Source organism: Haliotis asinina, chromosome 1 (assembly GCF_037392515.1).
Source record: "Haliotis asinina isolate JCU_RB_2024 chromosome 1, JCU_Hal_asi_v2, whole genome shotgun sequence".
Lineage (NCBI taxonomy): Eukaryota > Metazoa > Mollusca > Gastropoda > Lepetellida > Haliotidae > Haliotis > Haliotis asinina.
In genome coordinates this window covers 32,343,563-32,487,741 of record NC_090280.1, presented here as the reverse complement: position 1 = coordinate 32,487,741, position 144,179 = coordinate 32,343,563, and the positions used below count along the sequence as shown (strand labels likewise).

General features: G+C 40.4%; 1 protein-coding gene across 2 annotated transcripts; it reads left to right on the top strand.

Annotated features, from left to right (window-relative positions):
• The first annotated feature begins 30,744 nt into the window (after positions 1-30,744).
• Positions 30,745-129,913, top strand: LOC137290375 (D(4) dopamine receptor-like). 2 transcript variants are annotated; one of them, XM_067821268.1, is made up of 6 exons: positions 30,768-30,794; positions 60,653-60,690; positions 85,745-86,973; positions 117,399-117,511; positions 121,695-122,614; positions 126,823-129,913. In XM_067821268.1, the coding sequence occupies exons 3-6, from the start codon at positions 86,425-86,427 to the stop codon at positions 127,050-127,052; spliced, it is 1,812 nt and encodes a 603-aa protein (XP_067677369.1). In that variant the 5' UTR covers positions 30,768-30,794; positions 60,653-60,690; positions 85,745-86,424; the 3' UTR covers positions 127,053-129,913. The 2 variants fall into 2 exon arrangements, with proteins under 2 accessions (XP_067677379.1, XP_067677369.1); XM_067821278.1 differs by lacking the exon at positions 60,653-60,690 and having other exon boundaries at positions 30,745-30,794.
• Positions 129,914-144,179: the final 14,266 nt, after the last annotated feature.

Sequence of the window (144,179 nt, the reverse complement as noted above, 5' to 3'; positions counted from 1 at the left end):
ATATTACACAGAGATATCCATATATGTTTTCATGCAGGTCTTTTTACAGTTATCTTTTCTCTGGACAAGAGCTCTCTAAGAACAAGAAAAAAACAAAACAAAATACTACAGTAAACTATCAAACATAGTGTTCTAATTTCCATTTCCCAAATCTAATATTACTTTTGTATCAGTACTTGCCATGATTCTCACAAATTTTGTCCATAGAGGGGTTATTTCTTATACTATTGTGTCATAGCACTGACAAATCATCAAGACACGAAATCTTCTGCAAAAGGGAATTTTTTACGATGACAGTTACATGCAAAATGTTTCACTAGAACTTAAATTACAATGCCTTCTTGTTTCAATGGAAAACCTAAACTTATTGCACCATATAGCAGTTCATTATTGAAATGTTATTGAACGATGTATCTCTGCTTATGCTCTGCGGAGGACGGGATCAGTAGTCCAAAGCGACGCAGTTCGCTTTGATGACCTTCGTTCCGTGGGCATCCAGATACCTATGGTCGTGGGCTCGACTCCTGCTCGCCCCCTGTTATGTTTCCAGGTCTGTCGTCACCATGGTCATCGGTTCCTTTAAAATGGTAAACGTCTGAGACCTTCATCACTTGGAACTTTCCAGTCCTGTCAAGAGGGGGTACCCGTGAAGGTCTCGGGGTAGACTAGATCTTCACCAACCCATGCTTGCCTTACAAGGTGACTCAGTTTGTCGCAAGAGGCGACTAACAGGATCGGGGGGTCAGGCTCACTGACTTGGTTAACACATGTCATCGGTTCCCAATTGATCGATGTTCATGATGTTGATCACTGGATTATCTGGTCCAGACTCGATTACTTACAGATCGCCACCATATATCTGGAATATTGCTGAGAGCGGCGTAAAACTAAACTCCTTCACTCCTGTCAAGAGGGCATGCTAGAGTTTTATGCTGGTTAACATGAAGTTGAAACATGAGATCATTTGAATGGCATGGGGCTCCCCGAGGAACATCTAATTAGGCAGCGTACCTCGACGTGTTTAACACTGATGCCACCACACTGGGTGGTCAAGGAGCATTATCATCACTTGTTAACAGAGATGATTGGACTCACCATGCGTGATTATATGATGTTATTGTTGATAGTAATCTGGTGAGTCTGTTTGAAGATAGCTCATAACGATTGTGTCACCGTGTTCGGGTATATTCTCACAGCGGTCTCAGTTTGTAACTCGCACTCATGTGGATGGGAGTTTTGAATGGCATGGATTCCATCTGAAGCTGCATTTCTATTATGGTCAGTGTCGTCCCATGTTGGTTAAAGCGTTCGTTCGTCATGTCGTAAGGCCTGGGCTCAATTCCCTATATGGGTACAATGTGTGAAGCCGTTTCTGGTTTCTCATGATATTGCTGGAATGCTGTAACCAACAGCAGTAAACCAAACTCACTCACTCACCGGATATCATGATTATAGAAATTCTTTGAATAATGGCATTATTCAGAATATATTTTAGCATTGTATTCGAAGGATGTCAAAATCTGGTGTAAGCGAAATAGTGACATCGTTTATCCGACCTAAAGTATGTGTTGCCACCTGATGCCATATGTTGTCACCGTTAACTGATTCAAAGGACCGTCGTTTTGACTGCGATTCTCTAAACATCAATGTCGTGTCCACTTTCCCATCGCCACCGACAACGCTTCAAGGCTGAGCCCACAGGTTCTTCGTATATTGGGTAATTCGACGATCCAAGAGCTTGTAATCAGGTTATATCTCATTGCAAATGAGTTCTTCTCGGATTTCTTTTTTTCTGAGGGGCTCATCTAAGTTAAGATGTGTTATAAAATACGGGAATGTCCCCGGGGTCGTCTTAAATGCAGATAGTCTGAAATAATTGAATAATTATGTTCTGCTTGACAATGGGAAACGATGTAGGAGATTATTGTTTTTGTTCTTGGACTGTCCTTGGATTTATCTTTGCTAGTTCTATAGAATTTGCATTGCTCCCGTTATTACCCCTGCGTTATTGCGTTCCCATGACAACAAGTTTGACTTCGACTGAATCTGGTGTTGGGACTCTCTAACGAAGCAGAACTTTCAAAACGTTCAATGTGTCTTCACCAAACCGGGCACGTAGATGGGTCTAGTTGTGAACTGGTGTCTTTTGGTAGTTTTGGATCTCTGAAAATTATTTTGGATTTGTGAATAATACTGAAAATTATGTTTTGCGTTCATGGTCAGTTGACTGACTGAAATTGGTGGCACTGTTCTTCTCCAGAGCAGCACCGTTCAATGTTTCTTCATCAAATTTGTTACCCTGAATTGGGGTTATTTGAATAATTTTGGATTTGTGAATAATACAAGCATTTCCATGCAACAACCTTTACTTTGTTTGTACCTAAGAACCTGATGACATCATTCTTCGGAACCACTCTATTTCCAGTATCAACATCACTAAGGTACATTTAACCGTACATTTGAAATAGTTCCAACTCCTTGACACATTCAGGAAGAGTATTTTATCATAGCGGGGGATATTGATGACTTTGTTGGTCGACTATCTAATCTATCGCAACCTGGAGTAATTATACGTTCAAACAATTTCAAGGTGATGTCATTTTAATATATGGATATATATCTTTCATTTTATCACAGTCAATATCATTTCTAAGAAATTCAGAAGACTGAAAGCAATCATGATTGAGTTGTCCATAAAACCGGCTTCGACCCGAGAGAGCGAGGAAAGCAATCTTCTTCCCACCCCCACCCCACTTCCATAGCAATGAAAGCAAAGTCAGCTAACAAACGAGTCACTGACAAAAACACACAAAATAGCTGTAAATCCAGAGATAGTTCATCTAATCTTTTCACTTTGATATTTGTTTTAGAAAACGTCTTCCAACAAAGCATTTTGGCGACAGACACAGTTTTTTCTGCGGTTTTCATCAAAAGTTATTTTTCAAACATTTCCTGGGACAATATATTTTTCAAAATTTATTCACGCTCCTTCGTGCTCGTCACTTTACTCCTTACGTAATGTTGATCCGAATTTAAATATTTAATCACTCACCATAGGATTGATGGCCCTGTCCATACATTACGATAGCAGCTGGGTTGAATACTGCCCGGGGAGTTGAAAGTTCGATGCGAACGAGGTTATTTAAGGCCATTAAGCTTACTCCAATAGAAAGTGGTGGCGTACACGACTTAAGAGTCCTTTCTTCTTACCACTAGTGACGCTATTCATGTTGGCCTTTGTGCAAATTCTAAATTATAATTTATTATCTATTATTAATACACTAGAAGTAATCCCAAATATGAGCTTTAGTATTAGAATTGGTTGAATTTGAAAGAATTCAGAAAACATTTCTGATCATAAATCTATACTTACCTTTTGATCCTTCACACTTGGATTACATCTCTTAGATTTACTGAATGGATTCATGCGGCGCTTATGAGACATTAAACAAAGACTTCATTTCAATGTGCATCGCCACTGACAAACACCGTGGTGTAATAGATAGTGCTAAGTTCCCCCCATTACGCAAGTCTTTCTGCGTGAGGCTCAAAACATCTCAGTTGGCCGACAGTATTAAACTAGCTCTCAGTCCAAAGATCGCAACTGTTTCATTGTCTGACGCTGCAACTGTTTACTGTCAAACTCTGCAGTTATCTGTATTGTCTCTCCCTGCAACTGCTTTACTCTTTGACCTTCCAACTGTCTACTGTCAGACCCTGCAGTTATCTTTACTGTCTATCCTTGCAACTGTTTTATTCTCCACGCTTCAACTGTTTCATTTTCAGACCCTGCAACTGTCTTAATGGAGCCTCCCTGCAGCTGGTTTATTCCCTGACAATGCAACTTTTTTATTTCTGACATTGTAATTGTCTTATATTGTCTCCTTGGAACTGCTTTACTCTCTGATGCTGCAACTGTTTTACTTCTGACGATACATCTGTTTTACTCTTTACGCTTTTCTTCTGACGCTGCAACTCTTTTACTTCTGACGCTGCAACTCTTTTACTTCTGACGCTGCAACTCCTTTACTTCTGACGCTGCAACTGTTTTACTTCTGACGATGCAATGCAAGACTGCTTCCTCTTACTTCAATTGGTGTTCCCCACTTTGAAGGGGCAAAAGGCTGACATTCAATATTCAGTAACGGGATTAGCACATATATCTTGTGTTTGCATGAACTAGCAACGAGTGACAGACACGAATAACCTCTCCGTCGCTCTGCGGGAATACTAGTCAATTGAAATCTGCGTGCCACGTGAGAACTGATTTTGCATTGTCTGTCAGAGGGAACCCGACGACCCTCACACCAAATGTGACAGTCTCTTTAATAGATTTATAAAATTGAATACACGTATTTTCAGACGTTCGTAATAAGATGTAAAGTGCTTTCACATTTGTCTTCTCTTGGAAGGTCAAGATAGCATTACAAGCAGGTGATCATGGCGTTGTTGCTATATATATACAGTGCTTCAGAAACAATGGCGAGCGGTCCAGCAGTATGTCGGAAATATGGTAAATTGCTTAGGGGCTCCTTTCACGAACGAAAGGTTAACCTTAACTCCCATTCTTTAACATTGGAGTAGGGTTACCTCAGTGACTCACGATCACCTTAGTGCTTTGTGAAAGGACGGCCAAGTGAATTGCATTCTACATTCCAAATCTGTGTTGTATGGTTGTCGCATCTACTTGAACGTCTGTATTTGATAAAGAAAACACAGTGTGATTTCTAAGTGTCCCAGATGAGATCTGTGAAACATTATAGTTATTCCATGGAAGTTATTTTATGTCATTATCATTCTGTACTGTTGTTTCGTGGTTTCGTGATCGGAACGTAGCAGCTGATAGCCGTCGTATCGAGTTGCAATTTCGCGAAATTCACTGAGCACGTACAGCACAGTCACTCCTACTCAGGATCCTGAAGGTAACCGTTGTGCAGTGTTAAAGAATGGGAGTTAAACTGCCTTACTATAACTGCTTCGTGAAAGGAGCCCCTGGACGACAGGTCGGGTATGATTGATGCAAACTTAAAACTTTGACAAACAACTCACGAATTTAATTGCGATATGTTACAACTAGATTTTCGTTTTCCTGTCTCCGAGGACAATAATCCAAAGTAAACTTGATTCACAGCAAATGTATTATTCAGTTACGTGTATGCGTATGTAAAGGGCATAGAACTGTTTACATAAGGATTTGAATTGAAATTCTATCTTTATTTTTTAATTAACAAAATATAGCTTTGAAAGGTTTACTATTTAACTGGGCTCATCTTCCACAGAATCAAACACTAGAAATGAAGCAAGTTTTTACGAAAACGACTTTTTAGCAATAACTAATAGACAGTTTTCGGAATAAGAGTGGGTGAGCGACTTGTAAACCGTTTTTAGCAATATGCTAGCATTATCGCGGCAGAGGACATCCGTCCTGAGAATGAAACTCGGACTTTCAGCGTAAGGAGCGAAAGCTTCAACCACTAGACTACTTCCTCGCCCTTCGAAAATAGAACTAAGTCTTCCCTTTTCTAAATACCCGACAAGAACCAGATTAGAATTGATCTCCAAGCTTGTGGTAAGAAGCGATTGGTCAGGCTAGCTGACTTGGTTTACACACGTCATCGTAGATCTATAACATACATCGATGCTCATGTTGTTGATCACTGGATTGTCTAGCCTAGGCTCAATTATTTACAGACCGGCGATTCACAACTGGAATAGTGCGGTACAAACTCACTCAGAACTCACTCACTCACTCACTCACTCACTCACTAACACCATCACTATTGTTCTCACAACAGCAGTTCCAAGACAGTGGTCACATTTTAACCAGCATCAAAGAGTGTCAATGCACTCCGTTCTCGTTGATCCTGTGAATAAACAGTATGTCGATACCTCCACAGTAAACGAGCGAACCTCTTAATAATTCACCATGCCCGCTGTCCGAGGCTACTTTATAACGTCTACGGTCCAATCATAAACAGATGAAAAAAGCAGCTTCACACTCACTAGACCTCCCCGAGGAACGTATCGCAGGCAGAGTGGCTCGAGTTGTTTTAATATTGATGCCACCATGCTGGATAGTCAAGGGACATCATCATCACTTGTTAACATGGCAGAGATAGGGGGAATTACTTACAGTTGGAGTACCTGTGCGCTGGAGCGATATTTATCACATACGTGAACATGGAATACGTTTATCAGGAGAGTCTGTTTGAAGATGGTTCGTAATGATTTTGTCATCATAAATAGTTACCATGGCAGGGATAGTCGGAATTAATTGCTATATTGGGAAACTTTGAAAACGTAGTACAGGTGAGGTCATTCATACTCGTAGGTCAATGCCACCTTTTGTGTGCTTAATGAGTACTTTAAACAACATGTTGAAACTCGTAGTGAATTAAGAAAATGATTCAATAGTCGTTGAGTCTGGGTGAAATGAAACGAGTTTGATTCAGACGCCCAAACACAACACCCTAGTGCTTGTGGAAGACGGTCTTCCTATGCACTGCAAGTTCTGCAATGTTGTGTTTATACATCACCATACCACCTTTATGTATGGGTGTTTTAATACCTTTCGTTGGTAGGATACTAATGTTATCGCCACATGTTATTATATATATATATATATATATATATATATATATATATATATATATATATATATATATATATATATATATATATATATTGAGTGATACGTATCACATGCGTGGATATGGGGTACATGTATCTTGATAGTCTATTGGAAGATAGTTCGTAATGCTTTTTCACCTTTTCTCATAACTATCTGATGATGTAAGGGGCTGCCAAGCTAGGGATTGTCTTAAGTCATGCCCCTCACTGAGAACTATGTTCCTCGCAACAGCTGGTTTGCATTGTATTGCGTTTACAGTTCTGAGAGGTGAGGTTTCAGTGTTCCCTCTTCACGCTGAAGATCTGGGTTCGATTCTTTACCTGGATGCGATTATCTCCTGGGATATCATTGGAACCCTCAAATGCAAATTTCGGTACGACTACATGTTTTAGAAATCGAAGCCGAATGATAACCATGGGGTAGATGTGTGATACTGTGAAACGGATTTAATCGTTATTGAACATACATGGCAAAGTGGCATGTCTGCCTGTGGGTGTATTTGTGTGTCTGTGCGTTTGTGCGTACGCGTGCGTGTGGCTGCCGAACTAGTTTCGGGTTTAATATCACATGAATTCCCATATCCCTTGGAAACCTATGAGAAGACCAATACCAGATTCGCCTTTTCAATGCCTACCGCAGGCATGGTAACAATAAGTAGCGTCTTTTAACGTCTTTTATGACAATGATCGATTAAATGAGAAACCAGCGCACTACCATTTGAACAGCTGCCCTTTTCAAAAGGGTTGCATTGTCTTTTTCTATGTTTAATAGGCCGTGTCAACATTTCTTCTTCTACTGTTGCCCATTTATTTTAGTGTCTGATGTTGACATACTTTATCACTGGTGATATTTTTATTGCAGCACCCGTATTGTGCAACTGACACAATTGTCACACACTCGTATGTATATCGAAATGGTTATGATGATTAAGTATTCATGAGTTACGCTTTCTCAGTTCACCTTCTTTGACATTTTATCAATAGATTATCTCTACGCAAACAAAATATTGATCATATTAGGTTAGCAGGTGCGCTGTATAAATAACGGCAGTCACAAGAAAATCTGCATCATTAATCCATAAATGTGAATGGTCTGCCAAGAAACTTGGTACTGTTAGCTTTTCCGCAGCCAGTCCATACTAGCTGAAGAGTGTGTGTTGGCTAACCCTCGATAATATCCAACAGCTGTGATAACCATGTTTAATCAAATCTGAACATTGTAAACCAGTGATTGATATCATGAGCATCCACAATCAACAAGTAAGCGAGTCTGACCATAATTATCTTTGCACATATTGTCTAGTGTGTCTCACTGGCCATATGGCCTGATGTTTGTATATTCCATGTTCTTTTACCATAGTCATTTTAATCGAAATGCACACATACGTGACATAAATATGAACTATTTTGTCTGTCTGTAATCGAAATACGTGAAACGAACTACGGTTTCACCGAAGTGAACAGAGTGCTTTCGTTGTGTTAGTTATCACCGTTCCACAAGTTTATTGTATAATTAAGTAGTGTGTAAATGTTCGAAACTCGGCCTGTTATGTCATTTTACCGTCCAGACACAGTGCATAGTACTATGATGTATTTGGACTTTGTCTATCCAAACGTTACCGTATCTTGTAGAGATCGTGTGTCTCTCTAATTTCTAAATTTCATAAAAACGTACGCTTGACTGGGAGACTGTCTACATAAACGCTGAGACAGTAACAGGCAGATCTCTCGTAGGCTCCGATTGGACGACACTAAACATGCCATTAATTGGTTACCTGTACGAGCAAACTTAAATGTCGGACAACGTGGAATTTGTGTATCTGGAAACACCATCACCATAATAAACATCAACAGAGATGTACGCTCAGGGTATATTTTGAGCCGTGAAGATCCGCAATAAAACTGATCTTTAGTAACCAGTGTCTGTCGTACGAGACGACTAAGGGATGTCCAGACTCGATGGTTTGGTTGACACATGTCATCGTATCCAAAATGCCTGGATCGATGTTGATGTTCTTGATTACAGGATTGTGTGGTCCAGACTATGGTATAGACCATACATATACTCACAAATATCAGGATAGTGTTGTAGGCAGCCGTATGATCACCACATTTGGGGTAAGAACGCATAGCTATTTTCGCGAGCTAACCACATAACCCGTTTATTTTATCACAGACATTGATAACATGTGCGATCAAGGGTAACTGAGGGCAGGACGTGGAACTACCGGAGTTGTACTTTTTCTATTCAGTGCGAGTAGAACAAGTGGAATGTTCAAACATTAAACATAGATGCATAATTACCATCAAAACTGCAGTATTGATTCAAAATTATTCATTTTACAATCGAAAGTTAAATTTACCTGACGCACATTAGAATACTTGCTACCGTCAATACCTAGTAAATTATATTCATTAAAATGCTTTTATTCATGACTGAATAACTATATTGATCTAATTATCTGTAACGATGACGTTTCTTTGAGGCTTTGAACCAGAGCACCAGATCACCAGAGCCCGGGGGCTCGGTAGGCGTGGTAAGTTCAGATCAGCCGAGAATGACGTCAGTGAGTTAAAATGAGATAACACGAGATAACACCCCAATGTTAACCGGGTAATAGGGCGGTATGGTAGCTTAGTGGCTAAAGCATTCTTTTGTGACGCCGAAGGTCCGGGTTCGATTTCCCACATGGGTACATTGTGTGAACCCATTACTGGTGTTCCCCGCCGTAACATGGTTGGATGATCGTCCAGAATAGGGAGTTGCTGGATAAACAAGGCTTGTGTTTGTGGAATTTCTCTGTTTAAACAAGGACGGTTTAGCAGCCTAGTGGTTAAAGCCTTTCGCTCGTCATGCTGAAAACCCGGGTTCGATTCCCTGCATGGTTACAATGTGTGAAGCCCAATTCTGGTGTCCCCAGCTGGAATGTTGCTAAAAGCGGCGTGGAACTAAACTCACTAACTCACTATTTAAAAGACCAGTGCGGTAATCAAGTGGTTGAAGTGTAAATCAGCCACGTTGAATTGCCGGCTTCAGTGCAGGACAACATCTGAATCTCATGTTGATAGACTGTCTCACAGTCCATAGCCGTTTTATTTACTCTACGGCCCAGCTCTTCTGAAATGCAGATGCCGTGAATAAATCAAGTCTAGATTTTCCGCAGGGTGAGTCCTTTCAATATTAATAGAATTTTTATCGATTATAATTAAATTCTTCTCCGAAACGAAGCCTGAGCCTAAATATTTGGTTATTTTGATAATAGCCGGAATGTTGCTGAAAGCAGGGAAACATGTAATACTTGTAATGTAATCTTCACGTTAGTACATTTTACTCACAATTGCCCGCACTTGCGCTTTGTATTCGACGCCAGAGGGCGGTAGCCCAGTTGTTAAAGCGTTCGCTCTTCACACCCAAGACCCGGGTTCAATTCCCCACATGGGTGCAATATATGAAGCCCATTTCTGGTGTCCCCTGCCGTGATATTGCTCTCACTAATCGACTCCAGGTGGACCTTGATTTGATCACATACGTGTGCACTAGCATTGGACAAGATGATGATGTTAGTTGAAAGGTTTCCCTGCTATCCTGTGAACTCTCGGTGGACTTTCTATGGGGTAGTTTCTCCCATGACCATGACTATATACAGTAGCTCAAGTCCCGTTCATGTGCGTTAAAGTAAATCATTTCTGATTGAACATAATCACCAAATCATACATTGTGCTTATCCTTATTAAGCTTTATAAGAAGTCGAGGTTTTCCTGCGGTTTCTCTGGGACTCCTTTTGAATATAACTCTCACCTCGACCTTCCCTCCTCCCCCTTCCCCCCACCAACCTACCAACAACCCACCCACCATCCCCTCTGTCTCGTCGAACCCATCCAAAACACACACGCACGCACGCACGCACACACGCACATACATGCTCCCGGCTTATTCAACGCTCGTACTGGAGGTGGGAGGGTATTGCCGCCAAGCATCTCAAGCGAACCTCGACCGCATCCCCACCCAGCCACATTCTTCTCATCAGGGTACTGTTATTTCCCTAACAACGAGGAGAAGAGATTATCTTGATGTCTATTCATTTCATGTACACTCCCTCATTCCTCATTCATCGAATGGAACTATTTTTACTGAAAACGCAAATCAATTTGAACTAAGATAGAGCAAAAGATTGATTTCAATTTAAACAAACACACTCGTCATACGTTTCCGCCAGAAATAAAACGGATTTTTTTCATGTATGTGTGCTGAGAATTCCTCTTAAATGGAAATAACGGTTGTTGTTATTATGGCGCTTCCTTGACAACAGTCAACACCGAAATCAATGATATCAGCGATCTGAATGAAACCAAGTTCTGTGCCATATCTCTATCTCTATTCACGCCTTTTGTCTTATACATTACCGATACATTGAACGACGTTGTGCTGCAGAGGCACAGTAGGCAGGGTTCGCGCCTGTGAGAGATAGTCCGAGTTTATATCGCCACATAAGTACAATATTTGACGTCATTGTTCGGAACATGTTATGTTTGGAATTAGCATACACTTTGTCGGTAAAGTACAGATTCTTATACATTTAATGTATCCCATCCGGGATTCAAACCCATACCCTCAGAGTCACGGACCTAATCGCCAGCACATATTGTCCGTGTTACCGTCTTGAAACACTGGCATTCGCCTAATACAACGGTGTACAATGATTGTATATTTTTTTTCAAAATTTACGCAGCACTCAAAAGTATCCTAAGCGTATGAGATGATCTGATAATAGTCGAATCTGTGCCAGTGATTGATATCATAAACACCAATGTCAGTAACTTGGATGTGATAACGTGTGTGAACAGAGTCAACGAGTCAGACCTCCTTAGAGGCTTAAAACAGGATCGTGTGGTCAGGCAAGGTGACTGAATTGGCACATATCCCAAATATGTGTCTATCGATGCTCATGGTGTTGATCACTGGATCGTCTACTCGAGACTCCATTATGTATAGAACGGCTCCACACAGCTGAAATATTTGCCGAGGCAGCGTGAAAATATATCACCTCATCTATACAGTCTTCAATTGTCGAACAATCATAAAAATAAAATATAATTCAAAATATAAATTTGACAAAACCTAACTACCACTCGCTTGGCAACAGCATTATGTCGGAACCCCGTCTATATAGAATAAAGACGTTGTATATCCATAAAAAATAGTCCATATTCTTTAAAACGTTATCTGCTGAAAACAGTCACCGACACTCTCTAAGGTCAACGTCCAGAATCAATGTAAAACTATTTCTTGCTTGTTCCACTTCTTGCGTGATGTAGATTTCTTTTCTCGCAGCAGTTTAGATAAGTTTCGGATGGCTGCAAAATCGATCTAATTAGACACAAGGAAATGTTTTAGTTTAACAATAGCATTAATTACAACGACTAGACCGTGGTTGATATGCCTAGTGGAGCGTGGAAAGACGACCCCTGAAAGATTGGTTCTACAAGGGTGGTTCTGCTCGTGTTTGGACAGCGATTTGCCACACGATGCTTTTAGAGGGACAAAGCGGAAGTGTGGGAAATAATTCATGCTGCAACTTAGTCACGCTACCTGAACATGAAACGCGAGAATCCGTAATAAAATTAAAATATTAAATATTTATCTAAAGGAGATACCTGTGTCATAAATGCAGCATAGTTTGCACTGAGGAACTATATACATGTATGTGGTTTTATGGGAGGGTATTGAATTATTTGAGAAAATGTGATCCATAAAAATGTGTCTCAGAGTTCACAGTCCGGTATGTGTTGCAAGTCCTCGGCAGAACTTGCGGAAACCAATGGATAATACTGCGAATCTTAAAAGAGAGAGGAGAAAATACATTCTTGTAGACTTGACCAGAACTGTCATGTTCCTTAAATAAATGTTCACATACTCGCCTTTATATTCTTCTGGGAAGGTCAAGCAGAAGGTTACATAAGTGGATCAGTCCAGGATGTCGTAACTCTCACACTTTAACACGTACTTACGCCAGTAGACTCAACAGTAGCTCTGAGGTGACCGTAAACCCGTGCCTTAACACGTACTTACACCAGTAGACTCAACAGTAACTCTGAGGTGACCGTAAACCCGTGCCTTAACACGTACTTACACCAGTAGACTCAACAGTAACTCTGAGGTGACCGTAAACCCGTGCCTTAACACAGACTTACGCCAGTAGACTCAACAGTAGCTCTGAGGTGACCGTAAACCCGTGCCTTAACACGTACTTACACCAGTAGACTCAACAGTAGCTCTGAGGTGACCGTAAACCCGTGCCTTAACACGTACTTACACCAGTAGACTCAACAGTAGCTCTGAGGTGACCGTAAACCCGTGCCTTAAAACGTACTTACGTCACTCGTGGCGCTAAGTTGACCGTAACTCCCACTCTTCGACACACATTTATCTCAGTCATAGATCTGAGGTGACCGTAGCTCCAATACCTTAAAACAGACTTACGACAGCCATAGCGCTGAGTTGACCAAAACTCTATAGCTTATCATATACGTACCTCAATAGTAGAGTTGAGATGAACTAACTCTTATTACAGACTTACGTCAGTAAGAGAGATGAGGTGATCGTAACTCCATACCTTATCGTAAACTAACGTCAGCTGTATCGCTAGGGTGACCGTAACTCCCATACCTTAAAACGGATTTATGTCAGCCATAACGCAAAGGTGATCGTAATTACGAATCCTTAACACAGATTTACGACAGTCGTTTAGCCGTGGTGACCGTAACTCCCATACCTAAACAAAGACTTGCGTCAGTCGTAGCGCTTAGGCTGCTATGTACAACGCAACCTGAGCCACAACCCTGAAGTGCTGACCTCTTCGTAAACACACTCAGTACAACCAACAGTCCTGGCACCAATGGCAGCATTATAGAGACGTTAGGCTGACAGGAGCACACTCCGTATCAAAAATTGTTAGAATGTGACCTCCACGTTTATCGTCTTCGCTCTTGCGACAACTGGAATATCGCTCAATTCCATATATAACCTAAATCGCTGACCAAACAAATCTAATATCGAGGCTATGAAAACATAACGGGATAGTCTCGTTCCAAAATATCAATTTCACGTACCATTAGAAATAGTTTATCGACCAAAATATCATAAACAAGACGAAACAACAAATATCGCTCATGCATAAAGGTGGAGAAAAACATCGATTTGTTTTCTCCTGCTGCCGTTGTAACGGTCGGCAAAGCAGACAATACAAGCCACTCCTAACCCAACCGAACAAACCACACATATCGTCGCCAGTCACGACTGGTCAGAATGCCAATTCCATCCTATGAGCCTTTCTTGGCAACCGGGGCGCGTTCGATAAGACGCCAGTGTCTCTTGTTAATTCGACAACGTTGCCCAGTTGAGTCGAAATATGTACACAACTGCGTGCTAGGAGCACAGCAATGGAAGAAGGTAGACCGATGGGTTTCCGTACCATATACACTATTTGTTCCAAGCCTTATCTGCTCTTGATAAAAGACTTTTAGAAGAAATTGATTAAGAGGAATATGATGGTGAACTTTCGCCGGACAAGTGCCGAAGTCGATACTAATTGGTATGTATGAGTTTTCTGGAGGTTGTCTCTCTATCGTTCTTGATTGCTCTGTAAGATCTAATACGGTGATAATATGGATGTCGTTAATGGTAGTGGATGCAGTCATTAAGTCGATATAACATTATGTGTGTATGCATATAGTTTGGATGGACCATTACTCTTTGATGCTGCGTGCGTTGTGGATACCATGTCGTGTAAGGTGTATCCTTAACCCTTATTCATTCCATCATCTGTAGCGACATCGTCGTTGGATGAGGCCTGTGTGTACACGTGTTGTTGACGTCACAACAGCTTCGGTGTTGTACGTGTTGCTCGATAAATTGATTAACTAGTATTTAAGCTTTATGAACTTTCCAAATATGTTTTTATCAATTTCATAATTTATTTTAGTATGCTCTTTTAATACCCATAACCTTTATAGGTACATAAAGAGGCGTTGGTAGCATCATTGTTACAGCGTCCGCTCATCACGCCGAAGTTTCGGGTTCGATTCCCATTTCTAGTATCCCGGTCCGTTATATTGCTGGAATATTGTGGTGTAAAACCATACTCCTTCAATCATAATAATACGTTAATACATTTCAACAATACATTTGAAACCAGCCATGAAATTACCCATCCCATAAGTGTCTTGAATCATTGCACTGTTTAATATCAAATACCTTTGAGTTATCGTTTAGCAATATTGCTAGCAATCATCTACCATGGGTATATGCTTTCTTTTGTTCGTCAGTTTAATTATATATTGCATTATTTTGACCTTTTCATTGTGTTTCGTGATTATCGACATTTGTGAGAAAGGCTGTCTTGGAAAGTGTGTCATGAGGCAAGTGCTTAAGTAAAAATCATCCATTATCTATTGATATTTGTATGAAAGGTTTCACGCATGAGCAGTATTTATGACAGTCGGCTAACGATCACCGGGTTGGGCAACTTCCTGTGTTGTTGTTAGTGACTTCGATTTAAAACTCCTAGTAAACTCCATCCCAGTTCGTGAAGTTTCACTCAACACTTCAGCACTGTAACAGTGTTTGTTCGTTTTTAAACCTCAGGTAAACTCCATACCACTTCGTGAAGTTTCACTCAACCTTTCAGCACTGTAACAACGTCTGTTCGATTTGAAACCCTAGGTAAACTCTAGCTCAGCGAGTGCAACTTCTCGGGGCGGTGGGGTACCATCGTGGGTAGAGCCTTCGCTCGTCACGCCGAAGACCTGGGTTTGATTCCCTACATGGGTACAATATATGAAGCCCATTTCTGGTGTCCCTCTCCGTGCTAAAAGCAGCGTAAAATAAACTCACACTCATGCAACTTTCCTGACTGTGTCAGCTCAGTCTCTCCTTGTGGTCGATGTGAACACCCTCCAAATCTTCCACGCTCGCATGTCAAGACCCAGTTAACTCTTGCTGACGTAAGTAAAACCTTAGTAAACCTTAGTTGACCAATGTTTCTTCATATATCAACTAATTTAGGACAAACATCGCCTACCCTTTGAGCCATGCCACGTCATCGGCAAAGACAATCGTTGCCATATATTAATACAACAATACAGAAAGGCATTTGATAAATATAATTACTTGAAATTGAGAGTTTGTATGTATTTGTATAGGCGTCAGGAAAACTGACCTTTAGATAAATGTTATTTCTATTTAGAATCAACGATGCAACTCATTGATTATCAAGATTCTCTTGCTACAAATGTTGGTAAGGGTGGTGGGGTAGCGTAGTGGTTAAAGCGTTCGCTGTTCACACCGAAGATTCGGATTCCACTCCCCACATGAGTACTATATGTCAAGCCAATTTCTGGTGTCCCCGCCGTGATATTGCTGAAATATTGCTAAAAGCGACGTAAAACTCAGCTCACTCACTTACTCAATTGTTATAACTTCGGATATAACGAATTAACAGGAACGTTATTTCTTTGTAACCAAAGCTGGTCATCCCAATTTGACTGAAATATTCAGCAAGTGGTCCGAACAAAAGAAAACTGCTGTCCCTTCGACTTAACCGAGTTCGTTATATGGGTAGTTAACCGTCAGTATTAAATACATCAAATAGAAAAGACACTGTGGCAGGTTTATTAACAATACAGGCATCTAATCCTCACCAATAGTATTATGACACATGCTTGTTGCGTTTACCCCGTGCCATCTAAGGCTGCATTTTATACTTTGATGGGGATACAGTCTTGCTATCGTTGACTAATACTGATCAACCCGGGTTGAATTCAGTCAAGCTTGCTGCTAGAAATATTGTATCCCAGGTGTACTCAAATCATTGAAATCATACAGGATCGAACGCGTTCGTCTCACAGGGCCAGCTTGACACTGGGCTTTCGTTTTATCACGGATAATCTACTACATGTTGTTCGAGTCTTCCTGGTTACATACATGATGTTTGTCAATATTTCTGCAATTTGACATCAAACTGAAACTTGTGTCGAGGTCCCCGCTATGTGACTAATGCACCTGACCGTCTGCTGACTGAAAACACACAGTCTGTTTGGCCGTTATTGCCACTGGTGGCACCAGAATCTACTGGGCAGTCTCCCAGACACTATGCTGAAGGCGGCCATGGTGGTCATTCTATGCAGCGTCCTCCATAATCATTTGGGTTAGAACTGGCCTTGAGCCAACAGCAAACCATGTGTGTGGTAAGATGCGGCTAACGGGATCGGGTGGTCAGGCTGGCTGACTTGATTGACACATGTCACATATATCCAATCACGTTGATGTTAAATCATTGGATAATGTAGTCCCGACTCGATTGTTTACATACAGATGGCTTCAATATTGCTTAATGCATACTGTGACAGCGTTTGTCTCAAAATACACTAATCATAATTCAGTGAGTAAATTGAATTGGGTGAAGAATTACGATTTCTATTTTTCTCTTTAATAGCACAAGAGCAAAAGCGAAGGATTAGCTGAACCTGTCGTTTTTCAATAACATTTCACACTAATTTCTACATGTTCTCATCATCTGAATTTGACGTTATTACAGCTTGTATCTATTAAATGATGAATATTTCTTTCTCCCAATCGACCTAATATTCTTGCCAGTAAATTGGGATTTTCTCCCTCGATACGTTGCATCTCATTCAAGCAACGTGAAGTAATAAATTCGTTAATTAGTAATGACCATGCTGTGTATATAGTAAACATATCGGTGATAAGTAGAGACGAAACGTGAAATTATTGTTGTATCTGACACCCTTGAGGAGCGTCACATGACTGACTCGAGTTCGAATCTGTTCATGATGGCAGTCTGTTGTCCTCTGTGTCTGAACATTGCCACACGTTGTTCCTTGTGTGGAATTAGAGGTGGCGTGGTAGCCAAGTGGTTAAAGCGTTCGCTCTTCACGTCTGGTTCGATTCCTCACATGGTTAAATGTGAAGCCCATTTCTGGTGTTCCCCGTAGCGATATTGCTCGAATAATGCTGAAACGGCTCAAAACTAAACTCAGTCACTCGTGAGGGTACGGGAAAGGAGATGTCAGAGAGGGAACCCCATGAGGCGAAGATTCCCCTCTCATTCACTCTCAAACATTTTCTCAATCAACCAATCATTCAACCACTCAAACAACCACTCAGCTGTACATTCAAACATTTACTCACTCACTCAACCATTCAGGTTCTATTCCCAACATGGACCCATTATGTGAGAGCCATTCCACTTACAACCGACCATTGCATTGTTAACTGTTAGCAAGGGGCGGGCGAAAACAAAGCTCAACTCTCGGATTGAATGTCAAATACGGATGTGCAACGATGTGAAACAGTGACTATGTTCTGAAAGTCAAGGCTTGGGGATTCAGATGGCGACATACTGACATGACGAGCTGTCAGTTTGACGCTCACACTGTCCTCAATGGAAGTCGATCTACTTACGATATGGTCAGTGGAATCCGCTTTGACGGTCAACACCGACCATCTCCGCCCAATCTTGTGCTGCTGGGACTCCCAAGGATCTCAGAGAACGAATAATCAACCCAACACCAGTCCAGAATGATTTGCCAAGTTCAGATTGTCCCCGTCATAGCACTGATATCGATCAGGACACCGTATTAAAGATATACCTACTGTTATTGTGAATGTTTCTGAAGAGGATTACCTAATGTGCTGTCAGTGTAAATGCTAGACTGGTGGTGGTGGTGTGTGTGTGTGTGTGTGTGTGTGTGTGTGTGTGTGTTGGGAGGGGGGGGTTGGATTTGAGAGTGATTTCTTTTGTGTCTTGGGGTTTTGTTTTGGTATATATCTGGTTTATTTTATTTTATTTTATTTTTTTTGTTTTGCTGCACTTAGTTTATTTTTAGTGTGTGCTTTTAGTTGCTTTGTGGGTATTTTATGAAGTTGGGGACGCAGCGAGAGCGAGTGGTGGGAGCGGTCACGGGTTGCAGAGTCGTGCAGCATATAGCATGTAAGTTGGATTTGAACACAATCTTGAAATGTTACCAAATCTGAGAGAGGCTGCGGGGTGGTCTAGTTGTTAAAGCGTTCGCTCGTCACGCCGAATACTCGGGTTCGATTGTCCATATGGGTGCAATGTGTGAAGCCCATTTCTGGAGTCCCCCGCCGTGATATTGCTTAAATATTGCTAAAGGCGGTGTAAAACTATACTCACCCACTCCAGGTCTGAAAACATTCGCCGAAAAACCTTAGCTCCTTGCCACAACTATGATTCACATCTACTTTACCATCCAGTGACGCTTTGTTTAAAGTCACTATCATGGGTGCATACTTTATTTTGTCCTTCAGTTCATTTTGCTGATTCAACACAAGTAACGTCAATTTGGCAGCAGTTGTACAATCATTAATTTGTGGGACTGATATTTCGTATTCAGTCTTCTGCTTAAAAGTTCTGCATTTTGATGACATTTAAGTTCAAAACCACTTGTTCGTCTATTCGGATATTTAAATTCACATTAGGAGTCTTGACAAATACCGTAATAATACCTTTGTACAACTTAAATGCAGGCAAATAAAAGGCTTCCCGAGATTTTGTAACATTTTTGTCACAAAACTCTTTGATTTGACCCGCATTTGAGTGAATACGTACCACGTATGCACCAATACTGCAGCTATAACATCGATTTGTCTTCTCAAACCAGTGGTTCAATTAAAGGAACCCATCGACCGATATCTAAAGGTTGGAATACGTTATGCAACGTGATCTTTGTACATCATGGTTCCTTCTCTCCACACTGCACTTTCACTGCTTTATGGAGTGATGTGTAAATTGCTCACTGGTGTACAAATAACAGGATAATTGATGCATCGCTGTATCTTCCCCAAGGAGTTGAAAATGAAAACCGACTGCTCGATGATCCGTCACCAAGTTAATTGTGTAAGCTTGGAGCAAGCTGTAGAGAGTGGATTTGACTGTTCGAGTCAAGATAAGCACTGATTTTCCTATCTATACGATGATGTACCCAACCAGTCATAAACAGACGAAATGGGTGGCTTGAAATAATTATATAACAGCGTGTTAGTGTATCAACGCTCTATGTTTAAGCATGTACGAGTGTCAACATTTAAACATTAGCGTACCAGCATCGCAGCGTTTGTTTATCACACGCATCTGCGTACCAGGGTTTTGACCCATAAAGCATTCGTCATATTACTATATGTCGGATATTTTAACTATAGTTTACCATAGACTTACCAAAAGAAATACAGGATGAATGGTTTATGACGTTTTCATAAAATATATTATGTACGTGAAACTATAGCTTTGCATCAGACACGGACATTTTAATTTTGATGAAATTTCAAAGGATAAAAATCACACGACTTGATCTTCTGTAAAGCAAAAATGTGTTCAAGAAAGAAGTTTGGGGAAAAAAGATAGTCATAGGATATTTAACAATTAAGTTTAGTTGTGTTCAAGCTACAAAGTTAACGCAAAAACCCATTTTATAAATTTCATTTATTTACTACTGTTCTGGCCTGCCTATTAATTCAACCGTGCTGGTGAATTAAGTAATAGCATAATATAAGTCATGATATATTCAGCAAAATCAACGACAACTTGAAGACAACAAGAAATGTCATCTTATTCTTTTAGAGAATAACTATAAACGTGCCCTGTTTAAAAGGGCGGCGGGGTGGCCAAGTGGATAAAGCGTTCTTTCATCACGACGAAGACTCCGGTTCGATTCTCCACATTCAATGTTTGAAGCCCATTTCTGATGCCCCAAGCCGTGATATTGCTGGAATATTGTTAAATCGGCGTAAAATCACTCCCTCTGACTCGCTGTTTTAAGATAGACAAACCGAAGATATAATATTGGGACCACTAGTGGATGTATTCAGTTATATTAACCTCTCCCCGAGCGTTCGGCATGCCTTGTTAGATAAGCTTTGGCAGTGCGTGCATGGAGATGTTTTAGCAACTGACACTGAGTTCTTTCCTGAAATACCGCAATAATCTCATCTCGTTTATTGATTTCTATTTCAGATATCACAACCATTCCAGATCAGGCTTCATAGGAACAAAAAATGAAATAACATTTGAACGTCTTAGCTTTTAATACCGGTTTGAACTAGGGTGGTGATGGCGACTTTGATGTGTGAACGCTAAGAGGTCTACACACTGTCATAATACTTCATTGAATAAATATCCTTCCTCTAGGCTTAACTCATAACAAATTAAACTAAACCCCATCAAAGTCAGCTGACGAGAAAAGGAGACAAGACGTTTCACGCCACGACAGCCAAACAAGGCCATAACTAGGATGAAATTAAATACAACTCCTTTTCCGTAAACGCCGTATGTTGACTTTTCATTCGACCCGTGCGGAAGCACAAAGACGAATCACGGCTCTGTGCTAGTTGTATTCATCCGCAACGGCAAACTTCCTTGGCGGGTTAATGTAAAGATGATGAAGATTAAAAGCGGACCGTGGTTTGATGGTATCAATGCGTCATCTTTCTGTACCAGCATCGGTCTGCAGAAGGACGAGCTTGACGGCAGGTAATTCAATCATTCTCGTCGAGCCGCTGTGTCCGTGAAAAAAATCCCATCGAGATTAAGTCGCCATAATTCCCGTCCACGGCACCAGTTTATGACTGATCATTATGTCCAAGACTGGACCAAGACTACCATTAAATACCAATTTTTCTTTGTGTATCTCATACGCATGTATTGGGTAGTGATGAGGTAGGTGGACGGCTGTTACGTCGAAATCAGATTACGCTCACGACACGGTTCTTAAAGGCCTCACCCGCGTTAAATAAAGATTAACTTTAAGGCCAGTCTGATGTTAGCGCTGTATAGTTTTTCCTGGCCCACAAATGAGGAGGTTGTGATTGAAATGATTAAACGGTCTGGTCTTGTGAAGAAGCAATTATGAAAACGTATCAAGTCGATGTACCTTGTTGGACGTCGATCTTAGATGTCTCAGCTCTAAACTTCCTGGAGGAAAGTTCCGTGAAAGGTTTTGTAAAATAGATTCTATAAACTATTTTCGAGAATGTAGGGTTTAACAAATCTCTTGGTTTCAAAGCTGCCAACAGATATAGGCCGATAGAGTGAGTCCGTGAGTCCGGCTTCACACGGCTTTGAGTAATATTCCAGTACAATGTAATTTCAGGCCTTGTAAGCTTCATGGAGAGTCGAACCCGAAGTAGTGCAGGCATTAAACGTTTACTACTTTAGAGCAATTTGGGTACAGTGTTCACGAACGCCACCCGATCCCGTTTGCCACCTCTTACGACAAGTACTTATTGGAGGTCGGGTATAATCCGGCTCTTACGCGTGGAGAGCTCTTTGGTTTATACATAACGGAGAATGTATATACCCGCGTCTCCTTTGCCTTTGCTTACACTTCGAGATAACACGAGGTGATATATCTGAAACACTGTTCTAATGGCACTGAACCCAACTCACGCACTCACTCTCGCACTCACTCACGCACTCACGCACACACTGTAGTTACCCCTGAGGGTTCAGGTGGAAATTCATCTTGTGCAACACATGCATGTCATAGGACCCGTCTCACGGGTGGTCAGCATCGCTGACTTGGTTCATATAGATAATCCTATCCTAATTCCTTAGATTGATGCTGATGATGTCAGTCACTTGATTATCTGATCCAGACTCCATTATTTACAGATCGACGCCATATAACAGGCATCTGTAAACAAACAAACCACCACTGGCTTTGTTTGACACATCAAACCATTTTGCTTACAGCACGTGCCCGTCAAGCACCTGGTGTCTAAGGAATAATGCGGTTTCAAAGAAAGCTATTCGTTTTAACTGGAAAGTTCATTAGGCCGATAGTTTGCCTTTTCCTGCACTGACTGGAAAGCACGGCTTCTGACATTTCAAAAGTCTATTTTCTGTTCGAGTAATTACGCTGTTTTGACAGGTAGGCGCTTTGTTTTCTGAAGGAAATTTACTTGTCAAGACCATGTCCTCGAGACTCAAATATTTTAAGACACACGGCTCGTATACATGCCTGCTCGCTGGCCTTTTAGATTAAAAGTAAATGGACATTTGAAAAACAAGTTTGAATTTAGTTCATTTCTATATTAACGGTGAATGTATGCATCAGATTTGTGTCATTGTCGTTTCGTCCACAGACTGCAAAACTGAATTAATGCAGCCCGGTGTTTAAGGTCGTCATTAAGGGACAGGCAAAGGCTGGAAGACCGCCTCACAATGAGGTGTTGATACTGGTCTTTTTACACACGATGCTTGATGTTTTACGTCGCATTCAGCAATATTCTGAATATATGGCGTCTGTTTGTAAATTATTGACTCCGAGCCAGACATTCCAGTGATCAACAGCAGGGGCATCGACCTTCTCAAGTGGGACACCAATATGTGTCAACCAAGTCGACCTTCTCAAGTGGGACACCAATATGTGTCAACCAAGTCGTCTAGTCTGACCAGCCAGATACCGTTAGTCGCCTCCTACGACAAGCAGGTTTCCTGAAAACCAGGGCCTTGAGTTTCGAAGGTCTTTTAGCGCTAGGGTAGTCGTAAGTGTTATGCATTAACATTAACTTATTATCTAACTATCTTAATGCTATGAGAGCTTCGAAAATGTTGGCCCCCAGGATCTTCACGGGCTTGCACACGATGTAACATTTGCCTTGACTAAAACAAGACCTTATAGTAGTTCGATAACTTGGTATCTGCGGCATAAAATAACGTTCATTCTCTATCTCGTTGGTGTGATTGTTGGTGACTCTCCCCCACAGTAGCGTCGCTGGGAATTTAATCTCTGTAAACTGGCACGTGTCTTGAAGAGACACTGGAAAGAACAGCTGTCATTTCTCAATAAGTCTTGACAAATCCTTGCAGACAGGCTTCAGAAACAGTTGTTGGTAGTACGATTGAGTGAATCGAGTTCAGAGCGCATATGTGACATATTTGCATGTGACATATTTGCAGCAGCAGTAATGCATTTGGTTTTCAAATATTAAAATTTATTAAAGGAAACTATTTTCCTATCCTCCTCACCCCTGACAAGACAAGAAAATGTGTTCAATATTTATACGTTTTATGACGTAGTGCACAAACACAGGGACAGTGGCTGTACCTTGTGGTTCGAGTGCCAGGGCCCAGGTTCGATTCCAAACATGCATGAGCTCCATTGCTCCTTTCTCGCCGTGATATTAATTCTTATCAAGTGTAACGTAAAACCCAACCCAACGTAGATTGCCCTAAGGTCGCCTAAACCCGTGACCCTCACTATCAATTAGCCTTAAAAGGCTTCACTGCAACTACCGTTCATTTGCATTCCAATAACAAGACAAGTAATGAGTGAAGAAATTAAATCTTCGTTGTCTCTTTGTTTGTTACGGTTAATTACCAGGAGAAATTTGATCTGAAAAAGAAGCCTTTCCGCGCTTACAGTCAATAGAGGGAGGGCAGACCCTCGTTAACTAAATATTTATATGCTTATTTGGGGCTAGTACTAAGAGTATTAGTATTAAAATATTTTAGTATTGTTTGATGGAATAAATTCTTTCATTAATACGGATTGATGACGGTCTGAGTGGGAGTATAAACCCTTGCGTTTCGATGGCAGAAACTGTGATCTTTTTCCGACGAAAATAAACCAACAGTGTGTTTCTGCATCATAGTTTTCGTCGTTATTAGGGTTGGTTATAGCATTAAGTTGAGAAGAGGAGGCGAAGATATCCAATTAGATGACTACTATTGGACTTGTATGTCTGGGTTTGCGCAAAATATACGCCGTGACGTCATACTGATATTCACGTGATCGCATTATAACTGCAGACAATGATATGCTTCTTCCACAACAGTGGTGATAGCCCTTTTTATGGGCCAAAAGCTAAAGATGTTATTCAGCCTGATTTTCTCTTCAAGAGTTACGTCCCTTTGTTAAATGCAGCCTGCACTTGTTGCTTAGCAACTTCGTTGATTTACGGATCGGTAACATCGCCCGGAAAACCATTTCTTCATCATGCTTACGGTTCAATTCCACACATGGTTATCATGTTTTGAATCCGATATTTCGTGTCCCCGTTTTGATAGCTTATCCTGTTTCTTTCGGGGAGGTAGTCTAGCGATTAAAGCGTCCTCTCGTCACGCCGAAAACCCGAGTTCGAGTCCCCACACGGACACTGTGCGTGAAGCCCATTTATGGTGTTTCCCGCTGTGATATTGCTGGAATATTGTTAAAACTCGACGTAAAACTAAACGCATTCATTCCCGCCTGCTTCTTTCAGGTTTGAGAATGAATTTGGCCCCAGAACGTGTTTGTCTGTCACTTACACATACAGTTATCTCACCACGTGTTAACTTACAAGAAAAGAGACCGCAGGCCAAAGAATTGCAGGAACCTTTGTTTCAAGTCTCTTGTAGGATAAAAATATAGCATGTCGGACGTTCAGATCCCACGTGATCAATGACGACTCTCTGACAAGTTTAAGTACTGCATATTGGATGTTGGGACGGTCGTTTATCAACGTTAAAGGGTCTTCCAGAGTCAATTAATGGACGCCTTGGATGAAGAAAAACTCCCCAAATCCATCGTGAAGAGATAAGACTGCTCCCTCAAACAGTCACTTACACCGAATCGGCCAACGAAACAGAGGAGTTTTCATTGAAATAATCGAAGACAAAAACTGGCCCCCACAATACAAGAGGGAATACAGCATTCAATTTGAAGCCAGAGGAAGAAAGCTTACTACCCACCATCGATCTTCGTATGTTTCGCCGTTGAACGCATCTCGTTCTAATAGCGGTCTGCGTTCATGATTGAAAACTATGTTTGTGGAAATCTGTTTTTAACACCTGTCGAACAAGATTCAGTAGGGGTTGCCTGGGGGTGAATGCTAACGATTTTGTATAGACAGAGGACTTTGATAAAATCCTCATCACTGGCAGAAAGCAAATTGTCCGTACGCGTGATAATTAATTGTGTCTCTCGAGTGTTTTTGACTTCCGGAAAGGAGTATTTGACGATACCAGTTGAGGTGCGTACGGAGCTCTTCAAGTAGTACTTAGTCGTATTATTTTGTGTTTGAATGAGAACGTAGGTTTGAATTAGATCAAGAGGGGAAAAAGAAAGTTGTGACGAGATGCTTTTTGTGTGTTGTTATTTTGTGTGTCGTTGGACCGAGAGATGATCAGACGGTCAACTGGATTGATGAAGAAATTAGCTGTTGCATACATACATTGTTACATACATTTTGTGAGTGAAAACGTAAGTGATTGGTAGCGGTTAGATTTCAGAAGCATTTCAGCAATAACACACCGGAGGATGAAAGACAACATTGCATTATTTGTCATATATTGTACCTATGTTGGGAACTTAGGAATCGAACACTGACCTTCGATGCGAATAGCTAACGTTTTAACAAGTAGGCCGAATCTTTGTATTCTGGTTGACCTAATATTAAGGACAGTACAATACAGTCGTGAAGATCCGGGTGAGAATTGATCTGCAGTAACCCCTGCTTCTCGTAAGTGGCGACTAACAGGGTCGTGTGGTCAGGCTCACTGACTTGCTTGAACACATCATCTTATCCCAGTTACGTAGATTGATTTTCATGGTGTTGATCACTGGACCCTTGGTCCATACTCCATTATTTATAGACATTCGCCATAAAGCTTGAATATTGCTAACTGCGTCGTAAAATTACACTCACTTCCCCTAAACTACATCCGTCCAAAAGCTGATCTGACGGAAGGGTCTGTATGTTGAGTGAACCAACATTACCGTTTCCTGTTCGCTTGCAGATTAGAGGCCTTCCTGATTTAGGAATCAATATTGACTGGCATAATCTACCCTAAATAACTCACATCTTGCTTGACAAAGCGGTATTTGTTCTCTCCCGCAATTAGAGAACGCCCCTCTTTGCAGGTTGTGCTTGCGTACATACTAATGTTTTACATACAGAAAACATTGCGTCTCATTTTCTGTTACACTTGGCCACAGCATCTCCAAACGGAAGTATGCAATCAAACTGGTTTAATTATGTACATACGCTTCCTCTTATCCGTCCTGTGTCCTAGCTCTTCAACTAAAAGACCCCAGATTCAGTCACTCGGAATCTTCACAGTGCCATGACCCAGTTCACCAATTCCCAGTGCCTAATCTACTCACCTGGGTAGACTCTAATTAAATACCTATTTACCGTTCTACTTGGTCAAATCCATTCACATAGAAAAGCCTCACGTAATAACCCAAAGCTGACGTCATCTACATCCAGACCAACCCAATGCCCAACGCAGCCCAAAGAATGCAAAGATATTTGCATCGAGCATACAGTCGCATTTTCACCTGTTGTATTTGAGGAAATGAAATGCGTCTAAGTTGTCGTTGCCGTTCGATCGGGCCTGGTGATTAACAAAATGGGTGGCGTATTGAACATAAAGGTCTTTTATCTGTTGAGTAGAAGTTGTCAGATGAGCGATCGGCCCGACTCCAATTGATCATTGAAATCCGTTCCATCAACCGTTCCGTGCCGACAAACAGTCGTGTTTTCGAGGTACGTTTCGCACTTTAATCACGTTGTCTGTGGTAGTCATGCAAGGGCGCCGTCTCTGTCTGTTGTTATTTAGTGCAACTGCAGAGTATTCGGTACAGGAGCCAGTTTGTCGTAGTAAGTCGATATATGTGAGAGATTATACAATCGTATACTGTTCAACAGCTATTCCATTGCACCATTATTTGGGACGGATTGGAGCTAAAAATGACATTAACATTTTATTTTCACGCTTGGTCGTGTTGCTGCATGTTATCCTATGGTTTCAAAGTAATTGTGTATCGTGAAGATCCGGCTGAAGATTGATCTTCAGCTTCTCATATTTGCGAGGAGAATTGTGATGTGAATTGGCGATTAATGGGATCGAATGATCAGGCTCAGTGACTTGGTTGGCACAGTCGTCGTATCTCGATTGTTCAGATCACTTGATTGTCTTGACCAGACTCGATTATTCATGAACTGACGTCTGCAAATCTGTGAAAGCCTGTAGCTTAAAAATATGTAGCTGAAAAAAAACGCTGGAAAGAACAAATAACGTAGGTATGTTTACGTATGGCTTGATCACGGTAACCGGTACGGTTATGAACAAAGAATAATGTTACTTTATTTAATGAATATGGTTAAAATATGTAGCGCATTGGCAATGTTTGAGTTACTTTGATGTTAAAATTTTACTATTTTTTTAAAATATGTGGGTGTTCACTGAAGCATAACGGGTTTTGGTTATCTATTACAGACATTTAGTGAGTGAGTGAGTGAGTAATATATGTTTTCGCCGCTCTTAGCAATGCTTCAGTATTATCACGGCGGGGAACGGTAGAAATGTGCTTCTCATATTGTATTCATGTTAGAAACGACCCCGGGTCTTCAGCCTGTATGCAATGGATGATATGATATTCTTCATTACTTTGTTGCTTAAAAACAATTTTTTTTCGGAAAATGTCACGAATATCTATCCGCATCGTGCTATCATTCAATCAGACGGGGCAGTTTCCAGCTTTAGTTTGTGCAATCATAATCAAGAAAGTATTACCACTACTTACTAAGATGTATATAATATGATTTCTATTATCTGTTTTTCTCAAGTTGGTGAAATGTTTTCAGACCAAAATCAGCAATTTTGTCGATTACAATGCAGTATTTGGTGGAAACGGCCAGCCATAGAACATCACCTTATGTGACCCCACTTCGAGCTGGCTTCGTTACTAGAAACTGAAAGGTCATTTCGGGAACGCGGTTCATTGTTTTGCCAGCCTTAGTCTAATGGTGATTGATGGACCGCGTGTATTTTGCATACTCATATTGATACTGATATGATTGACATGTTCATTATGTTGAGAGCATTTGAAATGTACATGTGGCAGCCGTTCTCGTTTTTCACGAGTTTCAGTGACTGCACATGATAAACATGTTGAGGCAATTTTCGCGCGATCATGTATACTAACACTTGTGAGCTCTGCAGCCTTTTACTATTCAGAGTTGTGTCCCTTGCTTGTGCCAGGATCCGCTGGTTGTACGTTCGAATTTCAGATGCATAATAGAACGTTGTGTAACAGCAGTATAATCTGTAGTGATCTCTGTGGATAATTGTGCTCCCTCTCTCTCTCTCTCTCTCTTGTGCTTTGATCTTTCTCTCTCTCTTGTGCTTTGAACCAGAGTTTCCCGTGTTTATACCACTAACTTCACATCACAAACGAATACATGAGGTCCTTTTCACCTAAAAACATCCAAACGTTCGTTACTTTGTTGTCATAATCTACCATCATTTCAGCAAGTCATCTTTAGCGTGTATCTGAAGCTCCTCTTTGTGTTCCCCAGCGCAATATGGTCGGTGTATTACTCACTCACGTTAATTGGACTTAATGCATTTTTCATCTAACCTCTTGTTTTAAGACTTCAATCAATAAAGATGCCAATCATCTCACTGGTGAAACTGACAAGTTTATGTTTCTCTCTAAGTGGCACGTTAACATTGATAACATGAATTACACCGTAACTCTAACGGTATCGTTAGACTGGACGTATCTAAAGATTTGATGGAAATTTGGTTTTATTCGGAAAGGCGTTTACGAACGTTTTTAAAATCAGCACGTGCTGTTCATCAAAGAAGTTCACAGAGTCCATTCCTGGAAGAAGAAACATTATCTGTAATCAAGCGTAGCGAGATCCAATTGTACTAATCAAGAAACTCAACTGATTAAGTCTTGCTAAACAAGCAGGTAGAAACTGTGAAGAAGGATCGTTGTGTATTACGTTCCTAAGTCAATACTAACACAGGTTACTTGTATAGGGAGCATCTTTACTTAGTCGATGAAATACACTGGGAGGATATTTCAGCCCTCTGGTATACATAACACCATGTGTATTGCACATGGTCTGCTTGTCGTAAGATCGATGGAATGTCTATGAAAAGATTTCGTGAATTCCATGCACCTGGTGAAGGTGTGTTTGCACACGTTTAGCTGTACGCTCAAACACAGGAAAGCAAAACACTCATAAAGTAGATCGTGTCAGAAGGTGCTTTGAAATGCCTCTCTAAACCTTTAGCTAGAGATTTTGATCTTGTTGGTAATCAATAACCGGAGAGGTATTTTGTTTTTGCTTTCAAAAGTTTTTGTTCAGTCGTTAAAATTAAGATACAGTTTCGCGGTTTATGTACCGTCAAAGCCAGTATTAAGAACTTGGGTCCCCATCCACAAAGCGTCCGTATTGTTACGATCTGTCGTAATTCTAAGGTTATGTTCATGTAGGGTCCTAGGCGTTAAGAACAGACGCTTTAACCATTGAGCTACTCCACCGCCCTGTATCTAGGAGAGGAAAGTTATTGGTGATCCTTACCCTGGACCATACAAAACCAGTAACCGACATCATCAACATCAAATCACGTTGTCTTGTCTAATGATTCGTAACAGATTTGTTTGACCACCAGTCAATATAGTCGACTTTATCGACCAGTATATTCTTCTGCTATAAAAATCCCAAACCGGAATTCCCGAGAGAGTCTCCAGTAGCAGAACATAATGCCATTTTAGGTACAAATTTAATTATGCATGTGAATGACCAAGAATGGTTTCATGCCGTTCTATGTCATTCATCAGGGTTTCGGTGATGACTGGGATGTTTATTAAGTAAGTGATTTAGATTGGTTTAAATATTTTGCACAGTAATGGGCCGTTATAAACTACATTGTACACATTAAAATCTCCATCATGATCTACTGACCTCCAGATCGGGTAATCGATTTTGATGCTCACTCTCATCACATCTGACCCACAATGTTTACCGTCATAATCTTCCCTGTTGGCCCACCGATCTCCAGTTTGAACCTACTTTAATCTCAACCATCCTCATATTATGTAAATTCCTCAGTACCAAACCCTTGCAGAAACAACCCAATTCACACAACAGTGATGACTGACCAGACAATCGTGTCGCGGTTGTGGACACACAAGGGGCACATGGATTAATTTCCAAATATTTAATTGTGTTTATTTGTTTTTAATAGCATGTACGTGTGCTTCAATTAAATTTCAGATTTTTACATTTCAGAAAGATATGGAAATAGAGACAAGCTTCTTATAGGACCTTAGTGGTGACAGTAAGTATAATATATCAATATGTTATAAATTTTAATTCTTCTCTCTCTCTCTCAATATACATATATATATATATATATATATATATATATATATATATATATATATATATATACACACATACATATATATATATATATATATATATATATACATACATACATACATACATACATACATACATACATACATACATACATACATACATACATACATGCATATATATATATATATATATATATATATATATATATATATACATATATATATATATATATACATACATACATACATACATACATACATACATACATATATATATATATATATATATATATATATATATATATATATATATATATATATATATATATATGTATGTATGTATATATATATATATATATATATATATATATGTATATATATATATGTATGTGTGTGTGTGTGTGTATATATATATATATATATATATATATATATATATATATATATATATATATATATATATACACACACATACATATATATAGATATATATACATACATATATATAGATATATGTATCGTGTGTGTGTGTGTGTGTGTGTGTGTGTGTGTGTGTGTGTGTGTGTGTGTGTGTGTGTGTGTGTGTATGTGTATACGCACCTCGAACATTCAACGACCCAAACAGTGTTTTTGTGAGCGAACGCGTTAAGGCAAGTTTTTATAATTAACTCGTGTACTCGTGAGTGAACCAGGGTCAATCACTATTTAAACAATGACTGTCCGTATCTAGTTAGTCCAAGTATCGATATTCCTGTCAGCTGAGCGATAAGGTATGGGCTCTGGTACAAAGAGGTCGGTCATAAAAATATGCTTTCATTTTCCTAATTGATTTAGCTTCCCCTTGTGTTATCTACATGCATATTGTTGCAGTTTATTTCTCCTGCTCTTTTTGAAAATTACATTTCGAACAGGAGGTAACGGTATAAGTATTAGTTTAGATTGGCAGAATCAAAATATATACATGAACCTTTCTCCAGTGTTTCAACAGCTGGTGTTCACCGTGATATTGCTGGAATAGTGATGAAAGCGGTGAAAACCCAACTCACTCACTCAACACCTTCACCTCATGGAACCGGAATTATAACGAATAATGTAAAGCTGGGACCCTATTCACAAAACGTTTGTAGGATAACGTCATTGATTTAATACTGATATTGAGTTACGATAGGTCGTAAAGTTACAATACGTCGTAAAGTTACAGTAGGTCGTAAGGTTACGATGGGTTGTAACGATACGTACTACGGATGCCTTGTGGATCTGGTCCCTGGTGGTTCTGGGTTTGAGCCCACAACCGTAGTTTCGAAACCAGGCTGAGGGTTCATTTTATTTAATTTAATTTATTATTTTTTTTATTCAATTTAATTTAATTGTATCCTCCAGAACTGATATGCGTGTAGATACATGATTTTATTAACCTCATGCACAGTCATTTACAAAACAGTTCAGTCCTTGCTTGAGTTGTTTTCAGCTTCATGCCGTTTCTTAAAGACAACAATACACATCGTCGATTATTTTTAATACGTTTCTGATCCACAACAACGTTACATTATAAATGAAGCTTTTCCTGCTCCGCATCCACGGATATGGAGCAAGGGACTTGTCTGTATTATTCTCCAAATCATCAGGGTATTGAATTGAGACAGCAATCCGACTGTTGATGACAATGGAGTTCGACAGGTTTGTGTACTTAGCCCACTCTAATTCACATATATAATCACAGGAGCCTGCTTATGGCATCAACTATGCGAGGGCGTAAAGGATTCAGTGACAGACTGGGATTTGGGGGTATTGTGTATCATTATTCTAGCCAGATTCTTTAAAAATGTGCGAAACCTTTTGGGAGACGAGGTTTGTGAACATCCAGCTACTATTAATTACAGTTTCAATGCCTTGTATGTGTGTCTCGTCGACTGTGTTGTTTAATCGGGCGGTGGATCTTACGAACAAGGGAATCATATGAATTTGTCATGAATACAATAACACTGCCTTGCTTAAGCTGCAAAGGATGAAAAGCATATGTTTACCACCTCTTCATCCAGGGGCAGCAGTAAATTAGTTGAATTGTTGGTATGTCGTCGTCGAGTGAATATTAACGTCTTTATTGTGTTCTGAACTGAGACAATAGTGAATATTGAATTCGATGACGAGAATATGCCTTTGTTAGGTAGTTGAAAATAGCACTTAATCTTTGTGTTTAAAAGATCAGCCATTGCCGGTGTAACTTGTGGCGATGTAACTAGTGGCAATGAATAGCTACGGCATTGCTAACGCGATTGTAACTGACTGACCTAACTACTCATCCATTCACTCACTCGCCCACTCATTCACGCATCCATTCACACACTCAGTAGCCAAAAACCCACGCCCAACCCCATACCCAACAACCCACCCACTCACTCACCCTGACATCCACTCACTCAACCATCCCCTCCCTCCACCCCACCCCCAACACAGACCTAATTAACCACTCATTCGCGTATCCACTCGCTCAGCCACTCTTCCATTCAGCCTTCAACAGCGATGGAGATGATTATGATAACTTTATAATTTGACTGATGTTATTAGTACTGGTATGACGTCAAAGGATTGAGGTAAAATATATAATATAGCCATGAATACGTAATGCTATTGAATAATTCAAGGCGGAAGGGTGGTTTCAGTAGGTTGAATAATGATAATACCAAGACGTTCCTGCTTGTCATCGTAAAAATGACAGATATAATGATCCGAAATAAAAAAACAGCAAAGTTGCATTCAACTGTTCCGAACGGATGATGAGAAGGTTTTTTCTTCCTTTGCAATTTGCGAAAAATAACAAAATATAAACGCGATTTATTAGCAATCAACCAGCACAGAGAGTTGTCTCGAGAAGCTACGCGAAAGTTATTTTCTCATCATGCTCTTTTGTGACAATATTTTTATGAGGAGCGGTGTCATCATCAGCGAGACATGTGACTGGCACATACTTGGAACTCATCTAAACGAAGGTGGCTGGCTAATTTAACAAGGTTTCAAATCAAGGAGGGCAATTCAAAGATTGAGAAAGGCTTCGTGCACCATTGTTGCGTTTCTCACTATTGGAAGACACTGTTTGGTCGCAATCAAAAATGCGTCAATAATCGGAAGACAGACTTCTTCGGAAATGAACAAACGGCTCATAATTAAAAGAAGCGAAGATTCACTGCAGTCAGTTTCACGAGGGGTTTTCAAGAGGGAGGTGATTGGAATGGCACAGTCTTAAGGCTTTGATATTTGGACTTCCAGCTCTTCTAGTTTGTGAGTGGATGTTGTAAATTGGATTTCTCTTAAAGAATGTGCCTGTGAAGCTGGAAGCGCATCGCTGTGTCTGCGTACTTGGTACTGAGGGAGATAATTACGACCATGTTCTCGAAGGGCGTTTAATTGGCTGTGGGGTAGCGTTATTGTGTCTTGTTTTTGTCTCGTGCCTGCCATGTTGGTTTGTCTCAATTGCCGTGCTCGTGTGTCTCATCGTTGTGTCAAGCATGTTGATACGTCATAGTTGTCTTCTTTGTGAGACTATGCCGTCCAATGTCATGCGTCCCGTGTGTGCGTGTGTGCGCGCGCGCCAGCGCGTTTGTTACTGTTAGATGGCGATGAATAAGCTCCATGCGCCGTGTTGCTGCAAGAGATGCTTACTCCCCACGGAGTTGAGATTGATGATGTGCCGTTTGAGTTTGACTTCCAATGATCCAGGGACAATCAAAGCGCCTTTAAGCAGCAAGGCTGGATATTGGCGGTATACAAACGTATATATATATATATATATATGTGTGTGTGTGTGTGTGTGTGTGTGTGTGTGTGATACAATATAACTGTCATTATCGTGCTTTGCTACGTTTCGCTTCATATCTCCTTCCATCGTGATCTCACCGTATTCTGTTACTGTAGTTTATTCTCGCGTTGTGTCAAAGAATTCATTACTCGTACTGTGTTACCTTGCTGGACATCGTGCTTTGTTAATCCATCCCATTATCGTACTGTTTTACCGCCACGTTATCATCTAACGTTTCAATATTTCGTCTGCTTTTTTCAGACATGCGCTGTCTGAATATACTGTTCCCCAAAATACATGTTGCTGTGAATTTCAACCCAGCTGCATGCATATGATAAAGCTACCTGGCTTTACCACACAACACACATCTCGTTCTTTTTAAAACTTGTGTGTTTGGGTTTATTCCAGTACCTTGGAATCGTAAAATGCAAGTATTTCATGCAACGTCTTTCCAGAGCAGTATTTATAGTTGTGAGACTCAAAAGACGTCATTGTTAAATGTCATGACGTCATAATTTCATCTTCAATATTTCAATAATTACTACACGCGCCTGGCTGTTGCAAAAGCAGTTAAATTAGATATTTTCTGCAAGATACTGACCAAACATATTTACAAGGGCATCTATTTCCTCAAGTCAATAACACGTTGTGTCAACATATTAGGGTGAGAGACATGCATCCGTGTCAATGAAGAATTCATACGTAGTGACTAATCCAGACGAACTGCAGAATCCCGTCCTTCTGAACAGTGTCGTGACCTTCCATTCACGTAACAAAGGTCAAGGACGACGTGCGACACGCCGAAAGAAGATCAGGCAACGGAGTCAAGAAATGACTACAACCGTTACACTCCTAATGCGTGTCCATGGAAAATATAAATATCAGGATCGGACGCCATAAATCATTGAAAATAATTGGCGTAATCATTGTCTTTCATGAAACACTTACGGCATTAAACCCCGCGAAAAGCCGTGGCTAGAATTCGGGATAATAACAGATAATATTATCGGAGTTTTTGAACTCCTGTTTCCTCCATTAACCCATGTCTATGAAGAATAATCCAATTATCACCACAAAATACATCGTCAATAATCCTCCAGTCATTTGATTAATCCTAGAGTATCGGCAGTCTGTTATCAAAGGATTATTAATAACATAATGCCGACTCGTCCGCTTTGATGTTAGGTGGAGTCGTGCTGTTAGGTTTTATCATCGTGTTTAACTTGTTTCTGTGCAGGATTTGAATTTAACCATTCACTGCGTTTTACAGTGTGAATGTTGGACGTTTGACTTGAACGAGGCGCTGCGTGAACCGACAATGGTACCAGTTTAGTTGTACTCGATGTCGTTCTGTTCGGCCTTTATGTTTACTTGGTTAAGGAATTTGCGTTACATTTAGATATGTCTTTAAATGTAAAAAGAAGCAACGTTGGGACAAAGCACCTTTTAACACGTGTAAACACATAGAGACATTGCACACACACGTCCCTCTTACAAAACTGAAACATGGGGAATATATATCTAAGGCGTTGTTGGAACAATTCTCTTCCGTTTTTTTCCACTCTTGTCTTGGACGCTAAAGCAAAATGTCTTAATGGGTTCAACACAATAAAACATAGATTTTACATCCGACCAGTGTGAGCGCTTTCCAGATTACCGTTATAGGCCGACATTATCCGTGCTTCTTCAAAGAAATGCGAAATGTGGAAAATTATATCTTTTGAAATGGCTGCTCTAAATTGCCATTATCAGAAAAATAGTTCACTGAAAGTTTACATGGCTGGAGGGGTGAGGATGATGATGAGACTTGGGGTGGATAAAAGACAACAGTATATGTAGTAGTCATGTGGGTGAGTGAGTGAGTGAGTGAGTTGTCCACCGCAATATTCCAGCAGTAATACGGAGGGGGACACCAGATGGGTTTCACACATTGTACCCATGTGGGGATCGAACCAATGTACAAGTGGCGGGGGAGGAGGGGGTGGGGGGATCAAACCCTGCCCCTTGTCAGTTCGTTACACACCGTTGCGAGGGGGTAGCCTTGTGGTTAAGGGTTAGTTCCTTACGCCGAGGACCCGGGTATGATTCCCAATATAGGGGCAACGTGTGAATCCCATTTCTGGTGTCCCCCACCGTGATATTGCTTGGATATTGCTAAAGGCGGCGAAAAACTAAACAAACTCGCTCTTCAGTTTTACAAAACACATGGTTACATAACACGCATTCATGTATGTATGCCTGTTAATATAATTTCGTGAAATTGTGTAAATTGATAAAAACAGTATGTTCTAGTAAAAGCCGAGGAAAGTTGTCAAACCTAATTTGTTTTCGTGATTAAATGTTTCAAATGTATTTGATCTATACGAAACAGAAATAAGACAATCTGCACATATCATCAGATTTCGTACGAACGGCATTCAGCTTGGCTTTGTATCTGAGATCAATGATTTTACTCATTAACTTCAAAGGTTGTTTTTAATTTAATCTTAATAACACACAGGATTATATAAATTAGAAATAGTTCGTAAACAGGTAAGTTTCCTATGGTTTGGGCGGCTCAGTCTACTCCAGAATTAGTTTACATTTAAAATCTAAATATATGAAAAAGATTTAACAAAAACATTTTAAATTTACATTCACAATTCTTTTTTGGTTCCAAAGTTGCAGTTTTTTGCTGTAACCGTTTTGCTGACTATGTGTTGTGTTATGACGTTAGAAGAACTTTTGTTAATTTTAGTATTTACTTATTTTATGAGTATTAGTTTTCAGTGTGTTCTTTTTTTAATCGAAAGAAACGATAATGAAAATATTCGACTTAACAATTCGTTTTAGAATGGGGAAATATTGCGAAACAAAACCAATCATATGACCTAACACGCGGCACCAACTGCGCTGGAACACAGTGTGCCCTCGTCATTCACCTTGTCAATTGCAGCCGAAGCTGAAATTAACACTCGTCAATTTCACTTCGCCCTCAAAGTATTTCTGCATGGCTGAAATGTACAACTCATTTGCGGGATCGTGCGGGTTCAACTTGTATAATTACCTTACGTTGTTACGGGAAGACATTCCGGTCAGTTGTACGTAATCCCCCCTGCTGAAGAAAATAGAAATCACCTGTTCGATAACGAACTAATTGTCTAATTGAATAAACCAGAAAAAAACCTATTACATTAAATATATCCACGTGCTTTGGGCAGGTGTCTCGGAATGAAAACCATACACTGAATGTGGGAAGTAGTTTGCGGTACTGTGGAGGTTTGGCCTATACGTGTATGTGAGAAGCTTCATGCGTATATTTAGGGTGGCCAGTTGGTAATGTATAGCCCTTATTTTATATTGTTTCGTTCAGATAGTAATACTAGTTTTAATTTTCCACACTAGTTTTAACTGTAACAGTGATATTCCAGTTGTTTTACTCAGGTTTTTATAATATATACATATATCATTTCAATATCAAACATGTTCTCGTCACGATATGGCTGAAATATTGCCGATATGACGTTAGATATTAACTCTCACTCACTCACTCACTCACTCACTCACTCACTATTTAGACTGGTGTGAGTGAGGTGGGTTTTACGCCGCTTTTAGCAACATCCCACCAATATTACGGCGGGGGAACACCAGAAAGGGACTGAACCCAAGCGTTCGGAGTGACGAGCGAACGCTTTAACTACCAGGCTACCGCTCCCATTTTGGACTGGAATCGGTATCTTGTTTACTAAAAGAGTTGGAAAACTGGAATAATCTGCGATAACATTTTCTCTTTTTTTCCACGGAACGTTTTTTTTTTTTGTTTTTTTTATTTTTTTTTTTATATATATATATTTTTTATTTTGCTGCTGCATTTACTTTTCCATTCGATGTTGTGAACCTGTGGCTCTTGACTGAATCCTCTTTTGTGGTTTGGCTACAGCATTTCAGTGTAGGTGTCTCTTACCGGATAAGTAACGTTGAGACATGCATTAAAGGGCGTTGGGGTAGCCTAACGGTAAAACGTTCGCTAGTCACGCCGTGGTCCCGGTTTTGATTGACTGTAGGTTATGATGTGTAAAGCCAATTTCTGGTCTCCACGGCCGTGATATATATAGTTGGATTATCGCTAAAAGCGTCATAAAACCATACCCACTCACTCACTGAGACTGCCTCACATGTGCTGTTTTTCTCACTTACAATGACATATTGTTTATACGGCGGTTAACCAAACCCACACACTTGCTAAACATGATATACCTTGACATTGTTTAAAAATACTGTTCAGACAAATTAAACCTTTCTCAGTTACTTATGCCTTCAAATGCAAAAATAAATAAATATACTAGCCACGATCAACATCCTGATGAATAACGCCAGATCACGTGGTCTCGTTAAACCAAGATGGCAACAACCGATTCCTATATAACTCGAATGAGACTAAAAAAATATAATAAATATGCAATGAAATATACAAGATAGACACGTTATGTTTAGTCATTTCAGCCTGGTAAATACATATAAACGCTGAATCAAGCGCTCCAAAATAGTTGCTTCTAAATTTGTTGATTCCATCAGAACTTTCCATTGTAAATCATCCCATTTCTATGTAAAAAATATTTTTAGCGTGTTCATTTGGTCTTCAAATGCTGACATGATCATACAGTTATAATGCGTTGTTCAGAAAGGAAATCGACTGACGGTGATGTTCTCTCAGACAAGTATAGCCATCAGCGAGAGATAGAGAGTACAAGCACGTCTTTAGGAATAGGCTGATTTTTTCTGCTTGGATGCTTTTGGAGATCGAGTTATTTGAAGTTTTAATGCATTTTTGTCAGACGTTAAAAAACGACGTCGTAAAAAGTTGTGATGAAGTTGAACAATCATGTGAAATGATATATGATATTGCCTTTTGATGGGCATTTTTGCCATTCAGTTCATGGGTCACCCGTCCCATGAATTAATCCCCTTAAACGTTAATGGTATTGATATGATATTCCATTCGTTCAGTGGTCGTAACGTTCAAGCCGGCAACGTCTGATGCACTTTTAGACAAAGCTGGGAGTCAGTGGTTCGTTTAGATAGGAACATTAAGACAGATTTTAATATTTGGGCGACTGTTGAACGAAGGAAGGTGTGTTATATTTATAAACTGGCAATGGAATGTTGTTTGTCGATGTACTAGTCCGTTGCGTATGGCTTAGAAACTAGTACGCCTGAATAATTGCAAACCAGTGGTTGATAGCGCGAACACTACGGACCTGTGCATATTCGGGATAGGAAAGGTCTCCAGTAACCCACGCGTGTCGTAAGATGTGACCTACTTGATCGGGTAGTCAGACTCGCTGACTTAGCTGACACGTGCACATGTCATCACATTCCAGTTGAGTACATCGATGGTCAGACCGCCACCATACAGCTGGACTAGTTCTGTATGCGGCGTAAAACTCAGCCACTCTCTCACATAACGACGACGTGATCATGCACAAACCTGTGTTATTCTGGATCCAATCTATAGGTTTGTATAACATTTCTACTACATAAAATGTGTTTATGTGAAAATAGACATCTTCGATTCACATGGGTTTTCTTTCAGGCTACTTTTTTTAATCCTGGTCTATTTCGCTCAGCTGTAGCGCCAATGTAGTGAGTGAATTTAGTTTTACGCCGCACTCACATAAATTCGATAGGACGAAAGGCGATAGGGTAGCCTAGTCGTTAAAGCGTTCTCTCGTCACCCAGATTCGTTTCCTACGTATGTACAATGCGTGAAGTCCATTTCTGGTGTCCCCAGCAGTGATATTGCTGGAATATTGCTGAAAACGGCGTAAAATCATACTCACTCACTGTTGGAGTTGGCGGAGTATGATTGTGATTAAAGCGATCTCCCGTCTCGCCGACGACCCGGGTTCAATGACCATATGGGTACAGTGTGTCAAGCGCAATCCCTTTGTCCTCCGCCGTGATATTGCCAAATGCGGAGTGAAACATAACTCATTCACTCAAGGCAGCCCTTGTTCCAAAATGAACTATGTGTGATACAGTGGTGTAATGTTTATCAAAGTAAATATAGTAAGTCATCTCTGCAGTCATTTAGCCATTCTAAATTTTAAGTGCTTTATTTGTATTCTCTTTCTTCCCCTCGAGTCGAAACACTCCATAATCCGCTGACCTCTCTAAAACGGCATTGTATATCATTCAGTTTGTGTCTAACCACTTAATAATACGACAATCTCTCTATTCAGCATTATCCTCAATATCTATGATGTTTTATCAAAGAAAATGCCCATGTTCATCTGTTTCAAGTAAATCTTCAGCCCGTCAACACGTTGACCGTTCAAAAGCCCCAACGCTTAACTCCAAAATCTTTTAATCGTCAAGTTTATCACAGAGTTCATCATTTTCAATCTCCAAAGTCACTTCAAACGCAGTCCCCTCAAAAATCCATCGCAAGTTTGAATTTGTCTTCAGCGACTAGTCCTCATTACGAAACCCTCATTTGTGAGCCCTCATTTCGGAGGGCCAGATCAGTTTCTACCTCTTGCGTCGAATCGAAGAATCAGAGAGGATAATTAATTCCTCGCTCAAACCGCAATAATGGCGTTATTGGTCCTTCTCAGGAAGGGGAGACTGTACAAAATAAACGTTTGGGTTATCACTGGTTGTCAGCGTTGATGGAATTCGGTTTCTGAGGCTGACGTGCGCTGTTATTCTGTGTGTCTTTATAAACCTCAAGGTAGGTCGTCTTGAGTTTACCATTTCCAGTTTCCTGAAAAACGATTCCTTTATGCTGTGTGCCGTGCACGTCATCATGAAGGGAATCATTGCAACCAGACAGCCATTTTGACAGATTGCGTTTGTAATGCCAACTGTGTTTTTACAGCTTAAGGTAAATTCTGGGGGTATACATGAGATTATTCTCCCAGCGAAATGAAGAAAAACGTCTTTATTGAGTGAATCGATTTACCGAAATAAGCTGTGCAGACAGAGCGAGACACGCTGGTTCGCGTTAGTGGAATGTTGTGTGTCTCAAGAGCTGTATGCTTTAACCGATTATGTTGACGTACGATTATCGCAAATGAAAATTCGTATTGATCAAATATGGGGTGATTTTGTTGAATAACATTTTATCTCATTGCGGTACGAGGTATTGTACTTTCGTTTTTATTGACATTATTCTTATGCTATAGTGCATAATCCTGTGACATGTAGACTGGGAAACTCTAAACTTCGTTGGTTGTGTAACAGCCATGTATAAAGTAATAAGAGCGTCCAGTGTTGCTGTAAGGAGTGTTGTGATCGTGACACATGAACAGGGAACACCAAACTTCGTTGGATATGTATCAGGCATGTTTAAAGAAATAAGAGCGTCCAGTGTTGCTGTAAGGAGGGCTGTGACCGTGCTGCATGGACAGGGAAACACCAAACTTCGTTGGATATGTATCAGGCATGTTTAAAGTAATAAGAGCGTCCAGTGTTGCTGTAAGGAGGGCTGTGACCGTGCTGCATGGACAGGGAACACCAAACTTCGTTGGATATGTATCAGGCATGTTTAAAGTAATAAGAGCGTCCAGTGTTGCTGTAAGGAGGGCTGTGACCGTGCTGCATGGACAGGGAAACACCAAACTTCGTTGGATATGTATCAGGCATGTTTAAAGAAATAAGAGCGTCCAGTGTTGCTGTAAGGAGGGCTGTGACCGTGCTGCATGGACAGGGAACACCAAACTTCGTTGGATATGTATCAGGCATGTTTAAAGTAATAAGAGCGTCCAGTGTTGCTGTAAGGAGGGCTGTGACCGTGCTGCATGGACAGGGAAACACCAAACTTCGTTGGATATGTATCAGGCATGTTTAAAGAAATAAGAGCGTCCAGTGTTGCTGTACGGAGTGTTGTGATCGTGACACATGAACAGGAAAACAGCACCCTTCGTTCGTTGTATTGCTGTAAGGAGTTCTGTGATCGTGGTTTTGTATCTTGGGGGTTTTACAGCCGCCACCTTTGTTTGTTTTACCAAGCACGTAGGTTCAATAATTGATCGATTTAATGAAATAGGATAATGTATCCAATGTTACACTTATGGTTCTAATGAAAACGCGCTCGTGGCGGCAATATTCTCAGCTTACAGAGAATGAGTTGCTGATAGTATAGACTATATGGTAATTGCAGGTATATTAACCCACATTCGTTTAAATGGCTAGATACATGGATACTGAAAAAGGTGTGGTCCCATTCACATACATACAATTTAATGGTCAGGTTTATAAGCACTCAATCACTCAATATACCCTTTAGTAATATCCTGTCTAACTGATTCATTGACTGGATATCAGATTCAGTGTCCTACTGAATTACCCAAACTGCAAAACACACTACATCTCAAACTGAAACGTCAGCCGTTCCTATAACTGAATTCCAATATGAACTATAGTCTGTTTGCAGTGAAAACATAACGACGAATCTGTCCTTAAACAAAAAAGGTAATAAAGTAAAAAGTGAAATTAAGATTGCGGATCTTCATAATTTTTATCTTTCCAACTGAACATTTATTTCCGTGAATTTTATTCAGCTTTGGATAAAAGTTGTTTAACAACCTACAATAGAGATCATAATCTCTATTTTTGGTTTGAATTACAAGGGGGTATGCATATCAAATGATCGAAACACAGATAACACGTTGGGTTGGTATAAGTTAACACATATCACCACCGCACGTGCATTTGTTTCACAGTCCCAACTACTTCGCTTACCCCCTTGTAATACAAAACAATACTAGCGATTTCAAAGTGTGATCGTTTTCATTGCAAACAGGCGGAAAGGGATGATGAATATGATAATGATCATAATATCGGCGACAGCAAAGACGCTCCTCCTGCTGATGATGGAGACGATGACGACGACGACGACGACGAAGATGATGATGATTATGACTGAGACAGACTATACGATTATATGTGCAGAACATTGATGATGATGATGGTGATGATGGTGATGATGATTATGACTGAGACAGACTATACGATTATATGTGCAGAACATTGATGATGATGATGATGATGGTGATGATGATGAGGAGGAGGAGAGGGCGGACGACGACGATGATAGCCGCAAGACGCACCACGTTTATAGCCGCGTCACATGCGAAAAAACAGGAAGAGCGTTAACCTAATACTACTGGCAGTGAGCATCAACCGCTGATGAAGATCTGACCTGAAGCTTAAATAACCGTTAGAGGATGGGCGGAGGGGAGTGTTGAAGTAATTTGATGCCATAATTACTACGAGTTGTAACAACCCCTAGTGGAATAATTCCAGACTGTCTTTGGACGACACTCGAACAATTAGCAGAACATGAGCCTTGTATCCAAGGGAAACGGACGGAACTGAATGTAAATTGTCGATTGGTAAAGGACCTGTAAACACCGTCAGCATCTACACTGATGCCTGTAAGATGATCCCTGTATTGTCATAGTTCTATCAAAATATTATTTCTTTCATTAATCAGTGAATATGCATGTATGCTCCTAATACTTCATATTTCAAGAGCGACGGTGGTTAAAGCGTTCGGTCGTCACTCCAAATATCTGCGTTTGATGGGTACTATGTGTTAAACTCACTCACCCAAACAATAACACAACTGCAAACTTTACTTCTTTAAACCAGCATTCAATATAAAGTTATGAATCTCTGGTAGCAACATCCGCGAAGATCTGGGTTAGAACTGATCTTCGGTAACCCATGCTTGTCGTAAGAGGCGACTATGCTTGTCGTAAGAGGCGACTATGCTTGTCATAAGAGGCGACTAACGGGATCGGGTGGTCAGACTCGCTTACTTGGTTGGCACATGTTATAATATGCATACTGCGTAGGTAGACGTTCTTGCTGTTGCTCACTGGATTGTCTGGCCCAGACTTGATTATTTACAGACCATCACCGTATATCTGGAATGTAACTGAGTGCGGCGTAAAATAACCTCTCTGGTACCAATGACCTTTACTTACGAATCTTGTGCTTTTCTATTCATCTCATTACGAAATTCTGAACAGGTGCGTCAACGGGATGGTGTAGTTTATAAATATGTCAGTCCTGTTTATTTGGACAGGTGCCAGTCATTAATCCTAACACACCGAGCAATACAATTTATGATCCGCCTCTTTTCCCTTTTTCGCCAGCCCGGAAAATGTATGGGTCAATGATGACAAAAGCAACGTCAGTTATTTTGGCAAGTACGTGTATCGTATGTACCTCAAAGTCCTCGTGAATAGTGATTATTTCAAACAGACCAACATATATGTCAACCTTAACACCAAATATGTCGATGTTAATGGCATATATGTCACCCTAAACAGCAAATGTGTTAACTTTAGCAGGGCATATGTCACCCTTAACAGCAAATGTATCTATTTTACAGGGATGTATGTCAAGCTTAACCGCGCATGTGTCAATTTTAAAGAAATATATGTCAACATTAACGGTACATGTCTCCGCTTAAAGGGCTTTATATTACCCTCAATGGCGCATATGTTAACTGTAAAGGGATGACATGTCATCCTTAACGGCACATGTGTTAACCTTTAACGGGATATATACACAAAGATCTTAGTTAGCACCCTTGACATATCTCACTATTAAATGAGACCCGATCTTAACCCGTGGGGTAACCTAGTGGTTAAAGCGTTCGCTCGTCACCCGAATTCGATTCCCCACATGGGTACAATATGTGAAGCCCATTTTCTGGTGTCCCCGCCGTGATATTGCTGGAATATTGCTAAAAGCGGCGTGAAACTCACTCACTCACTCAATATCTGGGACATGATTGACTGTGCAAGGAAGGTATCCTCCTATACAGGGAGAGTGGGGGATGAAGTGTTATCAAATGAGCAATTATCATCATAAAATCACCCTGGATTCCAATCATTACGTTTTTTTCTGAGTCAAAGGATCATACTGGTCAGAAAAACTCCATCGTGGTGACCACAAGTTTTAAGTACCCCTAAAGGCACACGTGTTGCTTCAACAGAAGGGGACTCACCCTTAGCGGAGACAGAACAAGTCGGGTCTATATTTTTTGGAATATCTAGATACACAAGACATTTACACTCTATTCCATACCTTTTTTTAAACGCAATTTAATAATCCAGGCAAATTCAGAGAATACGTCACGGTCTGGATTCACTGGGTTAAACGGTATATAGACCCTGCTTTCATTTGTTTGTAATTATTTGTATAAGCGGGAGAAATACACTTTGATACGAATACTGTAGTTCCATTGCTTGTCCAGATTGAGGAATGACTTGTACAAAGTCCCCTCGGACAGTTGTGCATGTTTGTGAATTCAGCTGGATGTCTTGTTACAGTCAACATTCAAACAACACGGTGAGCGAAGGGGCTGAGCGGGGAGAACTGGCTCAACACATGTCTAGCTGTGTGGAGAATCAAACCTGCTCACTCGGCGTGACAAAAAATCACTTTATCCACTAGACTTCCTCATGTCATCGTCACTAATGTTTCAGATTAGCTGTACATGTTGGTAGGACTCTTCAATATTTACACGCAAAATATACTTTCTCTGAATATTCGAAATAAGAGTAGGGTTCGTGGAAGACTTTTTCTTAAGCAACCGGTATTCGTCGCGGAGAAATCGGGATGGTTTGCCTCGGTGAGCTGGTTGATGGCGGGTCAGCTTGTCCCGAAAGCGTGGATCGATGGTCATAAGATCAATCACTGTTTTGTCTGACGTAAATTCGATCATGTGCAACTGCCATACAGCTGATTTAAAGAAACAGCAACAGAAACACCAAGGAATCCCAAATAAATGAATCCTCTTGGAGACGAATTAGAGAATTTTATCTTCACCGCTTAGCCATATTCCAGCAATAACACGGCGGGGGGCACCAGAAATGAGCTTCAGACATTGTACCCATATGGGGAATTGAACCCGGGTCTTGGGTTTGAGTGAAAGCTTTAACCACAAAGCTATCTCGCCTCCCCAAGGAGGCACATTATATATTGCAATACATCACACACGTACATAGATATGCATCCATGACTCATGAAATGGCATTGCATACTGAACCTGTGGACGATCTTGGTCCCTGACTTGACAAGTGTCTGGTGGTTTTAATCAGGAATACACAACGATAAGGTTCTGTAACCTCCAGCAAAGAACAGGTCAGGGTTCGGTCGACTCTCACAGCACGCCTGCACTTCGAACGGCTGCTATTGACGACACTAGTGTCTGAAATCGACACGTGATTGACAGCTATTCATGATCACATTCCCCGGAGCGTTGTGAGACTTCTAGTCAGTAGAACCTCCAGCCACTCGGGCCGCTGTACAGGCCATCTTTACTCCAATACTCTACGATGCATGTCCCGATTTACATACTCGTGCCACGAGACTGACAGAAACCGCGGTGTTAAGAGTGCACTATGAATTAAAGATATTCCACTAGTGCGAATTCCCGTCTCCATTTGGAAATATCGAAAACCTTGATGTTTGCCGGATCCCAACTGTTTTACCTTTCCTTACATCAGATACAATATTTTCAGGAAACTAGTGTATATACGTAGCAATGGACGAGAGAGTGATCGAGAAATGATCCTTTAAGTCGTTCTGGGATCCGCTAATGGTGCAGAGGTTGACAGGGATGTGTGGTAGCTTAGTGATCAAAGCGTTCGCTCTTCACGCCGAAGAACCAGTTTCGATTCCGCACATGAGTACAAGGTGTGAGGTCCACTTCTGGTGTGCTTCAAACGCGATATTCGAGTAAGGAACATACCAATCAGACAGTCCAGTGATCAGCAGCATGAGCATCAATCAACACTATTGGGAAACGATGACATCTGTCATTCAAGGCTAGTCGCTTCAATTGTCTCCATTGTCTGTTCATTACCAATCCTATTCCCTACGTGTCTGAGAATTTAGTTTAACTCGAGACGCGTTATGGTATCTTAGTGAGTAAGTTGAGTTTTACGCCGCACTCAGCAATATTCCAGCAATATGGCGGCGGTCTGCAAATAATCGAGTTTGGATCAGACAATTCAGTGATCAATAGCAGAAGCATCGATCTACGCAATTGGATCATGATGACATGTGTCAACCAAGTCAGCCAGCCTGACCACCCGATCCCGTTAGTCGCCTCTTACGACAAACATACTCACCTTTTATGGCAAGCATGGGTTGCTGGAGGCCTATTCTACGCGTCGGTATCTTAATGGTTGAAGCTTTCGCTTGTCACGCCGATTCCCCACACGCGAACAATGTGTCAAGCCCATTCCTGGCGCCTCCAACTTGACATTGCTGGCATATTGTTAAGTTGATATAACTGTGAATTACCTGTTAATACAACCTTACTCACATCCTGATTACACATTAAATTACACACTAATCTATGGATAATATTATAATCCGTTGTCATAGAAAAAGTCAAGGAGTCAAGGTTCAAAGGTTTGATATGGTATATTTTTTTAGTGATTATCTTAAAGGATTTTTATACCCGTTTACATGATAGAGTTAATGCATCTGAAAGTATTTTATTTCTTACTACAATCTACTCAATGTATTCGAGCATGTACTTCAGATTTATTTTGGCTAGTAAACTGTCGCCCATGAGAAAACTAGATGTCTCGAATTCTGGGAATAAGAGTGTATAAAAAAGATTATGCGAGATCCCACCTTGCCTTGTTGATTCAGCATTTCACGGTAGTCAGTTTCTTAATATAGCTTGCGGCATTCTTCTGTACTTGAAATCTCGTCAAAGTCACGTCTGTCTCGCCTAATCTCGAAATGTCACGTCTGCACTTCCGGTGTAAGAGTTGAATGGCGGCACTCCAACGCCGCTGGGAGGCGGAAAAGGAGAAAGCATATATGGTCTCGCTTTAGCTTTATCGAAGAATCAATTATTATCGATCTGCTTATCGAAGCGTTTGCAAAGAATGTCTGTATATAGATCGCAGGGTTGCAAATCATTCCACTATTCTTTTATAAGAGGCGGCAATTCGATTTGACGAAAATACATTAAAATCCGTGGCGTACTGCTAAAATTAACCCTTGCTATAATTCAGTTTACTTGTCCCTAGGCCTACTCAATCTGTGTTGAAACGAAGGCCCATTTAATACTTGAACAGTCAGTTCTTAGTATTAATACTAGCTACATTCTCAAGGGAGTTGTCGGTCTTTTGCCCCATCTAAAAGTAGATTTTATGTGGAAGATCCCTGTCGAAACGGGGAAACATAAAAAAAACAAGGAATCGATGAATCAAGGTGTAAAGAAGCTCTATAAAGGTTATTGTTGTGATAAAAAATAAACCGCACTGCAGAATAATTGCTCGATGAATTCCTACAGGTTTTTTACGCCGTGCTTTTGTTATTCTAATCCGTTTAAAATCTTTACGTACATGAATTTCGGTTCAGAAAGGAATTAATCAGGAAAAAAGTATTATTCTAGTAAACAATTTCACTTGATTGAAGTTAAATTAAATGAAGAAATGTCCTTGAACATCAAAACCAGAAGAAACAAATGTATAAAAATAAAATCCGTCACGATGTAGGAATCTACTTTTTATGCAAACAAGGAACACTTTATAAAAGCAAAGACAAACAGAATCCCTGATCTAAACCGCAGCTCTGCAGGAATCAGTACAGCCAATTATTTTTTCATGGTTGCGTTCTTTCATAAGGTTTCAGTGTTTCGAAGCAAAATAAGGGGAGCAAAATACGTCCCTGTAGACCAATCAGCGTGTCTAGACGGTTGCCATTATACCCAATTGCATCCCGTTCCTTTCTGGAACATACTCTTGTATTATGCCCAGTCCGCCAAATCTCAAAGAATGGTGAAACGTGTTTGAAGGTACAGACGTATCAAAAACATGAATCAGAGAGCGGTCATTAATCCGTGAACATATTTCAACAGGTCATGACTGAACATATACGTATCTAGTTCCAAGTTGAGAAAGGATTAAAACCAGGAATAAACTTAATCAGGGATGTGTATCATTGGTGATTACGTCATCCGGGACTGTGTTTCAGTTGATGCCTCCTTCATTTGGAATAGTGTTTCACGGATGCCTCCTTCATGTTAGATAATGTTTCACTTATGCTTCCTTCATTGGGAATATTCGTCATTGATGCTTCTTTCACTTGGGAATGCATGTCACTGATGCCTCCTTCATGTTAGATAATGTTTCACTTTGTTCATTTGAGCATGTTCATCACTGAGTCCTCTTTCATTTGGGAACATGTATCACTGATACCTCATTCATTTGGGAATGTGTCATTTATGTCTGTCATGTTAGCAAATGTGTCATTTGTACCTCCGTTTGGAAAAGTGTCTTATACACACTTCTTTTAATGTGTGACATTGATGACTCTTATAATGAATACATCATTTGTGCTTCATTCATTTGGAATGTTTTACCATCCGTGTCTTGAGAAGGTCATCCGAGCCTCTTTCATCAACGAACGTTTGCATTTACGTTTGTAGTTGCCTTCATCATTGAAATAGTCAATGAGAGGAAGCGTAAAGAACTATTAAGTGTTAAGTAAAAGTCACCTGGTTCAGACACTCGGAGACAAGTGAGTTGCGTTCCTCTTCTGAAATAGGATCCGGCAATTATGAGTGCGAATTCCAGATTGGCAAGATAGGATATAACAACGTTTGTCGTTTTGATCCAAAGGATCACACTTCTACGACTAACACCAGTTAGATTTTCTGCCACACGGACAGTCTGACTCACTCGGTCATACAGGAAGTATCTAACGAAACAATGCTTGGCCGTGTACTATTTACAAGACATGCTGCAACCAGGCTCTCCTGACGTTCGGATATCAGGGGTTTTTTTCCAAATGAGAGAGATCAAAGAAAAAGTTGAAAAGCTAATTGAGTGATGAAGGCTCCATGGTCTATGTTGCGCAGGAGGAAATACTCACGACTGCCAGTTCGCGTCTTTGTGGTAGGTATTGACAATTTTAAAGGACTCAGTAAGGTAGATGTTCATTTTACGCATTCTAGACCGGTGCCATTGATTCCAACACTTGGACCTTTCTAGACCATATCCTGTCACAAAAACCGAAAAAGTCTTTGCTCCTGCGGAGGTGGCAATTTTCGCTGCAGAATGCTTGCATTCGCTGCGAGACTGCTGTATTAAATGGCGGCCCTCGATAAAGGTAAGGTGACTTCACGCACACATCTTTAGTGCTTGTTAATAATTTTATCTTTATTTCAAGAGAACCCTTCTGGTGTCGTCTTTCAGTTGACATGGTACAGCCCAGCAGGGTTCTTTCTTGTGGAAAATTTCCTCTCTAGTTCGCTTCAAAGGAGAATAAATTTCATTTTCTTGAGAACGACGAGTAATTACATTGAGAAAAACTTCAATATCAACTTGGCTGTACTCGACATGGTCAATCCCCCACACAAGGATCATCGCCAGATCAGACAATTGACCAATTTCGTAAAAAATGGGAGTTTTTCGACTCAAAGCTTCTTAACAATCCATCGGTGAAACACGCACGAACGAAATCCTACCACCGATTTTGCGACTGCCGAGCACAAAGCCTGCCTAATAAATTGTCACTTAAATGGGAGCGCGTGTTGAACATAGCTAAAAATGTAATACCAGCGATTAAATAAAATCAGCCGCCGCGGTAGTTACCATGGCAGGTTTGTCAGATTGTCTTGCGTTGACAAATGTAAAGTTTAGTCATCTGTGAATGCTGAAAATAGACAACGTACACAACTGGATTCCCGCCGTTCCTGCTTGGAGACGTGAACCAATACAATATCCCGATAGCCTTGTTTCGTGTCCGGAACGTCATGATGCGGTTTATGTCAACACGTGTCATTTTTTTGTCCAATGGTATTAAATCAACGAGAGATTGTTTATTGCGTTGTTATTGACAATTTTGGACGCTGGTGTTTATAACAGGATATAACATTTGCGGTGTGAACATTTGCAGTATGTGCATGATATGCATCCATGAACACCCGGATTTGAATTGATCTTCATGATCTTCATCAGTCGATGCTGGCTGTAACAGACAGCTAAGAGGACCAGCTGGTCAGGCTCAATTACTTGGTTGACGTGTGTCCTTGTACCACTGTTACATAGACTGGCGGTCATCTTGTCGATCACTGGAATGTGTGGTCCAGATTATTTACTTGATTGCTGGTAACATTGATGAGGGAGGGAGTTTATTTTACGCCGCTTTTAGCAATATCCCAGGAATATCACGGGGGGAAATGCATTGATGAGTTATTGCAGAATGAAGGTGAGAATTTATGAAACTTCTTTATTTTGGGGGGACACGGCGTTTCTGAGTAAATTCTTCCTCTTTCACCGGAGGTCAGGGACAGGCCAAACATTTGGAATCAATGCTACCTTAAGGATGTTGCCGGTTCATTATCAAGTCCTTTAAATTTATGAGTACTTAGCAGGTGACGAAGGAGTAAGAATACACTCCGAAAAATCGCGTACCACAAAAGAAAGACGATTAGATCCATAACTTCTGGCCTCATGGCGTTCAAAGACACTTTTGCAGAATACTTTGAAAACAAATTACAGGGAAATATTTGAGTTGTTGTACATTTACCGCCGTCTACCGTTTACTGGGGCGGTGGGGTAGCCTAGTAAATATAGCTTCGGAACCCACTGGTTTGTTGACAGTGAATGATTTTGTCATGAAATGTGCATCGCCTGCGGGATTCGAACCTGGATGCTAAAGTGTAGGGATGTCACTTCACCGACCTTGGAGGAGCGTAACCATTACGCAACACATTAATGAAGAACATCAAGTCATCTATAGTCATCTTAGCCGAAGAACCGGGTTCGATTCCCCACATGGTGTGAAAACAATTTCTGATGCCTGCTAAAAGAGGCATAAACCTAAACTCACTCTCTTTAGCCTACGACATATATCAGCGGAATCATTCATAAGTTTTAAATGCGAGAAGGTTGTCGAAATATTTATGGAGTCAACTTCAGACCAAACTATTCCGTGACGCTTGAATGTCATTCGTTCGGGATATTTTTTGTGGTTTCACATTTGTCTGAACACGTTTGATTAAACAAGGCATATAAAAGACCAACATGCAAATGAGTTTGCATTAGCAAGTACCTTATAGTCATAGCTGAATGACATCGTCTGGATCCCGTCATGTCTTTTCAGAAGAAATGCGATTTCATCTCGTTTGGTTTGTTCTAATACCATTCCTTTAATGCTCCTTTCTAAGATTTCATAACTTTTGAACGTCAAAAGTTAGATTAAACTTTATTTTGAGCAATGTTAATTGGCATAATGTCGGTTTACTGAGGAGGAATATAGCACTATTTACGTCACATAATGGTTCCATCTCCGTTTTCTGTCTAAGCAGGGATTTAATTACTGGATAAATGAGTTTGTGGGGATACAACATCCTCGTGAAGGTTCCTGATTTATGGTGGTGATATTGAAGGGACTGCTGTTGAACAAAGAGGCTACGTGGCTGAGCAGTCACTGATGCTGCTGTTAGCTGTGAGGTTAGATTATGAAGATGGGCTTATTTCTGATTCTAATCCACCCTTAAAGACGTCAAGAACTGCTTCCCATTGTAACTCTGATCAACCCATGAACCAAACAGTAAACTCACACAAATCAAACCATCTCTGACCCATCTCTCACAAACCAACGCCGACCCACCCTGAATACCAAGCATCAGCAGGTCGTTCGGGTAGCCTAGTGGTTAAACCGTTTGCTCGTCACGCCGAAGACACGGGTTCGATTCCTCACATGGTCACTATGTGTGAAGCCCGTTTTCTGGTGTCCCCGGCCGTCATATTGCTGAAATATTGCTAAAAGCGGCGTGAAACTAAACCCACTCACTCACTCACTCACCAAGCATCAACCAACACTCACAAAACCAACGCCGACGCACCCTGAATATCAAACATCAGCCCATAATTACCAAATCAAGTCAGTCCCTCCCTAAATACCAAACATCAACCCATACTCACAAAACCAACCCCTACGCACCCTGAATGCCAGACATCAGTCCACACTTCCAAAACAAACGCCGACCATACTTATAAATCAAACATCAAAACCACTCGCACCAACCCACCATACACCAACCCCAACCAATCACAAACCCACCCCTAACCAACCTACCACAAACCCACCCTCACCAACCTACCACAAACCCACCCTCACAAATCCAGCACGCACTCACACCCTCACTCATCTCCGATACTAACGTTATTTGAACTACAACTATCACCAGCACGCATGTCAATAACCTTCCTCAAGCTATAAGTACAACTGATCTGTACAATTTCAGCGCCGACCAAGAAATGCGTAAAATCATGAAAACCGGCATTTTCAAAGTTAAATCCGCGTTAGTGATTTGACGAGCGTGAAAAGACACACTTATATGACCTTTTGATGCAAAAGTAGCATTTAATGCGTCTTAGATAACGGTTCTTGACCCTGATAGCCTAACAGTAATAAGACCTTTTTTCTGCACCTACCTCCCAATTAATATTAACATCGTTTTCCCCGATCACGTAAGGCTTTGCCTTGTATTGCCAAACTGTCTGACAGTATTGATCAACGCGAGACCTCGCAAATTCCCGCGAGATTAGCATGGTGGCAGAGATTAGACATGAGCCCTGTTTTGGGACCAGACCTGAACGATTGTTCCTTGTATTGCGATCATATTATATGTCAGATGAACGACTATCTATAAATCGGTTCCCATTTATAGTATTTATCAACTTTATATCGACCTCGGTGAAAACTGATGATATTTACAATGCAAGATTTGCCTGAAATCGGATTATATTTTCTTATTGCCTATACGCTTTCCGAAATTGCTCTTATCGGACAGGTATATCAATACCATTACTATTAAATGACCGATCACTAGATATTGAAATCGTTTTTTGCTAATTCATGCCACGATTCATTCAGTCAAATGTCACATTGGGCCACAGCCTCTTCGAACACCCCCTACACCCCACGTGCACACATATACGCACGCACGCACGCACGCACGCACGCACGCACAAACCAAGCTTACAAACCCTAATATGCCTGAAATGATTTTATCAGTATTTAAAATAGACTCGAAATGACAACAAACATAAACATACAAAAGAGTCACATTTGTACAATTTTTTCATTGGTATAGATTTTTGATGAACCACATTGACAATACAACTCCAGGTTGCAATCCAACTTGAAAGAGAATTATCAGTCCCCAATCGATCAGATGGATCGAATTGGGTAATTTAAGAGGAATCAATTCCTGGTGGTCTAAATCTAGTTCCACGCTATATGTTATTTGATTAACGCCGTCATACAGTTTAGAGCAGGTCCTTAGCATTCCTGGCTCGTTCCCCGAAAGGACGATAATAAAACTCGGAATAGTCGAATCTTAGCATTGACATGAAATTGTCACGGCGTGACGTCAGAAGGACCTCGATTTATTTCAAAATGGTCTGAGCAAAGGAAACCGCTGATGTGGCCATTGTATACGCGTCTATCAATTTCCACAGCTTGTCTGTCATTTTGTCAAACCTTCGGGCACCTCGCCACGTCTCAAAGAATGTGGTCGGATACAGTTCTAGGCGGAATACGGCACCAAAATTTCATTCCAAGATTTTAATGTTTCTGCTGGCCCAATGACTTTTCTGTACATGGGGGCCAACGAAAGCAGTCCATATTTTGCTTCCATTTAGAAAACATTGGCCCGTTGGCAAAGAAGCGATGTGATCCATTCTTGGTCGACGCATTTTTATTATGAGACTGTTATTGGCAACACATACTGCCAGAATGATATGAAAGGGGTTTGAGTCCGTCCACGTGGATGTAATTTCAATCTGGAAGAATCGATGAGACAAGACAACGGGCCCTCGGGGCCAGGGCGAGCTGACAAGCATCAACCAACTGGTTCTAAAGCCGTGTTGATTAAATCTTGCACAAACGCAATTCCTCAAATCAAAGTTTACAAGGTAATTACGATCACTGTTTTAGACATTTTTGGCAAATACTCCTCAGAAGTGAGCGACAAATAGAATTCAGGTCCTTGTGAAAGATGTGCTAATAGATTGGCGTCTCCGCAACGCTGGACAGAGCATGGCAAAGACCTCTACTGGATGCGATGATGCTAGGTTACATGGAACCCACGCTGGAGCACTCGCTTTATCAATCGTACATAGTCCTTTAGGTATCCCCTTTCAATTTTGTACGCCTCTCTCTCGCCAATTTCCGATTGCGAGAAGTAGCTGAGAGCTCCCGTCTATGACAGATCCCTCGTCTTGGCATCTCTGATTAAATACAATCCAGGATTCTCAAGGAGAGATCTCAAAGACAGAGATATTCGCTTTGTTTCCATCGAGCCAGTCCACTACGGCCATTATAGTTCAAGTGTAGCTCGGACTTGTCATTAAATTGGAAATGTATATGGACGTGAAGATATGACGGTCATTTAATATTTTGATTATTTTCAGATTTCCTGTTTCAGGAGGTCTCCACTTTTGTAACGTTTCTTTGATTTTCGAAACTTTCTTGATATATACTGGGCTCCGAATTGGTTTCTGCTTTGTGGCAAGTTGGAAATCATTATTGTGGAATTTCTTTTGTTATTTTTTTTATTTTCGATAATATGTTATGTTCTTGGTTCTCATTTGGTTTCCGTTCTGTTTGAAATAATGATCATGAAAATGAGTGAATTGAGTTTTACGCCGCTCTTAGACATATACCAGCCAAAATACTACGCTTGATACTTGACTTTGCTATCTGTTCTACTTGTGACGTGCTGGTAATACCGACTGTGGCATGTGTTAATATTCTTGATTTTAGAAACGATGTTCATATCATCTGGGTTCTAAATTTCGTTCAGTTCTGTGGCATACTGGAAACTTGTTGCTTTTCTGAATTTTCGAAATTATATTCATATCTTCAGGGTTCTGAATTGGTTTCAGTTCTGTAGGATGGTTTCAGTAATGATTGTGGAATTTGTAAATGTCCTTGATTTTCGAAAATATTATCAGATGATCAGCTTTCTCATTTGTTTTCAGTTCTGTTTGAAATATTGATTATGAAATTGAGTGAGTTCCACGCCGCTCTTAGCCATATACCAGCCAGCATACTACACAACACTCTTTACTTTGCTACGTCTTCTACCACGAGTATGACCACAGATTCTACAACTGCTACAGCGACAACTTTTACCACTAGTATGACCACAGCTTCTACAACTGCTACAGCGACATCTTCTACCACAAGTATAATTACTACCACTTCTTCTTTCGCGAATGCTACGACTGCAATTACTACTACCAATGCTACTGTACAATAAGGAGTACTAGTATTTCAACGACTGCAATTACTACTACCAATGCTACTGTACAATAAGGAGTACTAGTATTTCAACGGCTGCAATTACTACTACCAATGCTACTAGTGCAATAAGGATCACAAGTACTACTATTACTACGTGTACAACGACATCAACAACTTTTATTGCGCACATCATATCTACAGCAGCGATTACTGCTTCGTCATCTTCCGACGGTCATTTCCCCACTGGTATTTCCACCTTATCTGGTATTTCCAGCACAAAAAGTTAACTATTCCTGCAGGTAATCAATATCGCCAACAGATCTACTGACGTTCATTGATTGGGGTCTGCCATCAATTGCCCTCTCTTTCACATCTGCATGACCCATGGACCAGCCCGTAGTTTTTCTCTTCTTGTCGTTAATGTTGTCTACAATAGTTACGTGCACAGAAGGGCGTGAAGGGAAGCCAACTGCGGTTCGCCGAGGTGGAAAATACACGGTTTTTGATTGTACGTCATGGAAAGCAAATATTGAGTGTATGTATTGCTCGTTTCGAGGGGTATAATCGTGGCAGTGACGATGATGGTAGTCGGTTGATCGCTCGTGTAATCAAAAGAGCTTAATGTGGAAAGTTTTCAGTGTCACATATCTGTTTTCAGATAATAGGAAATTCATCTGGAGGTAGCCAGTTGCTGCGACTTTGTTGAATGTGAGATTCATATACACTGACTTGAGTCACCTTCCGACATACTTCCTGGTTTTCTAGAACACCTGCTGCTTTCTGTGAATCCATGCACGTGGTGGTCTTTTTAGTTCGATCTTTCTATCTGTCATTATAGTCACCAGGTGTTGCTTGTGGCCGCACCTGACTTAAGTGGGTTGTTGTTTAGGGCCGCACTCTGTATACCAGCAATATGGCGGCGGTCTGTAAATAATCGAGTCTGGACCGGACAATACTGCGACCAACAGCATGAGCATCGACCTACACAAATGGGATACGATGACATGTGTCAACCAAGTCGGTAAGCATGACTACCTGATCCTGTTAGTCGCCTACAACGCGCGCGGTCAGTGTGTGATCTTGATTTGAATCAAGATGCAATTATGAATTTAACTGAATTATTGAGTGAGTGAGTGAGTGAGTGAGTAAGGTTTTACACCGCTTCTAGCAATGTTCCAGCAATACTACGGCTGGGGACATCAGAAATAGACTTCACGCATAATATTGTATCCATGTGGGGTCTCGAACCCGGTTTTTCGCTTCCCATTGTTGCCTTCGTTTGGTGGTTACCAGTCTCTTTAATGTCACAAGAATAGCAACAATGACTTACAGACGTCAGGTAGACAGCCCTTTTCACACACTGCACATACAGAAGGCCGCAGTGATGGGACGTCTTCACATCCTCCGAAACGTCCCTGGTGGTTCCACATGGCAGTGATTCCTTCGAGAAGTCTCACTCCCTGTCACAGGACTGCGTGTTGAGTGGGCAAGAACCCCCAGGCTAGTATGTGTGTACGATTAAAGCCTTCATTGACTCCGATCTGTTTGATGAGATACCTACGAAGATCGCGTCAGACATGTCCTAATGATAGTGAGTGAGAGAGGTTAGTGTTACGCCAACGTTGGAGCAATATCACGGCAGGGGGACACCTGAAATGGGCTTCACACTTTGTACCCATGTGGGGAATCGAACCCAGGTCTTCAGCGTGACGAGTGGACGTTTTAACTACTAAGCCACGCCTTTAATAATAAACAGCACCAACTCTAAAACTGAAACAAGACCAATCATCATCATCATCATCATCACCCATCATCTTCATCATCATCACCCATCGTCGTCGTCGTCGTCATCATCACCATCGTTACCCATCACTATCACGTGGTATCACACAATGAAGAGGGAACGAACCAGGTGTTCTCTCACTCCAGTCGCTATATCGACGAACTAACGATTGAAGTCGGTGTTGCGTTATGCCATCCACTGAACACATTTAACTTACAGTTTATCCTCGAGTTGTTGACATACACTGTCAACTGATCACACAGTGATCGAACCCTGTCGTCTTGAACGTGCTTCGAGCCACAAGGAAACGAGCAATGAATCGAACTGAGTTATCAATTTTCTCAGACAGCGTTGAATAACCCATCCCAGGTTACATGGCACCTTTGATATCCTGATCAGTGGGTGGCGAGCGTGCATTCTCGTCAAGCTCGTCAAGGATCGTATTAGCAGCCTACGTGTTGTCTTACTGAAACATAAACGCCGTGCACTGTCTTCGCTTGTATTTTGGAGCTGACCCTTGTGTATTTGACCTTTTGACCTTCCACACGTGCTGTATCCCTTGGGTAGATCTATGGTATCCTTTATCCTTAAGTATCTCCGTATGCTTCTAGTTTCAACATTCTTAGCTTCAACGTAACACAAATGTTTCATAGATTTTGTTCTATTTTCAACCTATTGCTTGTGTTGGTTACCGCAGGTCCCGTAGCTCACCTCACGATCTATCAAAGCCGTGTTTGCTTATGCTGTTAAAATCAAAGAGAGCAGTACGTCTAAGTTTGGCAGTTCCGAAGTCATAACGCTGATTAGATTTAACATTTCTACTTTTAAATTTCAGAGTTATAACAGATATAATTACATGAGCTAATTTGATAAAAGCCAACTAAACACATTGTAGGTAATTCCGTGGTTTTAATTTGCCTTCCAAGTGTTTTACGTCTATGTGTCTAATATTATCACAGATTATTGTATTTTACAGAATCCCATATTAAATAAATAGTTTATGACGTTACTACTTTTGACTTTGTATTTGGAACTAAGACTGAAACCTGACATTTGGAACATAATTTACCAATGAACACAAAAAGAATTGTAATTAACAATAGTTACTTCAGTCAATGAAGCCTTAGCCTCTACCGCATCCCCGATGCTTTTTCTAAAGTCATCGACAGGCTGAAATAGTGAATGAGTGCCTTACGCCTCTTTTAACAATATCCCTGCTATATCACGGTGGGAAACACCAGATATAAACCTCACGCATTGTACCCATGTAGGGAATCGAACCCGGGTCTTTGGCGTGACGATCGAACTCTTTAACTGCTAGGCTACCCCACAGCGCCGACATGCTGATAAAGAGTAGCACTATTGTTATCATCCTTTTCGTCATCATAATCACCTTTCGTTTATCGTCCACTGTAATGCTGTATTTTATAAAACTGCTGCTTGTGAATGCCTTAGGACGTATGACTGTATTCGAAATATTTTTCCCAACTGATTTCCCTTCACAACAAACGGAGCTTATTTTTTATGATAACCTGGTTATTCTCTTGCGCTCATGTTGGTCATTTCAGATACCTTATTGTAGATGAAGCCATATCCACTATATATTTATTGTGTTGTCGGAATAAACAGTGTAGTATTGTTTTGGAATGCCCAAACTTAATGTTCTTTAATTCAAAATCCGGAAGTAACGTTTCGTAATTCCAGGATATTTGAAACGCCGCCATATCGGCCGGAAGTGATAAGTTTTATTACCCGTAGGCAGTAACGTGTAATACCCTTAAAAGGGTGCACTCCCACAACACAGACCTCCCAAAACGCAGACCTCCCAAAACGCAGACCTCCAAAATGCAGAGACGGACAGACAAGCACAACAACTCTGTTAGGTGATGAATGCTGGACAAAGTATTACGTATAGCATAATGAAGTATTTTTGTTTTGTTTTTCAGATGGAATCCGTTATGTAGTCAGGGTAATAATTGAAAAGGTAAGTGTTGTCTTAATACACGCTAGAGTGTGACGAGCCATATGTTGACGTAACTTTCTTTTGACTGTCTAGCGTGGTGACTTAAACCCGGGTATGATTCTTTCAGGATCGGTTGTATTATTTGCGAATGGTCTAATTTGTTATGTGCAGTCTTCATGTCGAACACCTGCTGCCATTACATTTTTATTGTGGATCATTAACACTCGTTCTTTCTTCTTACTGCATGGTGACAATGACTGGAGTGTCTGGTTCGGGCCCGATTTGTTTACAAACAACATCATACAGCTGTAATACTGCTGAAAAAAATACCTGCTCATTCTATAGTCACAACTGGACAATCGACTCTGCTATAGGCAGAGATATCTTGATATCTGAAAAGGGTTTCTCCTCTTCTATTTTATCCATTTTTGAATACGTAAATGCAATTAAAATCACAAATCCTCACTAAGCGTTTCTGAGTTTACGCGTTTCTGAGTTTACACATGTTTATGTAATACATATACAAAGAGTAACTCACAGTTTATACTTACCCGATTGTGACGTCATATGTTTAGACGTAATAATCATACAACTTTGATGTAATCCGTTGATAGAATCCGTGTCACAATATGAACACAGTCATCACCACACTCTTGCCTAATACTTACACATCTTTCACATAATACACGTTGTCGATATGTTCCATGCAAAACGTATATGAATTCTCTAAAAAAAACCCGGAAACATTGACATAATGGCTATGCTGATAAATGTATAGTTCTTGCAAGGCGTAGCAAAGTTCTTGCACAGAATCGTTGCTATACCAAAGGTACTGAAACTTGAAAGACGTTGACGTAATCCTTACAAAATATTGACAGATATAGTACTACAGCAAGTCGTGGTAAACGTTGATGCAGTTCACACAGAAGGTGCTCATAATAATATACGAGGTTCCTATATAACCCTTGTAAGAAACATTGATCGCAAAATAACATTGACGTGTACAGCAGCGTTGCCGTCATATACGTTGAGGAAGAACGTGCATGATGCTCGCTAAATTCTTTCGATGGCGTAATTGTCATACAACAATAAGTCATAACCTAGTTACTACTGACACATTGCCAGGGATCTTCACAAGATGAAAAAAGCTGTGTTGAAGATACCCGTAACATCATCGGCTATTGAATTGGTAGCTTCTTTGAGCGACATGTTTTGAAGTCGGGGAATAAGATAAGGACAAACTTTATGGATGAGCAACCTCTTTATTGAAATCGGTGTTTTAACTGAATCTGTCTTCACCATGTTCGTCCAGAATTCGTAGCACTACGATATTCGTAAGCCTACTAAAAGTAATACTCTATGTTCTTACGCCAGCTATTGTTTACGAACGTTTAACGGTGAAACACTGACGGACAATTCATAAAAGCCATGCTTCGTCAACATGGACCGTTACAAATGCGGACATTGGGCCATTACGAACGTTTAACTATCAACATACTTTGTATGAAATGTTTCCTAAGCCAGTGCAATATACAATCAAATATTTTGACATGTTTGAGTGACAGGTGTTGCAGGTAAACCACAACATGCTAACCTGTTCTGCGAACATCTGGTGCCATGGCTGGTTTTACACGGAATTAATGCCGATGTGCAAATAATCATATATCATATAATAAATACCATTTACTTTTGACATCACAAGGTGAGTGAAGATAGAGCAGCCGGTTATTTGACTACACGTTTCATTCCAGTTGACATCCATGTTTTCAAAAATTCACGAAGACCGGTGGTCAGCTACCTGGGTTGATATCGTATTCCAGTTGTGGAGATCGATACTCTCCATGTCAATCAATGGAATGTCTGGTTGAGACTGGTTTATTTATAGATTTCCGTCGTACAGCTGAGTGCGGGGTTAAACAACTTTCAAACAAACAAGCTTTAAAATTCTCTTGTTATAGGATTTCACACAGTGAGTCCCCTGAGGGCCCTTCAGAAACTTATGACACCGGGTTCGAATCCCAGATTCTTAATGATTGTGTTTCCAGGGTTTTCATCATATCCTTTTACTTCTGCGATCTGAATGATTTTCGCTATACAACCAGCTGACAGGAGTGACAAAATAGACAATGTTTTGTGGGGGGTGGGGGTGGGGGGTTATAAGGATGAGAATACCAAATGCTATCACTCGTTTCGGTGACATTTGGACGCGTTTTGTGCGATTCGGCGGCGCACTGATGACGTCAGGGGTCATTTGAAGAGCATTCGGGACGCTATTCCAGGTACATTCGAGCTGTATTCTCACTTAAGTCGAAATCTTTCGATACATTTGAAGCTTATTCCTACTGAAGTTCAGCAGCAACTGAGATACACTCCGACTCATTCGAGGCGCATTCGGGACATTCTGACAGGATTTTGAAATGGCGTGTCTTTTCCATTGTTCTTCGAATGTATTCAGAATGCTTAGAATGCAGTTCGAATGTAGTATGAATACTTGGAAAGCAGTAAGGATTTTTAAAATGCAGTTCGCATGGACCTCATATGCCGCTCGATATTTTCCACGTCGAATGAGCATCGGAAATTTTGAAGGTTTGCAAAACATTCCGGCATGTTATAAGAGTTGGTACGAATAGTTGGAATGCATTCGGAGTGCAGTAAGAAGTTTTAGAATTCAGTTCGAATTTCACGTGTCTCCAGAAATGTTCATTCCGACAGCATTCCGTCTCATTCCGGATCATTCCGGCTCATTCCGGATTATTCCGGCTCTTTCCGCCTCAAGTGGGAAGGGGCTATTATACAACATTTTCTCAATCATCATGTGCAATAGATGTGCTTACACTTCATAATCCATGTTTCAAAAAAGTCTTTCAGTCATCAATAACGATTACACGATCCTCATGATGCAAAAACACAACTAAACACAGTTTTTTGTGAAAAATTACTTGTCCATCAACAAGCGATGTTTATAAGGCGTTTTAACGTAAACAGATATCTAAATCAAATTATTTTTCAAAACGTGAACGAATTATATTGAAACCAAAATCGATTTTTTAATGACGTTTTATTTTTCTTCCATCCCAGTAATTATATGACTGCCATGTGCTCGTCACTTCTAGTGGTTTGTAGCCTAGTGATTAAAGCGTTGAGCCGTCTCGCCGATACCATATTGTTATTCGATACCATATTGTTGCAATGTATGAAGCCTATTTCTGGTCTCGTGATATTGCTCGAATTTAAAACAAACTGACTCTCTCATCCTGACTCTGACACTCTCTCAACGAATATAGTGAGGTGCAGAATCAGATGTGGTTTAACAACTGCAAAGGCCACAAGTTCCTTTTCTGTTGATATTTTATGAAAAACATGTCTCAGATGCTTAATATGAAACGTGAGAATGACAATCAGTGTCAATCATTCGTCAATGTCAGTTTGTCCTACATATCCATGGTGCCGTATGGCCCTGATCGACCATGTTCATTCTTCTCATGAGCTGAATCTCTTTTAACCCTCATTGACCTGCATCTCAAACAACATGCCCAAATCACAGCTGGCACGCCCAACAAGTGGATTAATGAATAGGAAAATAACAGATGTTGCTATGAGCTGGATTATACATAACCACAAATTAACTTTAATGACAGCATTTTATTTCAGTGCCCTGCAATACCTCGTGAAAGTGGTTTTAGTGTTGCAGATAAAAAAAGGGTAATTTGGGGTTTGACACGATATATCAGTCACGCATCTTGATTAACGATATCATGCATGACAAACTGCTACATATGTTTACAAAACAACCAAAGGGCTGTTAGTGAGAAATTATAGAAATGTCAGTAGGTTGCTAGGAAACATGATCGTAAATACTTTACACTGATGGCGATATTATCAGCAAGTTGTTTTACTCACGATCGATGCTAAATGACTTACCTGAAGAGATCTTGTTCACTAATGGCTTAATTTTCTGGTAATTAGGGACGAAACAACAAGAGAGATACGTTTGCACGAGAGTTGAGCTAATGCTTTACATTTCAAAACATTAGTGTACGAAATTAAATTTATACTATTTTCGCAATGAGGATTGATTTTTGGTAGGAGGCGATACTTACGATAATAATGCTACTTTTTATGATAAAAAATATTATGAAAAAAACTTTACATCAGGTTAACACTTTGATGCCAATATTAGAAAAAAGTGAAACATCCCGGTTTATTGAAATACTGTAAGCACGGTATGTATCTCTTTATTATCTCGGGACATCTCGTTACTGTTAAAAGCTTGTAAACACAACACTAGCCTATGTATTCACATCTTGTAATCACAGGGAAAATCTCTGTCTTTTTCTATATGAAGTAGAAGGGATATTATTCTTTAAGATTAAGACGACGTCTCTGAAGAGAACATGTAGTAAACACGTCAGGTATCACTTAAGGTTAACACTGAGTAAACAGAGGGCGTATTTCTTAAAGGTTAACATGGAGTACGGTGTGTATGGAGTTAACATGGGGCATGTCTGTTCAGTATTAGCATGGAGTAAATACAGCATTACAGAAGTAAACACAGGACATGACTGTTTAATATTAGCATGGTGTAAATATAGTTTTACGTTTTAACGTTAACACGAAGTAAACACAGGACATGTCTGTTTAATATTGGCATAGAATAAATACAGTTATTACATATTGATGTTAACACAGGACATGTGTCTTTACGGTTAACACACAGAAAGCACAGTATGTGTCTCTTTAACGTTAAGCCAGAGTAGAAACAGGAGACACCTCCTTAATGTCAGCACAAGGTAAACACAGTAGACATACATCTTTAATGTCAACACGAAGTAAGTGTAGTATGTATCTCTTTAGAAATTAACATGGAACAAACACTGGACATAGTTCTTCAATGCTAACATGGAGTAAAGAAATGCGGCATCACTTAATGTTAACACTGGGCAAACACAGTAGACCTATTTCTTTAAGGTTAACTTGGAGTATGTACAGTATTCATGTTTTCATGTTTTCATGTTTCCACTGAAAAAACAGGAGACATCGCTTTAATGTTAAGACGAAGTTAGCACGGGACATAGCTCTATAATATTAACATGGAGTAAACAAATGTGGTGTCACTTAAGGTTAACACGTGATAAACACGGGGCATATTTCTTTATGGTTAACATGGAGTACGGACAGTGTGTATCTTTTAATGTTAACATGCTGTAAGTACGGTTTGTATCTCGCCGACTAAACACACAACATATGTCTCTCTTTAATTTTTACACGGAGTGAACACGCGATATATACTGTTAGCATGTTGTACACACAGGACACGTGACGACACACAGGAGACAGTTATGACTGTGTTATAACGCGTTATAACACAGGTAACTTCTCTTTAAATGTCTCTTGCAGTCTGATTGGTTTAACAACTAAATGAGATGGAATTTACTTGGACATCTTACTGCGTACGAACATTTTTCTTGATACGTTTCCTTTTTTTCTCTCCATCTTGTTCTGTTTTTATAAAGCAATCAGATTAGCCGGGCACTTCCATTCATTTGAAGATAAGCGTGACAACGCCATGTACCTCGAATTATCATCAGCTGATCAGTACTTGTTATATGTGGGAGGAAGTGGCTCTCTGCTTCAGTTCAAGTCTATCTCACCGGTGTTGATATTCCACCGTACTAAAACACCCCTCAGACACGTCTAATGTAATAAGTCGTTGAATTCTTTATTTATTGCGTGTAAACCCGACGTAAAATCAATGTGAAGTGGGCATTTTCTGGGAGAGAATCCAATGAGAAATGATTTGACAGATTCTTACAAACGTAATGTAATAACACACTAGGAAGGTTTAGACAACCCAAAGTTGAAATAAAATTAGCAAGAGCAAGTTTTCTTGCATAACTCACTTTCCAAATTGGCGTTCAGCATTCAACACCCAATACTTGATGATTTGCAGGGAGAGTATTTCTGGCTCTGAGGACGGCAGGGGTGCATCATCGCTGTAGCGAGTCTGGAAAGCCGAGTCAATCATGCGAGTTCGAGACAAAATTGTTCCAGACAGGCTTCAGCAAATGACTTTGTAGTAGTCTCATTCTTTAGTCGACGGTGACGTTGTGTTGGGACATAGTTTGTGGTCACATGACGGGAAAGGGAAACAATTTCTGATCACGGTGGAACAATGAACGGGGAACAATGAACGGGGAACAGGGGATTTGTTGATTTGTCTTACGATTTTGCACGAATTTTGTGGGATTTTGTGGCATTGCAGGAAAGTAGTATTTGATTATCTGATGTTGCAGAAAAGTAGTATCGAATCACATGATATAGGAAAATAGTATCTGATCATAAGGCATTGTAGGAAAGTATCTGATCACATGTCATTGCAGGAAAGTAGTGCCTGGCCATAAGGCGCTGCAAGAAAATATTGACTGGTTATAGTCGAGGGTATAATCATGTGGGAAACAGTATCTGATTATGACATAACAGGGAAAACGTAATTTAAACATTACAAAGAAACAGTATCTCCTAGGACATGGCAGAACAATAGTATGTGATGCTGGGACATTAGAGGTAAATAGTACTGGGACACAGTGTGTATTCCTTGTAACGGCACAGAAGCAAATAGTATCTATCATACAGCAGTTCAGAGGAATATTGAAGGGTCATGTGACGGATTGGGAAAATGATATCTAATGGTGTTAAACGATGCAAGCAATGTGAGGAAGTAATAAAATATTATACTTACATATCATGGCAAAGAGGGAAAAGAACATTTTCATGACTGGGCAGCGTGGTAGGTACATAGTGCATTACCAGTTGAAGTGGTAGGGAAATAGTATGTGAAAAAGTGACGTGGTAGGGAAATAGAATATGACCAAGTGACGTATTAGGAAAGCATTATATAGCAAAGTGACGTGGTAGGGAAGTAGCACATGACCAAGTGACGTGGTAGGGAATTAGCTCATAACCAAGTGACGCGGGAGGGAGGTACCAATTGACCAAGTGACGTGGTAGGGAAGTAGCACATGACCAACTGACGTAGTGGGGAAGTAGCACATGACCATGTGATGTGGTAGGGAAGTAGCACATGACCAAATGACGTGGTAGGGAAGTAGCACATGACCAAGTGACGCGGGAGGGAGGTAGCAATTGACCAAGTGACGTGTGGAAAATAGTATTTTGACCAAGTGACGTGGTAGTGATGGAGCGTATTACCAAGTAACATTGTACAGAAGTAGCATATTACAACGATACGTTGAAGTGAAATGTTATCAAATTATTTGGACATTTCTAAATGATGACTCTTTCAATTTTAAGATGTTTAACTATTTTTCCATCGACTATTGCAGATGTATGTACACGTTCGTATCCCTCATATATGTATTTAGTTCTTTGAAAAAGATTTTCCTTTTGTCTTCTATCTCTTTTGGTGCATCCTCATCGGTGAAGAATTGTATCAGGTCTCAAACAGTCACACAAATCCAACGTTACTATTGATGTTTGACAGGCCGCAACACACGTCAAGTGTATTGTCAGTCAGTAACAGCATAAAACGTCACTTTTGTATTAACTCAGAATAAAAGTCCTTCTCTACTTTTTACTTCAAAATATCCAACTGTTTCCTAAGATCCAAAATCAAATTTGACGTTTGATTTCAATTTCAAACAAAATTCTCCAAGCATAAATTTCTTTATATGCTTTCCCATAAGTTCCACTGCTGAAGAATCGTTAAAATAGCTTCCTGGTAGATTATAGGATTTCTGGTCATTTGTAACCACACAAATTTTGTTCCAAGAAAAAAGAGAGAGAAAAAAAGACTTCCCTTGCTTGGAGATTAATTCCATTCTTTATTTCTGCTCTTTCTCAAAGTAAATTCATTTTAGATAAACATGTCATTCGACGTTTGCAATGCATTTGGGATAATTACAACCATCCCCTTTGAAATGTCGTACAGGTCGGTGGTACATCTTTCCGATGCCAAATCATAGAGCCACCATTATTGGAATTTCCTTAATCCCCCGCATGTCAGAACTAAGGAACGGAGATGAAGCATGCAGTTTGAGCAAGAACCGGCGGCCAACTTGGCATCGTTGCTAATATCTTTGAGAACTGCGATGGAATAGCGAATGATTTATGGTAGGATTAACCTCTTGATTTGTCTCCAAGGGGTTAGCGGTGATGCAACCAGCCTCGACTTGTGTTTCATAGCAGTGCCTTTATGAAAATATTGACAGGCACATTAACTCGGCATGGTTTTTTAATCGTCTTGTGTGTGTTATGGCGGTAAGCGGAGAGTTACGAGATGTGGTAGAGTCGTGCTGGGGATTAAATTATAGCTGCGGTTGTGTATTGAGAGAATTTGTGCAATTACAAAGGATTGCTCTCTCGTTGTTGATGAATGCAGGTCGGTTTCATCTGGACGGATCGAAGTTGTCAAATTCCAATAATACGAAGTCCGTTATTCGGAAAGCATGTAGTCCGATTCTCATTATTTCGGATTAGTATTCTCATTAATCCGATTTCGTGTTATCATGGATACCGTTGGTCCACAACCTCCTTTGTCCGACAGTAGTCCTATGGAATATTGAGGTATTGCGAGCCAGTTTGAAACTTCAAACACCATCGAGTTGTGTTGAGGTGAACTCACACCTCTTTCAATATTATTCCGGCTTGTGAGTAAGAAAGCCTATTAGTTAAAGCGTTCGCTCGCGACACCGAACACTCACGTTCGATTCCATAAGCGGGTAAATGATTCAAGGCCATTCCTGTTATCAGTCACCGTTTCCAAAAACGGCGTAAAGTCAAACTCACTCACCAACTCCTGAAAATCTTTTTTCTAAACGGCCATTCCAACATTCGATGCTTTCTAAATTTAATGATATCTTAACAATGACTCAAAACGTATACGTATTGACGGATTATCATCGTGTATTGTCCCAGATGCCGCCATGTCACTCGTTAAGCCGGATTGTCCCGTCCGGATAAACGTTGTAACTCGGCATGTCCCATATTTTCGGGATGTCTTTTATATTCGAATTTTATCACATTCGGCCTTGTTTCTCAGTCCGGAGCCTGTTTTTGTCATCGGAGACGGATCACAATGAAACGACGCCACCGTATTACACATTAATTCTACCCTAGGGTCAGCCTAATCCTTCATTCCCTTTTTCATGTGATTTTTATTGTTCGCGTTTATTACGAGGTACTTGACCTCGAGCGGTGAATGGCCACTGCTTTGAGCAGTGACCTGCATTCGTTTTATCAAATACTTTGCATACTAATGACTGTTAAAGGTGACTTTTGTAAGGAAGTACATGCTGCTGTGGTATTATGATCTTGGCAACTTCCGAATGGGGCGCAGTAGGATGAACAGTACAAGTATTGAAAGAGCACTGATCAGTGAGATTTTCATCCAACACTGAGACAGTGACGAGTTATTAGAATAGTAATACCTGTACCGAGATACTAGTGCCACTAGGATTAGAAGAGTATTGAGTATTGAGTACTGATTTCAGTACCAGTTAGAGAGAGTTGTATTAGTATAAAGGTAGACTTTCTAGCATCAAAACATCTTGTACCAGTATAGAAATCCGTATTTCCAGTAAGTTGAGTGAGCGGATATGATACCACTGACACTCTCATCAGTCACTAACTCACTCAGTCACTCAGTCGCTCATTCACTCACCCACTCACCCACGTTCTCACCCATTCGTCCACTCTCTCTCTTTCTCTCTCTCTCTCTCTCTCTCTCTCTCTCTCTCTCTCACTCACACACTCACCACCTCACTCGCATTTAACAACATGTGGTAGATTGCTGCACGATGCGATTTGTCTGTACAGTTGAAATATACATGTGGTTGTATATAGCAGCGACACCTAACTAAGTCTCGTGTGAAATGTCAGCTTGGAACACCTTGTACAATTGTGTCCAGGAAACAGCTGTAATTGAATTTAATCATTTCCGCCGGGACGAAGAGGATTGACATTTTTTCCAGTGGTCCATTTGCATGTACATCACAGCTGGCATCTCGGTGCCCAAAGTGTTGCAGTTCTTGGAAGTTTACCATTTTTGTGAAACCTACGGGCACCGAGTTGGAACTGACAGACATAGAAGCACAATGTGGGCGAGCCGGGATTCGAACCAATGACACTACGCTCATGTTTGTACTGGGCATAGATGTGGACACTGGACTGCATCATCACAGATAATACGGCCACCCGTAACAAAACCCCTACCAACCTACCCATATGAAACTGTATCAATGTACCTTTCTCACTATGAAACCGAATACAGTCATGACTCCTCTGAGAGTCATAAGAAGGTTTGAAGATGAAGGAAAAACATGTTTTATGGATAGTTAACGTCTTCATTGCAATTTGTGCGACGTTTCGGTGGGTAGCTTGCTAACACTGTTATAAACCACTTGCTTGATAACGGTGTTGGTCCGCTTACCGTCGTACTCTTTGCAGCAAAGAAGTTCAAGCACACACAAACAAACATCCAACAAACATCCAACAAACATCCACCTCACCTCCACCATACCACACACACACCCCTAGCTGTAACGGAACGGTTAGACTTATACTGTCCTACACCAGTTGTTTTAATTTGTTTTGATATCGTATCTTTAGTCATATTAATTATGTCCTTCACAAACAAGCAAACAAATAAACATACACACTCACAACTTGGGCTGGAACGATGCATCGCATTATCAATGGATTGCGGTTGCTGAGCCTTCGATTTAGCAATTAATCGATGGTAGAAACCACAAAGTATCAAACGGTCATCGGTATTATATGTGTAACTATCGTTAGTTCAATAATTGACTTTCGTTGATAAATGCGCAGCACAAAGTACAGGAAGCGCCAGATTCATTCACTTTGATTTAGAGTTATCCGCCCTTGTTACCTCTTAAACAAACTTGATCTCGGTTTCTTGTCTGATAATAAAAGAGACTATAACTACTTCAGATTGTTCTTATTTCATATAAAGTATACATTCATTTCGGAAATGACTTCAAACGAAACAATGCAAGTAGAGAAAAAAAATATCGCAATACAGTTGCAATAGTTGTCGCAATAGACTGTCGCTGTTGCAAAGGCAACCCCTACACACCCACCCAGCTGTAAAGTAAGAGAGTCTGCCCGTAGAGCGTAATGTTCGATCCCCCGCCGTTAAAATATGGTATTGCTGGTCTCTGCCTTGTGCTCGGCATTAATGGGCACAAGGACTGGTCGTCTCCGTGTCAGTATAATGTGTGTGAGTGAGGTGTTCATGCTTAACTGCGGCATGGTATCGGAGTGAGATAGCACTTTAAACCCAGCTTATGTTTTGGGTAGTACAAGCAGCCACACATACACACGCATACACATCGTATGAGCGAAATATTCGTATGCTCGACTTTGAAGCACACTTCACCTCCCGTCACCTTGTCTTGGTGCAGCTATAATCATAAGTCACTACTACAAGCACATACACATGCACGCACGCACGCACGCACACACACACACACACACACACTTTTTTCACTTTCATATACGTTCACTCACACTGACACCTACACACAGACACCCACACCAGCACCAACTGCAAAATAGTTGTCTATCCCGACACTATGAAGTGCTCCAGCTAATTCTACAACATCCTACTTTACTGCCATTCATAGTAGTATGATTTACTAAACATTTCCTCGACACAAATATGACATCTTGTAAAGACCACTGTTTATCTTCAAAGGGTACACCACCGCTCGCGGATATATTTCGTTTTATCTCATCACGCGCACGGCATTTTTTTTATCATGCTTTATCATGTTTTATCATGTTCTACCCGTGTTAGAACGTGAATGTATTTTGTGGCGAATCCGGTCGCGGTCCTCTATTAGTTATAAACAAACTGATTCAGATCTAAGGAAACAAGCCCCATCAGCATCAGGAGATGCGCTGCATTAAGCTATTAAATCGTTCCACTACAGAAAGGAACATTTGTGATCAGGCGCTTTCATGTGTAGTTCTTTGTCAGATTAAAAGTAAATTAAAACACAAACAGCCATTATTCGCAGAATCAACATTTGGCATCTGCTGTAATGTGATACTTCTTTTCCTAAAGCTTGTGATTTGTGTTTAAAGTGGTTCCTATTGTTTTTAGTAATTAAGAGATTGAGTTGCCTTGTCGGAGTGTGTTGCTCGTGGGCGGTATTTACTCTGCTTTTTTTTATGGTGAGAGTGACCGAATTTTGGTTTGGCACCGTTTGGAACTGTGGTCTCTATGCCACGACGTGTAACGGTGGATGTGGTGAAGGGCGTTCGCTCTAAGGAGCGTTTTAAGCACCGTGCTGCGTCATCGGTCTCTTGGACAAGAAACAAACAGTGAAATGAAAGTGTGGATCTCGTTACAACAACGTGTCAACGGGCAAGCCTCGTGGTTAAAGGGTCACGCCCATGACCCGGGTTAGATTCCCCACAAGAGTGCAATGTTTGAAGCCCAGTGTTGGTATATCCCGCCGTGATTTGCCGAAAATTTCCTGAAAGCGGCGTAAAAGCATACTCACTCACTTACAATTAGGCCCAACCACCAAAGAATATCTCCGCAGTTCCATATGCCGTGTTATATAAGCTTCGGATTGTTTTGTGTTGTGTTTGTTTGGTTTTTGTTTTGTTTTGCTTTGCTTTGTTTTGTTTTCTAAATCATCTACCCTCGTACCTTTACCATGCAACTTCGTTGCTGCACACCATCAATGTTCCTTATCGACATGTTGGATCGATCTGTTTGGTACGTGTCATATGTCCGAAACTTATTACTATGAAGGACGCCATCTGTTTTTTAATGAAAACGAAACTTTAATTATGACACCTGCTGAAAATCTATATCGCACATCAGACAGAATAAAGGGTTTTCTCGCACATAACAGTTGTTTAATGTTCGATGTTATTTTCTATATTGGCTTTTTTAACAGTCACAACACCAGTAAAGGTTTTTCTCAAGGTCGGTGTGTATTGTTGTTCAGTCTGTACCCTTGGTCACTTTCAACATTGTACTGTTTCTTTGAAAAAAAGATAATGAAATGTTGACCGTTTATGTCCTTTTGACTAGCTAGTTCTATTTGCATCTAACCCGGGGGCATTGGGGTAGTCTTGTGGGTAAAGCGTTCCTCGTCACGCCGAATATCCACGTTAGGTGTGTGAGCCCAGTTTTGGTGTCCCCCGCCGTAATATCCCTGGAATATTGCTAAAAAGGGGCGTGAAACTAAACTACCTCACTCACTTATGTCTCTTTAGCAGTACTGTTTCATTAGCCATATATACGCTTGAGGTTCCGTGTCCTCGGCTTGTCAAGTAACAGGGTCATGTGGTCAGGCTCGCTGACTGGGTTGACACATGTCATCGTATCCTATTTGCGTAGATCGATACTCATGCTGTTGATCACTGGATTGTCTAATCCCGACTCGATTGTTTATAAACTGTTGTCCTACAGTTTGAATATTACTATGCTGTTTTAGATAAACAAACACGAATAACTAAAACAAAAACAATCAAACATCAAGTCAGTCTACCGAATCATATTATTCCTGATTATGTTCACTGGTTTATCAGAACCATTCTCACCTTCTTGGTTCCGCTTAAAATGTCAACGGTGAACGCTAATGTCGTGATGAACCTCCCTCAAACACTAAACTTCGATTAAGTTATAAAAATGCATTTCGAAAACCTAAATGTCAACAACATTGCCAAGCCAACCTGAAACACGTCTAGCCTCAGTCTCCAGAAGTTCTAATAATAAGGGGCTGTGAGTTAGCCTAGTGGCTAAAGCGTTCGCTCGACACCCCGAAGACCCAGGTTCTATTCCCCACTTGGTGTCACCTGCCATGATATTACTGGGATATTGCTAAAAGCTGTGAAAAACCACACTGACTCACTCACTTCACAATAGTATGTGAATATTCTGCATGAAATGTTCACAGGTTGAGAGCATTCTACTGAAGGAAAATTATCCTTGCAGGATTTTTGTGTCCTATTCCTTCACATGGCCACATACAAAACAAGTTGTTCTCAGAGATGAGGAGTTTGTCCATCTTTTGTAGTCGGAGTCGTAAGAACCCGCCGTCGGCTATGAGGAACACAAAACATGCCCTCCTCTGCTGCAATTGTTAATTGTAAAACAAGTACCGCCAATCAATACCTTAGCTTTTTGAATATCCTCAGATATTTTTAATCTCCCGTGCCTTGGGTCATACTCCTTTCAAAGTGGAACAACGAAACTCAATTGCATGCTCTTAGTTGAGCTGCAGTCGTTTTTGTCCTTCCCTTTCTTGGGGTAACGAAATTTATGATTTTACAAACGGAACTAGATCAGAATTTATCAACCTTTTTGAAGACGAAAATAATAGTATAATCGACCCTAGAGCTACGGCGAACTCATGTCGATTTCGTTGAGTTGATTGACAGATCATTGATTTCGCCCCATCTTTTGATCTGAGAAGCTTGCCTCAGAATCGCCAATGACCTTGAGGTGGGAATGTTTCTAGCGTTACAGAGCAACGTTCTCACACCCATGTGTGTTCAACGTCAATATCACAACGATTATCAAAACAAAAAAATCAACTAACACAAGTTTTCTTTTGGTCTTATTTCGTTCATCCCTGTCTCTCGTCTACAGGGGCCAATTGAATTAATAAACGAAGCGAAACTTTTGAAGTGAATTTTATGGAAACATTCTCGATTGTAACTTAAGTAGGAATAGGTTTAAAGAGGTATTTACGAATATCTAAGAACTTTCTGCGTCTTTATTATCATCCGTGAGCTGCTTAAATGGCATGGCGAACATTACCGAACTTCTTGTCTTTAATAACTGTTGCATTTCAAGTACATTTGATACTACACAAAAGAATTTCTGATGTTCCACGTAAACACGTAACGTAGTTAAGATGATTTCCTGAACGTTGTGTCGAGTTTATACAGAGCAAGAACCGATAATTTACTTAAGTTGGACACACGAATGGTATCCTTTTCTATAATTTACAACGACCTGAATTACATTCACTGAAACTGAATACTGGCCTGAGATGCTATAGTGTTATTTAGTTACTGCATCAATAGATAAACTATAGTCAACAGTCTCAGATATAAAAGAAAGCATAAGTGTATCCGGTGTTAGGCGATCGGATCCTCTTGTCACTTTTGCGTTAACTCCAAAGGAGTGTTTCAAATATAGAATGATCTTGTCACCCATAGTGAACCGTGCAGATCCAGGTTAGAACTGATCTTCAGTAAGCTAAGCTATGCTTGTATGAGGCGACAAACGCGATCAGTGGCCTTGGTTGACGTCATCGTTTCCCTGTTGCGTATATCAGTATTCATGCTGGACTGTCTGGTTCAGACAGTTGCCATACAGCTGGAACATTGCTAAGTCAAGACAAGACAGCCAAGTGATTAAGAGCATGAGCATCGATCCACAGAGTTATGATAGGATGACATACACCGCTAATTAGCGAGTTTAACCATCCGATCTCGTTTGTCGCGCCTTACGACAAACATGTACACGACTTAAATGAGTTTTTTTGGGGTTTTTTTCATCTCACAACCATGGAACCTCATATATTAGGTTAAAACTGTTGTTTCGTGTGGCAAAAAGGCACTTATTATCACCATCATCACCATTAATATACGTAGTATATCTTTATACACACTGTCTCCAAAACGCATTGTTCTCCTCCGTCACGATATGGCTGAAATATTGCCGATGTGACGTTAAATATTAACTCACTCACTCATTATTCTCCTACTGCCTAGCCCTCTCTGCTTTAATTCAACCAAGTCTACTTCCTCGGCTTCTGAATCTCCCATCTTACTCGGTGTCCTTTTCAATTCAAATGGGATTATGTGTTACAGTTATAATAATACTTATTCAGGGACACAGCATTTGTGTTATATTTGTTATTGGTATTACGTTTATCACTACTCATCTTGATCGTCGAGATTCACAGTCAACCATCAAAACTCCGAACATTGCTTCTTCAACATTCAAACGGTGACTTGATCATAACGTTACTAATCCGAATCCAGCTATTACCTCTTTCAAATTTACATTTCACTCAGATACTTAATTAAGAAGAGACAAAAACTCCAACAAGACTGACTTGCTATATGGCATGCGAGGCCATTCCCCCCAGCGCGAAATAGGTCCCAATGGTAAACTTCGTAAACGATAAAAAGCTAAAACTAGTCTCAATAACAGTCCTTGTGCCATCACGGATCGGTTTAATACCATGTTCGTGAGTGGTAGCCAGTCCTGGCTATCAAGAACGTGGCACATGCTATCTAACATGCGCTTCTGACTTCCGTCCATCTGAACTGGGCGTCTAATGTCCATATCGGTTGCCCAAAACGCCCGTCAGAGCAATGGGGCGAAGAGCGCGTGATGAACTCGAGTCTAGAATTGGTAAAACATGACTGCCTTGGTCTTCTAGGTGTAATCCCACAGAGCTTGATTTGATTCCGTGTCGCTTTCCTAACATATCCTCGCAGCCTGACTTCCTTGAAATGCCGATTTTCATTCGAAGAACTAACACCGAGTGGTTCTCTTGCACACTTGGCACTAATCTTAGGTACGACCAAAATCCTATGGTGACATTCCTGGATAAAACCCCAGATTCAATTACGTTTCTGCTGGGCGCTGCGGAATTTCTAAGAATAGGGATTGAATTGGTAATAAGAAACAGACTGTCATTTCTTGTCTGTTTTTTTTTTCATACAGCATGGCAGCGAATTGACAGAAATGTACTTTCGACGCGGTGATTATAACGAACCTATTTTGCTCGGTCGTGATAGAATGTTAACTTAACAAAAAACTGACTGCGTTGCTGAGAAGCTTCGTTTTATAGATTGCCCTGGCGTTAGTTTTGAACCTGCGCTCCTTTTACAAAGTTAAGCAGAGCGAGAACCTGTAAATTTTACGACTTTGTCACGGATGATTTGTTTAAGTATTGTTTTACGCCGCAACAATGCATCTTTATTGGAGCAGTTAGTCTGCGGTGGAACCTCGACCGCTCAAATCCAGTGATTGATATAATGATCAAAGTTTCATCCTCTCAGTGCCTTAAAGACATACGCATTAACCAAGCTAGGTCAGTTGCTCGATCTCCTTGGTGGTAAAGGTAGTTGCCGTTACCTTGGCGATTTCTAGATTTCTGTTTGTCAGTTCACGCTACACGACAGAACATGCTGCGCGATCTGTTTGCAAGGGTTAGAAGGAGCTTGGTGTTACAATATACAAGTAATTAGATATTTCAAATAAAAATTATTAATATTTATTTTTATCTCACAATAGACAATGTTCTAGGTAGTGTAAGGCCAATGGATATATTTCCGGTATTCCTTAGGGTCATATACGGATATCGATGCAAATTAGAGAGGTCATACGCAAATACAAGGGACTACTTTCACAGGGTGAACAAACATGGCGTCTTGGGTGTCGGTCGTGACCGTCTTAGCGCCCTTGGCTACGCTACTCTCAGTGTCTTGATCCCATAAAATTCATTTCTGGTCATGATAGATGGAGTTAATTACAAAGCGAAGGTAGAAATTCATAGACTTACGAAGACACCAACGTCAGTTCCCCGACCGACTGTCAGTGTTAGCGAGAGCACAGCACAGGAATCCAGGTGCACAATCTCACGCGACCATTAAAGTATGTTTGTTGTTCTAAAGGTAATTTAAGGTTTCTGAGGTTCCACGCTAGTTTGTTGCTTTTGATCAAACGTACGCTAAGGCTAAGAACTGTGCTTAACAATACGCGCTTAAAGACAAAAACTGAGAACTAGATAACCTAACGAATGATCAGGAGAAATATGTGTCAGGCTTGTGTCATAACGTATTACCACGGATATACCTGTGACGTCATAGACATTCCACGAAGTTAACTTTCATGGTTTGTGGCATTTGAATTTATTTTTTTAGTCTTTTTTAAATTATAAATGAAAGAATGACATTGTATGATACAGAGGTTATCAATTCTTGCTAAAGACAATGATTATTCCTGTCATAGTCTGTGTCATGTGACTATGTCATGGGGATGCAGGAATTAGCCATCCCAAAACACACATAATAACCAATATAGTCCGTTGAATGAGTTGGCCTCAAAATTCTGGACTGGTTTTTGTACTGAGTTCCGCACTAGGACGGAACCCCGTCAGCAGGAAACGAGACTGTTGTGTAATCAATGTTTTGTCATGTTCTATTAAAGTCTGGACTAGCACTATCAAACATACAGGCACATACACACGAATGAACACCCACGTGAACATCCACCAACCAACGTACACACACATATATCCCACACACGCAAACCCTCCCTCACATCCACACACACACAAAAATAGACACACACGCAGACCCAAGAGAATAAAATCTTCTGGGCTACATTTTGATTGATGTAGCAGACAGTCATATCTTAAGACAAGATAACTTTGTTCATGGGACTTAGGTCAGTCTAAAGCAACTTTGATCACTGGATTGTCTGTTTTATCCTCCATTATTTACATACCCCTTCATACAACTGGGGCAATACCACTCCCTCACTCACTAACTCTACCTCGACTGAATCAACACTGATGAGTGACGAAATGTTTCGACTCAATTTCGAATGTGACATGTCTGGATTTTTAAATATCCTGTCCTTATATCATACTAACTGCGTCTCTATTGCAATGAACAGCAACAGTGTCTTGGTCATACATATCGTAACATCGACTTATCCCGACTCGCATTTACAATAACTCGGCATATCTCGAGTCTATGTGGACATCTCGACTGCACTTCGACTTAACGCGTCTTTCTCAAGGTTCAGACAGTGTGTATTCTAATTATATTATGTTGTGATATAAGACTTTTGAATTTCTATCTGTAGTGTTTAAATGTGTCACTTCTGCATTTCGACTAAAGTATTATGATATTAACGTTGTACTGTACTGACACGGATCTCGATCGCTTTTTGGTTGTATTTCAGCATCCTGTACCAACATTTCGTCAAAGTGTCATGATGTTGCTGACTATGCCTTGATATTGCTGAGTATGTCATGATGCTGCTGACTATGTCCTGATGTTCCCTACCATGTCATGATGTTGCTGTGTCATAGTGTTGCTGACTATGTCATGATGTTGCTGTGTCATGGTGTTGCTGACTATGTCATGATGTTGCTGACTATGTCATGGTGATGCTGACTATGTCATAATGCAGCAAACAAAATGACGTTTATCCTAAGAAGGTAGAGGAATAATTGTACCTCGGACGGACTAAGGACCTATGATTAGAGACACAAACACGAAAGCATTAACATATGACACAATTCTACGCCAGTGCCCAAACCCGAGCCGCGTGCTTCCGGCATACGTTTGAGTAAGAGAAACTTCGAATAATAGAGCAATTCATCAGGGGAACATGCTTCAACCTAAGCCATCCATCAATTGATCATATTGATGAAGAATCTGGGCCAGTGACACAGACGGTTGCGCCCGTATCGAGCAAACATCATCTGTTGTTGTCTAGCAGTTGGATCAGTCGGCTCGAACCTCACTTCTGTTTTGGTTCAAGGCCCCGGGTGTGGGGTAGTTCCTTACCTTTTGAAGTCAGGCGATCTGTGAATTAATTCTGTCACACGTCCGTTCGTCATTCACGAGTCGTGAATGTTTAAAATCCGTGTTTCAAAGAAGCACCGAGTGAACCAACATGCAAGAGAGTGAATATAGACAATTGATACTTTCAATGAACGCTCGCCAGGTAAGTGTTCCGAATGTTTTGCGTAGAGACATTATCGCGCCGTGCATTGTTTAACCGCGGCGATTGCCCGGAGACATTCGGAGCTTCTTTGATGTATCATGGTCTGTACCTTTTGTGTTATCATCTTGTTATCCGCATGTGTTTAGTTATGATTCTAATGTTTCCGACAAGTGGAATGGTTGGTAAACATTTGGAATTACTGAGGAAACGACACGATGTTCCTGCACGAAGGAATGCGAGGCTGAAACAAATGTTGATCACTTAATCACAGATTTGTTTCATCCTTCTCAGATTCATGAGTATGGTTGAATGACTGGTATTTGCGGGCACGTCCATCATATTAATTATTGTTATCATGTATACAACATGCAATGTTGTAGTGTTGGCTAACCATTGTGTTACTTTAGTTCAGATCTAGATGTTATTGGCAACATCACGTGTGTTCTCGATGACCCGGGGAAACACTTGTCGTAATAGTGGTGGTATTGGTAGTTGTAGTGGTAGTAGTAATAGTGGTGGTATTGGTAGTTGTAGTGGTAGTAGTAACAATGGTGATAGCACTTGTAGTGGAAGTAGTAATAGTGGTGATAGTAGTTGTAGTGGTAGTAGTAATAGTGGTGATAGTAGTTGTAGTGGTAGTAGTAATAGTGGTGATAGTAGTTGTAGTGGTAGTAGTAATAGTGGTGATAGTAGTTGTAGTGGTAGTAGTAATAGTGGTGATAGTAGTTGTAATGGTAGTAGTAATAGTGGTGATAGTAGTTGTAGTGGAAGTAGTAATAGTGGTGATAGTAGTTGTAATGGTAGTAGTAATAGTGGTGATAGTAGTTGTAGTGGTAGTAGTAATAGTGGTGATAGTAGTTGTAGTGGTAGTAGTAATAGTGGTGATAGTAGTTGTAGTGGTAGTAGTAATAGTGGTGATAGTAGTTGTAGTGGTACTAGTAATAGTGGTGATAGTAGTTGTAATGGTAGTAGTAATAGTGGTGATAGTAGTTGTAGTGGTAGTAGTAATAGTGGTGATAGTAGTTGTAGTGGTAGTAGTAATAGTGGTGATAGTAGTTGTAATGGTAGTAGTAATAGTGGTGATAGTAGTTGTAGTGGTAGTAGTAATAGTGGTGATAGTAGTTGTAGTCGCCATAGTAGAAACTGTGGTAGTAATAGTAATCGTAGTGATTGTGCTAGTAGTAGTAGTAGTAGTAGTAGTAGTAGTAGTAGTAGTAGTAGTAGTAGTAGTAGTAGTAGTAGTAGTCGGAGGTAATGTTGATGTAGCTCTAGTGCTATCTGCAGTGTAGTTGGGGTGTAACAGACCACATCAGAAATACAAGAATTAAGGTGGGAATATGATACAAGCCAGTACTATCCACAAATCCTAGATCCAACCCGAACCAAGAAATGCAGGTGGTAGACATCATACATGATGGTACAGATGGAATCAGCAGCAGCTGTGGTCTGGCCTGGAAAGATACACTGCCTGACAAAAGAACGTTTCACATTAATATTATTATTTTTTTGCGTGCGTGCGTGCGTGCGTGCGTGCGTGCGTGCGTGCGTGCGTGCGTGCGTGTGTTTGTGTTGGGGTGGATGGGGTGGGGGGAGGTTGCCAAGAAATTAAAAAAGCTACAACTAAATGAAATAATTGTTTCAAGATAATGATATTCACATGTCTAATATAATGTTTGAGTTTCCAAGGGGCGGTGGGATAGCCTAGAGGTTCAAGAGCCCTCTCGTCACGCTAATGACCCGGGTTGATTCTCCACATGGAGACAATGTGTGACACCCATTTTCTGGTATTCCCCGCCCAGATATTGTTCGAATATTGATAAATACTATCTCGTAGCGTTTAATTTCCATTTTTAAACCCAGCTCCTCAAGCAACATTTTCTTTTGCCCAGTACTTTAACATGCCATTGAAGGAGCAGATTAAAATTACCGGCACATCAATATATCGGTGACAGCATAAAATTGTGGCACTACATTGTAGTCGCACTGTTGGAGATGATACGGTCGTAGTACACGCAGTGACAGCAGGGCTGGTGAAACAGCTGCACATTTCTTGACAGTTCATCAGTGGAGGCGTCTCCTTGGTGATTGCACCTGGTATTCCGTCATGCCAATGAACCTGTTCAAAGCGTACTATTGAAAATATGGCTTACTTAACTAATGGATCGAACATTTTATATCCAGTTGCCTGGGATTGGTTTGAATAAAAAAGTCATTTGCTCGCGAAAATACCTGAGATATGTTATTCCGCATGACGAGCTGCACGTCCTGGAAAACGTTGTTCTTGTACAAGTGATGTTTGAACAAGGAAAAAAGAAGATACAATTGAATGATAAAAATCATTATTACCCCTTATAACAGAAATTTAAAAAAATGACAAGTAAGTATGTCGGCCATGAACGAGGATACTGCATATTTCAGAGATGATATGAACGAGGATAATGAATTTCGCCATTACGACTTGCCATTTCAAAACTAAATTATGATGAAGCATGGCCTGTATTCGGTTGTCTGCCCTAATGGTGAAAGTGTTTGCTCGTCACCTACATTTTGTCAGTGAACAATACGTGAAGCCCATTGCTGGTGTCCAGTGGCGTGATTTTGATGGAACATTGCTAAAAGTGACGTAAACTCTAACTCTCTCACTCACACATTCTGTATGACAACAAAAAAATGCGTGAACTATCCGATTCACCAAGTGCTAAGTCAATTGCTATTGAGTTTGTCCTCAAAATCATCCGTGCATGAAAAGCTCCATATTGACCTAGGCAATGAGTTGCCTGGCGGTTAAAGCGTTTGAAAAGCCAGGTTCGACTCCACACGTGCGGTGCTGATGTCATCTGCTTGAGGCTGTCGTCTGCTGAGACAGTCGTCTGCTGCCCGTACACAAACGCAACACCATTAGTGATGTCCCCTTCTTGAAATTGTCGGAATACTGATACAAGCGGCATAAAACCACGTGTTATTGTTAACCTTATGGAAAAGTGAGCAAGTGTTTCTAAAAGTACACTCCGTCGCTGTATGGAGCCTGAACACAGTTCTCGTCAGGTGACCTCGTTTGCACATTTATCGGATCGCGATAACACCGCGACGATTATGCCATGATTCTATCCATTACAAATGGCACTTGATGTCGCTGAACTACATCCGCATCACTAATGCTTTGTCCGTACACCTACCATGACATAACTATCGGAACACACCAGGCAATCTCAGGTGGAATTATATGTGCGCATCCATTGACACACGTTTCCGAGTGTCTCCGATCATACATGTGTATTTCGAAACTTGCGCTGACACCCTGTCTCGTATATTTTCCATCAAGACGGACTTTGTGCAGTTCACCCTTGATGTTAAAAAACATAGCGACGTTAGTCATTGGAATTGGGTTAACTTCGTATTTTGTCTGCTTTCCACGTTTTGTATAACATCCTGTTGAAGAGACTGGGAGGGGCGTTCGGGTAGTCTAGAGGTTAAAGCCTTCGCTCGTCAAGTCGTAAACTTGGTTTCGATTCCCCACATGTTTACTGTGTGTGAAGGCCATCTCTGGTGTCCTCCGCTCGGGTATAGATCAAAGCAGCGTATGCTCATTCCTTGTTTGCCTGTTTTCTTTGTGGTGGGATGTAAATACCTGTCGGGCGGGATATTTTATGTCTTATCAGGATAAGGTGAACCAATTATATTTCAGCATTCCGACATAGAGGTAAAAAGGTTGTAACTGGTGCAAGATATAACATGAAACACCATGTCCTATTATCTGATGTACAGATATCGGGTTTCACCTTCTTACGGGAAGTAACGATGTAAGCCGACCGATTCTGATTGATTTATATCCTAATAACACCTTCATTTCAGCCAGAACCTGCTCCGCCGAGATTGCTTCTGATATCGAGTGACAGTTTCTGGCCGTGTCATGTTGCCAGAAAATCTGGATTAAGCTCCCCTCTGGACACAATATGATTCATTTACAAATCATTCGTCCTACTGGGACAATACTTGGGCAGAAAGCACGTAGGCAGTTTACAGATAACATGCATACAGTATCCAGATAATGCACATGTGCAGATTGTATCCAGATATTGTACATGTTCAGACAGTATCCAGATAATGTACTCGTACGGACAGTATCCAGATAATGCACGTGTACAGACAGTATCCAGACAATGTACATGTTCAGACAGTATCCAGACAATGTACATGTTCAGACAGTATCCAGACAATGTACATGTTCAGACAGTATCCAGACAATGTACATGTTCAGACAGTATCCAGACAATGTACATGTACAGGCAGTATCCAGACAGTGTACATGTACAGACAGTATCCAGATATTGTACATCTACAGGCAGTATCCAGACCATGTATATGTACAGACAGTATCCAGATAATGTACATGTACAGAGAGTTTCGAGACAATGTACACGTGCAGACAATTTACAGACAACTAATTTACAGACAACATGCAGACAGTATACAGATATTGTGCAGACAATTTGTGGGCAATTTGTAGACCCCATTCAGATACTAAGAAGACAAATTACAGTCAACATGCAGACAGTATTCAGATAGATTACAGACAGCGTGCACACAGTACATGAACAAATTGCAGAAAAAACTGACAGACAGCATGTGGGAATTTTAGATATTCAGAAAGCATGAGCATGCAGGCATCATGGAGACAACAACATAAAGACAGCAGACACCATATCTGTTGCAGACAGACCGTTTACAAAGAGCATTCAACATAAAAGTTAGCTACTGATAATGTGCAGCCAGCTTACAGAGTGTAAAAAGCGAAATTATTACAGTGTCGTGTCTTTGCAACTCAATGTAGTGCATAATTGAACTGAATAACCTAAAGAAATTTGAACTAAATAATAATCATTTTGTGCCACACTTCTAAATTTTAGAAAGAGCTATCACTACCAACTCTGGATATTTAGAATGATGACTCCTGTATGAACTATTGGTTTGAATAAACAGAGTTGACAGTAGAACAGATTACTGACACAGTCGTGGTGTCCGTGGGGTGGGGAGTCGAGAGAGGGTCGAGTCAGATGGGATGGCTAGGGTTAGCACGTGTAGACGGTGGCATTTATTTCCTGGTGAGCATTGGTGAGGATAAACAGAGGCGACTGTTAAAAAGACTTCAGGTCTAACCAACCACCTTCCTTCGTCGTAGGGCCGTTATGTTATAGAGGATGCTTGCACAGTATGTCACAACATAGAGAAAAATCGATGTGTGCGGCAAGCGGGGCCTAGCCCGCGCTTCTTACATTTCTGATGGTACCTCTGTTGATGTTGCAGGCGATCACTAGATCTGGACGGCAGTAATCTGCTCCTCGTAGCGTCGTGAAGGAGGCGGCAGTTGGATACCTGGCTCCACAAGACCAGTTGCTTTAGGATAACCCGGCGAGGATGGATATTTCTTGAAGCGAAGGATTCACCTGTTAATGGCTTGAAAGAAGCGGTTGAACAAGTTTAGTGATCTCGTGCTTGGCGGTTCGTCCGCCTTGAGTTGTGTGTACGGTCAGCAGACGACTGTCTCAGCAGACGACACAACGGAGCAGACGACAGCCCCAAGCAGACGACATCGGCACAGCCTGCACGTGCTGAATGAATTCTGACCGCGGTGAGGTTTTCGGATGGAAAGTGTAGTTTGATTTTTTTCAAATATTCTCTTACGCTATTTTTTGGATTATATACACAGTTTGGAGTTCCACTTAGAGGATGATTGTGCCCTTCTACTCAAAAGCTTCGAAGTTTACCTCATTGATTTTCTGTAGTGCTGGTGCAGGTTCGTGATAGTAGCTGGAGCAAGAGGAAGTGTAAAGGACGATCGTGTATATCGTGTCTTTGTGTTGATTCCGATCTTTCTCACGGGGAACACGATAGGTTGTTTATGAGGATAGTCGTGGGAGGTATTTCAATGGATTATTCTGTCCCGTAATTCTCATCACCAGTCTATAAGGAAGGCCTGTCTCCCCATGGCTCCTCAGGGACGGAGGTACCTAGCGCAGGGAAGCTTTCAGAACGGAAAGGGTACATTTTTAGGAGAGGGCAGTGAAGGGGACACTTCAAATGACCCACCACCCCCAAGCTCAAGCAGCTGGCCAACTCTTGTTCCACACCTCAATGACTCCGGCCCGAACCATCTCCTGAGCCAGAACGATTCAACTATGCATCTACGGCCCGATACGGACATCTCGACAACGGGATCGTTGTTATCAACTGCAGACTTCTTCGACGAAATAAGTTGGGGGCCTTGGGAGTACCCGTGCGATGCGAATGATTCGTTGTGCTCTTTTAACGTGTCCATCGGAAATAGTACAGCGGGGGACGGAGAGGAGCTGAAATATTGGACTATAGCGTTGATCATTGTGCCACTGTTCACCGTCTTTGGGAACATCCTGGTCGTTCTTAGTGTGGTGAAGGAAAGAAGTTTGAAAACTGTCACCAACTATTTTATATGCTCTCTTGCCGTAGCCGATATAATGGTGGCAGTATGCGTGATGCCGCTTGCTATATATTTAGAGGTAAGTCTTTTTATTTTTTCTGATTATTATAAACAAATGCGTAACTTTGGTGACAACGAAATAGTGTTTTGAAATAGTCCCACTGGTAGCCATCAATATTGTAATTTATCCCATTGCTTGTCCGAAAAATTGACACACACGTACGTTCCGGTGTAACATCCCGGTCAAAGATATAAAGTGAAATTTTCTTTTGAAATGGCCCCACAGGTACTCATAAACATTGCAGTTTGATACTATTGTTTGCCCGAAATACACACACAACATATTTCTTTCTCAGCTGCTCCAATTTTCCAAAGGAAGAGACAATGTTATTTGTGAAATCTTTCACCGAGATGTTCGAAACTAAAATTCCATTCCGATTGCCAACATTATGGCGTTAAGGTATGGTAATTCATGCTTCGAAAGACAATTCTCCATAATTGTTTTAAAATATCAGAAGGTGTCAAAGAAGTTTCGAATGTTGAAAGTTAGGAATATTGATATTAATGAAATTATGTACGTGACTATCTAAAGTTATATTTGTCAAGGAAACAGGATATGAGTCCATTACAAGTCCTACTTAACAGCATCACGCACAGATTTACCGCTGATCATCTCAAGGCAACACTGGATCACAGCGCTCTAAATGGCTTAACACTTCACATTTGAAACACAAGCTTGAACTGGAAACTCAGATTAGTTTGTCGACACTTTATTGTCGAAACTCGAATTAGGTAATGTTATAGCCACCAGTTTCGGTGTCCTCTTTCTAAGTTAATTTGACGCCCTTCATAGTTACTTGAAGAACCCAATTTGACGTTGCACAGCTTTTTCAGTCGATGAAATAAGGTCTGTTTCTGTATTCTGCAGATGTCACGTAATACAGGAGTAAATGTACAGTGACATTTAATCGGTGGTGGCCTGTTATGCAATGTTAATGCTACGAAAGATTTTGTTGTCTTCAGAGGCGTGGGTAGCCTTGAGGCTAGAACGCCGCTCACCTCGCCTAAATCCCGCGTTCTGTTAGCGACGCGTGTAGAGACACTCTTTTGATGTTCTTTGCAGACAGATTCTTGAAACAAATTTCTGACGCTGACTTGGTTGACTAATGTAATATGTTCCCAGTTGGGTAGATAGATCTTCATGCTGTTGATCACTGGATTGTCTGATCCAGACTCGATTAATAAAAGATCACTGCCATATGGCGGGAATATTGCAGAGTGCTTCGTAAAACTAATCTCATACAGTCACTTATTCGATAGTCCAGTAACAAGGCACAAAGTGCCCGTGTAACACCGACCGAAGAAAATTATGTATGATCTTCATACCTATATGTAATTCATCTTGAAGATCCCAGTAAGAATTGATGTTCAGCAACCAATACGTCCCCAAAGATTCGACGGGATCGGAAGGTCAGGTTCGGTTACTTAGTTGACACATCATCGCATACCAGCTTTGTGGTTTGATGCTCATGATGTCAGTCACTGGATTGTACTGACCAGATTCATATTTTTACAGTCGTTGTACAGTAGTGATGAAAACAACCCATCAAACCAATGCTGTGTACTCAAGCTCATGAGGCTGATCTAGGTTCTTCATTTAATCAACTAAAGCCTATTTCAAAAGTGACGAACGTTATTTTGTGCCGTGGCCTGGAAATAATTAGATATAAAATGATTGAAATAAAGGTGGTGATACATTGTATACAGTGCCACCCTCTTAACCTGAATGAATAAAATATTTAGTTTTACACAGCGTCTAACAACATTTCAGCAATGTCGAAGCGGGGTGCACCAGAAATGGGCTTCACACATTGTATCCATGTGTTTGGTGTGTTCCGTTTGACAAGCGAACACCTTAACCACTTCACACATTGTATCCATGTGTTTGGTGTGTTCGGTGTGACAAACGAACACCTTAACCACTTCACACATTGTATCCATGTGTTTGGTGTGTTCCGTTTGACAAGCGGACACCTTAACCACTTCACACATTGTATCCATGTGTTTGGTGTGTTCCGTTTGACAAACGAACACCTTAACCACTTCACACATTGTATCCATGAGTTCGGTGTGACAAGCGGACACCTTAACTACGCCACACATTGTATCCAGTGTTCGGTATGTTCCGTGTGACTAGCGAACACCTTAACCACATCACACATTATATCCATGTGTTCCGCGTGACAAGCGGACACCTTAATCACTTCACACAATTGTATCCATGTGTTCGGTGTGACAAGCGAACACCTCAACCACTACGCTACGTCATCAACCCTCAAATTTCCAAAACTTAAGGGTCCACAATAACGGGGTTACAAAATATCCGGGCTTTAATATAACACGCTCAATGCGTCACAATGAATTCAATAGATCAAAGTACGTTAAAACTTCCTAATGCGTTCAGTATGTAACTATGTGATTAGTACTTTACATTGCGTTCAGTGACGCCATGGTGCGTTTAAATTACATTATGCTTATAGTACGTTATAGTTCAGGACGTTATTTTGTGTCCGATACATGTTCTTGTTTTCCATACGTTACGACGCGTCCACTACGTAATATAGTCAAGTTCAATATTTCATAATGGTTTCAGCACGTTAAAATTCATTCACAACGGTATTATGTCCGATATGTCCTAAAGCGTTTCGTATGAGATAGATCTATATCTTTTATTCGGCACTGATTTCCAATCTCTTTCATTTGGTGTGGTGGGAGCGGTGTGGTAGCCTAGTGGTTATAGCGTTCCCTTGTCACGCCGAAGGTCCTGGTTCGATTCCCCACATGTGTCCCCAGCAGTGATATTGCTGGGAGTTTGCAAATGGGGTGTACAAATTATCCCCCTCACTTCATTCACCGACGTTTCAAACGTTGAGCATGCCATCACGCCACTACTAAATGGTTCGTCGAATGATTAAAATTGTTCTTTGTACGTTCTCTTGTGTTCAATGTAATTCAAGACCATGCCATTCGGCCAATGAAGATCCGGGTTAGAATTTATCTTCAACAAACTCTGCTTGTCGAGAGAGGCGACGATCGGCATCAGGTGTTTAGGCGCGCTGTCTTGGATGGCCCATGTCAACTGCGTAGATCGATACTCATGCTGTTGATCAACGGCTTCTCTGGTCCAGACTCGATTATTTACAGACCGCCACAATATAGTTCGAATGTTGCTGATTGCCGCCTTAAACAATTAGCCACACGATTCGTTCAGCATGTCACAACTTGTTCTGTACAGCGTTCGAGTTTCAATGCGTTATAACATTTTCAGTAAGTCATAAAACGTACGCTATATATTCTTTTCACTGTAAGCCGTCATTTCCTTGGGAAAAGGTTAGATGCCCAACTCTGACTACAAATGTTGATCAGTTTCAAGTCGATATAATACGTGAGTGAGTCAGTGAGTTTAGTTTTACGCCACACTCAGCAATATTCCACCTATATGGCGGCGGTCTGTAAATAATTGAGCCTGGACCAGACAATCCAGTGATCAACAACATGAGCATCGATCTGCGCAATTGGGAACCGATGACCTGTGTCAACCAAGTCAGCGAACCTGACCACCCGATCCCGTTAGTCGCCTCATACGACAAGCATAGTCGCTTTTTATGGCAAACATGGGTTGCTGAAGGCCTATTCTACCACAGTACCTTCACGGGTCTCGATATAATACAGTATTAGAACAAGATTATTTATCATGCATGAAACGCTGGAGGTATAGAAGGGCATTTACGTAATTCCTTTATCTAAAAGTACACGGGTCTATATTGCAGCAATGTTGATAAAAACGTCAAACGCGTGGTTAGCCTAGTGGTTCAAGCGTTCACCCGTCACACCGAAGCCCCGGGTTCGATTCCCTACATGGTTACAACGTGTGAAGCCCATTTTTTGGTCGTGATATTGCTGGAATATTGCTAAAGACAGCGTAGAACAAAACTAACTCACTCACTTTGAATATGGAACCATCTGCTCCCTAGGTGTCTCTTAAACCTTCATACGGTGATAAACATGCTCCAAACACACAGCCGTTGACTCAAATACCGTGAGCATTTTTCCTTCAGCTGAAAATAAGTAGCAATCCGGTCTGTTAACTGCACATGGGACTTACGTAAGGGTTACGATAGGGCTTAAAACCCTTATATATCACTTTAATGCCCGATCCAAATCGGTTATTGCTACATATACACTCGTTTTTCGATGGACGTGAATTGAAAGTGAGCTTTCGCTATGCAATCCCGTCTACCGTCTATTTAAACGTCTCGTATCCAGTGCGTCGCTATCGATCACGCATTTAAGCTAATGACACGAATTAAAGATACATTTGGACGTCCGAGTAGTTTAGGAAGAATTAAAGCAGGACACGTTTGGAGGGTCATTCATACAAATCGATTTCAACATTGACTGTGAGATGATGTACAGATGAAATACAAGACACTTCTAAATGATTCACGTATGTCCACTTACAAATGTTTATCCATTCTCATTTCCAGAACTACCAATGTAAACGATCGCAGATTTAGAAATATTTAAAGAAAGATATTATGTGGACAAGTTTGTAACAACGATGTTTGGATACACTTTTGAGACATATGCTCGATTAGGGCTTGTCGTGCTTGTACAGACGCCCTGATAATGTATTCATAAAGTGCTAAGATTACTAATTGTGATGATGGTGTTATGCTCGTTGCGGGTCTCTGAAGTTTGCCCTGAATATGAATTCGTAACACTTTGGGTGGATGTGACGAATAGATATGACTTCAAGGATAGAATTAATTTGCTTATACACACATCATCGTACGTTTCAAACCAGTGGATGACATTTGATCACTTTACGTTTATTCAAATCTTCCCCTCACATGGTCTTTTTTAGAAGTAAAAATAAACCATCTATGGACGGCGACCTTCCTTATCGTGCCCCCTGAATTGTGCCTCTGAACGGTGGCTGATTCCTCACCCCCTCAAAAACTGACCCGATGAAACATGAGGGGTGGTGAGTAGAGATGAAGGCGGAGGGATTGGGGATGGGGGGTGTTGGGCTGGGCTGAAGGGGCCGGCACACATAACTACGGCAGCGGGTTACGTTTTGTGCGTGCTTCCGATTTCTGTAATTATCCTGTGTAGCATTTGGGGGGCTTCTCAAACGTTCACAATTATCCCTGTAAAAGCGATATAAAGCGAGAACAGGTGGAATTGAGTGAAGACCTGTAAAATCACCAATCAAATGCCACAAACCAAACCTTCACGTCGAAATGTTTTCTTCAGATATGCCGTATTTCATGCCGACCAGTTCTCAATTATCATCCAGTTAACTATATCCAGAGTTCGTGCTAACAACATAGATAGAGCGGCCCATACTATGCATTATATAGCCCGCTGTCATGACACGTTGGATTATGTGATTATTATCATTGTATAAATTCCAGCTCCGACTGAAATAAAATCCACCATTAAACATTCTCCAAACTCTTATCCATGGTAAGGGCTAATAACGAAAACAAGGCAGCCCATACTATGCATTACATAATCCGCTGTCACGCCACATGACAATGCGATTATTAACATTTTATTCCCACCTCGACTGAAATAAATTCCTCCATTATACATTCCCCAAATTCTTTTTCCATAGTAAGGGCTAATAACAAAAACAAGGCAGCCCCTGCTAAGAATTACATAATCCGCTATCACGACATATGACAGTGTGATTATTAGCATTTTCTAAATTCCCACCCCGACTGAAATAAATTCCTCCATTAAACATTCCCCTACAGCTTTGAAAAGTATACGTACACTGTATTGTGAAAAACTACGATGTATTGCCCACTGTTATCGTTTGTATAAAAACCCACAACTTCGTCTTGAGTAGCATATTTGACAAGCAATTTGAACATTGATTGGCATAGGAAAAAGGAAAAGTGCTTTTAAACATTGTCATGTCGACACATTATCGTGTTTATAGCAACTTCAAGTTGGTGAATAAACGATCCTTCCAACATATGACCTTATATGTAAGTACGTGGAGCCCCCAGCTGTCGGATTGCAATATTCGCGAGGAAATTAAAAGCTTTCAGCCCAACCCTTTTTCCATCAAACAATTTTTAATGGCTGCGCTTTGTTCTATTAAGATGAAACGAAATCTGCAAACTTCTCTGAAGTATAGCGAGTTTTTCGTGCGTCCTCGTCTGTAATTAATCTTTTGTGTGTGTTTTTTGTCATTACCGAATAATACTTCAGCTTCATTCGTTGAAATATTGAGTTTCAAAATGTCAGAGACGAGTTCAAATTATACCGCCACTACACTAATCGTGGAGATATGTCTCATCTCGTTATAGATCATTGTAGGTAGTATCTTTTTCTGTCCGTGGAGAGGTAGACTGAGGGAGCCTGGGTGTTCGATATGACTTACGATTGGGGGGCGGTTCGGTAGCCTTGTGGTTAAAGCGTTCGCCCGGGGTGATGAAGGCCGTAGGTTCGATCCCCAGCCGCGTCAAACCATAACACGTTAAAATGGTATTTGTTGGCCCCTGCCTGTTGCTCGGCGTTAATAGGTATAACACGGACTGGTCGGCTCGGTGCCAGTGTCTGTGTGGGGTATTCCTGCTTAACTGCGGCATGTTGTCTCAGAGCACTAGCGTTATAAACCAGCTTAAGTCTTGGGTAGTACAAGCAGCCACACATACACACCTCTGCCCGTCGCCATACGAGCGAAACATCCTAAGTACGATATTAAACCTTATTTCAGCTTATCTTTATCTAGACATGTGAGACACAGCTTCAAGTAATACTGTCGTTCCTCACTACAATAACCGTGGAAAAATACCTCCTCTCATAACTGATAAGTGTGGGTTTTAATATCGGTGTCTGGTTCCTGTTCGATACGACTTAAAAATGTTGGGTGTTGATGATTGTGTTTAAAACGTTCGCTCGTCACGCTGAAGACCCGGGTTCGGTTCCCACATGGGTACAGTGTGTGAAGCTCATTTCTGGTGACCAAAGCGGTGATATGTTGGAATAAGTCGCCTATAAACAAGTGGCGTTTATTACTCACCCGTTGACACATTGTGTAGTAACATCGCGTGAAGCCGAACATGAGACGTCATAATCGTTATAATTATGACGTCACGATGCTAATACCTCGATCACAGTGGTATTAGACCTTGCTTGACTTGAGGAAAGCTGGGAGTCATCATACTGTAGGCAGTCTCTATCGGTTTTTGTTGGAGAGTAATAAACATAATACAAACTCTCTTCGTGAAATACCGTTTTTATTAAACTCTCGAAAGATTTCGTATCTCACGCGTTTTCGTTGGTTAGATACCATATCATTACCTTGTTTAATAAATATGGCATTACACGAAAGGTCGTATAGTATTCTCTATATCTGAGATCATCGCTTTGCTAGCATTGATAATGAAAAGGCACTGATAACACTGGTGACGTCATCGCACTGATAATATTCAGCGTCATTCAGGTGCCATGTTGATTCTGCCGACTTCACAATAGTGCGTCTTCTCCGAAGACTTAAAAGTACCGTGTTAGGTCGGCTAATGTCGTGCCAGGTGTCGTTTACCAAGTGAATGTTCACAGCGCTACATCAGTACTTCCTGATCAATGGATTAGTACGGGTTGAAAAGTCGTTCTCAACTCCCCGAGGAGTATACATCCTGTGCTGCCTGTCTGTCGCTAACAGGTTAGTGGTGACGTTTTCCTGTCATTGTTTATATTCACTACATGGTAATGAAGAGCTTATTTCGAAGTCTATAGCCAACGGATACTAAACATATGTGGACCATTTTAGGGCGGCAGGGTAACCTGGTGTTTAAAACGTTCCCCAGTCACGCATAAGACCTGGGTTTGATTTCCCTTATGGGTACAATGTGTGAACCCCTTTTCTGGTGTCCCCTGCCGTTATATTATGTGGGGATATTGCTTAACATAGCGTAAAACTAAACTCACCCACTTTGGACATTTCTATTTTTCAACAAATGTGGGTAGGATTATCTTCAACAACTAGAGACTGTATATAAATAAGACCCGTTGTTGATGACTAGCGAGTTCGTGTTGGCAAGGTCGCTTATTTGACTGACACGTACCAGTTCCGCAGATCGATGTACAAGCTGTTAGTTGATCACTGGCTTGTCTGGTCCAAACTTGAATGTTAACAGACCACTGTAATACAAATGGAAAATTACTGAGTATGGAGTTAGAATACAAATAAACAATTTTGACGGGAACAGAAATATTCTGATAGCAATTTATTTGCAAATGAAATTTCATAAAACAAATTTACAAATATGATTTCAAAAAACACATCAACATCAGTTTTTTCCCCAATGTGATCAATTGTTTTCAGTGTGTGTAGCATGGTTTAATAAAATATTAAATGCTTTTTTGAAAAGATGAGATCAACATATTTATTGTAATATGATTGTGATACTGAAATCAGAAAAAAACTCAATTTCATTTTCCGTTTTAAACGACGTGTTAGACGAGTATTGTTTGAAAAGAACGCTGTTTAGATTATTCAAATTTACTTTCATCTGCACAAAGCGCTGACATACATATTCAAATCCGATGAAATTCTTCAAATTCCTTAACAGTGGGGAAAGACGAAAGCTTAAATCATTTCAACTTTTCTAAAACAAAACCTATCATCTCTTCAGCTGTATTTAAACAACGTCCAGCACTTCGTCAAATACTATCCACGTCCTTCCTGCGTCCACCCACACACACGGCATTGAAACAAGGTAAAAATAAAAAGGAATAAAATGCCAAAACTATAAACTTAGAAAAGTTTAAAATAATTTGCAAGCAGAAAATAAGAGATAACAGCACAAAGTGTTCAAGTGGTGTCAAAGCAATGAAGCAGTCTTGTGGTTAAAGCGTTCGCTCGTCACGCCGAAGGCACGGGTTCGATTCCCCACTTGGAAACAAAGTGTGAAGGTCAGTTCTAGTATCCCCCGCGATGATATTGTTGGAATACTGCTACACGCTGCGTAGAACCAAACTCACTATTTCACTGACATTCTTCATTGTAGTTGGAATAAAACTCGGCAATGGCGTGCTCCGAAATCCGACTTCCTGAAAACTACTAAATTTCATTTAATCTCTGCTTGATCTCTGTTTGTTTTTTTGTTTGATTGTTTGTTTTTGTTTGTTTGTTTTTTGTTTTTTGGTGGGGTTTTTTTGGCAAGTGATGTCTACAGGGTACGATGTATATGTTCAATCCAGTATTCGTACAACACACGGACTAGTGCACCATGTGGACATATTGACCCCTCAAACCTCATTTGTGTGAAGGATGGCGGGGTAGCCTAGTGGTTAGTTCGTAGTTCGTTCGTACCCCCAAAGACCCGGGTTCGATTCCCAACATGGATAAAAGTGTCAAGCTCATTTCTGGTGTCCTCCGCCAGATGCGGCGTAAAAATACACTCACTCATTTATTTAAATAGACAGTTGTGAAATAACAGTCTCCAACTCCACACGAACACCTGTTCATTTCACAAGTTGAAGTCGTTGCGTGGTATATTAATGCAAATCATAGTTGTCACAATAACCTTGTCTGTAACATAACACTGGCGTGTTAGGACAGCAGAAAACTATTTATGAGCTCCTTTCAGCCAGTTTACTGTCGGCAGACACAATCCATGTACTGTCTAGCATTCGAGATTCATTGTGATCAGGGTTAGAACTGATCTTCTGTAATCCATGATTGATCACTGGATTTTGTGGTCCAGACTCGATCATTTATAGACAGCCATGTAGTTGAAACATAGATGAGTGAGGCATAAGACTAAGCTCAATCACTCACAACATTTCGTGATCCCATCCAAGTCTGATAACAAATATGAATGACAGGGTCGTGTCCAGCTGGTCAATACAGACACTGCTTCAACATGTCGCTACAACAGTTCCATATTTGCAGCCAAATACTGACAATCTCTGAGATATGCGCTAATGCAGCTTGTAACTTGAGACGCATAGGAACATATCAGAAACGTTAAGAATCGGAATATATTCTATTGTCAAAAGTCTTATTACAGTCTTGGTGATGTATAATAAATCGTTTGTGTTCACGCAGCTTCGGTGTAAGTGGTATTCGGCAACGGATAGTGTTTACAAATTGTTTTATTCATAGAACTGTTCGGTGTCAGCTTCACCATTGCGTTAAGATAACGGCAGCTGTCTGGCAGGTAACATTTACCTTGGAACCAAATGTTTTAACAAATATCTTAAGAGGCAGTTGTAAGACCATTTTTTATATAAATGACAAGTGATATCATCTTTCTAGCACAACCTGAAAGCGTACCCGTCACTATGAAAGTGACACGCATTTTTTTCTATTCTCATGGTTACGCTGACGCATTTATACATACCACAACGAACCCGCGAAGATCCGGTTAGAATCGGTGTTCAGTAACCCACGTTTGTCTTAAGAGGTAAATGACTTGGTAGTCCTGTGGCGTAGATCGATGCTCACGCTGATCACTGGGTTGTCTGGTCTCGATTAATTACAGACCGTCGCTCTATCTGGGATATTGCTGTCAAACACAACACGACACAACAGTCTTGAATGGCATCTTCAACCTTTGCTGATAGTACTTTCTTACCCTACACAAACATGACATAACTGTGACATGGATGTTGTCAGTGAAAAACTAAATAACAGCAAAACACATTTGATAAACTTACTAAAGTCACAGTGCTCCTGGAATTCGGAATCGAGTCCCCGCATGGGAACTATATGACAAGCCCCATTGCTTCCCACCTCCTACCCCACCTGTGATATTGCTGGGATACTGCTAAAAGCGGCGTAAAAGTATTTTTACTATTTCACAGAGTATTTGCAGTGATAAAACCACGACGTTTGACAAAACATGTATATGCTTAAAAGGCAGCTGCACAGTTTAATTTCATTGACTGTGGGTAACTTTTTATACTGGTACTTGTTTTCATTTGAAAATATAGAGAGGTATGGCTTCTTTTGTTTCCCGTTTACTGAAACATGTAGCACAACTGCGGAATCGGTTGGATGTGGGACTGCACTTGTGCAGAAGCCATTGCTCGTTGGCCTAGTGGGAGTTTCTGAAAATATCCTAGCTCCTCAGCTTCAACAGCAATCGGATAATATCTGTCAAAATGTCAACGAGGCGTTAAACTATCATATTAAATGCGAGTTCGCTCGGCTAGAATGGCTGGAGGGAGAGACATTATTCCGATGACTGGTCATCAAAATGACCCACTCAAACTGACCTCACAATTGCTTGAGGACACATGGTAACGCAGTGATCATTTCACCGTACAGAGTTGCCTACCTTAGTCGTTTCGGGCTCCGATCCAGATTCAACCAAGCAGTTACCCTAGATTTACTATTAGCCTACACGTGGGCTTACCTGTATATACTGATCTATGTCGCAAACGCCGGGACTCATGCTCGTAAGTTCTGGATGAAGTAATGTAAAAGCAATTTAGAATCCAACCCATTCTCTACTCAGAGCGACCTTCGGCGGTGGGCTAGCCTAGTGGTTAAAGCGTTCGCTCGTCACGCCGAAGACTCGGGTTCGATTCCTCACATGGGTACATGGGTACTGATTTGTCGGAGTGTTGCTAATAGCGGCGTAAAACAATACTCACTCTAAAACCAGGACGCACCCAAGTCGTGTCAATCCCAGGTCCTGTCAATCACTGGATTGCCTGATCCAGAATATTTGAGTGCGGCGTTAAATTCAAACAGAGTGAAATCAACTACACACACACTTGCACACGTGCGCTCATAAATATCGGTTCACATACTAAAGAGTATACACAACGTATACCCTGTAAATACACTACTAGCGCACTTTTACCTCAGCTCTCCCGGAGCGGTGCAGACTTCAGGCCCCAATTTCTCGTTTTGACTTAAGTTCGAGTTTTTACAAATTTCAGAAAATACATTTCCCAGAATTTACTGAAATTGATATTAAACTCAAAAATAGTAGACACTTTGCGTTTTGTGAATATATTGCTTTAGGTGTTTGGGCATTTTCTGTGTCAAAAAATGCATTTGATTTAATTATATATCAGTTTCAAATTGTCAAACTCAGTTTGAAATTTGAGTAAAAACTTAAGTTTCTTTCGAGAAATCGGAGCCAGATGTTCAGCTATCAACTGGGTCCATATCACTTAATCAACCTGATTCTAATTCGTGACGTTCATCGATGTACTCTGTACCATAAACTTTGCAGCCTTTATAGTCCGGACACCCCGTTTGTTTGTGACGTTCACACACATTTTAAAGTCAATAGTGGCAATGATTAGTCAATCCGGGTATTTGTTGATCCGTACGAATTCAGTAAAAACAACGTTGTCTGGATAATCGGGGTCACACGGTAATTTAAATAAAACTTCAAACGGTGTGCAACCCAAACTGGCGTGCTCTCCAATCTGACTGAGTGAGTATGGCTTTACGCCGCTTTAAGCAATATCATGGTAAGGGACACTAGAAAGGAGCTCGTGCTTGACACCTTTCCAATCTGACTTGCTGAAAAATGTTAAATATGATTTAAACCCAGCAAGATTTTATAGCGTTCCAACTTCTTTTTTTTCTCTTAGTCTCGTAAGGTCTTCTGCAGTCTAAGATTGCAAAGAAACGAAGCATTTTAAGTGGTTATTTGAATACCGCCGTCATTTTGAACATTTGGTGTTTAAACGTACAACTACTCTCACGCAACCTGTAGATCTGACCACTCTAATTTATGTGTAATATTTTGAGTGGGTTTTCGATCTGAACTCAGGAAAAAAAAACAAAAGCCTTTAACACATCAATATTGCTTGAAATATTCCAAAGTAGATCGGGTTTTTTTATTGTTTACCTGAGAAGTTCTTTTTATAAACTTCGAATTTTGTAGTTACGTAGCACTACATTTTGAAATTGATTTCGAATTGTTTTTTGCTGACTATGCATTATAACAACTTTAGTTGATACGCGGTCATATGACGTCATCCACTGTAATGTGACGTCATACCAATCCGCATCACGTGATGTCAGTCTCACAGCTGTGCACGCGGAAAGACGGAGCTACGAGAATTAATGAACACTTTTTTTTCTAGTATTTTACAATGTCTTTGTATTCAGTAATGTCGACAAACGCTATCACTGAAAAGTCAAGTCTCTCAAATGCTTAAAGGTAACCTTAAATTAGAAAGCACAAATCTATTTTCAAGCTCCTCAATCTCGACAGGCGATAATAGATTCTATAGTAACTATCTGCACTCGAGATGAGAAATTTGAGGTTGTCTGATCTACCTTCTACCGTTCGACGATTCGTGTTTGATATTTTGTCCCGAAATACTTTGACATTTCTGAAACACATTACTCAGTAAATTCTAAAAACAAATAAAAGTTGGTGGACAATGAGAGTGACTGAGTATGGTTTTACGCCGCTTTAAACAATCTTTCAGCAATATCGCGGTTGGACATCCCAGAAATGGGCTTCACACGTTGTATCATGTGGGAAATCGAACCCGAGTCCTCGGCGCGAAAAGCGGACGGTTTCACCACTAGGCTACCAAGCGCCCCATCTTATGGTAGGGGCTGAGTTATAAAACGGGCGTAACACTAAACTCACTCAGTCATCACATATTTTATCCTAAATACATTTGGTGCTCTCATCTTTAAATCTTTATAAGTAATGTCCCCGACTACCAGTGACAAACAGATTTAAGTTTTACAAACCGAACCAATGCTTAGTTGAAGTAGTGAGTGAATCGTAATTAACACACTCTTGCATCAAAGGACATGCAAGATATGTTTACATATTATTTTTTTTATTTTATTTGTTGTTGTTGTTGTTGTTTTACTGTTTGTAAGTAAGTTACCCTTTACTCAACAGTCAGGTGACTGACAACATGAACATCACCAATATCACGGCATGGGATCCCTGAAATGGATTTCACGCGTTGTCCCTATGTTGGGAATCGAACCCGTTTCCTTGGCGTAAGGAACGAACCCTTAACCACAAGGCTACCCCACCGCCTCGGTGTGCAATGAAGTCTGACAACTGATTAGGGGCAGGGTTTGATTCTATGAAAGCCGTTCACGCAATAGGATGCATTTACAGTAAAAACATGTTTTGAACTTACTGTTATCTGTCACTTTGCGAATCTTCATACTGCGTCTGTGTGGATCCCGGATATATACTCAAGTAGATTCTTTCAGCTAAGACACAACGGCGTTCGACTCCAAATGCATAACGTTAGATGTGCTCTCACCGAACCTTGATAATTAGCAAGTGAGTGAACCAAACTCTTTGAAAATAAACGCACAGTATGTTTTCCCATTTATCTACGTTAATGGGCCACGATTTCAATTCCCGATGGTACAATGGTATGCCGTTTGTCGTGCATGTGAACTGGGAATGGTGAAAGAGAAGCCTTTCCTCATTTGTATATTCTCGAAATGACATTGGTAAATCCTGTATACGTGACAAAATATGTACCCAGCCACTCATATCTACTCATGTGAACAATACACATTCCCAGGGGTTTATCTGCAGTTGGGGGAGGATTTGCCCATTGTGTGAGTGTTTCGTAAGATGACGCAAACTTGTTTAACCATAATTTCTCCCACAACTTGTTTTGTCGTCTGCCAGTTTCACACGTAGTCATGGCGACATACACTATAGAAATGAATCCTAAAAATAGGTCTTAAAACAACGGAAGGCCTTCAAGTTTGAGACACCTCGGTGGGATCAGGTTTGTATGTAAACACAACACAACCACCTGTCTCATAAGGACAGATATTTGCTTAGATCGGAAACACTCGTAATGTCAGTAATTTCATAACTGTTTTATGCTTTGCAAACTGTCAGTTATCCCTGAAGAAATTTCCTGCACATTCTCTCACCAACACAGAGGACATGAACAGAAATAAATCATTGATGTTTAGGGGATGTAATTATAAGACATTTAAACTTCAAGGTTGTTCAGAGTCATGAACTGTTAGTTTAAAGGCCACAGATGACATCTCACTGTACAAGCACATGGGCAGAAGAATATAATGTTCTGAACACAGAGCAGTTGAAAGGTTCTTACTTGCTGTTTGAGTTCAGCTAATGGGATATGTCATGTAAATTTGACGCATCCGACCAGTGCTGAAAACCCGTATCGCCTCCCCCATGAATGCAAAACGCCACGACTGTGTTCAAAGGGAAGTAACTGATGCCCGCTACATATTGGCGCTCACTGTGTTGTCGAGGAAGAGTGGAAGCGAAGGTACAGATATTTAACTGCTGTTGCAACCGTTACCAGTGTCAGATCATGGTGCAGCTACTACTACTACTACTACTACTGCTACTACTGCTACTATCGCTACTTACCACTCACAACTGTAATATGGGCCTTGCCGCTTAAATTGGGAAATAAACTTGCCTGATTGGTAAATATTGTTGACAGCACAATTAACAGGACCGCTATTACTACTCCTGTTGCTGCTGTTGTTGGTGTTGTTGCTGTTGCTGCAGCTGCTGGCACAACAATAATCCATACCACGTCCCATGCCACGAAAAACCTACTTTTCGAACATTAGAAATTAATGAGAATACAGAGAAGGCAACTCCGATGCCACGAAACACTGAATGGACCCAGATTGACTGTTATTTTAAATTACCACATGAACTAACAGTAATTAAAATTAAGCGTTTTCTTTGACCGACCTTCAAATCCGAAACTGACGTCTGTCACGGCCCATGTGACGCCGCCCCATGTGAGTGACAGGTGAACGCCATGCGGGAATTGGTTGTTTCTTTCTTAAAAGCGTGTTTGACAGAGTAATTCAAAACGATTAAATGACAGGAAAATCTTTACCTCCCTGACGCGGGCTTTGAACTAAGTCTTGACACGATGTCGATTTTAGTGTCACGATATGACTGCAATCAATCTCTCCGCGTAACTTCCAAAGAATATGACATTGATTTTAAGTGCACCTTGTCATTTAGTTCATAATTACAGTGATTGGATGAGTATAGTTTTAGGCCGCGTCTAGTTTAGTAATATGACGACAGGGGATACAAGGAATGGTCACGAATGGGTTAAATTCCCATCTTGGGCACACAGTGCGGTGTCCATGTCTGGTGTCGCCCGCGTTGATATTGCTGGAATATTCCTGACAGCAGCGTAAATCCATATGGACATTCAAACCATATTCACACTCACTCAAACCATATTCACACTCAAACCATATTCACACTCAAAACATATTCGCACTCACTCAAACCATATTCACACTCAAACCATATTCACACTCACTCAAACCATATTCACACTCAAACCGTATTCATTCTCAAACCATATTCACACTCACTCAAACCATATTCACATTCAAACCATATTCACACTCAAACCATATTCACACTCACTCATGCGAATGGTATGTTTTTCAGTGAACTAACTCTATGAAACCGACATTAGTCCGGACAAATATAAGAAGTAAGACATAGAGATGCGCACGCACACAAGCATACACACACTCACGCACGCACGCGCACGCATACACTTCACCATATAAGTGTCCCAACACTAAATATGACGTAAAACACCATCTCGCGTCCAATATGAATTTTTCAATGGCGCCAGTATATCACAAAAAGCCACGTTATTTTCTCCCGTCTTCTTAGGATAAAAACAAAGTAACGGTTATTAGTTTACCATGGCAACTGTCACTGTAGCACACCATCATGACACAGCGTAATGGCTGGCGGAGAGATGAAAGTCCCTACCAGATGGATATCTCGTTCGCTTGCAGAGTACCTTTGACATTTCCACCGAATATTTTTGGAAAAGAACACGAGACATTACTTATGTCCTACGTTCTGCATGTTCCCGGTTTTCGTTTGCCGCTGACGTAATTCTATCCAAAGGTCAAGGCTGCGTGTACGTTCTCATTCAGCGGATCGTCTGTAGGTCATTGGTGCTGTGTGTTAAATAACCAGAGTAGGGTATATACATGTTCTGGATAATCTCGCTTGGGAATCTATGTTACGTACACTACCGGGCTAAAGACCAAATCTATGTTACGTACACTACCGGGCTAAAGACCAAAGTACCAAGTCCAAATCACTGACATTACAAAACCTCACACCACTAGGGGTACTGATGAGGGCAAACAGCTATTGCGATAACGATAGTCTATTGTCACCAATTATTGCAATAATATTGCATTAGTTGGGGTTGTTTTTTGTTTTGTTTTGGGGGTTTTTTTTGGGGGGGTAGTTTTTTGTTGAGGCTTTTTTTTCTCTCTCTCTCCTTGAATTATCTCATTTCAAGCCATTTCCCAAATGAATGAATAGTTAGTATGCAATAAAGACAAGCTGAAATAATTTAGTCTCTTTTTATTACTTACAAGAAACCTGAAGCCCAGGTCAGAAAGACAGTTAAAACATAAACTCAATGAAGATGCACCCAAACAATAAAACAACACAAAACAACATGTATATTTAATACACACTTTGCGTGGCAAATTTATCGACGAAAGTCAGTTGCTAAACTATCGATAGCCACACATATTATCTACGCATCGATTTTTTTTCTTTTCTACCATGTATCGACACAGCCCTACGAATCACCATTGTCAAAAAAGGACAGTGAATTTTAATAAGAGCTGTGTGGGCAACACGCACTCTGTCATTTCATTGGAGCAGCAACAATAACAAGTCCATCGAGTCTGCGCATAAATGAAGCCCAGATTATCAAATTATATGTTGGTATCTTTTCTTATTCCAGTTAGTTTGGTTTTTTTTTGGGGGGGGGTATATTTTTATATTTTTTTATATAAATTCTGAGTGAGTGTTTGAGTCATTGCATGTACGCTGCTTATGACTGAATGATAGAGACCAAACCAGTTATAGGATTATGCCAGCACAGCAATTACAGATCGAAACGTTCAAGTAGGGAGAAACTGAGTGAGTCTGCCATCAGCGGATCCCCAACCACTCAAGGGACGTCACTGTGTCACGCAAGTGGTAATGCCTTTCAAACGTGAAAGCTAATACATGTGATGGGTTGGCAGAGGATGTGACATATCTTCATCAAACATACCGACGGACAAAACAGAGTGAACACATGAAATCTGAATGTCGTCAAAATGTTATCAAAAATTTACAGTGGCAGAAAGAATTTCCAAAGATCCTGATTAGAATCGGTCATCAGCAACCCAGTCAACGTACGCTTGTCATGTGGGAGGTTTTAATGTACCAAAGCTTTTGCTAGAGACGTGAAAATCAACATTATGAAGAACCGACTTTTGCTATATAGCTAGGAATATTTCTCGGAATCTTTCTATGTATCCTTTTCCTTTGTGAAAACAGCTCCCTACGTCCAAAGACGGTTGTAGAGCTAATTCCTTACAAAAATATAAAAAATAAACATGAATCATGTGCAAACATAAATCAGAGGAAATCAGATTTTTTTTACAACACAGATCGTACCGAGCGTGCAAAAAGTTCAGGGTACTCGATTAGAGCGCCAAGTAGATTATTTTCCATGAGAAAATCACCACGGCAGCTTATTATATTTTTATAAGTTAAAATGTAGGTGAAGAACGCGAACCGTGTGCACTAATATGACGTCGGCAATGATGAAGTGATTCAGAGGGGTTTACGACAGGGAAGCGCATAGCTGGCTTTAAGATAAAAAGTTACTTGCGGATTTTTTTCTTTCCGAATCTCCACAGGAGCGTTTCTATCCTTGATGAGCCAAAGTTGGCGGATTAGGATGAACGGTAATTTCATGCAATCCACTTAAATAATAAGTTAGCGCCTACTGATGAAATATAAAAAGATGAGGTCAGAAACGCTTCATATGTCGTTGAATGTCATTCATGCCTGTGGAGTGATCTCTCGTTTGTTTGTTTGCTTGTTTGTTTGTTGTTTAACGCTGCAGTCAGATATATCACAGCAATAAGGCGACAGTCTGTAAGATATGGAGTCGGGATTCTACAATCCAGTGATCAACATCATGAGCACCGACCTGTGCAATTGAGATACGATTAAATGTGTCAAGTAAGTCACCGAGCTTAACCACCCGATTCCATTAGTAGCGTCATACGAGCACTAGTCGTTCACATTTATATAATATTGAGCCCTAAATGCAAATTGTGTGAAACATGCTACCGATGCAGCAGGATTCGCTTACACTTTTCGCGAACACCTGGTGTTCTAAGTGACTTTTAGTGATCCATTTGTATCTTTTTCATCGATGTTTTGACTGATCGGGTAGCGTAATAGTTACAAAGCTCGCTCTCTCACCTTTTGCCCGACACAGACATCTGTAGAAAATTCTTAAAAGCCACCCCTTGTCTGTACCGCATACACTACATTTATTACATATCTGTTTGACTGAATGAGTGATTTAGTGAATAAGTATGGTTTTACGCCGCTTTTAGCAATATTCCAGCAATATCAGGGCGGGAGACACCAGAAATGGACTCCATACATTTAATCGAACCCAAATCTTCCGCGTGACGAGCGAACACTCTAACCACTAGTCTACCCCACCGCCCCTCTTTTCTTGGTGGAACATGTTGCGTGTTCACGCATTGTACCCATATGGGGAAACGAACCCGGGTCGTACCGTGACAAGTAAACGCCTTAACCTAAAGGCTAATCCACCGTCCCCTACATCTGCGCGTTTACCTCAAGAACACTTTCCTCCTAAATCACAATATTTCATCCAGACACTGATACTTAGAAAACTGATCAAGCAAATATAAGTGCAACAAATGATTTTGCCTGAGGTTATTATGACAGATCTTATTAGATAATCGATTTTACTGCGCGCAAACACGAATTGTTTTGCAACGAAAGGGAAATAACTTTTGAAATGGATACGGCAAAACATGGTGTTTTACTGATGATTATATCCCGTCAAAACTACATTTGCTGATATTTGGAGGAATGAACACATCTAAACTCACATTCTCTCTCGTACTCTATGCAGGGTGGTTATGTAGCCTCGTGAGTGTGTATTCACCCGTCACACTGACGACCCGAGTTCGATTCCCTACATGGGTACAAGGTGAGAAGCCCATTTCTGGTGTCCCACGCCGTGATATTACTGAAATATTCATAATAATGCGTAATTTGTAACTAACTCACTCACACACTTTCTCAACCTTATGACAGCTGATGAGGGCCATCACTACATCGCTCTCAACAATTCAAGCGTTATCGCTACATCATGTCGTGTTATTGCTATACCGTATTGGGCTGTATCGCAATAACCTATCGTAATATCGCTTATCCTAGCCAACATCGTTTGCATTTTTCAACGACGTCCACCATTCAACCAGCAATTCTGAAAGACAAATGTCCTTAGTAAAAGATGTGACCTGCGTAGCCTTGTGTGCAAAGATTGTAATAAGACATATTTGGGAATGTTTGATTGATTTTGTGCTTTAGCGGGGTTTCCATAGACGCACAGGCTCTTCCGGTCTGCGTTAAGGCTCATTGAAATTGACAGTTTGAAACAAATTAAAATGTGAGTAATTGTCAGATTAATGTGTTCAGGCTTGGCCAAACAACGTTCATAACGAACGCGCTGTTAGGAACTGACAGATGTGACGAATTCGATTGTTTTTTGTCCCGGCCACAGGGTATGTGTTTCATTTAGAATGCATATGATATAACTACAGTTCTAACGAAGTAAAATGCGCGATACCTTTGAATTCGAGGTATCCGCTGGTGACTGCATTTATTCTTAAATTCCATCATGACAGGGAGCGACAGTTTTCATTGATGAGGGAATTTACAGTTGAACATTTGTTCATATTGTCACAGTGGTGACGTTGGACGTGATATCCGTCACGGTGACACCTTTAATGACGCCATGCCTCTTTATGACGCCACAAATAACTATGGTTGTTGGAAAAATGGGAATTTTACGATATATAAGAATGGCCATTTTCCGTTCCTTTCTCTAAAATCACGTTTATTGAAATTCCCGCTCATAAAGTTTTAACCTGAACTTGCATACGAAGAACATCATACGAAAAAGTGCACGCCAAGCACCCCAAGTGACCTATACAATCCATATATAGTTGTCAATCAAAGGGCTTGATTGACAGCTGCAGTCAATTACGGCATGCATTTCCTTGTAGACTAAGCTTATCGAGGTTATGAGGGGTAAAAAAACGCCGGCATTGGTGCCGTTGCAATACGTTGGGTACTTTAACTTTAGTTTGCACAGATGTCGTTGACTGGTCGCCCGTCTCTTTAGGTCTACTGTTGTCCTTTAAAACAGCGCAAAGTGTATTGGCAATTCGGCGAACGAGGAAGATGGAAATTAATTGGCGAAAAGCCGTTTTCTAGTTGACGTAATGCAGGAACGTTATTCTATTCGACCCCGCGACAGCATGAAAAACAATTTGGGAGTCATTTGAATTTTTCTCACATTTTCTTGGCTATTTTTATCCCGTTTTACTGCCGCTGCTTAATAGTCGCTTGTGGACAGTGCAATGGGTTTGTCGATCTCGGAAAACAGCCTATTATTGAACTCTCTTGTTCCGCTAAAAGTCACTTTTCGCGATCAGGTTTAAACTATTAGACCATTTGAAGGGGAACACTTGTTCTCGACTCTACTCGCATAATGGCTTCCGTCGCATTTCAATATTGGCGATGAGGTTTGGTTTAGGTGAACGCTGTTTGGGGCATTAGCAATGTGCAACTTAGTGCCCCGTGATGTTAAAATGCTTTGGACATGACATAGTCTGACGATTTCGATATTGCTTCAAAATTAAATGGTCTTTTTCCACTTACTTGCCAAGGAGAATGTTCTGCAAACTTGCAGGAAGTTTACACAGGCGAGATCCAGCTAGACTGTAAAAGTACGGAATGCTCTTGGGGACGATATCGCGTCCTCGCGATTTCGACATTTAAATCTGTTAACGATCTCGCTTTCGCCTTTGTACTGGAAACATGTTCTTAAAGGTGTTCAGTTCAAGCAGGTGATGGCCATGTAGTGAATGTTTTCTGCCGGGATTCTTCGATATTACGGTTTTGGTTCTTACACAAGATTTTCGGTCCATGGAAGCAGTAGATCTGTGCCAATATATGCTATATATGAACATGCCGCCTCTTTTAAGCCAGTAAATATTTTGTATGTACTTGCAATTCAATGCGGCATAAAACATATTTCACTCACTCAGAGTTGTGCTAAAACTGCTCACTGGGTTGATCGGTTTGCCTGAGACTCTGAACAAGTCGCATGTCTCTCCGTAAATCCAATGTCCAAAGTCTGACATCATCTTAACCTGAGTAAGTGAGGATGGTTTTACGTCGCGTTTAGTACTATTCAAGCTATATCACTGCGGGGAAAACCATAAATGAGCTTCACACATTGTACCCATGTGGGGAATCGAACCCGGGTCTTCGGCGTGACGAGCGGACGGTTTCACCACTAGGCTATCAAGCGCCCCATGTTGGTCCGAAACTGAGTTATAAAAAGAGGCGCAAAACAAAACACACTCACTCGTCACATATTTCATCATAAATATATTTGGTGCTCCCACCTTTAATTCTTTAAAGCAATGTCCCCGACCTCCAGTGACAAACAGATTTTTTCAAACCCAACTATCTGTTTTACCCAACAGAAGTTTTTCAAACCAAACCATTGCTTAGCTGAATGAGTGAGTGAATCGTAATTTACACAATATTGCATCAAAGGACATGATTCAAGATATGTCTCCATATTATTTTGGGGTTTTTTTCTGTCTGTAAGTAAATGACCCTTTACCCAACAATCAGGTGACTGACAACATGAGCATCTGTCTACACAATCGTGATCTCGATTACCACCCGATCTCGTTAGTCGCCATTTACTACAAGCATGGGTAACAGAAAACCAGTTTCAACACGGGTCGTGAATGGTACTACCACACAACGTGCCGTTGTGAGTGAGTGAGTGAGTTTGGTTTTTTGCCTCTTTTAGCAATATTCCAGCGATATCACGGCGGGGGACACCAGAAAATGGGCCTCGCACATTGTACCTATGTGAGGAATCGAACCCGGGTCTTCGGCGTGACGAGCGAACGCTTTTACCACTAGGCTACCCCACCGCCCCACGTACCGTTGTGAGTTGTCAAGAACGAGCGCCTTAACCCTTTCCCCCCGAAATGACCATTTCTTTTAAAAACATCGTGTGATTTAAGCAAATTTATCACAAAAATACTGACAAAATATCGAATCCGATAATTAGAAAAATATTTTTAAAAGCATCGGTTACGAACTTCCTACAAATCACTTCTGGCAAAACACCCAGTATATCAAGCGGCAGATGCTTTTGTATCGACAGGCCTTCAATCATAAGGGACAATAAGGATACATACTAAAATAGAAAAAATGAAAATAGGTTTCTTTATCCATAGTGAACAAGCAGCTGTGACGGCTTTTAAAGTAGAATATCCCCCAAAGAACACACAAAAGTAGTCATTTATTTCGCTGTAGCGATAATTACACTCAACTTCGCTCGCTACTTATACAGCTGTCGTCACTTTTCTCACGACGGTAAGAGTTTTTGAAAAGAACAATCTGCCATTATGGGCAAGGGTTTTAAAAATGCCCATATGTTATCGATGATTTGGAGATAGACAGATTATGCGAAAAAGTAATACTTTCCATCTGATTAAAGGAATCCAATTTTTTAATGTCTTTTGTTGCTGAAACCGCAGCTTTAATCCACTTAGTGAAGTGACAGGCTGAAGACAAGACTCTCAAGCCACGAACTGGAAGCCCAGAAGAAACGCAGCTAAAAGGTTAAATATTTTAAGATTTTTGAGGAAAGAAAGAAGTCTTGGCTTTGATGTTGTGTAAAGAAACCAAAGCCTGGAGACAGAATTTTCAAATAAAGCGTGTAGATTTTCAGATAGAGTACTATATAACGTGATGAGTACTGGGGAAGTCTAAAGTGTGATGGAAGCTTGTCTCATCTCGATTACATCCTACGTGTAAACGCGTTAAAGATGATTCTTGTGAATGATGTCGCACGTTTAATACGCGTGAGACAGGTACGATCCAGGGCCTACTCTCTCGAAGCTCTCTTAGCGCTAAGAAAGTCTTAACTTACTGTTAAGTTCGGACACATAGGCCTATGTTACAACTAAGAGAGCTTCGCAAAACTACATTCTGCCGAAGTTGTAGTTGTTTATGCCGATTGCGGTGATGTTGAAAGAGATGATGAACTTGGAGAATGATGGTATTTACGACGGTGTTGCTGCTGATAGCGATGATGATGATGATGATGATGATGATGATGATGGTGGTGGTGGTGGTGGTGGTGGTGGTGGTGATGCCTATGGTGGTGATAGTAATACTGATGATGATGATGATGATGATGACTCACACCTACCCCAAAGCTCACTCACTCACTTTGTCGCATCCACTGTCGACTGTGGTAAATATACAAGGCAATCTGAGCCACATGTCTCCTCAGTGTTCTGGAGAATTGTCTCTCATGTCCGCTCCGACTCGCTGCCGGCACATTAATCTTCATTTTATCATGGAGTCGGTTCTTAAAAAAAACATTTTTCGTATACCCAGTAAGCACAATGAAACATTTAAACACAATGATGTCAAGCCGGGTAGCATGGACGCTAGTATATGCCGCTGTCACGTTGACAATAATAGAATAGAAATAATAGAAATGAATATCTGTACGCGATATTGATGTGTTGAATGAGTGAGATTAGTTTTACGCTGCACTCAGCCATATTCCGGCTATATGGCAACGGCCTGTACATATCAGGTTTGTCAGACCAGACAATCCAGTGACCCACACCATGAAGAACTACGCAGCTGGTATACGATTACATGTGTCAACAAAGTCAGCGAACCTGTCCACCCAAAACCCTCTTGTGGCAAGCATGGGCCTTACTGAAGGCCTAATCTACCCGGGACCTTCACGTGTCCTATTCTGTTTCAACCCTCGCGTTCAACCATCACCTTTCTAGTAGGCAGTAGACAGACATCCTACAACCTACAAACACCCGCTTTTCAGGCAGGCAAGCATTCGGAAGTTTATATCGAAGAAAGAAATATGTAATAGTCTCTACGAAATCCGTCGTAAACAAACCGAAAAACATTCGAATAAAAAACGTTTTACATTTGCTTTTTTACCCCGAAACCACTCCTCATAGACACAATCAACAAATACTTTGATATTTGTCTGTAACAATATGCATTGCACAGAGGCTTGGGATTCCCTGACGGCAATTACTCATGGAGGTGACCAAAAAGCAAAATGGCGCTCGTTCGACCTCACTGCTGTCTTTGAGATTTCAAGAAGCATAAGCGCGCATCCGCCTCCGTGAAAGACACAATTACACAAAATGAGAAAATTGCTCCATTTTCAGAGAGGGATACTAAGATATGATTTCGTTTGATGTTGACGAAATTGGAGACGCCCAGACAGCCCGTCTAAACATGGATGTAAAATTGTTCGACCCCACGCAATGGCAAGGAGTCGTAATTACTGAATAAGTTTTTCCTTGCGTTTCTATTGTTGTGTTTCGTCAAGAGAAGACGAGTTGTAATCGCCTTCACGATCTGCCTTTCGAAGCGCCGGTCTGCGTGTGTCTGTCTGTCTGGAGAGCACACTGGTCAGGTTCTAGAGTCCTGGCGGTCTTTAATACCGTACCGCTGTGTACATTGTCATACGGAGTCTTACTAAGATTTTGTTTGCTAGATCCGAGACGAACGACGTTTAATCCCTTTAACCCCGAGCGCAAAAGATTCGGAAACAGCTAGCATGGTTTAACGTGTTTTGTGTGTTTGATGTTTAATATTGCGCACAGCAATATTCCAGCTATATGCCAGCGGTCTGTGAATAATCGAGTCAGAAAACCCAGTGATCAACAGCATGAGCACAATCAGCGCAGTTTTGGATTCGATGACATGTCAACCCGATCCCATTAAGATAAGCATGGATTGCTGATGTACTATTCTGAGCACGGCTCTGGTGTGTTGTGACCCCGTGGGATCCGAACATATACGGCAATCCGAAGAGAATTTCCCTTCCACTACACTATATCTAATGGATATTGCTGAACACTGCAAAACGCAACGTAACGCCTCACTCACTCATGTTTAAGTTCTAATTCCAAAGTATGACAAAAAAACCAAAAAAACCCCCATCTTTTTAATGAAATAGCGGAAGTCTTGGGAATTCAGTCGGCCAGTACATGTTCCAAAGCCAACATGTGATGGGCGCATTAGCAAAGATATTTGCTCTGATATAAAAGAATAGAATATAATGCAAAAAGTCATTTGCCTCATTACAAAAATGACAAAAAAGAAAATTGGACAGACAAAAAAGCGGTCTTACTATAATGCATTTTCCAACATTTCGAACTCATTTCCTGTTCCCGGAGAGGTTTTAAAAATAGATAAAGGAGACAGGGGAACCTTTTTTGGTGAAAGAGTAGGAAAATAATATCGTGATAATCATAGTGTTCTTTGTTATTCTTTACAAGGTAGCTGCCTGACTTCCACGATATCTTGCATTGTTGTGATCACACGCCCAACAGGAGGTACGGTAGTAGCCTAGTGGTTAAAGCGTTCGTTCATCACACCGATGATCCGGGTTCGACTCGCGATTTGGTTACACTGTCCAAAGTCCATTTCTGGTGTTGCGGGTATCCCTCGCCGCGATATTGATGGAGCATTACTACAAGCGGTGTAAATCTAAACTGACTCACTCAAAAATGACACCATTGTTATTTAGTCCGTAAAACGAGATGGGTAAGTGGTTTGTGACAATATTGCCACAATATCACGGCGGGGACACCAGAAATGAACTTCACATGTTTGTACCCATCGAATCGGACCTTGTTCTTCGGCGTGACAAGCGAACCCTTTGACCACTAAAGTACCCTACCAACCCCCGAAAGAAGATCGAAGAATCGGCGGTTGAATCCTCGACAGCCTCATATCAGAAAGGGGTACTTTTTGTTTCCTTGTCTTGCAACTGGCATTGAGGCGATAAAACGACCAGTTACTTTGGGGTTAGCAGGCTGCATCTGAGCGAGATGTCCATGAAAGGCTACCGGTAAACCCTGTATTCACCCTGACGAGTGCAATCGTGCGCACACACGTACGCGCACGCATGCACTCGTACAAAAGGCTGTCACATATTACAGTCTTGAGCGCAATGTTAAATCCCACCTAGAGCGGTGGGGTAGCCTAGTGGTTAAATCGTTCGCCCGCACCACTGATGGTTCGAATCCCCATATGGATACAATGTAAAGCCTATTTCTGGTGTCCCCAGCTGTGATACTGAACGCGGAGCAAGTTTCAAGTCACTCACTCACCCATCTCACCTGGCCTGTCCCTCCCCACCCCGAATTGTCCCACCCTGACCCCATCTGACCTGCCGCGCCCCTCCACACCTCGACATGCCTAAACCACCAAAACGGTTCTCTTAACACTCATAGCCAACAAAACATTCAATTAGGAATATAGCGTATCGTTACTATGGGAATCTTATCCAAAATCAATATTTTAACTATTTTTATGTAGAAATATTAGTCGTAAAGATTAATGCAACAATATCCCAAAGCAAGGATCAGCATCGTTAACTGTGTGATTTGAACTTTGAGTCTTTATTATCAAAATCCACAGATTCAGTCATTTGACTCTTGATATTGACATGACAGGGATAGATGACATGGAAATAGCCTACAGTCTGTCAAACATCAGCCTTGACGAGAGAAGATACCTTTTATATTTCTTTTTGTTTTTCAACCACTAGCACATATGATGCATGTTCGTACGTTTCATCTCAAATATCATGCTTTTTTGTCATAAAATCTATTTTCCCCCAATATCAGGTTCGCAGCGTGATCACATCTGAATGTTCTCGGAAAAGAACATATCAAAGCTGAAGATGATTACAAAGGCTTGATCCTTGTCGATTTCAGTGAAATGCACACGTTAAATAAAGCCCTTTCATCAAATATTACTTCTCGTAGCACACGCGTGAAGCACGAACTTGTACTCGTGCGGGGCATATTTTCTAAGTATTTACGTTTTCAACCTTTTGTCATTGACTCCAGATCATCTTTCCCCGCCGATCAAAATGGAAGTCAGATGTGGTTTACTTTAGAGATTATTTTCTCAGTCAAGTAAAAGGGTCTCTATACTTTCATGAGCACATGTACTCTCCACAGCCAAGCGAATATATCTTTATACATTTTATTTTCGTTGAGAATAAATAGTTTGGCTTTCACTGCGGTGTCAAATCACGAAGATATTGATCAGGTAGGAGTAATATGTAGCCAAGTGAAGGAAGGTTGTGTTTGATGTGCCAGCACGCAACAATGTGTTCATCATATCGGCTTTCTATTATCAAAAAATTGCATTTGTAAATTTTTGTCTAAATTTGTTTTGTTCCTAAAATAAGTTTTGTTGCTGTTAAAATGTGGACATATGCTATTTATGAAATGATTAATGAAACTTTTTGTAAATTCATTGCGTTTGTGTTTGGGCTGGAGCGGCGAGGTAGCTTACTGGTTAAAGTGTTCGCTCGTCGGCTGAAGAGCTGGGTTCTATTCCCCACATGGGTACAGTGTGTGATCGGCGGTGGTAACTTAATAGTTAAAGTGTTCCATCGGCAGGCTGAAGACCCAGATTCGATTCCCCACGTGGGTTCCCATTGTTTGAAACCCATTTCTGGTGTCCCTTGCCGTGATATTGCTGGAGTACTGCGATGCTAAAAGCGGCGTAAAAGTAAACTCACTCACTGATACTTTACAATGTATTTGGTATTGCGATATTTCTTCTTGTTACTACTAGAGAGACATAATTTCACGGAATTGGTGCGATGTGGTAGGGTGAATGTAAATGATTTTAGAAATTCCTTTCGGGCACGAAGAAGGTTTCAGTCATTTTCTAATTAACTATGCAAAATAACAGAGTGCACTCTTTGTAAACGACCGTATTTTTTAAAGGATCGGATACATTACACCCATCCCTGTCCCCAACCCTCCCATCTAAGGCCTTTGTCCCTTTCTTGAAGACTGGTTGACTTATTGGTTCTTATTTACACAAAGTTAGATTTTACACGCACTTGTTATTTTCAGTTTTTAAACACAATGATATTATACCATCTGGATACGCACCAAGTTTTTTTCGATTCGGTTGGTTGGTGTATTGCTGAATGTGGTGCTCGGCAATAGTCAATCTATATGGCGATAATCAGTAGAAAATGGCATCTGGGCCAGACAATCCAGTGATCGGCATCATAAGCATCGATGTATGCTATTGGAAAACTATGCTATATGTCAAACAAGTCAGCGAAACCATAGCCTGTTTGCAGTGAAAACTTACCGATGAATTTCATCATAAATAAAGAAAGTAAGTAAAATAAAGTGAAAATAAGATTGTGAGTCCTCATTATCTTTCCTTGCCAATTGACAATGTAAACCTCAGAATTGTATTCAATTTAGGATAAAGGTTATTTTACAAACAGTCATAAATTAATGTCGTTATTATTGGTTTGTATTACACAGGGGAAGCACGGCTGTTGGAACAGCGAAACAAATGCACACGCGGTACTTAGTTACCGTTAACTTAGACCAGCCCAACTTGTTTTCGATGTTTTATTTAATGTGCATAATTGCAAACAAATAAAGCAACTATTATCGTTTGTTAAAGAACCTTTAGTTGAATAAAATTCTGTGTTCTAAATGTTCAATTGTCAATGTAAAGTTATGGGGATTCGCAATCTTGATTTCACTTTATTCGGTTTACTTTTTTGTTTAAAGTGAAATTCATCGGTACGTTTTCACTGCAAACAGACTAAAACCACCCGATCCCTTTTGTCGCCTCTTACGACAAACATGGCTTACTGAAGATCAATTCTAACCCAGAACCCTTCTCGGGCCTTTAAGAGTGGTCATTTCTTCATTGTGTGATGTTATGTTTGGCACTTTCCCTGCATGTTTTACAAGTTATACCTACTGACATTGGCACAAGAAATATGTTTTTCGAGCACATTAGGACATTCATAACGATATCATGCTTGCACTGTATTTTCTAATCTGAAAAATACCCTGTATATGTAAAAAGCGATTTCTTGTTGTTTGGTTATTTACAATGATGTGGCAGGTACACATATGTGTCGGAATTGGTGGCGCAGTCGTCGCGATGTTTATCCGACCAGAGTTGCGTCCCTTTGGCGATCCGGACGAGTTCGAATACCAGATTTGCGAGTAAAGATGTTGGTTTTCCCGCAATATAGACATCCTCGTGAAACTTGTGGGCCCAACAGACACGATCTGATCCGAATACTATTCACAAAGGAGTAAACACAACCAATTTACTCAAATTTCTATAGATTAATTTAACATATTGTCTCGAGTATCAGTATCCAATCATTGTATGTGTATCGGCTGTTTAAAAGACTCCTGACTTGTTTATTTTGCAGGTGATGAGTGGCATATGGTTGCTAAGCGACATACTCTGCGACGCCTGGGTCGCTGCTGACGTCATGGCGTGTACCGCTTCCATCCTCAACTTAACCGCCATTAGTGTAGATAGGTAGGTACTTATCACACTCGTTCGTTCGTCACGGGTTCGTTTCCTCTCATGAGTTCAGTTCTCGTGTCCCCCATTCTGATATTGTTCAAATAGTGCTTGAAGCGGCGAAAAGTCAAGACTCACTCACTCCACCTTCTAGAAAGATGTTGCACACTTCCCAATATGATCCAAAATGTTGAAAGGTAAATGAAGCGAAATACGGAAATGCTTGTTTAGTTCAACACACACAATCACGCTACGTGATCCATTTTTTTAGTGTTTTGACAAAAAATATTTTCCAGCCACAACACACGCCGTGAGTTTACTGAAATACTGACGGCGTACAATCAAACCGTCGAGTGAAACGAGAAATGGGCTTCACACATTGTTCCCATGTGGGGACTAAAACCGAGTCACAGCTCATTGTACATATACCTATCGTATCACGACTCACTGCAGATATACCTATGGTGTCACGATTCACTGCAGATATACCTATGGTGTCACGATTCACTGCAGATAATATTTATCGTATCACGATTCACTGCAGATATACCTATGGTGTCACGATTCACTGCAGATAATAATTATCGTATCACGATTCACTGCAGATATATCTATGGTGTCACGATTCACTGCAGATATACCTATGGTGTCACGATTCACTGCAGATAATATTTATCGTATCACGATTCACTGCAGATATACCTATGGTGTCACGATTCACTGCAGATAATATTTATCGTATCACGACTCACTGCAGATATACATTTTGTGTCACGATTCACTGTAGATATACCTATGGTGTCACGATTCACTGCAGATATACCTATGGTGTCACGGTTCACTGCAGATAATATTTATCGTATCACGACTCACTGCAGATATACCTATGGTGTCACAATTCACTGCAGATAATATTTATCGTATCACGATTCACTGCAGATATACCTATGGTGTCACGATTCACTGCAGATAATAATTATCGTATCACGATTCACTGCAGATATACCTATGGTGTCACGATTCACTGCAGATAATATTTATCGTATCACGATTCACTGCAGATATACCTATGGTGTCACGATTCACTGCAGATATACCTATGGTGTCACGATTCACTGCAGATAATATTTATCGTATCACGATTCACTGCAGATATACCTATGGTGTCACGATTCACTGCAGATAATATTTATCGTATCACGATTCACTGCAGATATATCTATGGTGTCGCGATTCACTGCAGATAATATTTATCGTATCACGACTCACTGCAGATATACCTATTGTGTCACGATTCACTGCAGATAATATTTATCGTATCACGACTCACTGCAGATATACCTATGGTGTCACGGTTCACTGCAGATAATATTTATCGTATCACGACTCACTGCAGATATACCTATGGTGTCACGATTCACTGCAGATAATATTTATCGTATCACGATTCACTGCAGATATACCTATGGTGTCACGATTCACTGCAGATAATATTTATCGTATCACGACTCACTGCAGATATACATTTTGTGTCACGATTCACTGCAGATATACCTATGGTGTCACGATTCACTGCAGATATACCTATGGTGTCACGATTCACTGCAGATAATATTTATCGTATCACGACTCACTGCAGATATACCTATGGTGTCACGATTCACTGCAGATAATATTTATCGTATCACGAATCACTGCAAATATATTTATCGTATCACGACTCATTAAACATATACCTGTCGTGCCTTATTGTTTGATCTTCATTTTTGAAGTTGGTGATTCAAAAATGAAACATTATATCTTTATGGATGACAGCTGCTTATTTATTGCATACAGCGACTCTCGGACGTAGGTTCCTTATATCGTTATCAAGCTACGAGTGAACACAACCAGATGATAAGAAGTATATATAAATACTTTGTTTTGACAAACAGCGGATTAGCATTACCAACAACGAAATAATCGGATAACTACTGGTACATAAAAGGGAGAGGCCAGTGAGAGACTAGCTGCAACAAATGAGACTGTGATGAAGCCAATAAACAAAGGAATTAATTGGTTGTTTTGTAGAGTCTATTGTTTGATTAATTCTTGATAGGCTGATGGTATGTAGTATCCTTGGTCTCTGTTGATCAAAGGTTTGTGGTGGCGGATTTCTGTGGCCTCGAATAGTTTTCTTTTTGTGAAGTCTTGATTCTTGGTTGATAGGATTTCGACGTTGTCAAACCTGATTTCATGGGTAGGGAATTTCTGTTGATGATCTGAGAGAGTTCATTTGCTGTCTGCTTTGGCTGTGGAGGTTTTATGTTCTTTTACGTGGATATCAATTGGGCGAGAGGTTTCACCTAAAGGAGTGATATACAAGATTAATTGTGAATGTGGTGACTCCTATATAAACACTGCACATAATAAAGGCATGTTTGAAATGGTCAGGTATTGGGATCTTTAAAGGAAACAATTAGTTTCTAAATAAATGAGTGTGTCGTGCCTTAAAAATTGTAAACATTAATCTTTCCTTGAAGATTTGGTGAAATTTGTAGACATGTATTACATTGAGAAGCTAAAGGTTTGGCAATTCAAATATTTTATTCATGCAAATAAAGATTCAGATGATGTGTTGTAGCTCAAATGTTAAGAACTGACAACAGGAGTGTTAATCAAGGCCAGCACACAAGTACGTGCGACCGATCCATCGTATTATTTTCTGTACATATTTCACCTACAGTGAATTCTCATTAATGTCACGCACCGAGGGGAATTCTTTTAAAAATATGTTTGATCAATTCTGTCATTTTCTACCTGCGCTCGTCTCGTCTGTCAGGGCGCGTCTGAAATGACAAATTGATTTAGTCGCAAAATCACAAATGAGTTAAAACATATCTACCGGATACTGCAACAGAATGATTGTGAGCTCCTGGGGGAAATTTACTGTTGGTCACGTGGTAAATGTTTCTTTAGTTTAATTAACTCTGGCATTTACAGTGTACAACAGGGACAAGCAGGTTTGAGAATGTCTGCAACTTAATCGATATTCCTAATCGATAGTTAAACAGGTGATGGGATCGATGGTTGTGAGCATGAAATTGTGGTTCAATATCGATATTTATCAGAAAAAAATGTATCGTAATTATTATTATCGACATTTCTGCTTTGCAACCGCTATCTACACCAGAAGGATCTCGGGTGAATGTTTGACTGTCGTGACAGACAACTGTCAAGGAATAAATGAATTTTTGATGAACCTTGCATCTTTCTGACAAGTGACAAATTCAGAAATTTGATCAAAGCCTTTAAAATTTAACCAGCAGATTGGAACTACCAGTAACGAGAGTGAGTGAGTGAGTTTAGATTTACGCCACTTTTAGCAATATTCCACCAATATCGCAGCTGGCGACACCAGAAATAGGCTCCACTCGTTGTATCGATGTGCGGAATCGAACCCGAGTCTTGGGCGTGACGAGCGAAGGCTTTAAACAAAAGCTGCCCCACCAGCTCTCGAGAGACAAAAAATATAATCAAATCTGACCACGTAACACCCATATGGATATAACTGATGCCCCTACATTTAAGCCGTAAGTTATTAGTAGAATGAGTGAGTGAGTTGCAGGTTGTGTGAGCAGGATGAGTGAGTGAGTTGCACGTTGTGTGAGTAGGATGAGTGAGTGAGTTGCACGTTGTGTGAGTAGGATGAACGTGTGAGTTGCAGGTTGTGTGAAAAGGTTGTATTTAACGCTGCCTAGAACAGTTTCAGGAATGCAATCGTGTAGTAAATGGCGATAAAGTCTGAAAGAGTGCAGGATACAGACGCTTTCTTCTAAACACAGTGGCTTAATGGTTAAGGCGGTCGCTCGTCATGCCGAATGCTCGGGTTCGATTCTCCATATGGGTACAATGTGTAATGCCCATATCGTGTGTCCCCCGCCATGATTTTGCTGGATTATTGCTAAAGCGGCGTAAACCTAAACTCACTTACACCCTCTAGATAGAAGTTACACACTTCCCCATATTATCCAAAATGTGAAAGGTAAATGAATCAAAAACGAAATACTAGTTTAGTTCAACGTACATTATCTTAATATACGACATATTGTATTACAACTTTGAGACAATTATTTGTGCCTCAATTACACCAAAACAATATTTTCTAAATAATCGGAGTTCTGCGTCATTCTAATTTCTCTTATTTCTTCTGTTTCAGATTCATCGCTGTTACTCAACCAATTAAGTATTCGAAGCATAAAAACTCTAAACGTGTGTTTATTATGCTTGCAATGACATGGATAATATCTATAGCGATCGCCGCGCCTATTGCGTTAGGAGTCAACTACTCCGACAAACGCATTGCCGGTGTGTGTACATTCTTTAACTCGGACTTCCTCATATATTCATCCATGGGTTCATTCTACATCCCCTCACTGATGATGATATTTCTCTATTGGAGAATATACCGGGTGTTGCGGCAGAGAGCAAAGAAGGCCATGAGAGCCAAAAAGATCAAAACCGTTGATAAAAGAACGCTCCAGAGTGTCATAGAAAATACTCAAGCCACGCAAGCCCCGTCGGAGCCCACGGTAACCACGGGGCTGGCTCGGATGGATAACGGTAAAGTAGCTTCTTATAACACGAATAAATCTCATAAACTGGCGCCTCCGGTTGTGGACGATACCTCGGTTACAAACGTTCCTTCCGCGTCGGACTCTCATTCTCATGACAACGAAGACGAAAGTGGCGGGAACGACGGTAGCGGGCCCAAAAGTCCTGGGTCCGATGACGGTATCATCCACAACGACGATGTAGGAGGTGAGCTTATAGCCAATCCCGTAGCGGAAGCTATGGAGAAACAGGAAGCTGATGGACTTGCTACTACTTCCGGTCAGAGTGTTGGAACGGAAGCGGAAACGCCCTTCAATTCACCTGGTGCTTCAAAAGGGTCCACGCCAACGAAACGTCGATCTAGTGGCCGTGCCGCCGGAGCAGCCGGACCAAAAAATCAGAAGGAAAATCACAAAAAGGGTGTGACAAAATTTAATTTTCATATGAGGACTAGTCGGAAACGAAAGGAGAGATCGTCAAATAAACGTGAGAGAAAAGCCACGAAGACGTTAGCAATTGTTTTAGGTAAGCATGCCACTATTTTGTGTTTGCCATTTGACGTGGAACTGAGACATGTGGGTTTTAAACCTCTTCTCGTAGTAGTGCAGCAATATCGGTGGACAGAAATCAATTTATCTAAAGCTAGGGATGCCGCGAAATGAACGGAATTGCTTCTTTGCCATCACACAAATATGCAACCGGGGTGGATTAGGCCTTCGGCAAACCATGCTTGCCACAAAAGGCGACTATGCTTGTCGTAAGAGGCGACTAACGGGATCGAATGGTCAGGCTCGCTGATTTGATTGACACATGTCATCGGTTTCCAGTTGTGCAGATCGATGCTCATGCTGTTGATCAGTGGATTGCCTAGTCCAGATTCGATTATTTACAGACCACATAACTGGAATATTGCAGATTGCGGCGTAAAACTAAACTCACCAGCTCACTCACTCACACAAATATACTGAACAGCCAAAGAACCGCATCTCTGGATTTTTGGTTTGTCAACTATTTGAGTGAGTGAGTTTAGTTTTACATCGCAATCAGCAATATTCCAGCAATATGGCGGCTTGTCTAGCATTTAAATAGAAGACATAAATATGAACGGTGACGTTAATATGATTTCATTTCGAAACTTGCGTCTCTCCTGCTGTTCAGTATATTACGTGTGACGTTTCCTAACTGCGAAGACCGTTTTGAGTCGGTGAAAGATACGCGGCTTTTAAAATTATATCCATCAATATTTGGGCGGTGGATACAAATCAGTCGTAAATTAGCGGTGGTGTGTCCAGAGATGAACTGAAGTGTTGCCTTGTCAGCACACAAATATTACTTCAGGTTTTTTCTTTATGGCACAGACCCGGGCTTTCAGTGTAAGAAGCTGACACTTACCCCTTCCCCCCCTTCCCCCTCTCCCTCCCCACTCACTATCACTGTGCAATGCATTTCTAATTGCTATGTTTCTTACAAGAGATTACAAGAGATATATAATTTCACGGAATTGGTGCCGTGAGGTTGGGTGAATGTTTGTTTGAGATCAACAATGTTAATGATATAAAAAAAATAATTAACTGTGCAATTTGTAAACGTCTGTAATTTTTGAAGAATCACATATAGTGTAAGACACGACACTCGGTACCACCATTGATCCTCCGACGATGCACAGTTGCTGATGAAGCATTGAACTATCAGTGATCAAACATTATGTTCCCTTAACGCCTAATGTCTGAAACATGGTTCTGATAGTGCATAGACCTTACATATATGTTTTCATTGTTCCATCGATGGCATCCTTATATTAACCAAAATCAGACATGAGCAATGTAAACATGACAAGACCAACACGTCTCTATCAGACGAAACTTTAGCTGGGAGATCGTGGTGACATGCTCCGCCCGTGTCTCGATCACCTCGGCTTAACTGAGGCAGAGAGTTGAAGTGGAAATGGACTACGGCCTGACAAGCGGTCGAGTGTAGACTTAGGGTTTCACTTAAAGTGCCAGCAGCGAGTCTGAGAGGGGCATCAGGCGAGACAATTCTCCAGAACATTGGGGAGAAGTATGGCTTAGGTTGTCTTATATTTTTATCACAGTCGATAGTGGATACGACAGAGAGACTGAGATCATTTATCATTCCATTTTAGTACTGACGTTAGGAGGTAGTTAGGAGGTGAAAACGTCAACCAGAAGTAATACAGAAGTTATTCTTTTAAATAATTCAAGCCGGATAACAAATTGTATCCGTTTACTGTAACCACACGGTTAAACTGTATCTAACCTACCACACATCACTCCCCGCACCCAACCCTCACCCTACACCCCTCCCTCTAACCTCAATCACAAAATCACCCTGCCAGATGTTCTGGAGTCATATAGTAATAGGTCAAATGTTATGTCCAACATGAACTTTGATGGTCAGTTTAACACATATATCAAAATAAGCACGAACAACAACAGGATTAGGGAATGTGGTCAAGGACCCTACAATCACTTCCTCCTTATTCAGGTATCCAGAATAAAGAAGTGTGGTCAGCAAAACTCCGTCAATCACAATGCAAATGAAGACCTGTGGACAAGTCATTGTCAAATCTTCCCAATCCCTGGCATGATCTGAGAATCAATGTATCCCCAATAAGCTTGATAAATTCCTTTACCAGGAGCATGAAAATTCCTAATCTTTTTAGTCTGTAATAAAGTAGATTCTTATTCGACGAAGCCCATGCCAGCGGTCCTGCATTTTTCAAACGCATTGCCTGCCACAAAGGAAGCCATAATACTGTCTGAACGTAACAATGGGAAATACCATTGTGTTCCCGACAGATACAAAAGATGGCCCCCAAGGGAACAGGTCCAAAGAGAGGCTGTAAAAATAACACTTTCCATTACCATACTTAACGATAGTCATTGGCTCTGTGGGGTTTCATCTTTCCATTGACATCATGTGTTGAGCACAATAGGTTGAGAGTTGAGAGCTTGCAGACAAATCCGACTGAGACACCAATTGCCAGGTTGATATGAAACTTAATTCAGGAGAGCTGATTCTCAAGTGGCTATTGACTTTTCACGCGGATGACGAAAGAGCCAATTAAAGAGTGGTTGCTGTTGTTTCCAATGTATTCCTGTTCTGGTAATTAGTGCCAGTGTGTGTACCTACCGGTTACGTGTTTATACCATTGTTGGACGTTATTAAACCTTTCTCACTGTGCTCAGGAGGCAGCTGGGTAGCCTCATGGTTCAAGTGTTCACTCATCACACCGGTACCAAAGTTGAATTCCCCACCCACCCACCCACCCACCCCAAAGTATGAAGTATGTGTCTCTCGCAGTGTTATTGCTTGAATGTTCTTAGAATAGTAATACCTTTTTTATTCACCATGTACCAGGTTCCAATCATTCGTATTCTCCTGGAAAATATAATATCACCTGTCTGCTGTTTAGAAAATCATTCATGCAATAGTTCCATTTAGCAGGTACTGCTATTTGACGTCAAGAATCACCCATTTTGATTATACTGTGTCAGTGTGGTGCACACATATCCAAGAACCCTAATATTAACCCATACAGATACACGTACATTATTTTTATACATATCATTAAGTAGACTATAATGCATTGGTTACACAAACACATCCAACAGCCTATTCAAAAATTTGTCACGTCATGTTCATGCCCAGTCTAATTTCTACAGATGTTTATTGGGTAGGTTACATATATTAACATCACTCACTCTGTTGGCTGAGTTTCCTTCTGTTCGAGTGTCTGTGTTTTATCCAAAACGTTATGTGCAGGTCAATCCCACTGCCTACAGCTAATGGGCATCCAAGGATCGATTTCATGTGCACTGTGAGACGATGGGGTAGCCAAATGCTTAAAGCATTTGCTCGTAATCCACCAAATCAGGGTACAATTTGGTAATTACAATTCTTGGGTTCTGTGGTTAAAAAGCATGGGAAAATGTTCACTGTGATCACTGACCAGGATCTGTGTTGGTATGTGCTGAAGCTGGTATAAACTGATCTATATGGGAGAACAATGTTACCTGAAATCAATGTCTACACAACAAATGAAAAGTAATCACCAAGAAATGTGAAGAAATCATTGTTCCAATACACACAACATTCGTAGCCTATGGGAAATGGCATTCATAAGCCAATGCTAAACATTAGACTTATCACAGATCATAGCGTTATGGGTGGAATACTCACGTTTCGTAGCATGCAATGTGGGACCCTATTAACCCTCAATGGTCACAAAGGGGTATTGGCTCTTTAGATTTGACCTGGTATATATCACACAGACTGCATAATGGTCGAAGGGCGCAGGTCTGGGTCATCTGATAACCTGTTTGAGTATATGATTTTTCCTTCATCTGTGTACAGGGTCTTTATTGGAGGAGTGTTAACTGTGTATAGCTTGTGTCGTAGAGCAGGGAACACATGCCGAATGTGGAGCCAATAAATGCACATTGTCTAAATTGACAAGCACAGGTCAGTTCTTCTCTCCGGATTGAATAGGCATCCTTGTCTTGTAGATTGTGATCATTTTACTCATGCAGAGTTTAATCCCCAAAACTGACCTATAAGGATGAATGATATATGTTGGTTTTGTGAAATGAATGAGGTAGTGCCGTGAGATCTGTTTTACTAAGAGATATTTGACCTTTGTATGATGAAAAACATGATCAATTAAGTGAACAATTAATTGTAATACTGTTTGTTCTTTTTTCTGTTTTCAGGTGTATTTTTACTTTGCTGGTGGCCTTTCTTTACACTCAACATTATCAACGCCATCTGCATACGATATGACCTTGAAAATCACCCTGTATGTAACCTTGACCCCATGTTATTTAGCTTTTTTGTGTGGTTGGGTTACATGAACAGTTTCTTGAACCCAGTTATCTACACAATATTTAACCCTGAATTTCGAAAGGCTTTCAAGAAACTGCTTGTTCAACCATGCAAATAACTGGACTGTGACCTTGAACTTTGAAAAAATTGTGCCCTTCACCTTGCTATGACCCAACGCTGCTACAGATGACCCTTGTGGCAGTGAAAAGGGCCAAGTGATCTGGAATGGTTCTTGTCCAAGAAACCAGAGACGTGTTTGAAGGTCATGCCAAATGGACATAACTGCCTGACACCTTAGCTGTATGGACATTTATTGTTGAGGAGCATAAATCTGTCGTAGTGTTATGCTAGAAACTAGTATAGTATGGGCAATTATGCATTCGTTTGTGGATCCAGATTTGCCATGACTGCCGCCATCACCTGCTAATAATGCAGGACTGTTGTTCTAACCTTCAGACTTGCATTTTGTTATGACATTACATGGATGTACGGTTGGAGTTGCATATTTGTACGATTGCCAGTTACTTTTTTAAGTTATGTGAAAATGCATCATCAAATGGCATATGTTTGAATGAAAGTATTTGAACTTGTTTGAACAACGCTTGGAGGCAGATATTTGCTATTCATAAAGGTGACTCATCATATTGTTATATAGGTGTAGTCAATAGCATAAAATATTCATATTTCAGGCTTCATGACATTTTGCAACATGGTAATATAAACTGTAGATGAATTAAATAAATGGCAGACATATACCCAAATAGAACCATGATCAAAGTTTAAGTAATTTGAAAAATGAAATAATGACATTCTTTCAGCGATCAAAGCTTCCTACTAGTTCAAAGGAACATGTGTTTTTAGGTTTAATATGATAGATGCCTCCAGTGTTGTTACATGCGTCATATCTTATAAGGTGGACCCCTTCCTGGTATTGATTTGAGAAATGTACAAATACATGTTCATATCTGAAATATATGCCATTTGAGGGATAATTGTTTTTCGTTGTTTATTGATTTATTTGTCCATAGTCTACACATATTCTTCATGAATGTTTCGTCCTAGAGTTAAATGCAATCGTAATAACCCAACAATCCATGGCATTTGCTCAAATGAATCACGTCATAAGAGGATCAAGCAATATTTTTCTAAGGAAGCAGGACATAGCGTGTCAATATCACCAGTGTTGTTCATAGACAATGTGTCACTGGTAATCATCATATATACTCATCGCCTTCAGAGCTGATAGTAAAGATGGATAAAGATAGAATTGCTTCATAAGTAGTCAGTATAAGAGCATGGGGATAAGACGGTGTGTAGACACATAAAACTGGATTACAGGTTCTGCACCCTCTTACATCATGGACGAAGTGGTTATGCTGTGAAATTTATTCTCTTTACAGGAAATGGTATGAGCACGAGGACAGGCTGTTCGGAAAATTGAATTGCCATTTTGTTATTGTTATGGCATGTCCAGTCATGTGATGTATGACACATTACCAGATGAATTACAACGTTATGGAAAGCATTACCTGCTTGCACAAATTCTCCTGTATTAATAGCACATATACCTTTGTCATAATGGCCTTAGCTGACTTTTCCAAATCGTCAATGGAAATCAAACAAGGAAACATCCAAAACAAGACATATATTAAAATGTCTTTCGGTTACACTCTTTTTGTTGTTATGTACATCAAATATATATATATGTTATTTTTATTCAGGCAATGTCAATCTGTTATAAATCATTAAAATAGTAAATATATTGTTAATTAGGAGAATGTAAATATACAAAGCCGAATGAAAATTTACCTCACACTTCTCTTTGGTTCACAGATAGTGTTGAATATGCCATGCAGTTATGAGACAGATTGATCTCATATTTAGAGATTGTATAATTCTTTGGAGAGGTACATGAGAACACTGTATCCATTACAGTTTTTTGTTAGATTCAAAGTTATATAATATCACTTGTTAGTGGTTAAGGGGAAATGATGTGTCATGAACGATGCTACTAGAGATTAATACGATGCTCTCCTATCATTCTCTCCACCAACAGCCATGGTTAGGGCCTGTACAGTTACTGAGAACAGGAAGTAGAGATGTGTTTGAATGCATTCATACATTGCGGTGTTATATCGGCTGTGATATATATCATGTTATATGTATATATCATCTAGTTTCAGTCTGCATATCATCAGTCCCCCTTCCTGACTGACGACCCCGGGTCAGAGGGGGACTGAAAATATGTTTTGCACGCGCAAAATGTCCAATGTTTCTAAAGCATGTTTTGCCCGTGGAAAATGCCACTGAAAAACTAAGGTCATATTTAGCACGTGCAAAAATCTTACTGCTTTGGACCAAAGCTACGTATATGTTGCACGTGCAGATGTCACAGTCAAAAAGTTTTTGTGTTCTTCATGTATTTCAGGTGCAGATTTCGCAATGAAAATTTACGTTTTATTGCATTAACGGTGACGATAATTTCAAGACGTATTTAAAGGTACTGTGTCCTTCCACCACCGACATTAAAGAATTATCATTTGAGATATACAGTGAATATTTAGAAAAGCCAAAAATTGTAAATGTTACATTGTTTTTTCTTCAGTTAGGTCACACGTAAAATAACTTGTCCAAACTAAACTGTATTGGTAACATTGACCAAATGTATTAGTACTGACGATTGTCAGTAAGTTAAACTAAAATCCCATGATAAGACACTTGGGTGTTCTGAGAAATATGTTATTCAAATCCATTTGCAAATTTTTTTTTAAACAATAGCTATTCCCCTTGATAGGCTGTCTTTGTTGTCAACCGCACTCTGTAACTGACAACAACGTTGTTGATTGCATACAGGTTCATGCTGGAAAGCGAGTTTCCTGTGCTTTTCTTGACTCTTCTAACTCCCTGTTTGTACAACAAGACTACAACAGGCACATGCGCTTATCGTTCACGTTTAAGAATAAAATAATGTTATATAAACATGAACTTCTTTGTTTTCTATTATCATTTGCTCCTTGCTCAGACCTGCACAAAACCCATGAACATCGGGAGGCCAGACTCTCTGACTTGGTTGAGGTGTGTTACCATTTCCCCTTTGTGTTGGTTGATGCTCATGTTGTCAGTCACTTGGTTGTCTGATCCTGACTCGATTCTTTACGGACATGAATAGCTTGATCATTGCTGTGTGTGTGAGACCTGCACAAAAATATGTATTTTTACATCACGGACACTAGATTGTTTATGTTGGTGTTTGCACAAGCTGGGATAATGTGATGGCTGAAAGTTGGATGGTACTTGGTACTTGTAAATATACATGAGTGCTGCAGTATGAACGTCTTTGTCGAAGGACTTACGTTTTTTGTATGACATCGTATAATGACATACGATTATCAAAATACGGATCTGTATTATACTGTGTCAGTCTGTCGGCTCTGTATTTGTAGAAGTAGTGATGAAGTTGTTGAAAGCTTGATTTGCGAATATTTCAAAACATGAATCTGTGATTTTTTATGTGTATATGCTGTAGTAATAGAAATGTAGGGGTTTTTTTCGGAAGCAGCAAATGTATATATGCATGTGTCAAAGTATGGATATGTTTCAGTGGAGTATGGATATGTTTTTGTTGAAGTATGGAAACACTTTAGCATAGTTGTGGATATGCTGTCATTTAAGTAAGGATGAGAATCCTTGCAGGAGTGGACGTGCATTTCATGACGTGTTAAAACCCTTTTATTGAAGCATGGTAAAGAATTTCTCTGAATATTGATATGCGTGCGTCGAAACATAGATTTGCGTTTATTAAAGTTTGTTCGTCAAGGGAAAGAAAAGATATCCACAATTCATGAATTGTAGATCTATATCCGTTCAAGTACGCACCTACGATTAGTTTTGTCAAGTGTTAAAGTGGAGGATGGCTAAACACAAAAGTGTGACTGTTCTGGCTGGAATATGAATATGTGTTTGTTGAAGTATGTTTGTAGAAATATGAATATGTGTTTGTTGAAGTATGTTTGTAGAAATATGAGTATGTGTTTGTTGAAGTGTGATTCCTGAAATAAGAGTGTGCATTTGTTGGCGTTTGAGTGTGTTTGTTGAGGTATGATTGTTGAAATATAGACATGAGTTTGTTGAAGTATGAGTGTGTTTGTTGAGGTATGTTTGTTAAACTATGAGTGTGTTTGTTGAAGTATAATTGTTGAAATATAAGTGTATTTGTTTGAGTATGATTGTTCAAATATGAGTGTGTTTGTTGAAGTGTAGTCAAGTAACAAGCTCACAGTAAACTCCCACACGAAACAGTTTGCCCCTGCAAACGAAATCTTCTCAGTTTCGGTTCACGTAACTCAATTCTGACAGGATTGAGAGAATCGATACTATTGCGTGAATGGTGACCAGTACCAAAGTAATAATACTGCAGAATGTGGCGGCGTCAACTACGATCCATTATCGAGCACCCTGTCGCTGATCACCTAAGTCATAAAATGATGGTCGTGTCATACCTGACGTCACTGATGCCTTACGTCATACTGTATGGCTACACTGTCAGAATGACGTAATAGAATATACAGCGCTTAATCGGATTCCGTAGGTTAATATTAGGATCCCCTAGTCAAGTGGGTGATTTTTGACAGTTCTAATTGGAGTACACCTATTTAGCATTTGAACTAACTGTGAGGTACATGGTGTGTCCTATTTAACATGCAGTACTTTGATAAGCATCAGGTCTAGGTGAGCAATTTTATTGTTGTTGTTTTTTTTGTTGCTTTATGGCAAGGCTGCATTCATGTACACTCAAAGGCCAAGGTATACTGTGATTAACGTGAAGTTATATATGTGAATTAACAATTGATATATTTAGGATGAGACATTTTTAATATTGCCAGAAAACCATTCCACAATATGACACATTTTAAACTATTCTGTCGGACACATTTTAATGAGGTCACAGTGAGAAAACAGTAAAAATGAAACTCACACAGTCAATGACGTGTATGAATTGATGCATGTTTGATACCTGCGCCTCATGTATTCAATCAAACGTCGCGAGAAGTCTTGTTCGAATGGCATCCCATATCTGTGGATGCAAAAGCAGGGGATGTGGCAAACATCTCCATTTTCTTCTCCATTTCGCCCCAGACGTGCTCGAGAGGGGGACAGATCTGGGGACATTGACATAGTGCTGCACTGCAGAACAGCAGACGCTGGCGACAGGCATTGTCCAGCTGCAAGATCATTCCTGGTTCATTTTGCTGGGTAAATGGTATGACGACGGGGTTAACGATTTCGTCGCTGTATGTAAGACCCGTTAAATGTCTATTAGTTATAAGCAAAGATGTACGTCTAAGATTCGTTTTCCCACCCCGAGCCATCACTCCACCTAAACGGATGGACTCAAGGACACAGTTCCTAGCGTAATGCTCGTCACGTCGCCGATGAACTCGTGTTCGGCCATTAACGCGGGGCAACAGAAATGTGGACTCTCGTCGGTGAGCACTCTCCACCGCAGAATGCTGTCTGCACCACTGCAGTCGTAGACGTTGGTGACGTAATGTCAAAATTTGTCATGTGGCAGGACATCCAGCACGTATCCTATGTGCAGCCAGACGCCGGCGTATTACCCATTGCGATATCATGTTAACACGGGAACCTTTCGGCAGTCAATGTTGCTGGCTGGAATCACTGCGTGGTCTGCAACGTCAGCGTTTTCTTGATAACGTCTCTACAAGCGGCATGAGGCGTCCCTGTGCATATAGCACTTAGTATGTTCCGATTTTACGCATTCCAATAACGCGCCTTCTTTCATTTTCAGTTGACCATGGCGTAGATAAATGCACGCAGATTCTTCCAAATTAGTATTTTTCTACTCGTCAACGTCTAAACAATGTTTTGGGTGACAATGACTCGCCACACTGTTTTATGCCATTTTCCACGGACTTCTTGAAAGCACGAAACGTACATACAAAACAAAACATACCCACGTGGCTCCGTTTGGAATACGGAATGTTGAACAGCAAAAGAAACCTTACCAAAGTTTTAAATAGAAGACGTAAACATGAATTTTTACTTTATCAGATTTCATTTTTTCTAAGTCTTGCGTTACATCAGCTGTTTAGTTAAATGTTTAAAAGTAAACTCATGTTTGGGTTGTTTACGGTAACGTCTGCCTTTGAGTATACGTGCAGTAGGGATGATGGCTAAGTTGTATATTTACATTTTTAACTATGAAGTCACTTCACGAGTCCAATGATGAACGCAACAATCATTCAGAAACAATTCTCTTTTACTACTTATTTCAGTTTTACAAAATGGATTTCTCCCGACTCAAGAACGTGTGTTTTGATGGTCCTTTCATTGCCAAACGCATACCTATATAACGCTTTTGCAAGATTAACAAATGATTCATTTATCATTTATCATTTGAACATATACGAAGTTAGCATGAACAGGCCCCTCGAATGTTGCCATCTCTTCACCAAACATTCCACCAGACATATCATTCAGAACCTATAATCTTGACTTCCTCTTCATTGAGAGCAGTGTGTGGGAAGATGACACAAGCAAGCCATGTGCCCTTAATGCGTCAGCGCATGTTCGATTCTGCTGAGGGTGAGGCATTTTCATCATAATGAAAAGATTCAATCGCTGTCATTGTAAATATTCTAACGGAAACAATCGAACATTAAATATGTCTGTGTATAATACGGCCACTCTAACTAAACTCTATCTATAGGTAACCTGATTTCACTGAGCTTTAATATTTACAGAACGTTACAATCATTTCACAACTTGAATATCATTTCCGCCTATTTGACTGACCGCTTGATAATTACTAAGAAGTTCGAAAGGACTAGAAATATTTTTTTAATTATTGCCACACTACGTGGCTAACAACTTTCGTGATTGCGACTTTTCGGCAGATTACTCTTTGACAAGGGTGCGAGAATCTGTATCGAAACGTTGCACCCAGATATTGATATCGTTAACAGATCCGTTGCCTTTAGCTCATACAGTAATGCTAAAGTATCTGAATGAGAGAGTGAGAGACTGAAGCACTATATAGACGATCTATATATCATTTACTGAGTGAGTGAATGGGTTTGGTTTTATGACGCTTTTAGCAATATTCCACCAATATCACGGCCAGGGACTTCATTCAATGTGCGCAAGGAGGGAACTGAACCCTAGTCTTCAGCTTGGCGAGCGAACGTTTTAACCACTGGGCTACCCCATCACTCACATTACGGAATGAGATTTAATGATACATCATGAGTGATATTTTAGTTAAACTGTTTAGGATACGAGAGAAGACGAAGAGAGTGGTTGGATAGCACAGTAGTTAAGGCGATCGCCTGTCACGCTGAGTTTGATTCGTGAATATATGTCGAGTCCATTTTCTCTGTTCTTTGCCAAAAATGAAGATTCGGGTTAGAATTGGCCTTCAGCGACCGATGCTTGTCGAAACACATGCCGTCGTATCCTAAACCCGTGGAACAAGGTAATGCTCAGGCGTTTGATCACTAAATTGTCTGCCCCAAACTGAACAGTTCCTTAGAGCACCGTTAAGAAACAACCAAACCTAAGCTTTCTAACTCACTCACTCACCATAGCAAGTATGAGGTATTGACGGAAGGCATCTAATGTGACCCGGACTTCCCAGAGGAATTACCCTAATGACGTCTCCCATTATCATAAAAATACCGTGACACACAATTAGCTTGACGGGCGTGTTCCTGATGTAGACCAATTGACCTTCCCCTGAAAAATGTCACTGATTTGTTTGATGGTCAAGGATCATTACTTTTGACTCAAATCTGTGGTCTTTGACAATATCTGACGTTCTCATTAACACAAATGATTAGGAATTTCCCCTAATGTCAGCTGGTGAGGTGGGTTGAGAAAGAGGTTGACACATGCGCTCGCGCGTGCGTGCGTGCGTGCGTGAGCGTGTGCTTTCACTCGTTCAGGTGAGAGTATTATCAAATTTAATCTAGCTTTTTTATAACATATGCTCTGTTTAATTTACTTTGCTTTTGGTTTATTTACATACATATGTAGGTGTGTGTTTGTGTTTATGCAAGCTGACTGAGGCAGGCACCCTGTATGGTTGCACTATGGCTAGATTAGAGGTGAAAGCTAAGTAATCAACATTATTCACTAATGCGTGCATACATGCCGGTCAATGACACTGAATCAAATCACTGAAAATTTCAGGAAATTTTCAAAACGTTGTATTGTTTATTCATTAATTAGGTAACCCACATTTATTTTATTATGATAACGAATCCAGTACATTTTGTTCTTGGTCTTCGGACAATGATTAAAACAAATGAAATGAGTTCATATTGTTCAAGTTTGCGGAATTAATACTGACTGACTGCTCCAGGATGGTGTTTTGCGAGTTGTGTTGAACTACTTCATAACCTGTAGACAATCTGTCTAATGAAGAGAAAGACTTTACAGTATTGCTGGGGTTTTTTCATAAAATGATTGAAATATTTTAACATTTTGTGAATTACCAAAGTAAGTTACATTTCACGAATTCAGTGATTTCACACATTGACGACTACATAGCTATTAAACAACAGAAGAATTGCTCTTCTGTCCATGCTTGCCGTAAGAAAGGACTAACGAGACGGGCAATTTATATATTATTTGGAACGCAACCTGTGACAGGGTACTTTGCACCTGTTGGCACACCTTAGTCGTATGTTCTGCACGCCCATCACGTGCATTATTCATCGTTCTGACATCAGCAATAACGCATGTTTTGCACGATCTTGGGAGTGTGAGTCAATAATTTAGATTCAGACTGTGTGTGCAATTTGTCTCTTAGTTCGCGTACCCAAAGCTTAATTAACGTGATAAACGTGCATGTTGGTGAATGTGCGGCAGGTGAATGCTTAGTCTCTGAATAAACATTAGTTCCAAAACATTCCATTTCAGCATGGCAGGAGTCTCACTAAGATGTGAGATTCAGATCCAGATAATAATCTAGATTTGGCACATTTTTTACTTTCCTCATTACAGAAAGGGCAAATAATGTGGTTCACGGACTGGGAAAGAGTCCGCCGATCAGCTAGTGAAAACGTTCTTATAACTCCGGTGAATTCAACGTCATCTCCATCTAATGCTTCACTGACGCGCAAGTCTTAAACACGTACGATGTGCTGCGTCTACGATATTCTTCACCCGGTCAGTTAAACGTTAACCTTCGTTTCATGTTACTTTACGAATTGGTATGAGTTCCACCCGTATCGCCCACCCCAATCAAAAGTCAAAAGCCAAACCGACATGCATATCTCACCCTAAATATACATTCAATAAACTAGAACAGGTATTAAGAAGAGTCAATGAACTCATTTCAGTGTTGGAATATTACATTGGGGAGGATGGAATTAGAGGGGGTACTATTTTCATATTAACGCAGTTATTGACATTTTCATATTTTAGATTTAATGTTTCGGCTTAAAATGTGGTAACACATTGCATCTGTTTTGGGGACAGAACCAGTCTCAGTTGTGGAGAGCCAACACTCCCAGTACACCTAGGCCTCATTCACGTAAAAATTCAACGTTTGAAAGGTTAGCTTGTGTAAACGCATGTTAAATTTAACTTGTGTTGTATATTCCAAGTAGGTGTTCGCCAATATTGCCACGTTATATCATGATAGGGGTGTGACTTTGTGTGGAAACAACTGTTGCAATACCGATGTTCTATTGCAAAACACAATTTCGACAGTTGTAGTCTTCTCTATGTGACCAATTATTGCAATACTATTCCATCATTTGCTTTCTCATTGAATTGTCTCATTTCAAGGCATTTTCCAAATGAATGTATAACTTTTATGAAACAGAAACAAGTTGAACTAATTTCAGTATCTGTTACTGCTGACAATAAACTTGAAACCCAGCTCAAGTAAACAATTAAAACATAAACGCAATGACGCTGAAAGTCTGCACCGAAACAATAAAAATACCAAACACCATACATATGTTTAATAGCAAAAAAGCGCTGCAAAATTATCGATGAAAGTCTATTGCTCAACTATTGATAGTCACACACTGACAAATACTATCCATACATTAATAGTTTGTTTGTTTCTACCATCGATTAATCGTTATCGGAGACTCAACACTTGCAATCCATCGATACAATGCATCGCTACAGCCCTGGCGACTAACAGGATTGGATGATTCATGATTAAGAGTGACCGACTGTTCGATGTTGAACCAGGACATTCGTCGGGTCGAGCGAACACTTCACCCACCAGACATCCAAACCTCAACCTCACCCAATCCCCAGTTACCCTACGCTAATCCCTTTCAAACTGAAAGTTGTGTCATACAGTGTAGAATTTTGAGTTTCTCAGGTTGCGCTGACATTTAATCCATTAATCTGTTTGATTTACGACACACTTTGCAAATGATCAACGTTATTTGAAGTTTGTCAGATTTGTCCATAACATCCCGAAAACGAGACGTTATGCGCGGTCCCTCTCTCCATCAACGTTGTCATTTTCCAATCCACTGCCTTTGTGTTGACGGCAGTTACTGTGCCGATTGTAAACATCTCTACTTTAATATCACCTGCATTGCGGGACGTGTACATGTGCCATGGGTTGAGCTGATAACCTCCTAGTTTAGGAGTAGAATAGGTGTAAAAACCTTGCAGTCAACCTTGTGTGCAGATTCTTTCAGTGTTCTCACACTGTGACTCCTCTTGTAAGAAAAGGTTCTACTAGGAATCCTAGCTTAGAAGTAATGTCTACAATGTCATACAGACACTGAATTAACTCTGAAATCCTTGTCCTTAAATTGCTTTGTGTGACTGGTGGCCAGAGCGTTATGTCATCAAAAGAATATCTACTCACATTGTAAACGGAGGAAAAGAAGCAGTACTATATAATTTGAAAATAACCAGTGCGATGGGATCCGAAAACCAAGTGATAAGAAAACAGTTAGCAATTTGAGTTTTTCCTCCGGCAGATGCATCAAGACAGAAGGCAATTCCATGTCGCTTTTTCCGATGGTTTTTGGATCACTGACATTCACACTTCTATAACCAGCCACTTGCAATGATTCTCTGGGTTGCAACACCCGTGACAACAACAAAAGTAAACATAGTTCTGTGTCCCTGACTCTTTATGTTCTAAATTATCAATGTTATCCATATTAAATAATATTCACAAATCGAACACACAATTATTTTTGTATATCACTTAAACCATTCATTTATAAGTTTGAACTAGATGGTGTTTTAGCATAACTGTGATATATTTGGTTCTAAGTAACCAATGTTTTGTTTAACATATACGTTTCTTGAACAGAAAATTGTTTATATACAGACCATCACTCGTTGTGAAAGCTACCATGGATATGATGTGGTATTGACAAATAAGAATGAAGATATTCCTTCAGTGCGGTCCTGATAAAGATGACTGCGCACAGGCTGCAATGATCTCACACCCAAATGGACAATCTTCAACCTCAAGATATCAATTGAGGTGTGATACCAACTCAACCATAAAATATGATCGTGATAACGACATTTGTAGTTCACTTAGAATTATGTTAGCAAACATTTGGTTAAGACTGAAACAATCTTGTAATGTCGAGGAGTATTGTTAAACAGAGACAGCTACTGCAACTTTCGACATCACAAAGATTCAAACGAACCCACAAACGACTTTACAGTAGTCCAAGGATCATGATGCGTTTGCGCTCGTACTCCTTTGATATCCAGTCAGTTCAATCTCCCCTGGGTTAAATGTTCTTGCCAAGGTGATGTAGCGTTAAATACTGGTTGAAAGGAGTTTACAAACTGAGGAAACAAATCAATAGATGTGTTAACATTTGTAATCAGAATACATATCCACCCAAATCTCCCAGTTCAATAACTTTACATGCTTCAAAGACCTTAGTGTCTCTTACCTTTGATCATAGACCTACAAGTAATAGTCTAGTGTACGTACAAGACATATTGGCTTTAACAGACACCTTCTCATTGAAACCCTACACTTGCAATAACAGATCGTCAGTTATAGGCAGACAAACGTCAGAAATGAAACAGCTCCGGATGTCGTTTAAGGATAATTGCGTACTCAACCATGGCATTACAAAGGACAAGATCAAACAAACTGCATGACGTGTGACTCAAGTTTAACACTTGGTTTGTGCCAAAGGTCCTCAGTATCAGAAGATCACACTCACACCTTTCTATAGGTCAACTAAACAGAATCGGCAAAATCTCCATCGAAGGCGAAGTTTCTGTACTTTAAATGTCATGAGATCACCAGTCGCATTTCTCTGTATGTCAAGTAAGATACGTAAAGTTAAATAATATATTTTTGTCTCTTGAAATTGTATTTCTTCCAAATTCGTGAAACAAAGAAAGTATAGACTTAAACATTGGCTGTAACTCTCGTTTGTTTCATACTGCGCCATTATGAAACATGGTGTATATTTTATACCAGGGCATTGTTCATGTAATTTATGAACTAAGTATGCAAGTTGGACGTTCAGACTCACTTTCATCTCCAGAAATACATGTATCTAAATCAATAATCTACATCTACAGAAACTATATAGAAACCAACCGATGCCCCGAACAGTTCTAAATCCAGCCAAAAGCTGTGTAACCACTTCATGATGTATTCTCTTTTGTCTGCGACACAGACAAAGGAGACGTTAAGTGAACTCATAATAATTACAACAGTGGTCAATATGTCTGTCTCATCCAGCTTCGTACTCCAAGTGACTTACAAGAGAAGATGCCTGTTTCAGGAAGAATAGGGTCAAGCTAATTGCCCAGCATATTTCATTACAGTCACCCACTAAGTCTAAACTCTAATCATATCATGGAAATAATTCTGTCTGTCCGTAATTACCCTACATGCACAGTTTAGCGTCAAAGTTTGACATGGCGTCCTCTTTTTCCACGTCCTGTTATAGTTACTCATGTAAGCACACACCGATTCGGTACCCATCGGAAGCACAGCAATGCCAGAAAAGGATTGGACGGATTCCTCATAGATCTTAGAAAAGACACCACACGACGTCATGGCAAGCGCCGAATCTGATTCTGTTCAAGAGTCAACTTGTTTGGGGAAGAAACGTTGGTAAGATGTTTTTATAGGGTCCACTATGCTACGGTCAACCTTTTTGCCTGTACTTTGACATTTCGTGCCCGACCGCCGAAGTACTGAAATAATCTCATTAAATGAACAGTAATTAAGTAGGTATGTGACTCAATAAGTAAAAGGAATTCAGTTAATTGTCATGCTACAAGCACGTGGTGCATACACTGCTTAATGGGGAGGTATGGATGGTCTAGTCGAATCGTTTTCTGCATTTGGATGTGAACGGAACTGCGTAGATCCTGACCCTCTCCCTTCCCCTTACCACCCTCACACACACAGCCTACACACACACACACACACACACACACACACACACACACACACACACACACACACACCATGCTCCACCCATACCAACAACCTTGAACCAAAACAGAGAACCAACCTTTGACATGGAGATGAGTTAGTGGAATAACTGGTATGGACAACTTAAACGAGAAAATCCTGTCTCATTCTGCTTAAATAATAGCATTCCACGACAATTATACGCATGCATGAATGTTAAGTCACGAAACATATCCACCCACATCAATATGAGGGCGAGAGATTGAGTGCAGTGTGGTGCGGTGCTGTGCGGTGCTGTGCGGTGCTGTGCGGTGCGTGTACTGATGGTAAGAGTGTTTATGGTATGTGTGTTTGTGTTGTGTACGTGAGTGAGTGAGTGAGAAAGTATGGTGTTACGCTGCGGTTTTAGCAACATTCCAGCAACATTACAATAGGTATTGCCTTTGCGAGGAAAGCATATAAATTTGCAAGTCCTTAGACTCTGTCACTAACTCTGTTATACCCATTCTTGCCACAATCAGTCGTATATATCTGTCACATAAGGAACTACTGTTTCAACAGCAGTGTATACACGTTTTACCAGGTGACTCTGATGCAATGTAAGTTTACAGATTTTACAGACAATATAGAACATGAGAGATGCTGTGACATTTCCTTGACATCAGCTGGAGACATAATAAAATGGTTATTTGTGTTTATCAGGGCACGATGTCATGTTTCTTCATTTTATGAATAAGACACTGTCAGTATTCTAAGCAGTCATCCATACCTAGCGTTTCACATCTCAATGGAAATAGCAAATGACCTTTATCCTGATTGTAATAGGTATGATACAAGCACGAGATGATCAGGCCTTTGAGAGCGAACATTGTGTATTTCAACCGTCATTATTGTGCCAAAACTGAAAAACATCACGTACCAAAAACATACCACATTTAGAAACCACAAATCCACTCTGTACATACAAGGAGGTTGTCGACGAGTATTTTATATATTTGCCTAAAGTTTGTTCATCGTAAATTCAATAACTATTCTGATTGTGCACAAAATGTTTGAACTGGTAAAAGTGGTTGAATGATGAGATAAAAATATAAGTGAAGAAATGACAGTTTTCTGTCAGTGTAGTACAGCCGATTCTATCTTGCATCCTGAAAGTCAGCAACATGAGCAACGCTGACTGAGCTAGTTTAGTTTATATAATATTGCTGCTTAAAGGCAAATCAAACTCAGACCATTGTGAATTTCATCTACAATACATGTACAGAAATTCTCCTTAAGTGTCATATGTCCACAAAAGGTCCCCATTCGTCTCAACATGTGTTTGCGTTTGCACTTCTTTGGGTCAAACATTCCTGCAGTAGGTGCCTTAGTGTTAGATACTGGTGGAAATGGGGTTTTAGAGTTCATAAAGATTAAACAAGACAATATTTATGTTACCATTTGTAATCAGAATATATATCCATCCAGTTCTTCTAGTTCAATAACCTTACAGACATCAAAGGCCTTGGTGTTATTGTGTAGTCAGCCATGGTGTTAGAAAGGAGTAGATCTCAGTCAAAGGTTTAATATCACAATAACAGCCTCTGACTGAAACAGCTTGTTTGACGGACGTATAAGCGCCAGTGGTATCACTTTAAAGTGTACTTCTTTGTAACAATTTTCTCGTAAGACTTTTGCAAAACTGTTATAACATGATCAATCAGAATTATCACTTGACCATAAACACTTCATTTTATACAGCTGAATAATGCCAGTACGATTTCCGGAAAGAAAATATGCATAAAATAAACTTCTTTCCTTGTTTTTCAAGGTTATAAGCTTAAAGTTATGATGGCAAGGGTTACTTTTCGACATTTGGAAATGTGAATTGTTACACATGGTAACTCACCAATGACATAACTGCTGGAAAAACTTTAACACTTGGTTGATCCCGAAGCTCGAAAGCTGGGTTCAATGTATTGTCATGAGATCACCTGTCACACCCCTGTACTTGTCAGGTGATGCTCAATAACATTACGTTTTCTTTCCTTACATTGCAATTTTAATACTGAACTATCAAAACAAAAACTATGACTAACAAACAAATTGGATTTAATTCTGGTTTATTTGAAACTGTGCCGTTATCAAACATAGATGTATACCTTATACGAGCCGAGGCCATTTTCGTGTAATGTAATAAATAGGTATATAAGTTGGAACTTCAAACTCGCGGTTATCCCCAGTAATGCAGGCATTTACATCAACAATCTACAGAAACTAAATAGAAAAATAACGGAGTTCTAAATCCAGGGGAGACCTGTGGCAGTGTGACAATTCCAGATTGGCTGTGAGCCCTTTCATGATGTATTCTCTTTTGTCTGGAAGATATATCAGGGAGAGGTTAATTGAACTCAGTGTTATTAAATGGGTTTCAAACATATCTGTCTCATTCAGCTGCGTACTCCATGTGACTCCCAAGAGAAGATGTCTGTTTCAGGAAGAATGGTCACTGACTAAGTCTATCTTAAAGTCCAATCATATCATGTAAATAATTCTCTCTGTTCTTAATTACCCCAAATGCACAGTTTAGTGTCCCAGTTTCACATGGTGTCCACTTTTTCCACGTCTGGTCATAGAACGAAAATAGACATCAGGCAGTTGACTGCAATTACTCATGTAAGCACACACCAATCCGGTACCCATTGCAACTACAACAATAATATAGCAGATAAGGACTGGACGGTTTGTTCTTAGATCTTAGAACAGACACTGAAGAGGTCATGACTGGCGCTAGCTTTGACTTCGCTTAGGAGGACACCTCCGATACAACGAAAGTAAACAATTATGTTTGATGTGGATTCAAACAAGACATCATTATTCGATGGTATTGTATTGAATACAAATTTTACCGCTGTGTTTTGAAACCGACGTTTTTTTCTGTGCTTTCAGTCGAGACATGTTTTATTAGCGTTGATTTTATTGTGGTACATTCAAGTTTCAAGCGCATACCTTTTTGCCTGGCAGTTGTTGTTTTTTAACAAAGAAACGACCGCTAAAGTATTAAATTACTTTCACTGAATGAAATAATAATTATTAATAAAGCACCAGTAAACAAAATACTTAACGTAACATAATACTTAACAAAAGAAATAGAACATGTCGTAAGTCGCCTAATTGCCATGCTAAAAAGAGAGAGAAACAACGAGATAAAGAGAGTGAGTGATATGTGTGTGTGTGTGTGTCATCTTACTCTTGGCCAGCAGTTTATACATGTTTCAGCCAGGTGAGTATACAGCAGGTGTATAGTACGGAGTCATTTCTTTGACATCAGATGCAGAATGACTTAATACAATTTTATTTTTTTTTTTTTATTATTATGTTTTACAGATTAGCATAGAATGCAGCAGAGAGGGTTCAGGTGATCCTGACACAGTCAGGCTGGTAAAGCTCATCATCAGCTCAGGGTCCCAGGAAACACAGCCTAGTCGAACCCACCAAGAACTTTTCGGAGAATATGAAGGCTCCCCAACACTGCAGCCTTCTGCATTACCCACATTGTCAGATGGGCTGTGCTCCCAGTGGAGAACCCGGACACTCTCTCTCCTGATTTTATTATTATTATTATTATTATTTTGTATTTATTAAGGTACACTATCATATTTCTTCCTTTTATGAGTAAGACACGTCAATATACTCAGCAGCCATTCATACTTCGCAAATCTCATCTCAGTTGAAAATGAAAATGCCCTTTATTTTCATTACAATAGGATCTATGACAGCTAACGCCTTTCACTGTGAGGGCGAACATCCTATGCCAGAACTAGCATTATGTTGTTACAGGTT

Coding starts and splice junctions, on each gene's coding strand:
- LOC137290375 (XM_067821278.1), top strand. CDS start 86,425: ATGGCTCCTCAGGGACGGAGGTACCTAGCGCAGGGAAGCTTTCAGAAC. Junction 86,974..117,398: donor CGCTTGCTATATATTTAGAG/GTAAGTCTTTTT, acceptor TTTATTTTGCAG/GTGATGAGTGGCATATGGTT. Junction 117,512..121,694: donor ACCGCCATTAGTGTAGATAG/GTAGGTACTTAT, acceptor CTTCTGTTTCAG/ATTCATCGCTGTTACTCAAC.